The sequence below is a fragment of the Micropterus salmoides genome, unplaced genomic scaffold (genome assembly GCF_014851395.1).
Source record: "Micropterus salmoides isolate LMB-PRFRI ecotype aquatic unplaced genomic scaffold, ASM1485139v1 Ms_hic_scaffold_16, whole genome shotgun sequence".
Lineage (NCBI taxonomy): Eukaryota > Metazoa > Chordata > Actinopteri > Centrarchiformes > Centrarchidae > Micropterus > Micropterus salmoides.
Window position 1 is genome coordinate 9290416 of NW_024040707.1, and position 102219 is coordinate 9392634.

The window sequence follows — 102219 nt, forward strand, 5'->3', positions numbered from 1 at the left end:
ACAGTACATGAAGTACTTAAAGTGAGCTCCACATTGACAAACTAAGTTACAATGGAAGTACTGCTTACACATTACAATTCACCAATAATGATTCAATAATATAACACTGAAAGATGTCATTCTGCATAATGACTACTTTTAGGTACATTTTGTTGCTAAATATTCTGTACTTTTAGTTATGTAAAATTTGGAATGGAGGACCTTTCCTTATAATGTGTTGTATTTCTACTTATACTTATTTGCATCCTTTCCTACTTTGTACTGCAACTGCTGCAGGACAATTTCCCTCAGAATAAAGTTCAATCTTATCTTATCTTAGGTAAGTGATTTTTAATACTTCTTCCACCACTGATCATCAACAATAAAACATTCCTAAACAAACAATAGACGTTTTTGCAGTGAGGTGAAGTGAAGTGGTTTAATTACACTAAACTGCTTCCAAGAACATGAAGGATTTGCATTCAAGCAGCCTCTGATTGTGTTTAGTAGCATATGTTATATATGTTCATAAAAAACATCATCAACTGCACAGACTGGTTACTCAAACAGCGAGTGCCAGTAGCCCTGAAGGTGTCACCTGAACATATTCATCCGCGCAAGTGTAAACATAAGACAGTCTACAAAGACGAAAACTGTTTCACAGATCACGATTTCATAATAACACGATGCGGGAAATTAGTTAATGTTAATTACGATTAGATGCAATTTTGTTGTTGGGCAATGATGAAGTGGAAATGTCAAGAATCGTTACACTTGATGATGTCTCACCAGGATTTAAGGCTACAGCCTGTAGAGCAGGCATCATAATCGCATTTCCTTGTTGCTACTTTAAATATGGACAGGTGTTAAACGTAGAATGTTGCAATTTGTTTAATATTTGATGGAATATTTTTTATATTTTATGATCCTGTAATGTATTATTTATTTTCATTGCAATTCTTTTTATGTATGCATGTATATGTAACCCTTAATTGTGCTGCTGCCTGTCTTAGCCAGGGCACTATTGTAAACGATATTTTTAAATCTGAACGAGACTTTTTCTGGTCAAATAAAGGTTATAATTGTTTATTATTATTACTATATTTTTTATTATATTTTAGAATAATAAAAGTTTTATATATGCAGTCTGTTTCAGATCTTGATTTTGGCTGTGGCATTATGGCTGCACATCATTTCAACAGCAAATTAGGGTACATCCAGGTATAGATTGTGCAGTTACTAAAGTGTGAGGCAATGAGATTAGACATTTAAATGCAACAACGTGTGGTGTGTAATAAAACCAAACTAACAGATCTATTGCACCACAACACTGACCAACATGGAAGAAGAAGAACTCGATTAAACACCTAAAACATTGTGGAAACTGAGACAGACCACACGCTTTAACTTTTAGGAGTCGTTTTTGAATAATTTGGATTTTGCCTTTTACATAGGCTACATCATTACAACCTTTTTACCATGCCAACATCAAACTATATAACTTAGCCTACATCTCTTTACAACAAAAAGCAAGCGTAACCATAGGTGTTTTTTTTCTTTCTAGTTTTGCAACTCTTCAAAACAGTTCATATGCACAATTAGTCAGAGAGCCACATTTTGATTTGTGTGGTGTCTAGTTTTTTGAGCGGACGTGCTCAATGCCTTGGAACAGTCTCCTCACTGTGCATGGATGTGTGTGTGCGTGAGTGTATGTTTGTGTGTGTGTAAGCTGCCTCCTCTCGTGTTGATGACGACTGACTGCCACAGAGTCTGACGGTGAACAAACGGGAGACCGAAAACAAACACTCCTCCAGGAAAAACCGGGAAAAAAAGAAAAAAGAAGCAGTGACCTGTCCTGTCCGAGCTACCACCGGGTCGGTCCGTTAAAGATGAGCCTGCCTCGGCCGGACGAGTTCAAGCCTCCTCCGGAGTGCCCGGTCTTCGAGCCCAGCTGGGAAGAATTTAGAGATCCGTTTGCCTTCATCAATAAGATCCGTCCCATCGCCGAAAAAACTGGCATTTGCAAAGTCCGACCGCCTCCGGTGAGTGTGATTAAAGACGATTAAACGGTACACCGACGCGGATGCTGAGTTAGTCCACCGTTAAGACCGCTGTAGATGGACCAAGCGCACGGGATTTAAAGGGACTGTTCAACATGGCGGATACACGGCTATGTTCATTCTTTGTGCTGCCACAGCTAGCAGGCTCTCGTTTATAATTACATAAGGCGTTACCGCGCTGTGTTTTTGGTCGACTTTGGTGTGGCTCGCAGCAATATAGATGCGCCAGTGTGTTTACAAGTGGATAATAGTCGTGGTCCACCGTGTGTCAACAAAGTCTCGCTGGTCCCGGTCCGGTCATTGAGCCACTTAGCTAGTAGTAGGCTAACACAAGCTAACAGCTCACCAAGCAACCTGTCATAATTTAGCACACGGCTTTGACATAGCTGGCTATGCGGAAGCCATTCTGCTGCGTAGAAGATGATTATAAGATAAACAATTATGTTAACTCGCATTCTTACTTGTTGTGTTTAAGTTTTATGTCCTTTTAAAAATCATGCAGTTGGTGTTAATTATGGATTATTTGTTGGAAGAGCATCATTGGGTCATTCAGTGTACTTGAGCCCTGTGTGATCCATCACTTCTCGGTCAACTGGCAATTTCTAATGAACATCGTGAGGAAGTGTGTATTTATTTCATGGAGGACATAAATGTTCCCTTTCATAGTTTGGAGTGTCAGACAAATTACCCCCAAGAATGTGACTAGAAGTACAATGGGGTATTTATTCACAAAGACCACTGTTATTGTTAAATAAGAAGTTATGACGTTTCAAGTAAGTTTAGTAGTTTCCCCCGCCATAGTACACAACATTACACTTGCATGGTAGTAATAAAATTTTCTTGCAAGATGAGCCACTGTTCATGTATGAGCCTGTGTTGTAGGGTGTTGTCCTCCATGTTGGCTTTGTGGTAAGCTGGTGAGTGAGTCTTCCATCTGGCCATTTTGTGTGCCAGTGGGGGATGTTGGCTACTGACTTTAAACAAGAACTTGGGTCCCTGGTTGTTTTGATAGGGTTTTGCCATTGTTTATGCTTCGCTGTGTGTTGTATTGACACAGATATTGATTGGTGTTGTGAGTTATAAACTGAAAAGGATCACTGTGTCCTTTCAGTATCAGCAGGCCTTGCTTTTTTAATGCCAAACATCACTTTACAAACCTGAAACTGTGTAGCCATTTGTCTCTTTTATCTAACTAATTTAGTTTAAGTTAAGTCTCCGAGGGTAAAGAAAACAAAAATTTCAAAAAGTTTGGGTCCATGCTTTTAAAAACAATTGTCACAAGGGGACCATCTTGAGAGGCAAGACAAATAGTCTCTGTAATATAATTATCAATGCAAGAATGAAAATTTAAAAAATGCCAACTTCATAAAAAGATGATATGAAGACCCTCATGTGCCATCATGTGTATGTCTGTTGCTGTTTAGGGTTGGCAGCCTCCGTTCGCTTGCGATGTTGACAGACTTCACTTTGTTCCTCGGATCCAGAGGCTCAATGAACTGGAGGTGAGATTTGTTAGTCAGATTATACCAGTGGTAATTTGACTATAACTATGTTTGTGTGTCGCTACACTAAAATTATACATTACATTGCTATGTTTTTACTTCATTAGTGTAATTGCTCACCAATGAATTTAGACTGGAAATTGCCATGCATAATTGTTATTTAATCCAAGCTTTTAATTACACTGAAGGTGCATTTATTTATGTAAAATGTACACTACCCCGTGCTCTTGGATACATATCAGCCTGTTAAGATTTTATTTTCCCTAGTAATTGTCCTTGTCTCGGTTGATTTCCTTGATTATACATTTTTTTTGTAGCTGACTGTTGTCTATTCTGATATATTCTTTTTTCCAGGCACAGACCAGAGTAAAGCTCAACTTCTTGGACCAGATTGCCAAATTTTGGGATTTGCAGGGATGTGTGCTGAAGATTCCTCATGTAGAGAGGAAGATTTTGGATTTATATAAGCTTAATAAGGTTGATAATTAATGTCACTGCACATTATTTATAGATATACATGTATATATTTTTAAAAATGCAATTAAACTCACAACATTAACTCATTGTCGTTTCAGCTGGTAGCAGACGAGGGTGGATTTGACATTGTCTGTCGGGACAGGAGATGGACCAAGATTGCACTACAAATGGGCTTTGCCCCTGGTAAAGCTGTTGGCTCACACCTGCGAGGGCATTATGAGAAAATTCTCTATCCCTACAACCTGTTTCAGAGTGGAGCAAACCTCCTGGTGAGTTTGACACGTGCATCATTATGACAGTGTATCTTGTTCCTGAAGATACACACAAAGCCACGCTGTCACACATGAAACCGTGTGTGGCTCTTCTGTAAACAAAGCCCTAATAATGCTTATCCATAACGTTTATTACCACCAAGTCTTTAATTTTACAGTCAAAGTTGAATTACATTTATTATGCTAAAACAACTCTGTTTCCCTTCAAGATTTGAAGGGAACGTGGATTACATTAAGACTATATAGATGAATGGTAACAAATGCAGTATTAGGGCGTGCATGTACTGTGTTGGGGAAGATAGAAGTTTGTTTTCTATACAGTATCTTTTCTGGGTGTTTTTTATTTGTTTTTTTTTTTTTGGAGAAGTTAACTCTGTTGTCTGACTAAAATAAAAAGTGAAATTATTATCTGGTGTCTAGCCATGTAATTTATTATTTTGTACCCTAATATTCATAACATTTTGCAAGAGAGCTTATCCAAGGTCCTTGGATTGGTACTGTGTGACCTGTTGGACAGGTCACTCTAAATTGTTTAATTACCCAAGCTCTCTCTTGCCTCAGGCACCAGAGCTAGCTTCCAAACTGATGCGTTTGGAGGCTGATCCCGAACTTGAAAAGGTATGTTTGTGTCATGATTGGAGGCCACTCTGCCTCACAATGAACAAAATGCATGTTTGTCTATGGCTGGGCACCATACTTTGTTTACAGCTTATTGTTGTTATATTTGCAGACGTAATATTTTGAATTGAACCCTTCTTAGAACAACCATCAGCCAGTTTTACAGCTAAATTATCACCTCAAACAAGTGACCCTCACCTACAACTTACACTTAACTGTATCTTGGCACAATATCATTCTTTTGTTTCTGTGAAAGGCAGCAGTCAGCAATTAGGTGCTAATTACAAATCAGTTCAAATATAGAGATATAAAAAATGTGATCTCTCCTGTCGTTCTCAAGCGCTACTATAATTAATTAAACTTCCAACTAACATGAAACTTCTGAAATTCATTACCTGTGCACCCTTCCCTCAGCTCAAATCTGTCTTTCATCTTCTAATTTGGCATGTTCCTCCTTAGTTTCTGCACTCCCCATTTGGGGTGACAAAGTGGAACTAACCACATCCTCCACATCCCTTTCTGGCCTCTTTTGTCCTCTGGCTGTTAAAATAATGTTAATACCAAATACTGTCTTTCATGGAGTATGTTCCAGTCTCTCATGTCATGTTTGGTAGCTGCTGATACTTCCTAGTTATTCTAACAAATTGTCCTTACATATTTTATTACCACTGGGAAGTAATAATCATATAAAGAGATCATTTTAGAATGTAGGCTATGACACTTCCTGCTCACACTTCCTGTTTTAGACACTTAAATCTATCATGTCAGTGTTTAGGTATTCAAATTTAAAGTTGAATCTGCTATAACATTCCAGTTACTCATCACTACCTTTGAGCATACAGGTATTTCCAGTTAGGCACACAAATGCTTGTAACAGCCAGTGAGCTGTGCTTTTAACTGGCACACTATTTCCTTCAGTGTGTTCAGAAGCCAGTCCAGTCAGTTGAGAGTCCAGGAAGCACGGACATTAAGGAGCACAAGCTGCAGGACCAGGCTCAGAGGCAGCCTCCCCAGACGCCAGACACTTGCCCCACTGCTCGCAGAGCCAAGCGTATGAAGTGTGAGGTGGGTATCGCTGAAGAGCGCCACAAACACCTGACAAGAACTGTCCATTCTTCACTGTTCTCCACATATTGCCACACCCACATCACTATTTTAATAGTTTTAAAGTGGTGGGGCTTTCACGTCTCACTTTTTTTGTAGGCAACCTGTGTTAAGACTGAACCAAGTGAGCCCAGCGAGAGCAAGCCGAACCTGAGGCGGAGGATGGGTTCTTTAGTCGCCAAGCAAGAACCAGGTCAGGCTCCCCATCCCAGGGTGCTAACACTTTAAGCCTCCCTATCTAGCATTTATGAGCAGTATATAAAAATGGTATAAATAGTTTATAACAAACTATAATGTAGTTAGAAGCATATTGTTTCCATTCATGTATTTTTCAACAGTTGTAACTCCTCCTTGGGCACCTATGAATGGAGACTGGTGTATAAACAGATAATGAATGTCAACTCAATATAATAATGTAATATGAAAATGTAATAATATAAAACATGTTTTCATAGGAGAAGTTATAATTGTTGACAAATCTTGCACGTTAGTAAACTTAGAAATGTTCTTATAGCCCTGTACACCTATGTTATAGTGTAATAAACCATTTAGTACATTTTTATATTCTGTTTATAAATGCACAATGGTGGAAGGGTTAAAGCCAAGTGTATTTACTGTAGAAGTTCCTAGTAAAGTGTGCATTAAAGTGCTACGCTTGGTCATAGTGTTAGTAAGGTTTCCTGTTGTCTTGCAGAAAAAGAGATTCCCATTCCAGTGAAACAGGAACCAGTTGAAAGTAAGGAACCAATAATTGAAGCTGATAAATCCAAGTCACGGTACAAGAAATTCATCCCTCCTGTTCCCGCGAGTCCAGTGAGTAGAAATGTCTTTTATCTCTTTGGATGAGCTGTACCTGCATGAGATATTAAATATCTTGATCAGAAATTAATAGGCTAGTCAGTTTAAAGCATCACTAGAAGTCCAAGCTCATGTGTTTTATTTGTTCATTGTTTATTGTGTAAAAAATAAGTGGAAAATGTTTTGAAAAAAGTTTGAACTATTGCATAACACTAGAAATAAACTATGAAGAAACAAAATTGGAAAATTAGACCCCATTTACACTTGATATCAGATCACAGAAAAGCTAAGTGTAAATGCATCCAAGAAACATTCATGACGGATTGAAATCTGATTCTAGCAAATGTTGAAAAGATGTAAATGCGTCTCTCCATATGTAAGCTTTACTCCTCCCATAGTGCGATTATGTCTGTAAGCAGTCTGTGGAAATAGTAATTTGCTGTCTGACTTCCTTAACACATCTATGGTCTGTTTCCTTTGTCCTTGTGATAAAAACCCAACTAAAGTTCTACAAAAAATGCACTGAAATTAGCTGTTTGTTCTCTGTCTCATTAAAGCAACAAGGAAAAACGGCTCCAGGGATTTCTACAAATACGTTCAAATACAAGGTGATCAGGCCAACAGAGACGCATATGTATAAATGTAAATTAAAGTGTTTTAAACCTCATTTGGATTTTATCTTTATGCAACATACTTAGAATGACAAGTGTAGGTGGGGCCTCACATTAGACAACACTTCCAAGAATATGTTTCACTTGCACTTTGAAGCTCTTTTAAATATACATAATCCATTTGGTGTGAGTTAGTTTGTGTTGTTTTTCATGCCTGTCTTGAAGCTACTTTTGTTAGTAGTCATGGCTCTGAAACAGATTTCATTACAAACTTCCCCTTTTGTTCTCCAGGTGGATCTGGTTGTGTGTCTGGTGTGTGGCAGTGGGGGAGAAGAAGACCGTCTGTTGCTGTGTGACGGCTGTGACGACAGCTACCACACCTTCTGCCTGATCCCTCCTCTGCACGACGTCCCCAGAGGAGACTGGAGGTGCCCCAAGTGTCTGGCTCAGGTGAAGATAAGCCGCAAAGTCTGATTAGCAAGTTTTCAAAACTTCAAGTTTCTCTGCTCCTAAAAGATACTAACATTAAAAAAGGGGGAATATAGAAATGGCTTCGAAATACATTAAACAGATTTGTTCAATGATTTTTGTTGTATCTTCCCCGTAGGAATGCAGCAAACCTCATGAGGCGTTCGGCTTTGAACAAGCATACAGAGACTATTCCCTGCGTGCATTTGGGCAAATGGCTGATGCGTTCAAATCAGATTATTTCAACATGCCAGTTCATGTAAGTACAAAACTTTTCAGAATAAATCTGTCCGTCTCTCTTTCTGTGAGTTTAATGTTGTTGTTTGTTTTTTTTCATGTATTTGTTACAGATGGTACCCACAGAGCTGGTGGAGAAAGAGTTCTGGCGTTTGGTGGGAGCCATTGACGAGGATGTTACCGTAGAATATGGAGCAGATATTGCCTCAAAGGAGTTTGGGAGCGGATTCCCCATTCCGAATGGAAAATTTAAGGTTTCCCCAGCTGATGAGGTATGGCCCGTGAAACGAGCCTCTTATTGCCATAGATTTTTTTCCAGTAGTTAATAAACAACGAACCCATGATTTCACTCTTTAACTCTTAATATAACCCTGTCCCTGACAACCGTCATGTCACTCATTCATATCACATCTGTCTGTGTTAGCAAGATAGCCAGCTAGGCAGTTTTAGTTCAGTCGGTAATGTAGCACATTGGAAGGTCAAAGCACATCTTTGTCATCATTCAGCATTTCCCTTAGGATTTACAGGAGCTTATTTATAGGTCTTTATATTCTTAGTGTTAATTTCTAGACAATGTATATGTTAAATTATTTAACATGTTAAAGAATATTTAACTTTAATATTCTTTATTATAGTAATTTGTTTAGGAAAGCAGCCTTGTGAGTACTTTTGCAAAGTCACATCAGCACAATCCGAATAAAGAAGGGAAATTATCATTCCATCTCAAAAAATCACTGTCGGCCGGCATATGGGTAATATTTCACCACAAAATCTGTAACTTTCTCAAAAATCTCTATCCATGGAAAGAAATTAGTTATATTATTAGGAAAGAATGTTATATACTGCTGGGACGCCTTATACAAAGTGATATATTAATAAATAATTCTAGGTCGTTTCATCCCTGCTTGTTTTCCATCATACCTTTATACTTTGGCCAGTATGATCATGAAACAGGTATTAACTTGTGTTCTATAAGGTATTAAGAAGGTCTTAAAATGTCCTAAATTGAACTTGGTTAACACTCCTGAATGCCTGTGTGGTAGCTGTATCCGACCATATCAGATAGCATCAGCCTAATGTAAAAAGTGAAATGAACAGTATATTACAGAGTAATTGTTGTTATTAAACTCTGAATGTTGCCTGTCTTGCAGAAATACCTCAAGTGTGGCTGGAACCTGAACAACCTGGCGATGATGAACCCTTCTGTACTGACTCATGTGACAGCTGACATCTGTGGCATGACACTGCCTTGGCTTTATGTTGGCATGTGCTTCTCCTCCTTCTGCTGGCACATTGAGGATCACTGGAGCTACTCTATCAACTACCTGCACTGGTACTTAAGAAGAGCAGTCTGCTCTTACTAAAGCTCTGCTAACTTAAGGACTTTTCTTAATGATTGCAAAGAGATTATTTATGGTGGCATGTGGTGGTAAATTTCAGGACAAGACTGTGTTATGTTTGTTTGATATCAACCTAAATCTTATGTTTGTAATCTACAAGGGGGGAACCCAAAACCTGGTACGGAGCCCCTGGTTTTGCTGCAGAACAGCTGGAGGAAGTGATGAGGAAACTGGCCCCGGAGCTGTTTGAGTCTCAGCCTGACCTGCTGCACCAGCTGGTCACTATCATGAACCCTAACACCCTAATGGCCCACGGAGTCCCAGTACGTGTTTATGTAGCTTCTATTATCTATTACACTATCTGCTATCCTCAGTAATGCACAGCTTGCGGTTTTATGAATTAGCAGCTGCTCTCTCAAACAGGAATCATCTTCTTGTGTCTCGTCTTTCAGATTTACAGAACAAACCAGTGTGCTGGTGAGTTTGTCATCACTTTCCCTAGATCCTACCACAGCGGATTCAATCAGGGCTTCAACTTCGCTGAGGCAGTCAACTTCTGCACTGTGGACTGGGTATGCATCACTTTATTTGTGTTGTTCCAAACAGCTCATCTTGTTGTAAAAGTAATCAAAATACTTTTTCATTCATTAATGCATGAATTGGCAGCACTTCTAAAAGAGAGAGAACTCATTTTAAAGTATTCTTTCATTGTTATTTGTTATTGATTTTTCAACAGTATTTCACAAAAAACATTAATGGTTCCCAACCAACAAACCATAAGTGCTGTCAAACGCCTTCAATGTGAAGTGTTTTCGATTTTATTTGATGTAGGGCTGCAACTAGCAATTATTTTCACTATCAATTAATCTACAGATTGTTTTCCTCGATTCATTTGGTCTTTAAAATAGTGAAATATGCACATCATGAGTTTCCAGACCCTATAGACCTTTTCAAACATAACAGAACCCAAAGATGTTCAATTTACTATCATAGAAGAATAAGAAGTCCCAATCACATTGAGACGCTGGAACCAGTGACACAGAAGAATCAATAATCAAAATTGTTGCAGATTAATTTTCTGTAAGTTTCATGCATTAGCTGCTCCTGTCACGTTGTATTTTTTTTTTAACTGTCCTTACAACCCATTTCTTTCCTTTCCATAACTCCAGATACCTCTCGGCAGGCAATGCGTTGAACACTATCGTTCGCTGCATCGGTACAATGTGTTCTCCCACGATGAGATGGTGTGCATCATGGCCTCGAAAGCAGACACACTCGATGTGGTCCTGGCATCCGCTGTCCATAAGGACATGGTTGCCATGATCCAAGAAGAGCAGGAACTGAGGGATAAAGTGAAGAAAATGGTAGGATAGTCCTCATTGTCATGTGATTACACCATTGTATTGTGCAGAATATTTATGTTCAGGTACTCTGTTATCTTGCACCTGGCCTACATATAGACAGAATGTGCACACAAGTACATTTATGCAGAATAATATTTCTTCTCAGTGTGTAAAAATCTGTAACAGCGCCTCAGTGCAAGGTTCCAGGCTTTCTTTACAATTACGTGTTAAACATGTAAACGAGAGATCACGTTCACAAACAAATTTGCGGTGTCGCTCCCTATTTGGATTTGCTTTTTACACCTTTGATGTTGTCTCAACACCCTCAGGGTGTGTTACATTGCAAGGAAGCACAATACGATAACCTCCAGGATGATGAGCGGCAGTGTGCCAAGTGCAGGACCACCTGCTACCTGTCTGCCATCACCTGTCCCTGTAGCCCAGGAGTACTTGTTTGTCTGTACCACATCAACGACCTGTGCTCCTGCCCCTTCACCAACTACACACTGAAGTAAGTCCCTCTGGAGCTGATTCACAGGCAGTTAACAGGCTTTGTACACAAAAGATCAGAGCACACGGTATCTGTGAGATCTATGTTGTCTATGTCTGCAAAAATATATTTAAAATTCCTCCTGAAGTAGATTTGTTTGTCCTATTATTGCTGTGTACCTAATAAATTCAGTATTCTGTTTGCTCCTGCAGTTACAGATACACACTGGACGACCTGTTCCCCATGATGAATGCTGTGAAGCAGCGAGCTGAACTGTATGATAATTGGGCCTCTCTTGTGACAGAAACTCTAGAGGCTAAACTGGAAAAAAAGAAAGGTAAGCAGCAAACGTATATAAGAAAACACAGCATTAAAGGACCATACTAGTGGTTTCAGCCACATAAATACTATCTGCTTTACACCGTCCGTTGGTGCCAGTCATTTCCCAAAGCATGCAGCCATGCTTTAGCAAATTGTTAAAAATTTCTAAATGAAATGTTCAGGTGATCCACCCACCTTAAAATTCAATACTTCTCTCGCCAAACTATGTTTATAATTCAAAGTAATTATGATGTTTTATCCTCTGACTAATTGCCATGTTGTAGATATATAAGTTAGCAGGACAGATGTTCAGCTCACAAGCCATTCTGATTGGACTTAGTGGCTTCCATGAAGCTCACCACGTTTCTCACAAAAATTCACATTGTAGCTTGAAGGGATGAACAACTGTTCTATGTACATACCACAACACAGTGACGGAACAAGTCTTAAGATCAGCAGGCACACTCTTGCATTCTTTAGGTGCATAAATACTGTATGCCATCTCACCAGACTTTGAAAGTGCTCTAGGCACATGGAGGAGATTTCCAGGTTATAAACAGCAAGTCAAAGATGTACTGTAGAGCCTGACCAGCAAGTGCTTTGTAAACCAAAAGGGGGGTTTAGAACTGAATTCAAAATGTCCCAGTCATGGTAGCAAAAACACTTGCATAGTTAGAGTGTTTTGGTTGATCCCATGATGTTGCCACCGTGTGTCCCCTCTTCTTTCACTTTCCCTGTCTCACTCTGCTCACGTGTGCACCATTTCCCCCAAGGTATACTGTGGCTCAAACTGATATGGCACAAGAGTTGCTCTGTAGAAAGTGTAAATGTCTTCTAGTCAGAGGACATTTCCTTGTGAAAGCATCACTACTTTGCAGAGTTCTTTGTTGGGTTACTTCATTGTGTTCACTAACTAACTACTATGTGGGTCCTCCAGCCATGGCCATATAATGATAGCATACATGGATTTCATGTACAGGAATAGTATGTTTATGTGCTGTTCTGTAGCAAATACTCTAAAGTCAGCAAAATAATTTTCATAGACCATTTTTTACACCTAGTTTTTGAGTTACCAAACATCCTTGCTTATGGATGACATGCTGCTGTTGTTAGCACATGGATGCACCACAAGGAAAGACTCACAGATGACTCTCCCATTTTATCACTATTAAAACTCAAAACTTAAGTAAGTTTAACAAAAACAGTGCAAACTACTGTTTCATAATGATGATTTGGTTTTGATAGATCACTAACATGAATTGAAAGCAATGGGCCCCAGGAATGTAGGAAAAACATATTTAAAAATGAGTACGCCACTTGCATGATTTGGAAACACGACAAAACGACACAATCACTGTGGCCAAAAATGATGAAAAACAAGTAGATGCAATGTGTAAACTGTGAATGTTTCTTTGTGTCAGACTGTGATTGACCAGATGTTCTCTCCTCAGGCCTGCCAGTGTTTCGCTCCCTTCTTGCGGAATCAGAGTCCAAGCTGTTCCCCGACAATGACCTGCTGCGTCGGCTACGTCTGGTCACACAAGATGCAGAGAAGTGTGCCACAGTGGCACAGCAGCTATTAAATGGCAAGAGGCAGACCAGGTAGGGTAAATATACTGCATGAGCTAGGTTTATGGATTAGTTGTCTTCACATTCCTTACAAGTCAGGTAATAGTGCCTTAATGGGGTACCTTTTCTGTAATTCATTGGACCCTCTCCCCTAGGTATCGATGTGGTAATGGGAAATCATGCAGCCAGCTAACTGTGGAGGAGCTGCGTTCATTTGTGAGGCAGCTGTATAACCTCTCCTGCAGTCTCCCCCAAGCCCCCAAGTTGAAGGTAAGCTGCATCCTGTGATTTTTACCACAGAAAATGAATTTAAACTGAGGCTAGGCAGACACTGAATGTTTTTGTTAGTCTTGTATGTTCTTTCAACCTAATACTTCACTTACTAATCAGCAAGAACCTGCTACTTTTATGCTTACACTGTACAGATTAACTGACCGGCCACAGTCACTGCAAAGTTCACTTTTATATCGCCGGAGTCTCAGTCAAGACCACAGTTTTAGCCACAACATGTAAAATACTTCTCCAGTGATACTTAAAAAAGCTCACAGTATATATCAAAGCCAGATCGTTCAAGCAAGTAATTTGGCGTTGTGACCCTCTTAAACTGAATGTCTAACGAAAGCCAACCTGGCAGAAATGTGGCCTGATGCAGAAAGTAGTTGGAGGCGACCAATTTAATGTTAAAATTGGGCTTAAAGGATAGATTCACAATAGTAAAGGGCCCATGTGGACCGTGAAACAGTTTTTGCATGCTGTAATCATTCCTTCTGTTCATACTAGCCATTAAAAGGTCCATTCCTGTGTTGGAGGACAAAATCCACAGTTCTTGTTCTGTGCAAAAACATTTTAAAATATGAGGCTTTAGCAGTCTGACTTTAAACAAATCAAGTGGTTATCTTCCAAAGTTACAGTATTTTTAGAACCAAATTCTCCAAGATTGCGTTTCCTTGTTCCTTGCTGCAGTGGAGGGACAGTACCACTATGAGGAAATTTCACACTAACAACACTGTAACTTTGGAAGATATTCACTTGATTTGTTTAACCCAGACTCATTACCATTATAGATCTCCAGCCAGTATGTGAAAAAATGAACGATTACAACAAGCAAAACTGTTTCAGTGTTCACACGGGCACCTGTCTATTGTTTTAAGACATTCTTGAAAAATTGTGAACCTATCCTTTAATCCATACAGTGTCTGCTCAGCTTTAGACAATTACGTAGTTTGGGATATAATATAATACAGAATCAGGTGTGCAAAAGCATTAACTGGGACTACCTGTATGTTTGAATTCGTGCCTTTCATTAGGAACTCTTGAACCGCATCGAAGACTTCCAGCAGCACAGTGAGAAGGTCTTGGCAGATGAAGTTCCCAGCGTCGCCGAGATCCAGAGCCTGTTAGATGTCAGCTTTGACTTTGACGTGGAGCTGCCTGAGCTGCCCTGCCTGAGAGGGAGGCTGGAACAGGCACGCTGGCTCGAGGGGGTGCAGCAGGCCAGCGCTCAGCCAGCCACCCTGACTCTGGAGACCATGAGGAGACTCATCGACCAGGGAGTCGGCCTGTCGCCTCATCCGTCCGTGGAGAAAGCCATGGCCCGCCTGCAGGAGCTTCTCACTGTGTCCGAGCACTGGGAGGACAAGGCGAGCAGTCTCCTGAAAGCCAGGTGAGGGCAGCACTGTCTGATCCATGATGACGTTAGCATCGAAGCCACAGGGAGGGAAAAACATCCAAAGCATCAACGGGAAGACGTTGTGATAGGTTGTAAAATAGTGGCTTTAATCTAAAAAAACTAAACATTTTGTATTATGTATAATAGCTGTAACTTTCTGTCCTGGTATTTGCACTGATTGTAAGTGAATAATGTAATATTACATCAGTGCTCCTGATTTTGCTTCATTTTAATTACAGCTAGTGCAAAATGCTGCCGCTAGAATATTCAACAAGATCAACAAAAAGTGAGCATCATATTTAGTTCTGCCCTCATTCCATTGGTACTCAGTGCTGTTCAGTATTAACTGTCACACATGCTTTTCAAAGGCTTTAATGGCATGGCTGGCAGGAATGTGCATCTTTTCTTTCCATTATCAGAAAAACTAATTTCAAGTCAGGGCTCTAAATTTTTACATTTTTTTAAAAAATTGTTATGTTCCTTCACCATGCTTAGTTTTCTGCAGCTTTGAATTTTGGGTTTCACAGTATTAAAAATTAATGTTTATAATTAAAATAATAATAAGTATTTTCTAGTGTTTTGCCCAAGATGTTAAGAGATAAGTTATGTTCCATGTAATTATTCATGTTTTTTACAGTCATTGTTGGCTTTAAATTTTTCTGTATACAGGATATTTTGAGCATTTTCAAAGTGTTGGTTGGAAAAAATAATAATAATTTCAGACAGCTTCCTGTGAAGATGTCGGATGAAAATGCCCTGACAATTCTTGTTATAGTGAGTTATTTACTTTGTAGATATGCAGGTTGTGTCCCGAGTTTATTACCTACAGAATATCATTTGTGTGTTTTGTCTGCCCTCTAGACCACCACACTCCATAGAGACTCTTAGTGCTGCTGCTGAAAAGACATCTGGCATCCCCGCTTACCTCCCAAACTGTCTCCTCCTGAAAGATACCATCAGAAAAGCCAGAGAGTGGCTTCAAGAAGCCGAGGAGCTTCAGGTTAGGACACGATTGACATTTCGTGACTAGGAAAGGAGGTTATCAATGGCTATTATTCTCTGTGTGAGTTAATTTTTCTCTGATTGAAATAACCTGCTTTTTTCAGGCCAGTGGTGGCTTACCGATGATGAACAGCCTCTCTGACATGGTGCTTAGAGGACAAGCCATTCAAGTCCACCTGGAGCCTTTAGACAGGCTGGAGTCTTTAATGGTAGAAGTGCAAGAATGGAAAGAATCTGCAGCTACAACCTTCCTTCACAGAGACTCGACCCATACCTTACTGGAGGTAAAATCCCACAAATTATTTAAAATGAATAATATGCCCATGAGATGATCAGAGTTCAGCTCACTCACTCCGTATGTCAACTGGATGAACGTTTGGCCTCCTTTTTACCATCCACTGGAAATGTTTCAGAAGTGGAGCATCTGTTCTTCAGCTGCCACATTTCTAATACCAACATTTTTCATGTTTTACAAGAATATTAAATGCATGTGTGCAGCTCATTTACATGTGGTAACAGAAGCTTCATGACTGTACTTTTAGAAGACAACTGGACTTTCTCCATAATTACTGAATAAGATGTTATAAAACCAAAGGCAACCTGTATTTATGTTTATTTTGCCAGACAATAATAAAATAAGGAGTTGTATAATCTATGAACCATGATTACATCAATATTTCTTACTCGTTCCTTTGTCTTACAACAGGAACAGACAAGTATTTAAATGAAAGCAAATAAGTCACGAGTTGTGTATCACAACAAAGTGTTGATCATCACAGAGAGCAGGAAGGGACAAAATGGAAGTCTTCCTCCTTCCCCCCTCTCTTTTTTTCCTTCTTTTCTGCCTCTCTCACTAATTACAAACACAAACAATAGTTCTGTTGTATATGTGTAAAGACAAACTCACTCAAAAAAGTTATAATTTCAATGTTGATTTTAAGCCTATTGCCAATAAATACAGGCATTTATGTATATTTACAACTGAATTTCATGTTTCTGCAGAGTAGTAGAAAAAAACCCGTGGACGGTGGCCTTTACTCCTCTGTGCCAGTCATTACAAAAGCCTGACAGTTATTTTGTTCATCCCAGGTCCTGTGTCCAAGATGTGAAGTTGGAAATGTAGGTTCTCCAAAGAGGAAGCCCAAGAAAGGGAAAGAATCGCCTAAAAGTAACAAAAAGAAAACACCAAGGCTCAACACTCTCAGTGAAGTGGAAAAAGCGCTTTCAGAGACCAAGGATTCTACCTCTGCCGTAAGTGTAGTATTTCTAAGAGTTGCCTACAAAGATAATGTGTTAGGGACTGTGGGACTTTCAGGCAATGGTCTGACTGAGTCTGTTTAATCCACCAGATGGCAACTCTGGAGGAGCTGCGGGTGAGGGAGATGGAGGCTTTCTCTAATCTCAGGGCAGCAAATGAGTCAAAGCTCCTTCCCACAGCAGACTGCATGGACTTGAAGGTGTGTGTCTGTCAGATGGCGCCCATGGGTGCGATGCTACAGTGTGAACTCTGCAGGGATGCCTTCCATAGCGTGTGTGTCAGAGACGCGTCAGACTCCTGCGAAACACAGCCGTGGCTCTGTCCACAGTGCCAGCGATCAGAAAGGCCCCCCTTAAACAAAGTCCTCTCACTGCTGGCATCGCTGCGGCACACAGGGGTGCGCCTGCCAGAGGGCGATGCACTGCACTATCTGGTTGAGAGGACAGTTGACTGGCAGCAGAGAGCACAGCAGATTTCACAGTCTTGTAACTTGCCAGAACTGGAAGAGAGACCAGGAACTCCCCCCACCTTAACCCGCTGGGCATCAAGCAGCCACGACGCTCACAACAACACTCAGGTCTTTCTTCATCTCCTTGTGCCACTTTCTGTAGCAGTTATAAAAGTTTATGCAGGTGTTAAGTTTGGGATTTGGTGTTTTTGCTACAGGCTCCTTGTTTGACTCCAGAGTGGAATAGGACAAGCCATACTCAGACAGTATTCTACACCGAGCAGAGATGCATCCCGCTGCAGGGTCAGTGTCATCTTATTCTAAACTGTGAAGAAACCTGTTTCTGTACATTGTTCATTATAGATTCTTATGTTTATGTTTTGGGTATTGTTCTGTGCGACAGGCTTGAGTCGGGATCTGGAGGAGCTCATGGTGGAGGGGCTCCTTCTGCAGGTGTCTCTGCCAGAGATTCAGAGCCTTTACCATGTTTTATTAGACAGAGCCAACAGCCAGCACACAAACAGATGCATGTCGCCACCACAGGACAAATCCGCTGACTGTGACACACACATGCAGTTTAACTCTCAGGGAAAAAGTCAGCCACTGGACCAGGTACAAACTTTCACCACCAACCTATTTGATTAAAGAACTCCTCAAAATTGCCTCAGTATCAGTTTTAATTTGGGTTTTTATTTTCAGGATGACGCCAATGATGTGAGGGAAACTATGAGTGGCTCAGAAAAGAAAGCAAAGCGACATCTGGAGAGGGAAGGTGTCGTCGCAGAGGGCAGGGGGAAGCCCAGAAAACACTCTCACAAAAGACAAAAGATGAATAAAAAGAACCTGCAGCGCAGACCAGCCTCGACCTCGTCATCTCCACGCTCTGATTTCTCCCAGTCTGACGACTCAGATGAGGAAATGGCTGTGTGTCCGGCAGAGAGGTGTCAGCTGCCAGAGGGAGATGAGGTGAGAACATTGCTATAATCAATATTGTTATCTTAACAATGGATCACATGACTACTTATATGTGAAAGGTGTTGCTCACACTGAAGGACCCACAGAGAACTGGCACCCAACTGCTCCCCTTAGCTCCACAGAGCGTTTCAGTACATTTAAGCTCATTGGTTTGATTTTCTGACTCCAAAACTTCACTGTTTGGTTCACTCTCACATCTCTCATCGCCTCAGGAGTGGGTCGAGAGTAAAAGAGTTTCTGCTGCAACCGAATTGGCCAAAATCTGTAATTACAGGTTTAATGTGAAATCATATTCTTGGTGGAAACAACATGTGCGTGTGTTTTCCTGCAGGTGCATTGGGTCCAGTGTGACGGCAGCTGTAACCAGTGGTTCCACCAGGTCTGCGTCGGTGTTACAGCCGAGATGGCAGAGAAGGAGGACTACATTTGTGTCAGGTGTACACTGAACGATGGACACATGAGAAAATGAAGAGAAAGTAAGAGAATTTTCTGAAGGACAGCTGAAGAGGTCTACCTGTCGTCAGTACGTTTATTCGAGCCACCAGTCTGGATGTGTCACTGATCCTGTACCCCCCTCACCCCTGTCCTGTCTGTCCGACCCTTTTGTAACAACGGTGCTATCTCCTCTTTGACTTGTTGTCCAGAACTATGTTTAGTTATAATTGTTTTTGTATTTTTACATATATATATTATATTATATATATATATATATATTTCTTTCTTCTTATGAATTGTTTGTGCTTGTCTAAATGGAAAAAAAAAACACAGGATGTGAAGTGTGCTGCATGGGATTCCATTACATCGGTGACAAGGAGTCTTACAACATGATGCTCCCAGAAAAGATGGTTAATCAAGGGTTAATATTATCTCTGGAACCTCCTTGCATGTTAAACCAGAGCTAAGGGGACAGAAGTTAAGGTTTTCATCCACTATCCCCACCCCCTTAAAAAATGACTATTACAATTTTTTTCTTTGAAATCCAGTGTTTAGTACATGCATCTTAATATAATTATTCCCTTTTTTTTGTAGAATAGGTTTATTTATCTGAGCAATAATTTTTGTCTGAATTGACTTAAATGGCTTGATCTCCGCTGAGTTGTTGTTGGTGCGTTAGCGATGGTGTGATGTACAGAAAGCTACACAGACAGGTGGGTTACAGCTGTGGAGAGGCAATGTCGCGGGATACTGCTGACATGCACCACCACAGCATGTAACCCAGCAAAGGATACTGTGTGAAGGGGTAGCTGAAGATGTTACAAGTTTATATTGTGGAATAAAGCCCTTTTGTTCTATGGAGAAGTCTCGTCCTTTCACTTGAACACGAAAGTAGAAAGAAACCACTAGATGTCCTCCCAAAGTTCATCTCAGCTAATTTTTTATAATTTATATCTGGTGTACATTTACCACATTTATTGCATTACAGTGTTTTTGTTGGTAACCCAAATTTTGACCGTAAAGGAGCAAGATTATTTACTTTGATTTCTTCCTGCGGGTGTGAGTAGATTGACAGTAGCCAGGGACTAATGGCAAAAATATTAAACTCTCAGTGAAAACTTAACTTTGAAGCATAAAGTTGAGTGTAATGAATTCTTCTTCAGGATTTAACAAGTAGATTTCACAGCTCACATAACAAGAATTAATGACTTTAAAGACCTGTTTTGCTGACTGTGGGGTCACAACCATCATTATTTTTCCACTCCAACTTCAAATGAAATTATAAATCAATATATATTTTAGCAGCTAAAGCTCAGCATGCTTTTATGACATATTATTTAAAGATTTCAGGCAGTCTGAATGCTCCACAGTGCGCAGTAAACCATAGACCTGCTCTTCAAAAATGTAATGTAAAGACGAAGTGGAAGCTAATGAAAGCAGGAAATGCCAGTAGGAGATCATCAGTGTGTGACCATGAAGGATCTATGGCAAGATTGAAAAATACATCCCATTTACCATGTCTGCTCCATTCTTCAAAGCTGGCTGTTGAAAAGCCGCCATGGCCAGTGAGTGCAGAATAAAATGATTATCAGCTGTAGTCAGGATGACTTAATAATTGTTCTGATGTGTCAGTAACTCTTATCAGTCTATAAGTAAGCTTTATTCGGTGTATTTTGGTGGCTACAGAATTGAGACAACCACAATTCTTGTTTAGAAGTATGCTGGATCAGATGCCATTGATGTACTTCACAGTGAGCTCTTAGTTGTGTTTTTTGCATTTGTCTTCTAGGTCTTTCTAGGTCTGGGTTTTTTTTTTGTATTAGATCTCACCAAGACAAACATTGAGCAACACCTGCAGCTGCTGAAAGGGACTCTGAGTAAAGAAAGTGATGTGTCAGCGAGATTAAAATAAGTCAAATCAGTTCCTTCAACATATGGAGGTTTTTCCTGCTTCATCAAAACAGCCGCCAAACATAAACCGTGTTTTGTTTTTTGAATAATGTAATGATGATCACTTCAGTGTTCTTTCCTGGTAATTGAAATAAAGCTTTTAATAAATCCAGTGTTAGACATTTCCTATATGTGAAGTCTTTGTATTTGGGGGAAATGTCCTTGTCTAATAGCAGAGTGAAGCTCAGGGAATTAAACGGCTCATACAACTTCTAATGTGAAGACAAATTAAATTCCTTTAGAGGAAGCTGCTGCCAAACCACAGAGCCTTTTAAGGACTAGATATACAAAGAACATTCAGCAGCCTTGTACATCTTCACTTGTAAACTGTATTCCTCTGCAGCAGCTAGTCTTTAGTGCACTGACCCACACAATATGTTCACAGACCATTTTAGTTTTTGAGTATTTTTACATTGTTGTATTGGTGCTTTTTCAGTAAAGGATCTGAATACCTTTTCCACCGCCGCCAGTAACTCCAACAACAAAGTTCGTAAGAAACAGTCCGAGTGAACCCATTAGGCTCAGTCCTGCCTTAAATTCTCCTCACAAAACAGCTGCAGGATGTCAAGAAAAGAGAAATGACACATCAATGAGACACCTGCTGTCTGGTGGACAATCTGGGTGTGTTTCTGCTCCTTGAACATCAGACCTTTCTTTCCCTTAAAGGCCTCTCTTGTTTCCATTTTGCAAAAAATAAAAAGTAGATTGGCAGATGTGATATTATTTCATAATGTGATATATAATGAGTGTTAGGCTGTGGCTGGGGTTTTTGGACTCAAATGCAGTATCAGACTCAGAGACACAGAGTAGGTGAACGAAACAGGATTTATTGACGATATGCTGGAAGTCAGAGGCTGGGTTAGAGAGTGGGGGATCCAGGCTGGGAATTCGGGAATGGGGAAAGTCCGTGGGGCATGGGCCCATAGTCTCGGGCGCACTTGAGCAGGAGTGGAATTGTTGCAGGGGATGGACCAGGCGGGGATATCTGCGGCACAGAAGAACAGTATTAGTAGGGAACAGGTACAAGAACTAGAACTTAAGTAAAGAACGGCTTGAACGAGACTGACTGGGAACGAGAGTCTACGATCTGGCGCTGAGTGGAAGCAAGGACCAGGTATAAAAGGCAGAGCATAATGAGGCTGATGGCTGGCAGCTGGTGACAGGCTCCTCCACTCCTGCAAGAAGGGAACACACACACACACACACACACACACACACACACTACCCGGGAACAGTGGACCTAACAATGTGGAGTATTAGGCTATAACATGGGGGCCTGAAAATGTGGCACATGTTAAATCATGACGTGAATTGGATTCATTTCATCATTACACATTGTGACTACAAATAAATGAATTAAAACTGAATCTGAAATATGTTGTTACTGATTTGGTGTGAAAGGTCAACTCTTGGAGCAAGAAGTGACTTGTAAGGATTTTATAACAGTACATTTAGTGGATCCTTTTCATTTCATATACACTATGTATTGTCTGTTGATGTCTCTTTTATTTGCAGTGGTGGAAGATGTATTCAGATCCTGTACTTAAGAAAAGTAGAAATACCATAGTCCTGAATTCCAAACATATTATCTGCTAATGTAATTAAAGGATCCAAAGTAAAAGTATTTAATATGCAGAAACACTCTTTCCTTTCTGTGTATTATGAATAATACAGTCATAATATTACTTATCATTGTAATTTGTTAATATGTAGCAAATTGTAGGTACTTTACACTTCTGGTTAATTTAATAATAAAGCACTGCATCATATTTACATGCTATGTTATACATGTAAATGTATGAATCTAAGTAAAGTATATGTACCTCAAAATTGTACTTGAGTGCAGTTTATTTGTAAGTTTGACCTAAAGCTGAGTCACCAATGTTGCACTGAATGTACAAATAAGAACAAACATGCATGGGTGTGTTTCTTTTTAAGGTAATCTCTGGTTTGTATAATGAGGTCGAAGGACAAAATGCCATAAGGTCTCTTTGTAGGACGATACTATATTCTGTGTGTGTGTGTGTGTGTGTGTGTATATATATACATTTACATTACTCACAATATAATTTTACAGTTGTCATTTAGTAGTTTATGACAATGACTGTGGTAATAACTCTTTAATCTGTTTGTTTAGAACATGGGCAGGAACCTTTTGTTAGAGTAACATAGCAACACTGTCCCCAGTAGACAATACATCAAATAATATTTGCAGTCATAAGTCATCTGAGGATGCACAGCCTCTTGTCTGTCCTGAACTCCATATTTAGACTGTGTAATGAGGAAGATATGCAGTAAGAGTAACTCATCGAGTCCATTTAGTCACTGGACTGTGACCATCTGGGCGTCTTTCTCTTTCATGTGGGCCTTTGTCTCTGCAGACACACAATGACAGAGAAAGATGTAAATACAAAGTGGATGACTGAAGGAACTAAAGGAAACTAAAGGAAACATTTAGATGTTACCAATAATATGACACACCTACATTAAGTAAATGATCAGGAACAAAAGTTGTGTTAGATAACAAACCAAAGAGAGTCTTGTGTATATACCAAGACTCTGTTTGGTTGGTTGTCTTTGGTTGTTGGTGTGTCATATTATTGGTAGCATCTAAATGATTCCTTCAGTCATCCACTTTGTATTTACATCTTTCTCTGTCATTGTGTGTCTACTGCCATGTTAGCAGCTCTGTGGGTCTGTACTCAAATGGACTGCACTTCTATAGGACTTTCTAGTCTTCCAACACTAGACTACATGTCACACCCATACACACATTAACTAAGCAGACTAACATTCAGACACACACTGACACCCATCAGTATGGGGTTCAGTGTCCTCCCCAACTGGACATGTAGAGGAGGTGGGGCTCGAACCCTCAACCTTCTGATTAGTGGACGACCCACTCCAGAGGAAAAGTCAGGGGATCTCCAAAAATGTTAGGATTCATTGTCTGATAACCTTGAAATGTCCATACCAAATTTGATGGCAGTCCATCCAGTCCATCCAGTACATGTTGAGATATTGTATGTGCTTCACTGGACAAATGAAAACTTTTAACCTGCTCATAGCGCTAGTGGAAAAGTCAGGGGATAACCAAAATCAGTAGGCTTCATCTTCCAGGGAACGTGACTGTCTGTGCAAAACTCCAAATCCAACCATGACAGCCCTGAGTTGACTGAATTATAGATATTATTAATATTATTCAGTGAGCGTGTGTGTTGTTTACTCATGAACCTCTCAGGTGAATAAACTGAAACAGAAAGGCAATATGGAAGGTGACTCAACTCTCTACCGGCATTTTGTTGCTACCAAAACATAGGTGAGACAGATGTGTAATGACACAGGTGTGCTACCTTCAACACCAGATCATCACCTAAGTCTGTGTCCACTGGCTACTGGCAGGCATTCAGTCTGCTCAGCAGCACCATGTGACCTACAAGTTAAACATGTACTGCCTTATCAGATCACTAGTTCAGAGGGATACTGTTCACATGGTAAGTATATGTGTATCAGCTAAATGTTACACAGACATGTTGTTGTATATAATCCATCCAGCAACAAGGGAATAATACCATACATTTTTTATCTAAAAGTATGAAGAAACAGGAACAGACACTGACTGATGCTTTGAACAGAACATTTCTGACCAAAAAAACTCAAACCTGAGCTCAGATAGTAAAACTATATAGATGTCAGAAATGCCAAAGTGAACAAAAAACAGAAGTTTTTCTTTTGTCACATGGGGCACATCAAAGCACTTCACCTCAAAAATAAACCTGCCAAACATCAGTTCTCAGTGCAGCTGTGCTACTTTTCATAATCATAGCACTTGCTCTCTCTCTGCTGTGTATTTTCTTTTTCTTCTATTGTTTGAGAAAGCAAATGTAATTTTTGAGATATTATGAAAGATGCTCCAACAAGATTATAACTAAAGTGTAAATTCTAAATGCCGTTGCAGTTGCTATTATTAGCAGACATGTACTGAAAGTATCAAAAGTAAAAGTAATAAGTGTTGTACAATATTGTTATGTTACCAAATAATTATTATCAATGCTTAATGTGAAAGCATTTTACTTTTGTAGCTGGTTGGCAAGGAGCTAGTACCCAAGTACATTTACTCAAGTACTGTACTTAAGTACAAATAGGTAGGTAGGTTTATTTTCGTAATATAACAACTTATAGAATGAAATTGTGTTTTGTAACTCCCTTCTGCTACATAGCAGACAACATACATTAATACAGAATCAATTGTAAAAAAAAATGGTAAACAGAAATAAACTATAATCAATGAAGCAGTGCTGAGGATGAATTAGAGTTTAAGAGTCTGATAGACTGATCACTTCCCAGAAGGCAGCATGGTGAACAGGCTGTGGCTGGGTGGGTACTGTCCTTTAGTAGGCTATCCTGTGGGCTCTGCATAGGCAATTTTCACACCTTTCCCATTCATTGAAAACCATGTCTCCAAATGTGGTGATTTTGAATTTGATTTTTTTCTGATAAACAGTGGCCTACAGTAAGTGCCTTTATGAGTTGAGAAAATGATCCTACTTCTTAAGCTAAACAAATTATTTCAAACCCCCTTGGATCAGCTGCATCATCACAAAGCTGAAAACAGGGCCGTTTTTCTCATAAAAAGTTTAGGCTACTTTTTGAAAATGTGTCGATCTGATGGTCTTATAGAATATGATGCATTATAGATTAAACTGCACAACAGCATGTAAAGTAGTTTAAATTAGCTCAACCAAACATCTACAGCAGTAAGTTTGAATTATTTTAATTGTCTGACTTTACACAACAGTCCTGAACTATTTTATCCTGTATGAACCATGAAAAGCACTTTGTTTTGAAAAGTGTTGTCATAATAAAGTTTTTCTGTTATTATTATTATACCTATTACAATATGTTGCATTCTTCCAGACTATGTAAACAACAGAAACAGAAACAACGGTAAACTGTTGATAGCAGTACTGAAAACACTTTACAAAGAGAATAAACCGTGTGTTTGTTTTAGACCATGGATTTATATCTTAAAGTTTGCGCTGTCTTTTAGTCGGGATAGCGGTGATTGGCTGATCCTGATCCAATCGATAGCTGCAGTCCCGACCCTTCCGTACATTCACCCAGTGTGATTTAGCGCACACATAGCGGAACACGGTAAGTGTCTTGAGGAGCTTAAGCGCTGTGTAAAATTAGCATTTTAGAGCTAATTATCCAGCTTGTGACTTTGTTGGTTTAATGATTAGTCCCTAATATTTGGGCTCTCTCCAATGAGACAGCAAATTACTTCTGGCACCACTGTAGTGAAATAATTCTTGTGGGCAAAATGGCTTAGCTTACAAGCTAACCTAGATGACTGGTTAGGTAGCTAACGTCAGCTAATGACTAACTAACGAGTAAGTAGTTTAATGACCGGTTGTAACGTTATCCCATTTGCGTTCAGATATGTAGTAACGTTAGTTTATCCACATGCTATCGGGTACCCAGCGAGCGTCTCAAAGCTAAATTAAATACAAACCGAGATTTGAGAGTTCAGCCTTATGCTAACTGGCTAACTAACTTATTAGCCCACTGTGTTAGCTAAACAGTTGTGTTGACCGTTAGGCGACTTAAAATGGAGTTTAATGTTTGACAAACAAGAACTAACGTTAAACTGAACTCAAGTTTTCTCTCTCTCTCTGTCAAACCAGCGCGAGTTAAGGCAGTGTTTGTGCTGCACAGCTCGTTTCGTTTCCAGGCTAACACCAAATAACGTTAGCTAGCATGTGTGTTAGCTAAATGCTAAAATTTTAGTTGTCAAGCTAAGTCGTAACGTTAGTCAAGCTTCTTTTTGGTATCTGAAACTTAGCGTTAAATTCACATTTAAGTTATGCCGACCCATTTTTTAATTTGATAGATCATTTTAAACGGTGTAACAGTCACAGTCAGCATTGGGGAAACTAATAGCCACACCCTTCCTTTCGAAACCAGCTACAAGTTGTCACGAAAATAAGTTTTTTTTATATTCTTTTTCAATATATTACCGCTACTCGTTAACTTAACTTAAAAGTTAAACTTTTTAAAGTGTTTTACGGACGTCATGTAGAAGTATGTTGTGGTCTTAATTTTAAATCCATTTGCCCTCTTCTGGCTCTGAGACAATATTTTCCGTATGTTTTCTGTATGTCACTGAAGAGTAGCTTTCAGTAACCCAGGTGTCCATAATTAAAATAAATCCACTAGCTTTGTAATCAATGTTCTTTACTCTTTGTGTGTTGATCAGCAACAGGTGTTTGAAGGGATAAATTTTGTTTGTTATGTAATGCGACAACTCAGCTCCTGACTCTATAAAGTAGGTCCACACAGCCCTGAAATTGGCAACAGGTAGTCATCCCTCAAAAGCATCACCAACGCATACAATGATCAGCAGATTATTTAATAATACTTCTGATTGCATCTTTTTTTTTTTTCCAGTGATCTGCCATATAAAACTTTTTTTTTACATTTTCTTATTTGTGTGCCTTTCGATATGCAGCACTTGGACATTTATCTAGAAAACAGTAATGTAGTGCTGATCTGAATGTAAACACTTAAATATTTGGTTTAATTTAGGGCCAGCTTCCCGTCTGAACAGTTTGGTGCAGCCTAGCTTTCTGGCTCTCAGCACCTGCCCGCTGACATCAGTGTACCTGAGGATCTGTTGCCCCCCCCCCATCCTCCCCAGATGTAGAGGGAGTTGTCATCTGCAGCAGCCGTGTACACAGTAGGTTAAAGCTGTTTTCACAGCATGAGTGTGTGTTCTTCTTTGTTTCACTGCACAGATTTTGCTTAAAATACACTTTTGTATAAGGCTTTGTCCATTTGTATAATTCGGTAGATTTTTAAAATTTTCTTCTTTATTATAAATGTGGGATAAAGTGTTGGTTTGCTTCTAGCATTGCTTAGCACTCTTATCAGCAAAGCCACCAAAAACTCATGAGTAGGACTGCTGAAGGTTGTCAGCTGAAGTGCTTGAGTCTGAGCACGTATCTAATCAGGGGCAGGCTTAGGTTTCTTATCTGATGTTGAGGCAAGTTTTGTGACACCTACATGAATTTACATGTTGAACACAGAGTGGTTTGCCTCTACCTACATTTTTAGGCCAACAAATGCATCAGGCATGCATTAGCATCACCCTTAGGTGCGCGCCCTCGCCCTGCTAATGATTTCAGCGCAGTGGTCACGCATGCACCCTCTGATCTCCATTTTCCAGTTTGTATGGTGTACTTGAGTAGAGGAGGGTCATTACAATGGCTCTTTGTGGAGTGCCTCGTGTGCCTGTCTCACACTGTGGGTTTCTGGTGGCGCTTCATACGTCGTAGTTAGAATTGCAAATGCCGGTCAAGTATGACAGTGGTTTTTTGTATTGTTTGTCTCAACATCTGACAAATGTCTCACAGACCTTGTATGCTTAGTAGATTCAAAGAGGTTCTTAAAATGAGATTTTACTGTGCATCACCCCCTCTTTTGACATTTGTACATCAAAAGAAGATTACATTTGCATTTAAAATGTAGCTCTTTGAAAGCACTTTCCACCACTTGTGGCTTTGTACATGCTTGTGAATAGTTTTGTAAAGTGATTATTGGCCACCCCAGATATATTTTTGTGCTGCCACTCATAATCTCTGAGCTTTACCTTAAAATCAGAATTAATTTGATAATTAGAGGGCACCTCAAGATAAAAATTTTCTCTGAAATGCTGAATGTGAAACCCACAACAATGACGGATTTGATTATCAGTGTGCGGTGGTGGTTTTCACAGTGTTTACAGTAACACACTTTCAGCTTAATTTAGACACCTAAATTAAATTGTCTTAGAAAAGACCACAGTGCCACAGAAGAAAAGCCTTCTTTATTACCCAGTTGCTTAATGGTGCATTTATAATTATAATAATCAGGAAAGTTGTCAGACATTTATCACTTTTTATTCACTGAATGATCCCCGGATGATTAGATTGAAATTCATCCTAAACACTGTGAAGGTTCTTCTGACAGCCAATATTTTCTAGGCCACGTACTCTTTGTCTAAACTGTGTCAGGCTTATGGAGTTGATGATAAGGTCATTCTCTGTGGCCTTTCTCCTCTGTATCATAATGAGATCAAGTTATTTGTGGCACCAGAACTCTTACCTACAGACTGCACTGCCATTTTCAGAAATTAAATTATTCCTTGATGCCAGTGCTACTACTGGCTGAAATGCTGATGTGAATTTCTGTACTTCACAATCCAGTCTTCGGTTTCCTTCAGCTCTTCTTGATGTTCTTATTATTTTAAAGGCGACGCCCCTATTGTCATGACAGCTGAAGTCCCATGGTAGTGGGTGGGAAAGTGAGCTAATTTTTGGCGAAGGAATTACATTTTAATCTGCTGATGTAATTATATTTTTCATTGTTGTGGTGCCTCAATGACAGGGTTTTCACAATGACCTCAGCTTAGTTGATGGCTTAACTACTTAATGTACTGTACATCACTGATTATGTTCTCCTGTGGTAAAAAAGATGTTGTGAATACACTTGTTTGTCTTGATGAAAATTTTACAGTAAGATGTGTTCTTGGAAAACGCTTGTTTAGATTTAGCTGGCTAGCTTTCTCATTCGTTCTGTCCTTTCACAGACCTTTGTGCTGTCCAGTGAAGTTGCCCACCATGCGTGAGTACAAGCTTGTGGTGCTGGGATCAGGAGGCGTGGGAAAATCAGCACTGGTGAGTTATGGCTGCTGCCATGTGTAGGACTCAGCAGCATCGACAACTAGTTTTACTGACATGATTATGATACACTTTACAATTAATTAGAGAGCTTTGAATTAGAATGAGATTCTTTAAAAGTGTAGATAGATCTTTAGTTCTACAAAAACTGCATTGTGGTACACGGCTTTCTTCTGCCGATAAATTATATGGGGGTGTGGTATTTCAGGAGGCCACAATAAATAAAAGAGTAGGAGGGAAGAATAGGCCTGAGTCATGGGCTGGGCAGCTTCAAGAATATAAATGATATTTGTAAAGAAATGAAATAGGCTTCTAGACAGAGATAAATTATGATGCTGAATTATAATATTTGAGTCTACAATAGGATAAATTAGTACAAACAGTGAAAGAGTGTGCCAGTTTTTGATTAATATTTCTGTCTTGATGTTTTCCTTTGCTTCATTTGTACATTTCAGACAGTCCAATTTGTGCAAGGCATTTTCGTGGAGAAGTATGACCCTACAATAGAAGACTCCTACAGAAAGGTAAGCTCAGGAGCACACTTTACGTACGACGTTTGACCTCCTGAACTTTGTCAAAGCAGCTCCATGATTGGCTGTGTAAACGCCTTCGTGTGCCTTTTTGTCTTTCTCGAACAGCAAGTCGAGGTCGATGGGCAGCAATGTATGCTTGAAATCCTGGACACAGCTGGAACAGTAAGTCAAGACAGACCCGGGCATCAGATGGAGGGGCATTACACGATGAATGCAAACAGGCTGCTGATGGCTTCTCCTCTGTTGTTGTTTATATAGGAACAGTTCACGGCCATGAGGGACCTGTACATGAAGAATGGCCAAGGTTTTGCTTTAGTGTACTCCATCACAGCGCAGTCGACATTTAACGATCTACAGGACCTCCGGGAACAGATCCTGCGAGTAAAAGACACTGAGGATGTGAGTGTTAAGTGTTGTATCTATCTTTTCACACTTCCACACTCAAGTATTTTTGATTATGATTTTGCATATTGTCGCTGTCCTGTGTAAAGCTTGTATCTTCAAAACAGTTAGGGCTGCAACTAACAAAAAATTTCACTGTCGAATAATCTAATTGTTTTGATTGCTTTATGTAAAAGTTTTAATTAGTTTTAATTAAAAGAAATAACAATTTCCTACAGCCCAAGGTGATGAAATGTCTTGTTTTGCAAAAAATATTCAATTTACTTTGATATGAGATAAGGAAAAGCAACAAATTCTCACATTTGAGAAGCTGGAACCATCAAATGTTTAGCATTTTTGCGTTGCTTAAATGATCAGTCATACAAATAGATGCCCATTAATGTGGCTTGATTAATCTGATAAACGTTGCAGCTACTGATACCAATAAAGTACTTCATTTGATACCTTGCATAAAATGCCACTTGTTGAAGCCATAGTAGTTGATTGATAGCCTATTATTATTTTTATTGTTGTTATTGATAAGCAAGGTTATCTATTTTAATTTTTTCTTGTTTCAAATAACTGTTTGTATTGGGAAATTGTATCAGATCACTCCTCATCCTAATTTGGTCATCCTCACGTGTAGGATTATATGGGGAAAGACTACAACTTGCGAATGTTTTTATATTTGAATGAGAGAAGGAGTTAAATAGTTTAGTGACCAAATAAGTTGTGGAAAATGAATTTAAGGTATTTTTTTTTATACGTGTATTGAAAGAAAACAACGGAAAATTATTTTCTGAATTGAAAGATCTCCCCAAGTACTTTTTCCTTCAGTGGTGAGTTGGAAACCTCCTCCAAAAACGACAATCACAAGTATAAACCAAGAAAAGAGCCTGTTTAAACGGTCACTTAACTACACTAAAGACTCACAAACCGGGAAAGAGAGGCTGCACGTCCTGCCAATCAAACCAGCCACAGCTGTAGCCAGAGGCTCTCTGAGTAAAATCAGCTGATCAGTGACAAGTGATGGGATTAGCAAATAAAAAATAGGTGTTAAATGATGCCAGAAGGTGAAACCAACGAAAATCCAAGCTTGTGGTTATAAACTTGCAACAGTGATAAATCTGCCTGAGACCGCTGCCGAAGGTGAGCAGCTGTTACAATCACGCATGGACTTGGCGCGTGCAGGCCTTTTTTTTTGTTATACAGTTTATGGTGCATGCACACAAGGGAAAAAAGGCGTGCTCTTCTCTTTCTTTCAGTGTGTTGCTTGCGTGTTTGGCTGCAAACAAAAACAATATAAATAGTAATTTGGTTACAATCTGGTTACAAAAAGTATCGATTTAAGTACTGGTTTTACTGGAGACGTTTCTATTCTACTTGATATTGGGCTGTTTCTGGCTGTATCGCTACTCGATACCCATCCCTAGTTGCAGCTCTTTAAACAAATCTGTTTAGCTTTGTGACAACGGATGTTTCAGATGGGTTTTTTAATGGTTTATTCATCTTAAAATTTGATCATTTCCTCAAGCTATAAAGGGGAAAAAACAGATCTCATTAATTTCCTCATGAACAAACCAACAGGGCACAAACATTAGACCACCATTGGTCAGACATGTTCACAGATATGAGTGAGTATACTTGGTGTGCATGCATCTGGAAGGAAAAAGTACACCACACTGATTTACATACATACATGTGAAAAATGTACAACTGAGACATATACGTATTTGGGCCCACACAAATGCATGAAATATGGATGTTTGGACATAAATACAGAATGTAAACTTAGATGATGTAGAAAATCAAAATCACCAAATTTGGAGATACATTGTTTTTGTCAGACAGCAACAATATGTTTATATATACGTTATAATGTTTTATTCTCTATCAGGCCGCCTCCTCAGTCTGTGGAGAGTTTCTCTTCTGTGATAACCTTTGGTGTTTCTCTGTGTAATCTGCCTGCGTCGCCTCTCAGGCTCATCACTCCCTCATTAGATTCGGCTCTGTGGTAGAGAGAGGGTAGAGCAAGAGGGGGGCAGGAACTTTGAGACAGGGTGGAAATGTCAGAGCTGTTGTTAGATGTTATCTGCCACTTTCAGTCTTGGTCTCTTTATCTCTTGAGTTCAAGAGAGGATAAACAACATGCTGATTGTGTGCTTTATTTATTCATAGCAGGTTGCTTGATTGGACTGTTTCTTGGTAGAGGTCTCACTTTGCTAAAACATTTTGCTGTTAAATATGTGCATCTCCTGTACATAAGATCATAAACCAGTACCGGTTGTTGAAACATTGTGCTGTGTTGAAATGTCAAAGCAATATTTAATATATTGTATTTTCCTGTTAATCAATCAGGTTCCCATGATCCTGGTGGGAAACAAATGTGACCTGGAGGACGAGCGTGTGGTTGGCAAGGAGCAGGGCCAGAACCTGGCCCGTCAGTGGAACAACTGTGCCTTTTTAGAGACTTCAGCTAAATCAAAGATCAACGTTAATGAGGTAAATACTACTGCCATGCTACATACAGAATGTATAGCACAGGCCGAAGAGTTAGGCTGTGTAGATTGTGAGGAAGGTGTAAAAAGTTACCCGCTGCAGATGATTGACCAGAACCACACAGATGTCTTCAGTTCTAGTGTCTTTATTTGCTGCTAATATGAAGCCACACAGTGAGCCAGAGATGAGCTCCATTAGCTTAGCTAACATAAACTCAGGCAAACGATGAGCAAACAAGCACTAACAACGATAACGTATTCCTGAACACTCTGTCTCTTACTCATGTGCTAGACGCACCAGATAACAGTTGGAACAGTTGGATGCGTACAAATCCTTAATGTCCATGAGAGTCTGTGTGATACACGTCGGATTTCAGACTGCTTAAGGAGAAAGAGGGTGACTGGGTGAATTTCTGATTGGTCCAAAGTCTGTGTAGTGAGGCAGAGATCAGGTGGAAAAAGAGAGATAGTGGAGGAGAACTGGCCCTAAAGTCACTGCTCAAGGGGAAGTTTTTCACAATGTAATTTGAAAAAGAAACCATGTGAAATGGTGTCCTTTTTAAAGGCTTCAACTAACAATTAATTTTGTATCGATAATCTGTTGATTATTTTCTTGATTAATCGTTTGGTCTTTAATATGTTTAAACAGTGAAAAAAGCATCATAATTTTCCAAATCTTTTGACAAATCTTCAAATGTCTTTTTATTTATTTATTTTTTTAATTTTTTGTTCAGCCGACTAACTGTACAGGAGCCAAAGATTTTCAGTTTACAATAATATAAAAACCGAAGCAATGTTTCATATTCTAGAGACTTGAGTCCCCATATTTCGTGTCATTTTCCTTGAAAAATTATTACTAATTTGTTCAGCTCTACCAGAAATATAATTGCAGTAGAATATTATTTGAGATTCTAGAAAAAATCTTGGCATTTTTCTTAATTACTCAAAATTACTCAACCATTAATCAAAATAGTTTTCTTTTGATCAATTAATTGACTAATTGTTGCAGCTTTATGGCCTTTTCATACATTCTGCTTTAACAAAAGAAACATCCATCGGTATATAAAATACTTGCCCCAATTACAAGGTGTGTACTGATGATATAACATCTTTCCTAAGTGACTTTGAGAGCCTCCATATTTCCCATAACATAACCTTCTTCTGTTTCATGAGAAAATTAATTTGCACTGCCAGATATCAGGTCTGTGTTCTTTGCTGAAGCATTTCTCTTCCTCTGCTGTAGATTTTCTACGATCTGGTGCGACAGATCAACAGAAAAACGCCGATGGAAAAGAAGAAGACAAAAAAGAAGTCGAGTTGCACACTGCTCTAAAAAGCCTTCCCACAGTAGCTCCAGGCCAGGTGAGTGGGTGTTGAAATAAAAATATATTCCAGACATGTGCAGGGCTCCTGCTGCTCACTGAGCTCTGGACGCTCACTGAATATTTAGAGGTTTATTGCAGCAATTATTACAGTAATTTCATTAACTCTGATTGCATGCAAGCATGTAATGTGTTGTCAGTAACGGGATAAACTCGGTGAACTCAGTGTTGCTGTCACTGATGTCTTTTGAAAAAATTATGACTCATAAAGCATCTCTGTAGATTTAAGAGTAAATCTTTTGGGAAGTTTACTAAATGAACACAGTCTCGTGTCAGTTTTTGCCAGTTATACCATCATACCACCTGTCCCTTGCAGTTTATATATTGCATTAAAAAAAAACAAAAAAAAAAAACAATTAAACGAAAACCCTCCATTTTCATATATACTGATGAAAAGAAGGGAATACTAGAACCAATGACAACCAAGAAACTGAAACCTACAACCACCATTTATTTTGACCTAAGATGGTAATGTTGTAAGTCTTTCATGAACTCTGTAGCTCCACCTGCTGTCGGAGCATTGTAACTGTGACATACCAGCCTTCATAATACACTTGTAATGTAAAAGACGGGAGGGGGGGGGACGAAATTCACAATCGTCATGGGGCTCTTCCAATGTCTTTTTAGTACAAAAATCCATTCTTTGTTTCCATCCTCCCACAAAAAGGGATTTTTTTGTTTTGTTTTTTTACTAAAGAAGATAACCGCTCGATTCGCCTGACCCAGACTGCTGAAGCCTCATTAACTTCAGATAAGCTTTGCAGTACATTTTAGCACACATCAAGGATGGATTTTGTCCCTCATCTCATAGGAAGTGCATTAGAAAGCGCTGTTTTAACGGAAAATATGAACAGGAGATTTTATTACAGCAAGCAAAAACGGTAACCTTTTAAATGTGTGATTTGTATTAAGGGGCTAAAATGTGCAAAGAATAATGGTATGATAATATTTAAGGTTTATTGACCGATTTGATTTCATCAAACCTTCTGCAAAGTATATTCTGTTCAGTGCCGTACTACTGTAACTACTGATGGATTATTCTGGCTATTCACTGTGAAGTAAGTTGTTTTTATCTCACTGGGATAATCTCCCAAACACATAAGCAGGGCTCTCAAACTACAAGTTGAGTATTTATTGTTGGACCCATTTTGTTTTTCAAAACGTTTTGTGAGTCATCATTTAATTTTCTAGCAAGGCTGCAAACATGGAGCATAAACATTGGCTTCCTATTTTACGTTTTAACATTTAGCAAGATGCAACAAAAACACTCTGCACTCTGATTTAGTGCGGCACACCTGGCACCGAAACGTCTCTTTCCAAATCTGAAAGAATGGGTTCACCTGGAGCAAAGGCAGGCGGACAACCGAGATTTAGTGCAACTACTTTCAGTCTCATCTGCCAGGAGAAAGTTGACATTCTCTAAGGAAACAATATCAGAGACATTACTTTACTAAACATGTAAAGCAGTGCAACAGGTACAGGGGAGTGGAGAGTGAATGATTGCTCTGTGTATATAGTTAAAATATACTGATGGGAAACACTTTCGTTCATGACTTTTAAGTTTGGGACCTTCTAAACTGAGGCTCCTCTTTTCCCTGCAAACAGCTCATGTCCTTCACAATGTTTAATATGCACTGACTTTTTATTTTTCTTACTTGCAGAAACTTGTAATGATTAACTGTTTCCCAGTGGATCGTGCCAGCATTCCAAGTCCTCTCCAGAGCATTTTGAAAAAGGCTGACAGAGATACTTCACCACTCGCAAAATGGCAGGAGATGGCACATTCTCTCAAGATACTCCTCTCTGCTTTTTAATGGCAAAGAAATCCACCTCCTTTTTTTTTGTCAGCCTGATGACAACTCTGCTTTTGTTCTGTTTTTATTTCTCCAAGGTGTCTTTCTTTTGGAAATATCAATGTAAAAGAAGAGACCACAGGTTTAAATCCATATATGGGAACTAAAATGTTTTATTAAAAGTAACATCAGTTTTTGGCCTGTTTGTGACAATACGTTTGCAAAACAATGTGAAATGATGGCCTTTTCATACATTTCTGCACTAACGGTGTCAACAAGGATGCATCATTGTCCATAGGTTACCCGCTCCTACTTACAAGGATGTGTATTGATGAGATAACATCTTTCCTAAGTGACTTTGTTTTATATTGAAAGCTGCAAGCCTTCCATATTTCCCATAATATATTCTACTTCCATTTTTGCATAATAAAGCTAAGGAAATTAGTATTTTATAGACTGATGGGGGGGAAATGGCGTGTTCTGATTTGTGTCTTGAGGCTGAAAATATATTGTACTAAACCAACTCTAATATTGCTGTCACAGATGATTTTCCAGCTTTTATGAATGATTAAATTTTAGTACATTTTCATTACTTTTGGTCTTTTTTTCTTTATTGAAATTGATTTTTAAATGTCTTAAACAATGTTTAGCGTTGTTAAAAATATTCTGCGGGGTTGGAACAAAACCACTTTTAATGCTGTTCAGTCGTGTGTTTTCTCTACAGCAGACAAAATTATTATATTATATAATAACTATTTGTAAAGTTCTGGTTTTGGTGTTCTAAGGACACACAGCAGTGAGGGGATCAATACCTCCAAGAGAGAGCCTTGACAAGCTGAAAGTGTAACTAAAGTGTTCCCTGTTGGCAGCCAAAACCCAAGTCACCAGGTTTTTAGCAGAGGAGTTGGCTCAGCTGACTTGCAGTGGAGGTTCAAGCCAAGACAGGAAGGAGTAGAGAAAGAGGAACTGTGACTGCATAGGCCCTAAAAAGCAAAAGCAGAATAGAAACTAGAGGCTCCCTTGGCTCGTCCACCTCAGGTGTCGGATCACTTGACTGCAAATATAACCGCATGATGACCGGTACATGACTGGCAGTACGATAGACAGTTTTACACCAGGTGCAAATGTAGCAGAGGTGTTGTAATAACATCATGTGCCTTTGAAGTTAAGCTAAGCTGTGATGGGAAGTGCATTTATTCAAGTACTGTAATAAAGTACAATTTGAAGGTACTGGTATTTATGTAAGTAAATTTATATAGGATCTCTGTAGCTCCAATGTAAGTATTTCCATTTTTTTTTTTTGCATTTTTATGTCTGTGCATGTACTTTTTTAAAATCTGATAGCTATAGTTTACACATAATCAAATGCACATATCACCTCCACATATATGAAAAAAGACTATATTATTAAAGATGAAACCAGTAGTTCCTCACAGTGTCATCTTTCAGATATCTTTGAATTGTTAACAAGAGACATTTCCCCTAAACTTCTCAGATGGTTTTATTTAAATAATTGTTTATGACCCAAAAAGGTGAAATGATACAATATTTCAATAAAAAAGCAAATATATTAGAGAAAAATCCAAAACTTAAAACTAAATTGAGTATCAGAAGATAGATTTGTTGCTTCTCTCCTACCATCTTACCACTGTCGTGGAAATTGTAAGAAGAAAATCTTGTAACCATTTTGAGGAGTCCTGCCCCTTATCGTTTGGGGCATGTGACTGAACTAAATAACCATATGAAGAAGCCTATTTAAAAGAAGCTCCAGCTTAAACCGCCAAATGCTTCTTCCACATTCACATGGATAGAGCTGGATCTAATAATAAAACAGTAGCCTATATCAAGTCACTTCCGCCATTTTTCTGCAGAAGGAGAACGTCTGATACTTTAAGGCAGTGGTTGTCAAACTGGGGGTCGTGGAGCCACTTCAGGCGGGTCATGAATTTTGCGCAGACTTAAGTTGCATGAATATGATTCATATGGTGGCATAAAAAAGTGCTCTGATGCTTGCAAGGCTATTTTGCTAATCTGACTCTTGTTTTTTTTCAATCGCCAGTAATCAGTTATTCAATATTGTTACTTGTTTTGGCTTCTAAAGGAGGGCGTGACAGAAAAAGTTTGAGAACCACTGCTTTACGGGCATTTAGCTGATAACACTTCTGCACTTTTACTTCATTGGGATTTTGAATGCAAGAGTTTTTCTTGTAATATTTTTATAATGTACTGTGGTACTTTAACTGAATCTGATCTGAGTACTTCTTCCACCACTGGCTACAAGCAAGATGGCATGTCACAATCCTACTGGTCCAGCTGTGCAAGTGGAGCTCGTGCTACCTGTGCAGGAATATGAACGATAATAACCTCTAGCTGTAACCAAACAACCCAAACCCCACTTTGATGCCGAGAAATCTTATTTTTAAAGACATCACACTAGAGGTTTTATATCCTCGCCATTAAAATCCCCTTTCTCTATATCATCACCGCTGATTGATGAGCGGTGGTAGCTGCCCTGGCCCTCCTCCCTGCCTCCTTTCCCCTCCCTCTCTCCCGCACGCATGCATACAGACCGACAGGCTACGCGACCCCCCTCCCCCCCTTCCATCATATTCCCATCTCTTACTCACTCTCTTCCCTACAACAAACATGGCCGCGAAATCTGATGGTACAACCGTCTCTCTACGAAACGAAATCCCACCCGAGTGTCCTCCCAGGTCGGACCCGCGGCCTCCCCAGCGCCCTTCCGCCGAGCAGCGCTACTCGCTCCCGGACTTCTGCTGGACGCTGTGCGCCCTTTTGGTCTTCTTCTCGGACGGGGCCTCAGACCTGTGGCTGGCCGCGGACTACTACCTAAGGAGGGACTACTGGTGCTTTGCACTGACTCTCGTCTTTGTGATAGTTCCGTCCGTGGTCGTGCAAGTGTTGAGCTTCCGATGGTTCGCCTACGATTTCTCGGAAAGCTTAGAGAGCGGCACGGCTGCCGCAGCCGTGGTGGCGGCGTCGGGAGCGGAGGAGAGCGACTTCAGCACCAAGGACAGCGGCGAGCGGGGCGCTGGCCGCACTGCTGCGGCCGGGGTGCTGCCTGGGCCGGGCACCGGGGGAGGAGCCCGGGGCTGCTGCAGAGTCTTCATGTGGCTCTTCCAGGCCATCATTCACATCTTTCAGCTGGCACAGGTCTGGCGGTAAGTCTGAACACGCGTAACATGATATGAGAGGAAGGGGAAACTACACATTCTGCCTCTGCCTTTGTGTGTGTGTGTGTGTGTGCGCACATGATTTCTCCAAAGCCCAGCTTCACCCCCTTTGGCTAAACGCTTATGAAACGTAATCATTCCGGGAGGTCTGTACCCAAAATCCCAGAATGTCTTTTTGTATTGTTTGACGTTTCTCCCCAGCTTGGAAAGGGAGACTCAGACTCCACCCACTCTACCCCCAGCCCCCTGACGCGCTTTTAGGTCAATCATCTCCCGGGAAAACCATCAACTCATCGACACCAATCCCCTTATATAGAAAATAAAAATCTCTTTGTCTTTTGCAAAGAAAGGGGCTGCTGAAGAAAATGAATAGTTATAAATGGCATGAGAGTTGCTTCCTATTTGCAGTGCCCTCCTCCTTATCTCTGTTTAGTGTATTTTCAGCTCTTAGCTTGAGGGCCCTTCTCTTATGTTTGTAAAATCCATATTCTCAAATCTCCCAGCAGTTTCCAGATTGCAAGTCTGTCTCTCTCAGCTGAGCCCAAAACATGTTTAATTAGCAGGAATGCCCTGAGATTAAAAACAAACCAGTGTACACTTTGGCATTACTCTTACATCAATGGTAGTAGGTCTGTAGGTCAGCTACTCAGTCAGTGATGGTGAGGCAGTGCTCAAGCCTCAGTGCTCTGATTGGCTTTGACAGGTTTGAACTGTTGCCAGTCAGAAGGAGGCATTCAGCTGAACTATGGTGGGTTGAGGGTTAAACAAAAACGTGATGATATTCAATGACACATTTTTTTTTATTTTATAGACACTGGTTATAGAAAGACAAATTATGTGTAATGATGACATCAGATGCAAATCAGTTATTTGATTTATCTGCTTCTGTCTGTGTCAATATGTCTCTCTCTTCCTGCCTCCTTAGACAGCCCTATGGGTAATATATATTGATTCCTCATTTCCTCCCGGAGACTTCTGTGTGTGTGAGTGTGTCCAGGACCACATTAAAACATTGTGGCAGTGCAGAATTACCGGTAATGCCATTAAAGCTGTTGTGTGTATGTGAGTGTGAGCGCGCCATTCATCGCTGCTGCCCTCAGACCAGCGTGTCTGCACATTAAGAGGATTAACGCTGTGTGTTTTACCCTCAGCTGTTAACTCAGGAATGATCTGTCACTGATACACAGTTAGTCAGGTGAACCGGGGATCAATATGGGTTACCAGAATTAAATGTCAGCACGCAAGAGATGGGATATGGGGTTTATGTTACAGACACAGTGTAAGCGGTGTGTGTGTGTGTGGCTGAGTCTTTGACCCTCATTACTGCACGTATGCTCTATTTTCTCAGTGTGTTACATCCCAAGGCACACTTTGTGTTGCAGAAACCAGAACAAAAAAGGGTTACAAAACCCCTTTGTGGTTCACTGGGCTTGTTGACATAGGTCTCCTCTGACCCTTGTCCCCGAGGCAATTACAGAGACGTTTATAGCTTCAGTCCTCCGTGGCAACCAACCAGTCTTTTTCAAACACTTAAGTGCTGTGCAGTGATGAAGGTAATGATTACATGTCGTATACTTTCATGGTACAAATCTATATCAGGTTTATGCAGAAATATGTTTGCAAGAGCTTGAACTTGTGTAGCCACAAAATGATGTGTGTTAATTATACAAGGTAATTATAGAACCAGTGGAGAGGAGAGTGGGACTACACGACAGCAAAGCTCAGGAGTTCAACAACGGATTTAAAGCGATCCCCCCGGCGCCACCATCAATCTGAAGACTGGATTTCTTTTCTCTCCACAGCCTCTCATATTTAGCTTTTTGTGCAGCTCTCTGACTGATTTTATTTGAAGAGAGATTGCAGACAAGCTCTACATTCATCCCCTCCGATGCCTGTCCTAAAATTAAAACCACAGAGCTGCTTAGTTCAGTTTCAGTCTAATCTAAATCCTAGAGGAGCAAGCAAACAGCTTTTTTGGCAAGAACTACTGACAGCTCCCAGAGTTTGCAATAATGAGTTATGACTTCTGAGAGTCTGTGTTTGATGTCCAAAAGTTTTTGAAGTACAGTATTAAGGCCTCAAATTCTGTTCAATCTAACTTTTTCCCCCAACAAAACTGAATGCACTGATGAATGTGTCTGAATTGTGTCTGCCTGTGATACACAGGTACGTCCACGCCCTGTATTTGGGTGTGCAGAGTCGCTGGCACAGGGACCCCGAGCGCCGTCACTACTACTGGTGCATGATGTTTGAGAGCGCCGATATCAGCATGTTGCGTCTGCTTGAGTCCTTCCTGAAGAGCGCCCCTCAGCTGGTGCTGCAGCTTAGCATCATGATCCAGGCCAGTCAAGTGCTGCCCCTTCAGGGTGAGTGCCCCCAAAAATGACCAATCACCACATCAGTCAATCACACGTCTGCAGCCCACGCTGTCCATGATGAGTCACTTGTGCTCGCTTCAATCCGGCCCCCACAGAGCAGGGAAATCTATATTCTTGCTGTGCTAAATGGCAGCTACCCCAGAGCCATTTCCATCCTATTGCTCAGTCTCTCTCTTCCCACCTCCCTTCCCTCTGTCTCCCCAGGGCTTTCAGCTTCTGCCTCACTGATATCCCTCGCCTGGATGATCGCCTCCTATCAGAAAGTCTTGAGAGACTCCCGAGACGATAAGCTACCCATGACCTACAAAGCCGTCATAGTTCAGATTCTGTGGCACCTGTTCACCATCGGAGCCCGCACTCTGGCCTTCGCCCTGTTTGCCTCTGTGTTCCAGCTTTACTTTGGCATCTTCATCGTGGCCCACTGGTGCATCATGACGTTTTGGATAATTCAAGGTGAAACGGACTTCTGCATGTCCAAATGGGAGGAGATCATCTATAATATGATGGTGGGCATCATGTATGTTTTCTGCTGGTTCAGTGTGAGAGAGGGGCGCACTCGTTGTAGGATGCTGATCTACAGCCTGACTGTGTTCATTGAGAATGTGGCGCTCACCACTGCCTGGTACCTCTACCGCAGCCCTCGTACCTCAGACTTCTACGCCGTCATCATGGTGTGCGTGGTGGCCAGCAGCTACGCTCTGGGCACCTTCTTCATGTTTGTGTATTACTGTCTGCTGCACCCTGACGGCCCGGTCTCAGGGTGGGGTTATATTGTGGAGAAGGAGCTGCCTGTGGAGTCGCTGGCCTCCCCAGTTTCCAGCCTCCCGCCAGACCTGGTGAGCAGCCCCCCTAGGACCCTTCAGAGAACTAAAGGGTCTGACAGAGAGCAGGGGACTGGGGTAGATGGAGACGTGTTTCAAGTACGACCACCTCGGGGAGCTCAGGTTGCAGTGCCCAACCTCACACCCAGGACAGAGGGACCTGTCATCCGAATAGATCTGCCCAGGAAGAAGTACCCCGCCTGGGATGCTCACTTCATCGACCGCCGGCTGCGTAAAACCATCCTGGTACTTGAAAGCGCTGCCCCGGTCACGCCAAGGATTCAGTACCGCTGTCTGGGCACACCCAAAGAAGTGATGGAGTATGAGACCACTGTGTGATGTGTTGAAGGTGCTGTGACTCAGCTCGCTGCCATGTGGACGCCCTGCCTTAAATAAAATGGCAGGTGGATGACTCTCCCTGAGCAGCCTGTTTTCAGCTCCACGCCTACTTGGTTGCTCTCGGTACTGTCAAGAAATGGAGACAAACAGAAAGGGAATGGTGGAACAGAAATGGTGTCTATTTTTTACAAAGACAAAGTGCTGTGATGTTGTCTAATGATGGTGCATATTTTGGTTTCTGTATCATTTCTCAGGTCAGGGTGTGGTACAGGAAGAGGTCGATGTTGGCAGCAAAGTCTGCTGTCCAGTGAACTTAGAGAGAAGCACAGGTAGGCGGAGAAGTGGAGCTTATCAATCAGAGGCACAAAGTCCTCCTCGGCTGAAGGTGCTTCAGCACGCCCTCTCAAGGCGGCCGACAACAGAGACGGGGCTTCAACATGCATGATTATTTATGGCAGCTAGAAGTGAAACATCACTGAACACGATGTAGGAGAGTGAGTATGAGAGGATATGGTAAAACTCGCACTGTAATTTTAAACACAATCTACAATAAATACAACACAGGTAATCAAAATCATAGTTTTCCATAGCTACTCACTCATGTTGAAGGAGTCTCTGAGAATGCTGCTTCACATCTGAAGGGCAGTTCAAAAGCAACATTTGAGTTGAATGTAAAAACAGTTGAAAATGTGATTATTTGTGAAAAGGCTTCAAGCTTTTTCTTGCTGTTAGTGGGATTTACAACGTCCCTGTGGTACTATATTTGTTATTTCGAGGTAAGCTAGAACAAAAAAAAGAGATTTGTGTGTGTTTACAAGCAATCTGTTGTTTTTTGGGACATGCCGTCACTATTATTCTAATAAGATGCACCTTCATTCAGAATGTGTATGTACTGAACAATAGCTACATTATGATTTACATTTACATTTGCAGGTTGTGTTCTACGGATAGGACTCTCAACAGTAATTAATTTCCATGTAAATTAAACTGTAAAATTAAGAGTAAGTTACAGAGGGACAGCACAGTCTGTAATTGTACTGTATCAATACTTTGTTGTCTGAAAAAAAGGGGAAAAAAACAAACACCAACCATTAGCTGCGGACTCCAGACTCCTAAGAGAATAGCTTTGATATTATTGATGGTACAGGCATGTGGTACTTTTGGTAACACTTTATTTTACAGGTCCGTTATTTCCTATAATTTCCTCAAAACCTTGCTAGAAAGAGATATTTAATTTGATACAAATATTAGAGTCAAAGAACGACACTGTTAATTTTATGATGAGTTTTAAAGCAGTTGTTTATTTCCACAGGAATTTCCTTGAAAGAACTGCACTATTTAAACTCAAGAAATTATTTATTCATCATCCACTTATTACTGCAATTGTCATTCTTCTTATGTGTGACTGATAAAGTCATAGTTACGCTAGCTTAGTATTTAATTGGCATTGATTATTTGGTAGTTTATCAAATAAACACTGAATAACAAAGTTCTGTCCAGGAACCTTATAAGGAAATTATTAAGACCTCATGGACCTGTAAAATAGAGTGTTGCCATACTTTCTTTTATCAGGGTTGTTTTGGAACCGTGCGTGTGTGTCTGTGTATGTTTGCGTGTATGTGTGAGCTCACATACCAGCATGCATATGGGTGTATGTGAGGAAGAGTCCTGCCATGTGCATTTAAGTTAATTTGTAATTGTGTCACTGAGATATGACAGTTTTGTTGTAAACACTGTCCAGTCAGCTCAGTTTTCCCAGATGACACTAAAATAAATAAAGCCCACAAAGCATTATTACCACCCTTGTTGCAGTAACAAAGCCAGAGAGGCTTCATTTATGGTGCTAACTGTTCAAATCCATCACGTAACAACCACACAGTGTACCATAAAATGGGCTTGTTGTGGCAGGAGTTGGGCGGGGCTGTACCTCACACACAAACGCAAAGCTAGAATCAAAAAGCCTTAAACTGGTCATGCCTGACTGTTGCTGTTCAGAGCAAGAAAAAAATTAACAAGAAGGAGAAGACAATTTCATTATGTTGTTGTTGCAAAAAATAAAGAGCAAAGTGTTTACCTGACTTTTGCTGTTATTTCTGTTTTTCACTGTGAAACTAGACACTTTCATAGATAGATAGATAGATAGATAGATAGATAGATAGATGTGTTCTATACATTTCAAGTATACAAAGACTAATGTGAACCCCATAATGGTGCTAGAGGAGTCAGCGGATCACCAAAATCAGTATTTTTCATCCTCTGGGGAAATTTTATTTATTCCAGACCAACATTTCTGACCTCAGCTGCTGCTAGCATGATTTAAAAAAAGCACATGATTGAACATTTAAAACAATAAACACAATTAAATGTAGTCTTAAAATATATTTATAAATGAATAGGATATATCAGCATAAACAACATTAGTCATATGTGTGTAATTGTTGAACGTAAACTCACTTATCATGTCAGTATATCCCAAATCCTAAATCGGAAATATTGCCAAGGACTAGATAGATAGATAGATAGATAGATGTTTTCTATACATTTCAAGTATACAAAGACTAATGTGAACCCCACACTGGTGCTAGAAGAGTCACCAAAATCACTATTATTCATCCTTTGGGGAAATATGAATGTCTGATAGATAGATAGATAGATAGATAGATACCTCTAAGGAGGCAGATTGTTCTGATTGGATTAACTTTGAGACTAAATCCCATCTCTATGTTGCAGTGGATCAGTGGATTAGCAGCAGTGTCACACTTGTCACTGCTACTGTTCATCCATATAGGTCAGTGACCTCTCAACAGGTGAACTTTGTCTCAAACACTCTTTTGCATGCTGTTAGTGTTATAATTCTCCTAAACTGTGAAAGAAGGAAGGTTAGGGATTTCCATCAGTCTATTCTATTGATCACTTATACTCTGGAGATAGAAAAGCTTTCATGCTTCAGTTTCTATCTTGGAAAGGTTCATGTTTGTAAGTCAATGGGGTGTGATCAAATCATGTGCGAGCTGTCCCATTAACTCCTATTGCTGCAGTAAAATGAGAGATCTTTGAGATAACAGTCAGTTTCACATTCCACTGATGCTAATTAAATAGCTGGCGCCATTTTCTCAAAAGGAAAACATTCTGATACCACAGACCTGCCTGGGTCTTTCTTAAATTCATCAGAAAGACAACCTGAAATGGTTTAGTGCACATCTGGACCAAAACCCATTTATCAACACTTTTTTTTATCTTTTCCAACAGCAGACAAGACGAATTTTTGTAAAACAAAACAAAACAAAAAAAGTATGTGTAGCACAATGTACATGTGTATGTAATACATGACTTGATGGTTTATAGAATGTGAGAAACCCTTTATCAGAAGATTACCAAAATGTATGCATTTTTACCAAATACAAAGCATGAATACCGGCCAAATGAACTGTTCACAACCTGGCTACAATAAACTTGCTGATCTATAAAACATCAGTAAATGAGTTAGACCTATTAGCCATCAAAACAGCCATTAGTTACTGCTTAGGAACCCTTTAATAAGCATTCTCAGCTTTTAGACGTGTTTTTTGTATACATTTTTGTATTATTGTATTGTATTAAAACCAGTGTTTTAATAATTCATTCATTTAATTCATATAAATTGATCAGAGATCAAATTTAATTGGTGAATTTGTCGAATGCAGGTATTTCCCTTGTCTCCAGCGTACCGCCCACTATATTACTACACCCAATCAACTGCAAGCAACAAGAATCTATTTTGCATAAGAGTTCTCTTATCCAATCACCTACGAGTATTTACAAGGTTTAGTTCGCATAATTACCATACAGCCAATCGACATGTAGGGGGCGGGGCTAGCGTACTGGTACCAGTCACTCGTTGCCTTTGCTAACAACGGCCACATTTCAAACTAGAATGGCGACCGCTCTTTGCGGTCTGCAGTCAACCGGCGGTAACAGTAATCCAGCAAAGACCCACCGAGAGCACCGGAGGAGAGCGAAGGATTCAAGGAGGAGACAGGCAGCTCTGTTGTTCCTTACTAACATCTCACTCGACGGACGGCCCAAGTGTCAGCTTAGCAATGGAAATACTGACACCGAGGAGCACAGACTCCGGGTCAGAGACGGCGGCGCAACGGTCGTGCCCCTGCCGGCGGATAGCCAAGGACCGTTCCCCCAGGTGACAGAACCCGCAGCGGCAGGTAGTGGCTCGTCCTCCAGTTTTCCAGGGGTGGTCAGTCCAACCCGACCTTCTTTGGTAATGTCTCCGGGACTTGCCGGGGCAAGTGCTGTGGGGGCTAACGAGGTATTTTTGGAGGGCGGGAGTGCGGCCGAAACGCTAACCCCAGACACCCCTCTGTCTCCTGGACCCATCGGACACCAGCCCTGCTCCCGTGTCAGGTCAATGCCCACCGCACTGAGCCCGGTCCCGGCCGGTAGTTCTCTGGATTCACGGCAGAGGTGAGCATATTAGTGGTCGGTATCTCACCATGGGCCTTTAAACAGGCTACAGACTTCCGCATAAAATGAAACCAGCAGGTATCATGAGAAGATTTCGCTTTCGGTTCTCCTGTTGCATTAATAATCTTCCAGCATTTTATGTGGTTTAAATTAAACTTCTAACCTTTAAAACGTGTATGATACGTTAAGTATTAGTATGGATATATAGGTGGAAAGTACAATTTTACCCATAGTATACAATAGGGTTGTTTCTATGTGTTCTGTTATGGTCAACAGTATCTTGGTGTCCAGTACTATTAGTGTCATGAATATAAACAAGCCCCTGCCTGCTTTAAAACCAGAACGAACTCTGTTCATGTGAAAAGACTTAATAAATCGTATTCCTCTTGTAAAAGGGGGGTTGGATTGACTATCTACTTGGGTTTTACCTCCAAATCTGTGACTTAAGGAGATTTAAATCGCTGAAAGAGTGAGTGTGAAGGTCCTTTTGTTTGGTTCATGTTAGACCAGCATTACTGAAGTGGGATTTTGTGTCTTTCTTGATCTCTACTCAGGCTGAGGAATGTCTCTGGTTCTCCGGGACCCAAGGTGCCAAAGAAAGTCCATTTCATCAAGAGTATGAGGCAGTATGATACCAGAGGAAGTAGGTGAGTCTCCACAAGGCATTTACATATACAAATACATTTACATACTATATATACAGCAGAATGACTCAATGACGTTTCCTACACTAAGTTTCCTGTCAGAGAAATGTAAAAACACACAAAGGCTGTTTTATTTTGGACTCTGAAATAAACCTTCAACTCATAAGCAGTGTTATTCTCCTCCTGCTAGTATTGTAATAAGCTGCTTAACTCTTGCAGAGTGTCTTAGTTTGGCCTGCAGAGGAAAAACAGCACTACAGCTGCCGAGTGGTGACGGCTACAGTGAATTTAATCACTCTTGGAAGCCTTGCAAAAGCCAAAAGAGGTGCTGTGCGGAAATGTAACACCCTATTGCACCAACAGTAAAGTAACCCCCAAAGCTAGACAAGACTGAAATGTAGTGGACCAGTGTTAGAAAAACAAGATCGCTACCATCTTGTTTTTACTGTTGATGTATTTGTTTTTCTTACTTACTCTGTCTGTAGACACTAAAAAAACATGTCATACAGTTTTTTCTCAAACCATGTGCCAAACCATGTGTCTTTGACTCCCATTTTTACATTTCACTTTGCCAACATTTCATGCCCACACACGATTATTTGTGTTTTCTACTGGTGTGTGCAAAACAATGATCTAGCAATCACAAATTGCCCCACAGTTCTGCCTGTCTGTTTCAGTTTGAGTCACTCAGTGCATGTTACATACTGAGCTGAAGCAAAGCTATCAAGGCTATGAAACTGAGATTTGATATTTCTTTCTGAGACCCAGAGGCTGCTGACTGTATGTTATTGATTGGTGTTTTGTGAGGAGCTGAAGCTTCCTGGTGTGCGTGCAGGTTTCTTAGTTGCGAAAAGCACGTCTGTGTTCACTGGCTGTGTTGCTGTTACATAGGCTTTGAGTGGTTTGTCCACATTTTTGTCCGAACAATCTCGTTCTGGAGAACGAGGTACTGCGTTTGTTGGTTGCTTGTCCCTATTTTCAGCCAGTCCAGCTCTCTGCCTCAGCTTGTGCCATTCATGGATTAACATTACGTCACAGAGACATACAACTCACAAACTTTAAAAACCCAGAAGTTTGTTTAAAAACTTTTATGTTGAAAAGGTATTTTCAGAGCCTACAAAGACTCTTCTAACCTGAATGAAGAAATATTCTGTGTCCTGTAGAGCTGCAATAAATAGTCAGTTAATCAATCAATCAATCAACCTAACATTAACAGACAATAATTTTGAAATTGATATTGTTTAAGTCATTTAATAACATTTGATCTTTCCAGTTTGGTCGCAGTATAAATTTGAAGAGATCACTTTGGGCTTTTGTAAATTCTAATTTTTGTATTTCAATATTTTCTGGTGTCTTAAAAGCTAATTTATATATTAGTTGCTGCCCTAATATTCTGCATGTTGGATGTTGTCACTTTCCCAGTTGCGTCTCCTTTTTATCCCACGACATGTCCGCTTTCTCTATTCATTCAAGGTAAACCAAAATTTGAAATTGTATTATCGGTTAAATTGGCATATATTCATGCTTGTATTTTGTAATCAAAATAATACATCATGTTTTGCTTGTAATTTACCAAAAAAAGAGGCAAGGACATATGTTATTTCCAGCAACCTGGATTAGGTGATACAGTCACAACTTGAGAAAAATATTTTTATTGTGCAGTACACTGAATATCTTTTCATCCAGGTGGTTAGAAGAGTGTTTGAGGAGTCAGAACAGCAGTAAGAGTTGTTTAACAACCTTCTGGGAATTTCAAAGATCACCAGTTATATATTTTTCATAAAATCAGATGCTGATCTCTAGTAATTGACTGATTATCGGTCGGCCGATTAATCGGACTCAATGTATTTTTCTGTTTCGTTCACTGATAAAAATTCTATCTACAACAAAATTACTGGCTAAGTGACCATGTATTATTGTATTGTACTTATTTGTTTTGATATCGGCTGTCCTGCTCTCTAAATATTGGATGGACTTATTGTTTCAGCTCTACTTATCTTGAATGCAATGGTAAAACACAAGAGCTCTCAGGTTTCCCTCCTCCTGCTCAGAGCTTTAGATTGCTGTAGATAGCTGTTTGGCTTTGTTAGTGACACAGTACAACTCAATACTGAAGCGGCTCTGTGACTGCTCTGGCTGTCACTGCAGCTCCAGCACTGATGAACATCGTGTTGTACAGCAGCTGCTGAGTAGCAGTGACTGTAGTTGTTGCTTGTAGACTGACACACCATCTGTTTTGTCTGCCTGTACTTGATGTGTCCTGCAGGATCGTGCTGATTTGTGCCAAGCGGTCACTATATGCTGCTTTCTCAGTGCTGCCCTATGGAGAGAGTGCTCACCTCAGGTATAAAGAAAGCACCATCCCAAGCAGAGAGCACCCACCCACGCCTTGCTTTTATGTTTTCATCACCTCCCCTGTCTGATCCGGCACCGTCATCATCATTCTCAGGAAAGGGCAGTGTACATTCTTCTTGTGGCGAAAATGACATAAATGTGACTCTTTCTGAACAGTGATCCTAAGATGGAGGCTCAGAGACAAAGGCTGTCTTCTGTGGTGGCTGCTGACCTGCTTCCCTGCCTGGAAGGTGTGGAGATGGGAGCCTGTGGCAAGGTAAATGTGTATCTGATAGATGGTACTACGATCAGAACAGAACAGAGAACAGATATTCCCAGAAACACACCCATTACTCAGATCGATCTGCTTGATTTGTGCAATTTTTCCTCCTCAGACGGTGTCATACGCTCAGTTCCTTTATCCGACAAATGCGTTGGTGAGACAGAAGAGTGGCGGCGTGCCAGAGAGCTGCACAGCTCAGACCACTCAGTCCCGTTTCCGTGGCAACGGGCAGAGGAACTTCACCCCTGCGCGTCTGAACAACAGTGTGGCACAGGAACAATGTAGGCCAACCGATCTGCTTCTTTGCAGTTTAACTGACCTCAGATGTTTGTTTTTTTACACACTCTGGTTTTTTGTGTTTCCTCAGGTGTAGAGGAGGTGGCAGAGTATGATCCTAACCTGCTCAGTGACCCTCAGTGGCCCTGTGGGAGACACAAGAGGGTTCTGATATTTGCATCATACGTGGTGAGAGTTTATTTTCATTCAGTGCTTTTGCATGCTGATAAATATCCAGGTTACAGTGAGCTTTCTCCATTAAGCTGATTTCTTGAACACCATGTAAACAGGAAACCTGTTTTTGAAAAGGGATTGTAGTTACTTCTCCTGGTGAACGCCAGTTTGTCTGGCACGTATACGTGTAACGGAGTCTCTAATTGGCTTGTGTGTGCGCAACAAAGACTGCAGTCAGGGGAAGTAACAGCGAAGCAGGTGGATTAAAGGAGAGAAAATTACATGTAGCAATGCGTCTTTGTATGTAAAATAATCCCATCCAAAGTTCAACTGAAACTACAGGGTATCTGCCAGTAAAGTCTTAAAAACCATTAAGTTTCTTTGATAAAAGCCATAAGAAGGGATTAAAAAGTATTTAATTTATAAACTTCTAAATCTTTTCTCTTGGCCACTGTAGTGAGTCATATTACTTTCAAAATGTTTTAGTATCTGTTTACGGGCCCTCGGATGACCTCACACACTTGTAAACTTGTAAACTAAGCGTGATTGTTTGAGCAGTATATTGAATGTGCAGCAGGGGGCAGCACCATCAGACCTGTCACAAACACTCACTGCTGCTGCCTACATTAGATAGGAATGGACAATTGTCTAATAATGGTTTTAGCTAAAATCTTATATTAATTAAAGCTGGAGTAGGCAATGTTCAAGAAACTAGCAGGAGATTTGGAAAGTATCCAACTTAAGAAATCCTACTCCATCCAAACATATTTTCATTTGCAATGAACGCACAGGCAGGGTGCGTGCAGGTAGGCAACCCAGCCAGTCATTTCATTCAGACCAAATCAAATGGTTGGCCGTGATTATTACTATCCTGAGAGAGCCACATATTTTTGTTCGTTTTTGTGTCGGAGCATATGATTTATTGCTTGCTGTTGGGATGTAAAGGGGATTTCAACAAATATAACAAACAATACTTCTGAAATAAGTTGCCTACCACAGCTTTAACCCATTCATCAATTTTATGCTGCTTATCCATGCCCAGGTTACAGTTATTCAATTAATTAGCATTAGAAATAATTATTATATACTGCTTGGAATTACTAAAAAGTGTGACATAATAATAAATAATTATAGGCCTTATCGTCCCGACTGGTTTTCCAGTGAATCCGGGTATTAAATTGCACTCTGGGGTTTTAAAGAGGTCTTAAATTCCACTTTGTGAACTTTGCAGGAACCCTGAAGTAACACAATGTCCAGACTACGACAAACACACCAAAAAAAATCATGATTACTAAAAGAAGGAAGTTTCTTTAGTGCATGTAAAAGCACTGATTGTCTCACATGGGCTGTCTTTTATTTGTTTCAGAAATCAGGGACAGTTTAATTTGAGTTAACTTACTGAAATTGTTCTCTCATAACCTGTGAAATGAAGCAGTTCTCCACCTCTGAACTGTCCTCCAGCCCCGTTCAGAGAGTAAAATACATCCTTTATGTCCCGTTCACATGATTTTATTGCGGCTGAGTAGACCTTGTCACAAGACTGTAACCTCTAGCATCAGAGTGTGTGTGTGTGTGTGTTTTTAAAAAAAGCAAAACATAAAGCTTTATTGTAGCTATAATTCATGCTGACAGGCTGGTTTGTTTTTCACCTCTGCAGACGACTGTTATTGAGTATGTGAAACCATCTGACCTGAAGAAGGACATGAATGAGACTTTCAGGGAGAAGTTTCCTCACATCAAGCTGACTCTGAGCAAGATAAGAAGGTACAGATATATTACATTGCAACCTTGGATCTTTAAATTCTCCTCTAAGAGATTTTGAAGGTTGAACACCATCTCACATCTCCTTGTAGTTTTTAAATCAAGTCACCAAATCCTTTCTTAGAAAATTGATTAGTAACTATGACTTCTTTCCTCCTCTCCACTAGCCTGAAGAGAGACATGCGGGCCGTGAGTGAGGAGTTCGGTCTACAGCCGGTCACGACAGCGATGGCTTTTGTTTATTTTGAGAAGCTGGTGCTGCAGGGTCGCCTCAACAAACAGAACAGGAAGCTGGTGGCGGCGGCGTGCGTGCTGCTGGCTGCAAAGATCAGCAGTGATCTGAGGAAGCCAGAAGTCAAACAGCTCATTGATGTGAGTAAAGTTTCCACAGAAACAGATCACAGAGTGGAAACATAAAACAGAGGAGGGCATGTAACCTGTCACCCTCCTCATGCCAATAACAGAAGGGTGGAAAAACCTGTAACACATGTTGTACCTAGCTCAGTGTACCAAACATTATTCTTTCAACGGCAGGAGAGAAAACAGGAAACGGGCTCTTTACAATGCAATGCAAGTAAAGGCTCCATACATAAAAGCTGAATTATTTAAACTGGTTAAAGTTGAAGAATGAAGCAGCGAAGCAGCTCCTCAAATTCAGCTGCTGCTGAGCGAACTAAAACTTTAATAATGTTTCTGTTAAACATTGATCATATACAGCATGTACACTTTGTATATGAGGAGGGGAATCTGTGCCTACAGTAGGGAAACATTTCAAAACAAATTACAGTCATAATCCTTAAGATTTTAGTGACACCTGTGGTTACATGTCCAGAAAAACAATTTTTCACAAGACCATCCACAAAAATAAAAGCCATCCTGCATTTCGCCAGCTGAATGCTTTTAATGTGAACTAGCAGAAATAAAGAGGGTAATGTCAAGGAGATAAACCTTTAAACTTTACATAAATGCTTTGTTTCCTGTGAGTTCCTTGTGTGTGTGAAGGCAATTTTAATGAAATGTGGGAATGGCGGCCACTAACAATGAAAAATAATATATAGGGAAGTATACAATACAATTCTTTAAATATTAAGGATATTAGCTTAACATGAGCTAATTTTCATTCAGTGAGCTGCTGTTAAGTTCCTTATTCGTCATATGCACAACAATTACAGTGATGCAGTCATAGGCAGTGAAATTCTTGAGCTCAGGCTCCCTCCAACAATGCTCATATAAAAATGTACAAAAGAAAATCATAATGGAAAAAAATGAGAATCTAAGACACAGACTTTAAAATATAGGAATAAAATATAATATGTATGAAATATAATAAAATAATATACTGTGGTAGACTGGTGTACAGTGTACAAAAATAAACTAATGTAGTAGGTTGTGCAGTTATGTAGTAAATGTATATGCATAACCGGTTATAGACAGTTTAAGTTCAGTGTGCTTTACTGGCATGAATGTTTCAGTAAAACAATGTTGCCAAAGCAACAAAACAACCAAGAACGTAAACTACAAACAGGATTTAACAAGATTTAACCTACCATGCAGCGAACGTTAAGTGCAACAGTTCACTGAGTCACTTGCTGTCCCTCAGGTTGTGACATAAGGACAAATACTTGGTGGTGAGGTTTGCCATATGTCCTTCTCCTAGGATTATTCTTCATTTATTGTTATCCTCAAGTTCTTTAAAATCTGATATTAATACAAAATATTGCTATTGATTTTGGTGAGAGGTAGGACACAATGTAGACAGGTAAAGCACATAAATATATATACATTGATTGTTTATTAAAGTGGACTGTCGCTACTGAGAGAAGTGTAAATTAATTAATAATGAGTTATTTTGATAACCCTGCCATTAAACTATTGCAATTCACAGCTGTCCATTTATCACAAATCATCATAATCCCTAATTGACAAAGTAAACATTTCTATTGGAAACACCATGACACATGACCCACCCCAACATCTCAGTGTGATCCTCTGCATCTTGTTTACATCAACCACATGATGACATGTTTTCCTTTAAACCCTCCTTCTCTGGTTTTTCTCCCCGCGGCCGAGCAGAAGCTGGAGGAGCGTTTCCGTATAAACAGACGAGAGCTGATTCCTCTGGAGTTCCCAGTGCTGGTTGCTTTGGAGATGGGACTTTACCTGCCCGAGAGCAAGGTCATGCCGCACTACCGCAGACTGGTGCAGCAGGGTTAGACTGGACATGGTGATATCTGACACTCTAGGGTTTAAAAACATCAGCAAGGGGTGTGTGTGTGTGTGTGTGTGTGTGCGTGTGGTAATTAGGACTTAGAATCAGAGTCAGTGTACGGTTGCAGTGGTATGAGGGTATTTTTGGTTGATCAAATGCTCTATTTTAATTTCGCTGAATATTATGTCCTGACTAGGGCTGAACAATTTATCGAAATTACAATATGGCCCTACCGCAACTTTCAAATCGCAGGAGGTGCAATATTTGTTAAAGGCAAAATGTGTGTCAAAATTAAATTTTAAATAAAATAAAATATTGGTACAGATACAGAATCAATATGTGAAAATTGAGAATTATGTTAAAATGATCATTCTCTCAAATATCACAAATTGTATCGCAATTACATATTTTTTTCCAAATCCTTCAGCCCTAGTCCTGACAGACATAAAACTTAAAATAAACCTTTTTTAATAACACTAATACGGTAGAATTTAATACCGTAGATAAGCAAATGTAAATCGCTAGATAACTGTCAGTTTTAATATCACAGTTCACGGCTGCAATTGTAGCTGAGGGAGCGAGTGTGTGTGTGGTGTATCGACCAGTTTATAAGCTGTGGTGTTTGAAACAATGAATTTTGGTACTATTTACTTTCTGTCAGTCGTGACTTAAGTCACTCGCTGTATATGAAGAATAACTAGTTTTTACACTTGTTGGCATGTGCATCTCTCTGAATGTGTTTGTGTGACGTTCTGATGTCGAACCAGTCATGAGCTCTATGTTAGAGATGTTCAATGAGCACGTTAATTGTGCTTTAATTGTGGTTTCCCCGTGACCCCTTCTTTTTTTCTTTTGGTACGTCGTAGTATTCTGCACCTCCTATTTACATGATATGTACACTGTGATGTTTGTATTTGTGGAAAATGCTTCTCCTGCACCTTTCTCATTGCTATATGCACTCCCTGTATAGTATTTATTATAAAATGACAAAGAACCATACTGTTGATTTTGTAAATGCCTTTTAAACTCCACTGTGACATTGAAGCGTTAGCTGGCTGAACCATCATACTGTAGATTGTTGGTGAAAGACATGACTTTATTTTCCTTCTCTTATTAGAGAAGGAAGTGGCCTTTAATTTGTTTTCATTCGATATTTGTACTGTATTTCATATATTTATCTTATTCTTGAATAGAATGGATAATTATTTTAGACTTTTGCGGCAGCTCTGTCAGACTTTGCAGATATACAGTATAAACCCAGTTGTACTGAATGAAAACATGATTGTGGAGGCATATTATTTATAGTTAGTTTTTGTATCACATTGTTACCCAGGGATATGTTTTCGTAAAGTGCACTGGAATTTATTGTTTTGTTTTTTTTTTTCTTTATATTTTTTTAAGTTCTCAGGAAGTTTACTTTCTCATATCTTTAAATGGCTCATTAAATCTAACCCAAAGAGAAGTTTAAACATTGTTACTATGGCTGTTATAACTGAAATCACCTGTGCTCCATTGTAAGTCAATGGAAGGTAACTGATTGTAGTACTTTGACAATATGGGGAAAAGCAACCATTGTGACTCCTTTTATGTGAATAGATGCTTCTACATGTGCCAGACGTTGTTAACCAAACTGCAGAACTTATTGTGTAGTGGCTATTCAGATTGGATGCCATTAGGCATAAACGTGTGTGTGGGGGGCGGGGGGGTACAAGTGCCTGAAACTACAGTGGCAGTGAAGTGGCCATATCGTAAGTGATATTTAGCGTTGGCATTACTTGCTGCTGTAGAGGTCTTTAAATGTTGAGGTTGTTCTTATCTGTCAAAGAGATTAATCAGACTTCTCAGAGCCGTGGACATGATGGTGATTCAGTTTGTTGTCTGTGTCTGCAGTGGTGGAAAAAAAAATGTATTACAATAAATGTCCAAACACATTTGTGTAACTGCAGAAATTGTTGTACTTGTATGGTTGGTGTCAAATTGGTGAATATTCATTGTTTTAAACTGTGAAATTCAATGTTTTTGAAATATATTTTCAGACACTGAAGTTTGAGTTTGTTTTTTCTAGTCAAATCAATTTATTGTGTATGAAGATGTTTTCATCTCCTCAGGGCGGTTCGGAAACTAAAAGTATGCACCAAGTGATCGTTAACAAAACAGTCAGGGGGAAAAAAAACACATCAGACAAATGTGTTTGTGATGATTTTACTGTTCCCTTGTGTTTGGACAGCACAGACGTGCAGGTAGAATACATGTTAAATCAGTAGATATTAATTCCACACAGTGTTGGGAGGATGAACACGGCATTTATCAGCGAAGGGAGGGTCTAAGTTACACTTTCTACTACTTTTAACCATAATCTTTATCCTTCGTGTGTAACAGTTACAAAACAGAAGAAGCAGCTAAATAAATACATTAAATAATTATGTAAAGAGTTCTTAGTCCAAACTCATGTCTTCGTCATCGTCTTTCTTGTCTTTGGTGTCTCCATCTTGGTCTGACTTTGTCTCCGTTTCCATGGCTTTTGCAAAAGCCTCCACATCTGCAATTATAGAAATGTCCAGAAATTAGGGCTGCAAATATCAATTATTATGCAGATTAGCCTCTTAATTAATTATATGAACTATCAGTCCAATATAGTGAGGGATTATCATACTTTATTTTTTAAATAGTGAAAAATGTCCATTAAGAATTCACTATGAGATATTAAAATATCTTGTTTTGCCCAACAAACGGTCCAAAACCAAAATGTAAATGTTGATATTTGATAAGCTGGGAGCTCAGTTTTTTGTAGTTTTTGCTTGAAAAATTGGAATTACGCAGTTATCAGAATGATTGCAGGAAGTCCTGCACTAAACCTTTACATACATAGGTAGCAGCAATTTGTACTTAAAGTATCTTATGCTATATTATATTATTGCAATAATCATTACTACTGCATTAGTGTGTAAGCAGTTAAATGCTGTAGAGGAGCTCATTTTAATCCATCTGTACTTTTTATAAGATCAAATGTTTATATGTAAAATCTAAATCTACACAGTAACTAGCTGTCACAAATGTAGTGGAGTAAAAAATATATTTCCATTTGACCCATAGTCAAGTATAATTTTGAAATACTCATGTAAAGTACAAAATTGTAAATGTACTTAGTTACACTCTACCTTTTGATAAAAAGTAATGTCACTGTAAACATTTCAGGTTTCTCAGTTAATTACAGTCTCCTGTGTAGACATGAAAGTTCAAATAAGTTTTCTTCCAGTGACACAAACAGTTCCTGTGTCTCAGCTTGATGTGGGCGAAACACTGACCTCCTTTGTTAGCCGCATCGACGGCCTCTGTAGGCAAGCCAAACTGGTTCATTAGAGGCCCTAACTGCCCAGACGCCAGAGCGCTGCTGAACATGCTCATAGCCTGCAGAGAGACAATAAATATCAAGAATAAGATCGAAAACCACAACAAGATGCTAAATACCAACAAAAGAGCGATTTATAATGAGGCTAAAAGGAAAATATAGTATCTTCACATGCTATTTCTGTGCCCAAGGACAGAAAAATGTTGTGGTTTGTGTATTTATCAGATGTCCAGCCTGAAACTGCTTACACAGGCAACAAATAAGATCATAATCTGTTGGAATTGTTAAATGATTGTTTGACCACAAATCTCAAAAACCATCTATATATGTCCATAAACAAAAAAAGAAAAATACCAGTCTGGTGATGGATGGCAAATGAAATAAACTTTCCTGGAACTAAAAAGAAGACATCACCATCTTTCTAGTTTTCAAATGATACTGAGCTACAAAGTATTCGGATCTTTTACTTAAGTAAAAGTAGCAATACTACAGTGTAAAAATACTACATAAACATATTTGTATCAAAATGTTGATACAACAACAGTTATGCAGTATAATGGCCCATTTGGCAATCATTTATATAAAATTACTGGATTAGAATTAGTAATGCAATTGTGTTCACTTTAATGTTGCAGCTGGTAAAAGTAGGGATCCTTTTATCTATTATTTAAAGCTGGTTAGCTTCAGCTATCATAACATTTCATATATTAGTTAACTAACATTTTGTATTAATAATCTTAATCTACAAAGTAACAAGCACCAAAACTAATCAGTAGCATGAAATGGGAATAAACGTAAAGTAGAAGTTTTTCAAGTACAGTACTTGAGTAAATGTACTTAATTATTTCACATTGGAAACCACAGAGGACGTTGAGCAGCGTACGCTCTACCTGCTGGAACTGAGGCGAGCTGAGCGTGTTGTGGAGCTCCTCTGAGCTTTGGAGCAGGGACTCTCCAGAGGGCAGATAGGGCATCAGCCTCTGCTGCACCTCGGGGTTGGCCAGGATGGGAGCCATTATCTCAGGCGTCAGGACACTAGCGAGGTCCACTGTAGGTAACAAACACCACCACTGACCGGTTAATCTAAAAACATCCATATTTTCTTACCTACTGTTGTTAAATCACTATTTCTTCAGCATAATCAGAACGCATATTTCTGTATGTGACTCTGAAGTCAATAATGTGATCCAAACTTAATCTAGGTGGTAGGGATTATACCTCTTAGATGATAAACGGGAGTCTGAATGTTGTCTGCAACAAGCAGAATTTATTAAGTTAAAATTACACAGTATTACAGAGACTGTTGCTTTCACAATGCTAATTATTTGCTGCATAATTAGTTGAAAATTACCCCAATTAAGTCCTAATTATGTATTTTCTTTATCTCAGTCCTGAGAAGCGCAGTTTTCAGTCCGCCTGAAGCTATGTTGTCTACGGTCGGTTCCTCACCTCCTTGGCCGCTGGCAGGCACGTTCATGGTGGCCAGGATGCTCTGCAGGTCTCTCAGCTGGATGGGCTGCGTGGGATTGGCTGCCCCTGCGGCCAGAGAGCTCACTGTAGGGGTGGAGGGGGTGGTGGCTGTGGGGGAACCTGCCGAGGTGGCGGAGGGAGTGATGGGGGTGGTGGGCACCTGGGAGGAGCCGAGCCGACTGGTAGCTGAGGTTGAGGTGGGGGTGACGGCGGTGGACGGACTGAGAGGAGAGAGGGGAGAAATCCTCAGTCAATCCAAGATCACTGGACAATTAGTGAAACAAACTTCTAACACAAGGCACTAATACACATCACCAACATGTGATGTGAAGAGTGCTGATTTTTTTTGTAATTGTACCTATTTTCATTTAACCTACAGAATAGTAATTATAAGTAAAAATAATTATTTCTACTGCCTATTGTGATTACCACAATTGTGGAACAAGCTACCACATGCTGTCAGAGCTCTTGTAGTGATTGCACAGCCTTCCTGTGTGGAGTTTGCATGTTCTCCCCATGTCTGCGTGGGTTTCCCCCACCATCAAAAACATGTTAGGTAGGTTCTCCAGTCAGTGTAGTTTGACCAGACACTGCATTTCAATCAGGAGCTGGTCCCTGGGCGCTGTACAGTGGCTGCCCACTGCTCCCTTAGGGATGGGTTAAATGCAGAGGATGAATCTCGCTACATGTATGTGACAAATAAAAGTACCTTTTGCTCATAAATAAGAAGTTGTTCTTAAGGTTTAATAATAAATATAGCCGCGAAAAACGCAACATTTGACATTTTCAGAGGAGAAGAACAGACGCAGACGACTTAAGAGACAAAGGAGATGAAAGACTTTGGACTTTGATATAATTGCGGAAACACAAACTTGATTTTTACAGCATCGCCTTGAGATCAGTCATTGTGTCATTATATGTACCTGACTACTGGGTGAAATGTTCAACCCACCTGCGACATTTTGTGTTTCTAAGATTTAAAGTTTAAGCTGCACAAACACTTTTAAGCAGAGAAAAATAAGAAGAAACTGCTAGGGATCCAAATAAAATAGACAACTGCAACGATCGGAACACCCCCATTGTCAGCACGTCTGACTGGCTCACCTGTGGATTTAAACCCTGAACCTGCAGATCTCCAGAGAAGGTGACTTACTGACTGAGCTAGTGGTGAGAGGCTGTTTACCCACACCTTCTCACAAGTTGAGCCGGATAGTTTTGTCAGTTTAAACTTAAAACGCTAACTGTCAAGAAATGTCTAGAAATTTACATTTCTTGTAATAAGCCACGCCCACTTTGCACAATCATTACCAATTTTTATACATCAACTGAGTAGTGACCCGCGAATCGATCCAGCAAATTACGTGGTATAAACGTTTTGCAAGTGTAGCGCCCCCTAGTGGAAGAAAATCCCAGGACTGCTCAGAGAAGCTTGGGCCGAGCGTCTGAGCATCAAGACGCATCAAGTTTGGTGACAATAGCTTAAGCCAACTTTGATTTACGGGCATTTATGTGAAATTGTACGTAAATACACAAAAGTAAAAATTTATGAAAAAAAAAACAGATTGACATATCAAAACTCTTTTGATAACTTTTGATCAGCAACGTCCAGGATCTTTCCTGTCAAAGTTTCAGGTCGATGGGCGAAACCGTCTGGGACGAGTTCGCAAAAATAGGTTTTAGAGAAAAGAGATGAAAAGTATAGTTTGACATTTTTAGAGCAGAAGACCATTGGAGCAAAGATGCAGATGAATCCAGAGATTAAAATAATGAAAGAAGTTTGACTTTAAACAAAGCCGTTTTCGAGATAATTGCAAAAACGCAAAGTTGATTGTTATGGCGCCACCTGAGTAGTGGGTGGAATTTGCCAATTTTGTTGAGTTTTCATCCAGCAATTTTTGCTGCCCAAACATTTTTTGTGGAGAAAAAGAAGAAGAAGTCGAAGAAGAATCAGAACAAAACCAATACGGCTCCCTAATAATTGTCACTTGTAGATCTCTTGCTCTGTTGATGCTTTGTTCTTGCTTGTATGTTTACTCCTCAAATGTAAGTCGCTTTGGATAAAAGCATCTGCCAAATGAGAAAATGAAAATGTACTTTTAGGATTTATTGATCTAATTAGACCTGAAATAATTAGCAAATTACTTAATTTTCTAATTCATCATTTATGTCATTATTCTGGTGGCAAAAAAGCCAAACATACTCTGGTTCCAGTCCCATAGTAACCTGATTATATTTGGGTTTTGGACAAAACAACATATCCGAAGACATCACCTTGGGCTTTTAATTCATGAATGAATTGAGAAAATAGTTGATAATGGAGATAATCGTTAGCCTTAGATGTAATTCTTGGTTTATTTACTGGACCTGTTTCAGAGCATTTAGCTCTTGGACAAACCCCCCGAAAATATCCAACAAGTTAAATGTTTTTTGTCACACTACAGCTGATTCTGTTACACTCTTCTCTCTACTGTGTGTTATAGCTGCACCTCGTATTTCTTATCAACATTAAGATTTTCTTAGTTTGGAATTTTACCAGCAGAAGAAAATAGGCCCAAATATACAAGATACAAAGCAACACATATTCTATAAGAAGCTAGATGTTTCTTGGATATTTAACAGGAACAAGATACCTTGTGGAGGAGTTACTGGCTGCAGGAACGCTGCTGCTGCTGCTGCTGCTGCTGCCGCTGCCCAGGAGGTTGGCCAAACCTGGACCAGCCAGTGCCCCGAGACCACCTGGTTTTCAGAAATAAAAACAGCCACATTATTCTCCTTAGAGCATTCAAACTGCATTTACCAATCAAGGTTTTGTTTGATTAGTATGTTGTCATACTGTCAGCTCCGCAGATTGAGGATGTTACGTACCGATCCCACCCAGTCCAGTTGGTCCGATGAGCTGCATGAGCTGGTTGTGGCTCATGTTACCCAGAAGGCTTTGCAGGCCACCTTCCCCTTGACATGAAAATAGAACAGCATAATGAAATAAAATTTTTAGATGTTTTCAGGCAGCATATTTCCGCCACATTAGGAAAATAATCAGGGGGATGTGAGCATCTGTTACCTCCCAGAGCAGACAGATCGTGTCCTCCACTGCTGCCACTACCGAGAGTACCAGGCATGGGCGGGTTGTTGAGGTATTCATTGACTTTACGGCAGTTCTCCTCATCCTTGTCAGTCTTCGGCTCCTGATCAGAAAAACAAAACCGAGAGAGGTTTCATCTAGCGCACTCACTGGTGATGAGTTTCTAAAAAATAAACTTTCAAGTTGTTTGTTTTAACAATAAGCAATCTTGTCTTCTTTTTGCAGTGATCACTTCTATGTTGATTTGAAGATACATTTGAAATATGTAATCAGAGTTGGTTAGAATTTCAAGTGTTTAAATGATATGGCTGGCATTATTCTATTTGTTCTTATTCAATTCAATTCAAACAACTTTATTTATCCCCATAGGGCAATTCAGTTTTAGCCTACCAGTCATATCAAACAAGACAAGACAACAACAATCAGTCAAGCATTCAGAAACAGTGTCAATGACATCATATTGCATTTGGGCACCAGAACAAAGCAGCGAATACACAGGTCACAATACATGGACTAAGCAGGGACCAAAGTTCAAGTAAATAATAAATAAATAAATACAGAGATTTATGATGCCTGGCACATGACTAGTTGACGCTGTCAGCAGTATTTAAAAAGAAGGAACAAAATAATTTTCATATCTGTTACTTTTCGTCCAGCAATTTTTGCTACCCAAACACTTTTTGTGGAGTAAAAGAAGAAAGAAGAAGCAGAACAAAACCAATAAATAAGAAGTTGTCGACAATCGTCTTCCTCCCAATGACTCCCATAAACGCTCCCATTAAAATTCCTATTTTATTACATTAGAAAAACTACAACATTACTCACACGGAAGCATTTTATTTTAGCTGTGGATTAAAACATATTTGGTGCTCTAATGAGCATTTACAGCAGCAAGATGGTATACGTGGAATTGAGTTCATATAAGCTACAGTGCCCATGTTCATATTGATGAAGGAACCCATTTAAACAGTGTGGCTCATCAAAGTATTTAATAGTGTTTGGACAACAACGGAGGTCTAAGACACAGAGGAATAAGAGAGATTAATAGAAAAGAATAAGAAGATTTTCATAGCATTGTGTGTGCTGACAAAAAGAAAACATATTTCTGATATAAAGCCTGCCTGTCTGCCACAACGCAACTTTCTGAATGCCTTTTTGTTTGCTGTTAAGTCAGATGTGAAATTGTAAATCTCCAACCTATTTTACTTCCAGCCTCACTAATCTGTTCACTCTGCCAAGGACAAGAGACAAGAGGAATCAAAACAAGAATAGGACAAAACACTTGGGAGTTCAACGACCAGATCAAAGGGCTAGTTTCTGCTGTGACCAAACTTACCCCTGCCCCTTCCCTCGTCCTACTCCTGTTTTCTCTCCCCTTAACCCCCCTCGGCATCCACCTCCAGCTTTGGCTGTAAGTCCTCAGTGAGTCTTGAACGCTCAGCTTCGATCAGCAATGTCAAAAACCACGGACCAAGCCAAAAATCTTGGTGTAGTCATGGATTTCAGCAGCCACATTCAGACAGTTACAAAGTCAGCCAGCCATCACCTGAAGAATATATCAAGGATTAAAAGACCTATGTCTCAGCAGGATCTGGAAAAACTTGCCCATGCATTTATCTTCAGTCGACTCGACTTCTGTAACAGTCTTTACAGGTCTCCCTAAAATAGGTAGGTAGGTTGATAGGTTTATTGTCACAATATAACAACTTATAGAGTGAAATTGTGTTTTGTAACTCCCTTCTGCTACATAGCAAACAATATACATTAATACAGAATCAATTATTAAAAAAATGTTAAACATAAATAAAGTATAATTAAGGGAGCATTGCTGAGGATGAATTAGTGTTTAAGAGTCTGATAGCTTGGGGGGAAAAGCTGCTCTGCAGTCTGGTGGTGCGGCAGCAGAAACTTCTATAGCTCTTCCCAGAAGGCAGCAGGGTGAACAGGCTGTGGCTGGGTGGGTACTGTCCTTTAGTATCATTTAGGCTCTGCTTAGACACCTCACCTCACCGATATCACTGATGCTCTGGAGATGGGTGCCAATGATCTTTTGAGCAGTTTTAATCACCCGCTGCAGAGCCCTCCGGTCCTGGGCCGTGCATATCCCATGTTAGTGATGTTTCCAGTCAGGATGCTTTCTATTGCTCCTCTGTAAAAGCTGACAAAAACTTGGCGTGGGAATTTGGCCTTCTTAAGCTTCCTCAAGAAATACAGTCGTTTCTGAGCTTTCTTCACCAGCGTGGAGATGTGAGATGACCATGTCAGGTTCTCTGTGATGCTGATTCCCAGGAACTTGAAACTATTCACCTGCTCCACCTCACCTCCACTGATGTAGACAGGAGTGTGTGTCTTTATCTCTGTTATGGCAGAAAATTGTGTCCTCTTACATTTAATCTTTTATGTATGTTCTATTATTATTATTACTATTGCTATTATTGTTATGCCTTATATATATATATATATATATATATACGCTCACCTAAAGGATTATTAGGAACACCTGTTCAATTTCTCATTAATGCAATTATCTAATCAACCAATCACATGGCAGTTGCTTCAATGCATTTAGGGGTGTGGTCCTGGTCAAGACAATCTCCTGAACTCCAAACTGAATGTCAGAATGGGAAAGAAAGGTGATTTAAGCGATTTTGAGCGTGGCATGGTTGTTGGTGCCAGACGGGCCGGTCTGAGTATTTCACAATCTGCTCAGTTACTGGGATTTTCACGCACAACCATTTCTAGGGTTTACAAAGAATGGTGTGAAAAGGGAAAAACATCCAGTATGCGGCAGTCCTGTGGGCGAAAATGCCTTGTTGATGCTAGAGGTCAGAGGAGAATGGGCCGACTGATTCAAGCTGATAGAAGAGCAACTTTGACTGAAATAACCACTCGTTACAACCGAGGTATGCAGCAAAGCATTTGTGAATCCACAACATGCACAACCTTGAGGCGGATGGTTCTACAACAGCAGAAGACCCCACCGGGTACCACTCATCTCCACTACAAATAGGAAAAAGAGGCTACAATTTGCAAGAGCTCACCAAAATTGGACAGTTGAAGACTGGAAAAATGTTGCCTGGTCTGATGAGTCTCAATCTCTGCTGAGACATTCAGATGGTAGAGTCAGAATTTGGCGTAAACAGAATGAGAACATGGATCCATCATGCCTTGTTACCACTGTGCAGGCTGGTGGTGGTGGTGTAATGGTGTGGGGGATGTTTTCTTGGCACACTTTAGGCCCCTTAGTGCCAATTGGGCATCGTTTAAATGCCACGGCCTACCTGAGCATTGTTTCTGACCATGTCCATCCCTTTATGGCCACCATGTACATCCTCTGATGGCTACTTCCAGCAGGATAATGCACCATGTCACAAAGCTCAAATCATTTCAAATTGGTTTCTTGAACATGACTATGAGTTCACTGTACTAAAATGGCCCCCACAGTCACCAGATCTCAACCCAATAGAGCATCTTTGGGATGTGGTGGAACAGGATCTTCGTGCCCTGGATGTGCATCCCACAAATCTCCATCAACTGCAAGATGCTATCCTATCAATATGGGCCAACATTTCTAAAGAATGCTTTCAGCACCTTGTTGAATCAATGCCACGTAGAATTAAGACAGTTCTGAAGGCGAAAGGGGGTCAAACACAGTATTAGTATGGTGTTCCTAATAATCCTTTAGGTGAGTGTATATGTTGTGTTTTTATCCTTAACCTTTCCTCTCCTACACCTTATGTTAGTCTGTCCACATTTACTAGGGTTTAGGTCCGAGCTGTGAGATTGTTTTGGTGCTTTCCCCCTCTTGTTGTTTCTCTCCTCTCCTGGAATGTTGTAGGCCGAGAGAGGATCTCTGTTCCCCAAAACATTGAAACCTAGACTGTGTAAATGATGATGCATCCCTTTGCTCGGGGCCAGACGCCCGAAGCCGTGCTAGGCGGCAGGTCTCTGGACCACAGCTGGTCTTGTGTTTTAGTACTTCTCTGTTTATTCTCTTTTGTTACAGGAGGGGGCTGAACACACAGCCCTGGGAGGCTCCGGTGTTGAGCACTAGAGTGGAGGAGGTGTGGTCGCCAATCCGAACAGACTGGCGTCTGAGGAAGTCCAATATCCAGTTGCACAAATAAATTACAAAATAATCGCAGCGCTGCTGCTGCTCAAGTCCTCACTAAAACCAAAAAAAGTGGATCACATCGCTCCAGTTCTGAGGTCTTTACACTGGCTTCCTGTTTGTCAAAGAATTGATTTCAAAATACTGCTGTTGGCTTATAATGCACTGAATGGTTTCATTTCTGATCTTCTGCTACACTTCAGGTCCAGGATTCAGTTTAATGTTCTCATTTTCACAAATAGAGCCCTGCATGGTCAGGCACCTGGGTACATCTCTAACCTATTTCACCTCTATATCACCACCTGGTCACTTAGGTCTTCTAACCAGGGCTTATGGTGCGTTTCGTTTACCTCGGAAGTCGAAGGTCGGAGCTGAGAATGACTTCACAGCCAAGTTGACGGAGTTCCAGTAGAACAACAGATTTAAGTCAGAAAACCATGAATGAAGCCTCTGGCCATAGTTAGCAATATCAGCTTTACGCAATATTTTGCACACAGAAACACCGTAGCAACATGTCTACAGATATAAGTTGGACAGGACTGTGTGTATGACAGATGTAATGAGACACAAATAAAACAGAAGTGCGATAAACAGTATATTACTATAGCTTTCACTACTGATTCCAGTAGCAGCCATCTTGGATTTTGAGGTTGGGTTTGGTGATGTTCTCCTGACTTTCTGAGTCGGAAATCTGACTTAAGATTTGATCTGAAGATCTGACTTAACTTCCTGTTGAGATTTCTGACATGGAACTTGGAAATTCTGACTTCCCATGTCAAATGGAACACACTATTACTGGTCGTTCCTCGCTGTCGTCTCTGTTGATGCCTATAGGAGACAACTGAGGGCTCTTTTATTTTAAGCTGGCCTTTGTCTCGCCATGTGCTGTCTAAAGTGTGCAATCATGTTTGTTCAATGTTCCCTTATCGCTTATGTTTGATTGTCTGATTATTATTTATTATTATTATTTCTTTACTTTTTTGATGGTCTTATATCTAATATTTTACTCTTGTAAAGCACTTTGTGACCTTGAGCTGTGAAAGGTGCTATATTAAATTAACTTTTATTTACTTACACTATGAACCATCCAGACCTCTCAGGTCATCTGGGACAGGCCTGTCACTATAATTAAAACTGAACATAAAGAAGCATTGTTCATTTTTTATGCTCCATCTAAAACTGCTGCTGCCCTTTAATAAGACTTTTGATTAATATCTTACACTGCACTGTAACTTTTACCCTCCTGTTTTATCTTGTTCTTATTTTCTATTTAAGTCATTTTAACTGTATTTAAATGTATATTTATATTGACCTATTTTGCTTTTCTTTTATTTAAAGCACTTTGAATCACCTTGTTCAAATGTGCCATACAAATAAACTTGCCTTGCTGAAAACAGCCCACAGGGACACTAATGTATATCTTTCCTAGATACCTAAAGGGATTTTTTCCCAAGAATTTAAATTTATATTTGAATAAAAAACTAAATGTGGAAAGAATATAATTGCAGTATATGCACCAGTGCCATTACACTCACTATAGATTTATTTCTTGTAAATGTATTGTGTCTTGTGTCAAGTGAAAACCAAAGCTTCATGAACACTGAAGTGTGTGGAGCAGACCGTCCAGCTGCATACCTGCATCCAGAAGAAGAGTCTTTTGGAACCAGCTTTGAACTTCAACACATAGACCCGTCCGGTGGTGCACTGGTTCACCCGTTTGAACTCACAGTCATCAGGAAAGATGATCAGATCCTAAATCAGGACATGAAAAGGGGTTAATTTTAAAGGCTGAAACACAGGTCAAGTCACTATTACACGCAGACACTGTCACTTACATCATCCACGTTCCCGGTGGTCCGATCCTTCCAGCAGAAGTGGATGAGGGAGTCGTCGGTCTGCTGGATGTAGACCTGACCTTTGCGCTTGTCAGGGGTCACTGTGCTACCCTTCATCGTCATCTTACCGGCCCGAAACTCCACCAGGTACTTGCTGGAGGAGCCGCGAGACCCAGACACCATGCTGGGGAACAGAGCTCCAGACGCCATGATGAGAAGGAAAGACTGCTGCAAAGGACAGAAAGGAGGAAGAGGTCAGCTGGACACAGAGCAGCTTTGGTCCAAGATATTACACTGCAGGAGATATGGTTGTCTTTTCCTGCTGTGTTGCTGCTAATGAACATGTTATCCAGCACTTGATTAATTCATGAATGATTGAAATGGTAATTTTTGTCTACACGTTCATGTTTCTAGCCTATTTAATGTATAGCAATTATTTTGTTATTGCCTCTCATCACTCTCCTATACTGTCATGAAAATAAACTGACCACATAATAATATGTTAATAATAATCATAATAATAATATGATAAAAGATTTGAGATTGAAAACAGGACTGGAACATAACTCTTCCCAGTGCTCCCATAATAAAACAGCTACTGGAGCAGCCACAGTAGCCACCAGATGACTGTGCATCCTGCAGCCAGCAGCGTGTTTTCATCTTAATGTGGTCACGACTCAGCTGCAGGTTCACATTTCATACACGTGGACTAAACACACACCTGTTTTCTATGTTACCAATTCAAAACACATTTTAAAACAACATGTTTATACTTACATGTTCTCACTGAATTGTCGTTCAGCCGGAGAACGGTCAAGCTCACTGAGGATGATCGTGATTGGCTGGCTGCAGCGGGTGCTTCACTATGATTGGTCGAACCGTGTGCCAATAATGAGGGCTTTAAAGCCACTGCGCATGTTCGGTTGAGATGACACCACACTGCCTGTATGTTCAGTGCTTTAAAAGATATATAGATATATTTAAAATACACGTTTAAGGAGATGGTATTTAGTACTATTTTCTTATTAGACATCCTTTATAAAGGGTTTATGAGACCTAATTAATGGCTTTATTCATTTAAATAAGCTATTAATAAGAAACAACTTATTCCAAATTGTGAAAAATCCATTTTGGCTAATTGGACTGTATGACCACTTATCTTCCACAATTTACAGAAACACTGTACCTGTACATAGACATTGAATGTTGTTGGTCATTGTTGCAAATGATTCCTATCAGAGGGGAGATTTTCTCACTGAGGATAGAAAGGAAAAAGATAAAGCAAAATGCCAATACTAATGTTGACATGCAAAAATGCTAATGTATAGCAGGTAACGCTCACTATCTTGGTTTGGCATGTTGACATTTTTACCACTAAACACAAAGTGCAGCAGAGGGTTATGAAAATATGTTTATTTTGGACATAAACTCAGACTTTTAAGAAAATGTTGACGATGTCACAATCATTTAAGTGGTAACATTTCAGTTTAACTCCCACTTCTTCCCCATCTTTGTGGATTTTGTAAAATTTTTCTATTGTGACATTACATGATCCCAGAAATGAAGGATTATGCATAATGTAAGCAGAAAATCAGCTGAAATAATGAGGGTCTTATAACTAGCCCTTGACACAATGGGCCTTCTCATTTCAGAAAAGATCAGGCAATAAAGCAGAATCCACTATTAAGCCTGTATCATGTCAGTTGATATTCCCAAACAAAGATAGAATTCATCAAATGTCCACAAACTAATTATCAAATGCATGGTGGTCTGTGGGAACTTTCCCACTTTGCCGGTTGGTAATCCTGCCTTGATGTGGAAATAAATTTTGACTCTACAGTTTTAGGCTAAATTACAGTTGATTTTTTTTTTCTTTACAGTAGAGACCTTATGGTTTTATACACCACAGGTTCCCAATCGTTTTACGTTATGTAAAATTAAATGTAGCATTATGTCATCAAGTCACAAGTAGTTTTCCCCACTCAGATTGTCTCTTTTGTATCATTTTAAAGGCATCCAGACTAAGATTAGAAAAAAATTATGTTGTGTAGCAGAAACATGTTTTGTTTTCATTCCTATCCTTTAAATCATCTTGTGACCCCTCTGTTTGGAACCACTGGTTTTTATAACACACACTGGTGTCACAAGATGGTATAAAGTGTGAAACTGATTTACTGAAAGAAAAATCTTGATTGGCAAACACTGACAGGGCTGGTAGTTTTAATAGTCCATAATTTATTTCTCAAATATGCCATGAATGCATATGGTTGTGTGTGGATAACAGTATGAGGAGGAAACAAGAGATCAATGAACATACAATGTAAACATTTTCAAATAGATGCTAGACAAACAAGAGGGTAAAGAGTATGAGATCAGGAGAACCATCAGACCAAACCTGCACCTTTGAGTGTCTGCTGGCCTCTCAAAGTGCTTTAAATTCAGAGTAAAGTAAAGAGCAGATGGGAGAAGACATGATGTAGGATATTTCACGAGACAATATGTGCATTGGACTGTGAGCATTCAAATGTGCAGTTTATTCAAGGTTAGTGCGTGGAAACAAAAAGTAACATCTCTCTACTGGCTAACAACCCGCACTGCTGTATGCATGTTATCTATGTAAGAGTTATATTAACAGCACACAACATTCATTACCTGCCTCTGTAGTGTCTGAAGCACACATTGGCTAGAAGCTAAAGAGGAGTGTTTTATCTTTGTTTCACATTTCAGAAGGACAGACTGGGTGGAGCAGTTTGCATAGGTTTATGACGGCTACCATGCCCTGTTTTATGTGCTGCTGCCGTGTCCGAAAACAAAAGCTTTGATTGATGGAAAAATGACTCAAGGCATGGAAAAATGACTCAAGGCATCAAACTGGAAACTCTGAACATTCAGAGTTACTTGTCCATGTGTGAAGACAAATGGCTATGATCAGGAGTCGGTATGACACAGCCTTCTCTTTAAGCCGGAGGTTTTCGAGCTGTGAGGCGGAGAGAGAGACGTGAGCCACAATTTGCCTCACAATTCCAACTTCTTCTCGGAGTCATTACTCAGTCAAAAACATATAACACATATTTTTTGTTTCAATGTGGCTTACACTTCTCGGGGGTAATCTTTATCTTGCAAACAAACCTGTTTAGAAGTCCCATACTAAAGACAGTTCTTACAACTCCAGAACTTGCCTGAGAAACATCACATTTTTAAATTGTCGTCAATATCAAAGTAATCCAGTGATAGTTGTCCGTACATGCTTGGGTACATTGCAAACAGGACCTGCTAATAGCTAATTCGGAACACTTTTAAATGGTGCCAATTTGCCAAAATGTAAACAAATACAAGCTAAAAAGAATGAGGATCAAGTTGTAGCCTACAGTTAATTAGCTAACTGACTGCATGGCAAGATTCTACTTCCTGTTTACCTCCTCTCAATTATGTGATCTGTAGTTCCAAAACTTAGAGCAGGATTACACCTCAAATGGAAGTAATACAAAGGATAAAAGGATTATTGTTGTTTTGACTGTACTAAGGCTCAGGATGTCCCATCAACATGGCTCTTATAGTATCAGACCTTGAAAACCACCATTATGCTCTGTGTCCCTTTGCTCTAACGTTTTATGTGAATGCTTTTACACTATTAAACTTAGTGCAGAGAAGGTTTTTATGGCTTTAACTTGTGTAAATAATCACCTTGGTGACCATGCATGCACCAATTATTATACACATTATCTAGTATGTTACAGTGGACAACAATATAATGTACCAAACAATATCCGTTTACTGTGCCAGTAAACATGGTTATAAACAGCTTTCATCTCTATTGCCAGTCTCTATTCATAGAAAATTATGACTTTTTAGGGATGTTTACAGCTAACTAAAATAGACATCTAATATTCAAATTATACTATAATTTACTTTTATTACATATAAAAGTAAGAGATGTGTTTAAATAACCCCTGATATTTGGATGCAACTATACATAAGTGTGTGGTTTGTCTACAGCTAAGATTATGGTTGAGTACCTGAACTAAAACTGACAATTTATCCTCTAGAAGTCAGAGATTTGTGTCCTGCAGCAGCAGCAGCAGCAGCAGCAGCAGCAGCATGGTCAGGTGACTGTTTTAAAACCCTCGACAGGTGATTAACATATATGTGGACTATTATTGTCACAATCATGATTAGGGCATATAAAGATGGAGATGTTTCATGTCAACAATTACTGTGAGTAAACTCTACAAAAAATGTTCTTAATATAACATTTCTCGCGTGGACAAGGTTCACAGTCATAATCTGATAAACTGTTTTTTGAAATCTGCTCTTCATTGATTCACACAAAAGACACAGTACCAGTGAGCGTCTGGAAGTCACAAAGACACAAATCTTAGATGCTGAGAAATAAAGTGAATCCTATCAGAGGGGAGATCTTCTCACAGCGCACGTCTGTGTCAATAAATGTTGGGACAGTCAGTGTAAATCCTGTCAAAGTATCCACCTGCGTACAGCCAATCCTCAGCTCCTGTATGAGGGTTTATTCCCAGCTGAAACCACCTGAAGACACATTAAAAACAGAACCTGTTTATAATTGCAGGGTTAAAAGGAAATGTTACATAAAATGAGCTGTGTACAGTCACTGGAACATGAAGAGCTTTTGCTGCATTCAGCTGGTAAAGTGTGAGTAAGAGCCTTGGCACCATCAAGAGACACGGCTGTGAAGCCAACTATTTTCATTCCAGTTAAACTTTGATGAGATGGTGAGAAGTGTAGTGTAATTATTTTATTCTACGAATTTAAGACAGCAGAGAATCAGGAATTGGTAGATGCTCATGAGCCCTTTTCAGACATGGCTGGCTTCATCGATGTGAGTTTTACATTACTCACACGACAGGATATTTATAGAAAGAGAAACGAGAAATGCTTGCGTGATATTTGCCAATGGTTTCACAAGAGAGAGTGTGTCGCTGCAGAGAACAGTGGTGAGCTTAAGAGTAATAACATGAAGAAAGAAGAATGTCTTCCGGTCTCTGCATCACTGATGGATTTTAAAACTTGTCTTAATGTTTTTCTTACATTAAAGCTGGGGTAGGCAATTTATTTCAGAAGCATTTTTGGTATATATTTGTTGAAATTCAAAACCATGCTAGTTTTTCCAATGTTGCCTACCCTATCATTAATTCTGTGGTTCCTCTAATACATCATCTGTTTCTTATTAAAAACTTTTTGGGGGAGTGAATTCTGCTGTCTGTGTTTTAACATACCACTACCCTCAAACAAAGACTGACCAGCTGTTTAGAGGGGGGAAAAAAAAAGCTGAAATGAGTGGTGTTTGTGGTAGACGCATACTTTTAATGTTACCAGTGAGACAATTAAATATGATCCTGAAATGTCCAGATTCATGCATTTAAAAGCTTATCAGACGTCAAAACACTCCACAACGGTTTAAAATACTGGATTTTACAATTCTGGAAAGTGATCAGGACGGCAACTATTTTATCTTCTTAGTTGTGGCTCGTTTAATTCGTATTTGCTCACATGCTGCATATTTTGGATTTTGCTGGATAGTCGTTCATTCATCCGTACTGTTGGCATGAGTGAAGATTTCAAAAATGTAACTGTTTTTCCACACACCACGAGAGGAAAACGTATTACAGACTGATCTGACATGAAACAATCTCCTTACGAACTTGAAATAGGCTCTAGAGTCTTTGTGGTTTATTAAACTTATTTTATTGACTTTCTCTCTGTGTATCTAACATTTAAATTAATCAGACAGCATCCAGTTAAACTAATGTTGCAGAAATGCTTCTAGACTTTAATGTAAAAAAGGGACTCAAGTGTTTTTTTTCCCCAACCGGCATGTTAAATCGGCATCACATTTATGTAACAAGGTGCATGTCTTAGAGGGGATTTATGTGCCAGCTCTTTTACACATTTAAACAACCTCACAAACACACACCTGGTTTTCCAGTCCTCCTCATCCTTAGAGCGTTCCCTGCGCGAGGCCCTTTGTTTCTCCTCTAACCGCTCTTTCTCTGTACTCGCTGTGTCTAGAAAACACAAAAATATGAGTGAAGAGGAAGTTACAGATGATCGTGCTAATGTAGTCGTGTGTGTGGAAGGAACAGTTTTAGCCTCTCTGAGCTTATGTAAAAGTCCAAACCCTTGTGTTTATGTGTGGTTGGTGTTACCTATGTCTCCATTTTCCATGGCTCTGATGTCGGGCCTCAGCCGGCAGTCTGTTGGTGCCAGTATTCTCTCCATGCCTGGCTCAAGCTCGTTTAGTGTCATGGCGAAGCTCGTGAAGTTATACATCTAAACAGAAGGAAACACGGCAGAGGTTAGTGACAAAAACATCTTTGTTAATGCTAATGCAATTAATCTTAATATATTTAACTACTTTTGTGTGACATGATGGAAAAACAAAACTCTGCCTTTTATAAATCTCTGTCCCAAAACACATTTAAAAAACAAAACAAAAAGGAAAAGAAAGTTGATACCTACTCTTGATTTAAAGGGTTGGTTCACTCAAATTATAAAAACACAATTTCTCATTACTCTAGTGGTATCGAATCCTGAGGATAGTTTTGGATTTTATATAGCTGTCTCTGACTCCACTTCAACAGGAGGGAAGTGACTTTTTGTTAGTAAAAGTTGACACACACGTTTTCAAATGAGGTTTGTCAAGGCTGAATGTAAAATTCAACTTTTCAAGGCTGTGAGCATGACAAACAAAATCCCTTTTACCTCTGCTGAACGGGCTGGAGGCAGAAATCTCAGACAGATAACTCAAACTCTGGGCAGATAAAAACAAAACTAGGGAACTAGAAACCTAGCGGACTGCAACTAAGTCACCACATTACAAAATACAAAGTAGTATTTCTCAAAACCACAACTGCCTCCCAACTCTTAGCTGTCACACCCTTAGTTAAAGGCACTGTGTGGAGTTTTTGACCACAGGGAATGCTACAGAGCAGTGTTTTAATCAGTGGAGCCCCGTTGAATTTGTATCGCACAGACACAATCAGCGGTGGAAAGTAACTTTGCAAGTAGTCTTTTCTTTTCATGTCACTTTATACCTCCACACAGAGGGACATATTTTATTTCGCTACAATTATTTGAGATAGGTCATAAATAACTTTCTCTGCCTATACAATAATCTAATGACATAATATATAATAGTATAACCAGAGGGGACATTTTACTGAATTGATTACTTTTACTTCCTGTTGTACTTTTACTTAACAAGACGGGACCGCTTACTTGTAACAGAGTATTTTTACGGTGTGTTAGTACTTTTACTTAAGTAAAAGATCTGAATACTTCCTCCACCACTGAACATAATACACGTTGTGTTGCGTAACGTACAATGCATTACGAAGCAACAATGCAGGATTTTAAAAAGTATAATATCTAATATTTCCTCATTAAATGCCTAGGTTATATATTTTGATAAGTTTTGTGGCTTACATTATCACAAATGTTTCCAACAATGTTCAGAGAGAAATCCATAATGTGTAATGCGTTTAATTTGGTCGCCTGTTGCAATAACCTCCGGGGGAAACTCCCATGATCTTATGCTACTACACGACATCATCAAACTACATATTTTGTTATTGTACCGGCAGGACTTACATACTGTGTGTTTAAAATATAAAATAAAAATCAGCTGGACAAAAACACATTTTGTCAGTGTGTGTGTATGAGTGTGATACTGACCTGTACTGAGTGAGCAGGCCGTGGCGCTATCTTCCACAGTAAGGCACTTCCTGGTATCACAGTCACAGTCTCTTGGACTTCTGGCATATCGTCGGCCTCCTCACCTTCACAAGTTTGTTCCTACACACACACACACAAACACACATAATGTTATCAGACATGGACTAACCAAGCTAAAGCTTATCGTGCGTACAGTACTTGTGCAAACAGGTGATTCACAGAACTACGGTTGCCACAAATTCAACACGTCTCTCAAGCAACAATGCATGTCATTGCAAGACATTATGGATTAGTGCTGGCAATGATCTAATCATACACTACACTTTGAACATAACTTGAACTAGACAACAGCAGTAGCACACTACAGATATCAAATACACTTTTACCTTACCTTCTACTAATGCCACTGCATGTTATTGTGAAAGGAAAAGATACCATTTGAGAAACAAATTCAGAGTGATGAGTAAAATTCACAGATGACTTCACGTTGTAAGACAGATAAAACACGTCAAAGACAAACGTGACAACAAACTCTAAGCAGTATTTCATCTCAGTGGGAGATCAGACATCTAGTTTGCTCACTAGATTTCAGTCAAAGCAGAATATGCTGTAAATCTGAGCCTCACTCATCTCACCTGTTTCGGCTTTTTTGAGTCAGCCCCCGTCTTCTTCTCTGACTTCTTGTTCACTTCGTAAACCTTGGGATCCACGCTGTACATGCACTCTGTCCACTTTCCATAGAGCACTCGCAGCTTTTTCTTACTGGTTCAACGGCAAACACATTAAATTCAGTTCAGAGAATCACACCCACTGGTTATTATCAGCGTCGGTGAGCTCACGCTCTTACCTTTTGTCTTGGATATGACCTTCTACTTTGTGCAGCTCCTTCCCAAACATGCCACACGGTTTGAAGTTCAACACACACTTATCTCCCGTGCTGATGAATTCAATTCAAAACAAATATGTCAAATTGATAATCACTTGTCCAACCAACGTAAATCTTGTTAAGTATTTGTCACCATACCTATGGTTGACTATCTCCACGGTCCCATATTGCTCAATCCAGAGTTTTCCTAAGATGATGTTATGCACGCAACACATCGGGTTTGTCCATGTGTATACTTCTTTATGTCTGTAACAAATTGCCAGAATTTTACAAGGCATAATTCAACATTTGATAAACACATATTCACTTCCTAGCAGAGAGTTAGATGAGATGATGTCCCCAGATCCAGGTAAAAGACTAAAGGTAACCAAGCCCTTTCAGTAGCTGCTCCTAATCTTTGGAATACTTTGGAATACTCTGTTTATCTGTTATCTTGCCCGAACTACTGACACTTTAAAATCCTTGCTAAAGACCCATCTCTTTTCATTGGCCTTCTTTGTTGTTGTGTATACTAAACCTGGAAAGCACTTTGGTCAACGAGGGTTGTTTTTAAATGTGCTATATAAATAAACTTAACCTTGAACTTGAGAAGTCGCCTCTCTCCCCACATTGTGGAGAAGTGTTGTGAATAAATGAACATATTAAGTTGTGTGTGCGTGATGTAGGTCGTTAGATAACAAACTTTAATATAACTTATAGCTGACAACTCTCTGAACCACCTCTGCCAACAGAGTGATGTGTTGCAAGAACTTGCGAGACTGTGTTCCTGAGAGAGAGGTCTCAAACAAAGTTTATTTTCTCCTGATTTGTCAGTGTGAAAAATGATATTTTAGTGTCCAAATGTTCAGAAGATATGTGGCTTGTGATAAATGTGTCTAATATTAAACTGGTGACTACTAGACAAAAGAATCTGTGCCATAATCCATTGGAGTGAATAGACTCAGAACCAACCGCACGTCTCGTAAAGGGGTACATGTAATGGACAGAAACAGTACGAGGGTGGAATCAATATTCTTATCTAATGATCAGCAAGAAAGCAAATTAGTTTCCTAAAACGTTAAACTACTTATTAAAAGATTACTTGGCATCATGGCCGCTTGAATTTTAACATTTTCATACAAAGTTAAGTTTATCTAGAGTTTTTAGTGTATATAACAGATTGAGCAAAAAAAAGCCACTTACTTAGAAGCCCACACAAATTAGTAATAACTAATTAAAACAATCAAATGCAGCTAAAAGCACAAGAAAGATAAAACAAGTTTGTGAGCATGTTCACACAGTTACTCACTTCAGTAGCTCCAGGGTCATGGTACCTTTGGGCTCAGCCTCCACACTTTTCCCCCAGAACTTGAGTTTCGGGTAGATGGAACCGTGAAACTCAAACTCCTGCTTCAGAGACTGGGCGTGGAAGGCACTGACAGGGGGGTGGTGGCTCACCTGCTCGGAGATCAATCTGTAGCCCTCGTCCTCTCTTTAAAAAAAAAACAAATAAAAAACATTTGAAAACTCGCACAAAAGGAATAAAAAAACAACTTTTTTGTTCATCTCTGTACGTCTGTCATTAAGATAAACTGTTCTAGCTTCTGCAGGCTTCTCCAATACCTTACGAGTTCAAATGTCTCCCCCAGTAAAGGGTTAAATGGCTTTCCAGTCCTTTCCCATTGAGATGCTACAGCCGAAACAGCAAACGCAGCCACAACCTGTCACAGAGACATGAAGTAAATCAGAGCAGCATCAAATAATCAGTTAATCGACTGACAAAAAAAAAAAAAAAGTATAATTTAAATCTTTTTTAAAGCATCGTTCTCGTTCTAACTTGTTTTGTGTGTTTTATTGTCTTTGTGAAAGCACTTTGTAACTTGAAAAGTGAGTGCTATTTAAGATTATTATTATTTATTATTATTATTATTATTATTATTATTATAATATCCATATTATATGGATCATTTTTAAAAGTTTCTCAATTTTAAAGGAACAAACGGCCAAAAGGATTAATAAAGAAAATAAATAATAGATGAACTGATAAAGATAAGTGTTAGGTGCAGCTGTAAATCAGAGTAAGATCTGTTATGTTTGTTTGTTCAGGTGTGGTTCAATGCTTCTGAATCATCGGTTATCTCTACCTGCATGCGGTCTATTGAGTCAGGCAAACTGCAGGCTTTGTGAATGAGGTGAGTGTGCTCCATGTACTCTGACATTCTCTGGAGAAAGCTCAGCGGCTCGTTAAACACAACTGGCATCGCAATTTTAGACAGCTCCTGCAAGAGCACATAAAAAGAGATCAGAACAGAGTAGATAAATAATGAGCAGGAACACACAGAGGCCAGCTTTATACCAGATCAGATAACAAAGTATGGCACACTGCTGAAAACACCTTACCCGAACAACTCATCATAAAGAATGAGCCTTTCATTGCTATCTCTTCTCTTAGTTTGGTTAGGAAGCAGACAGGACTCACCATGCCGATGCATTTCTTTAGTATACTCCAAACACTGTAATCGTTCCGGGAGATCATTTCAGCAGGCAGAGTTTTCCTGGCACACATTTGGACGAAGTAAGATGTAAAAGGAAAAAAAGAAGATGGGAAATGAGACAAAATTTTTGACAGTGTATCTGTTAACAGCTGGCTCCTAAGCACAAAAACTGACAACACATTGTACTACAACAAGGCAGTAACTCCAAATACTCTACTGAGGAGGCGCTTGCCAACATAACATAAAAATGTGGTTGCTCTGGCTTGTCAGGTCTCTGTGGACATGCATTAAAGACATGCATACCACACTCCTGTGTGACTCCTTACCTGCGCTCCCACACCCCATTCTCATGTGTGGCACTGCCATCAGTCACCGGCTTACTGTCAAACACTAGGGCATCTTTAAAACTGACCTCACAGGAATCATCTGACTCCAGTCCTGATGAAGACAAGACGGTGAGGGGAAGATCGGAAAGACGTGTTCAGTCATTTCGAGACAAGAAGCAATATATTTTTACTAAAAGGAGACCTTCTGTCCGCTTGTCTCACCTGTCTCAGCGTCGTAAAACTCTTCCTCGCTGTTCATACTGAGCAGAGAAAGTAACTATGCGTTACTCAGAAGTCATGTCTCCACCATCGGCCTGTCCCTGCAGCCCAGCCTCTCTCCAAGCATCACAGACAGCCAAACACACAACCTGCAACAGCACGGACTCGTTACACCAAGCACGGCAACTTGCTGTAGTCGTTAAAGCCAAACAATACCTAGTACATGCTATGAATTAAAAAGCAGCTTTCTGCTGTTACAAGCTCTCTTTCCCAAAGAGCCTCTGCTATTATTCAGCTAGCGGACTAGCTAACTAGCCGTTAGCATCGCTGCTACACAGGAGTTAAACCGTTAGCTGGGAGATGGTCAACGGAGATTAGCTAACGTTATTAACACAAACACCGACACTAAGATTGAAACACAATCCGTGTAATCATACCTGTGAATTGCGGCCAAATGAACGCTCCAGTAACACAAACAATCGAAGAGTACACCGCCTCTGAAACAGTGCGGAAGTAGGTGGCAAGGGCACCGTGACTGACAGCTCCGACAGCCAATCACATCACAGAGCTGAAGTTAATTTTTTTTTTATATACTTTATAGTCCAGAAGCTGTTTTCAACACAGATTCAATAATGTGACATTAAAAAGTAATATATAGGCTGGATGGTCGTGCCTCCTCACATTGGGGTTAATCAACGCGGGTGTAAGCAATTTATTTCAGAAGCATTTCTTGTTAAATTAATTGTTTTAAAGCAACTGTCCGGAAAAAAAGCAGGTGTATGTGGCCTACTTGTCTACCTGCGCGAACTCTGACCTATAGCCTACTGTGTACTTAAAAAAAAAACTTTATTGCAAATAGAGGAAAACAGTTTACATAGGACATTGAAAGGTATACATAATAGTATACAAATCACACAAATAGTATATACTAAAACTATGGCAGGGGTAGCCTATATAACATAAAGATATTAAACGAGGACCATGTTGACAGTTTTCTCAGCCATTTGTTGTTGGATATAGGATATAGAAGAAAGTACAAAGTTAGTTTTTTTTACTGCTGAATTTACATTTATGAATATGGGATTTTGCCATTATAATTAAACATTTATTTTAAAGTACTTAATTTCTTTATTTTGATTTTTATAAAAGAAAATACCACATTCTTCCACATTACTGCGAAATCGCTATAAATATGGTCAATGATGAATCTGCTGTGTAGCCTACAGTGTATGACCATGCAGTCACTCAGCCCGAACATGTGTTTTTGGTAATGGCTTTGAAGGGAGAATACTTTCAAATCTAGCTGTATCTATCTCCAAACGAATAACAATAATAATAATAATAATAATAATAATATCATCATCATCATCATCATCATCATCATCATCAAAGTTACAAAGTAAAACAATTCAGGACTGCAGTGAGGCAAATTACACCAGACACTTACAAATAATACAAAAATAAAATTATTTTTCAGATTTTGAGAGAATGGATTATTATTGCTAGATATATAAGTTTTTTCAGTGGAATTTATGGATGTGTTTTTAAGGACCTAAAGCTCCTTTTACATTTACAAAATAACATGTAGCCTACCCCTTTATTATTGTGTAGTTGCACTTCATGGTAAAGAAAATAATGTATGACAGATTATGATGACAGACAGGATATTTTACCCCCATGTTAATTCTACCTTTCTTGACTTTCTTGACAGATATTCTGACTTTGTGTCCCTGTTCTTTACTGTTTAGCTATGATGGATGGATGTCTTGATGGACAACACGTTGAGCATTGACCATTGTGTCCAATGAGTGGGCAGGATAAACGGCGTTGACGAGGAAGATTGCTGCAATAAATGTTTTTATAAATGACCTGAATTATACTCTAACCTGGAATGATGGTGAAAAAAAGTACATGTACCCAACTACTATACTTATACTATACTACTTTATTCAAGTATTTCCCTTTTCTGCTTTATATTTCTACTCCATTATAATTCAGAAGGAAATATTGTACTTTTCCTCAACTACATTTATTTGACATCTTTAGATACTTATTTACTTAGTGTCAGGTTAATACTACAAAATATAATCAACAAGTAAATCATAATGTAGTATTATGGATAAAGATAAGACTTTGGTGAAATGTGAAAGCTTCCCAGCAGTACATATATAGGAAAAAAAATAAACCCCACCTTTGCCAGTAGCAACATTAAAGTGATGCACATAATAATGCACTAATACTTATCTAATAATACAACATACATTATTCATTTTACATAATGAGTGCTTTCTTTTGATGGTAACCAGTAACGATTTTTGTTTTAATATTTTTATTTTGAATGCAGGATCTGTTCTTGTAACGGAGTATTTCCACACTGTGGTACTCTTTTACTGTTAAGTAGCCTACTTCTTCCACCAATGGTTGGTGTTTGAGGTCTGTGTTCAAATGTATCTCTGCAGACAACAAGAGGCCATTTAACAAATGTGATAAAAACCTGTGATGCACCACGTGATCCATTCACAACACAAAAGTCACCTTGCAGAATTTGTGTTGTAGTTGTGTCTGTTTTAATTTACAGTATGATTTAAATAGCTGTTTATTGTCTGATGAATTGGCTGAAACTGAAAACATGGGATGCTGCATGAAGTTCCTCCAGTGGTGCTACTAAATGCCACAAGGTGGCAGCTTTATACCTGTGATCAGTTAACCCTAAAATTTAGGCCTCCTCAGAATTTCCAGATTTATTCCAAAAATCAATTTGAGAGAGGATATCTATCTGTAGGCTATATCTAAAACCTAGCAAATATCGTATCTGAACTGACATATATGGATATGTCAGAGTCTGTTAAGGCAGAGAGAAAAACGTTTTTGACTTTTTTAACATCAGCCAAGTGACCTAAATATTTAATAAAGGTGCTGATTGTGTAAATACATGGTTAAATACTATAGGGTAAATGGCAAATTACCTGTTTAATTATTTGTCAGCTTTCCAAAGGAGAAAGTGGAAACTTAACTGTGTAAAGTCACCCAGAGTCACATGAGACCGAAGAAAGTGGTGACTTTAAAAAGTAAAAGCTTAAAATGTGGAACTCGCGCCTCGATGGGGAGATGTGAACTGTTGAAAGAAATGTTGGCATAAAATCAAAAAAGAAATCAGTTTAAGTCTGTTAATTCTTCTGAATTATTGCTATTTTAGCATAATTTAATATTGTGGGATATGTTTAACATATCCCCGCGACCCTGTACGCAGGATAAGCAGTTGACGATGGATGTTTAACAAACATTTGATGCAATTTGTCTTTAAAGCTGAAAATTGGTAAAAAAACAATATATATATATGTTACTTGGCTGAAAAGAGAAAAAGAAACTGCAGAGCATTTTCGTCAAAGGTCAATGAAAGGATTTATTTTGGAAATGGTGACCGGAAGTCGTTGACAAACTAGTCTGACCCAGCTGCTCACTCTATCCTCTGCATTTTGGCCAAGTTTCAGTCTTCAGGATGAAAAGCAACCAGTCGGATCTATTCAGTGAGCTGCGGAAATCAGTGCTTTTAAACCTATCTGTGTAGCCTAAACATCGTGATCATCTTGAACTGAAAAAATAAGCTGCACAGCTGAAAACGTTAAGAGAAAGATGAACCGAGACGGAGACAAAAGCACAAAGACTGCGCTCCGGAGCCAGAAACAACACAAGGCGCATCAGCCGGTATCCGCCCAGAAGAAGAAGAAAGATCCGTCTCCTAAAGGGGCCCAAAGTGGCTCCTTCTCCAAAGACTCACAGTCCAGTCAGGAGCTGAAATCGGCGGGACCGCAGGGAAAACGACCGGGGAAAATGTCATCAAGTGCCACGGTGGAGAGCCAGAGGAGCCCCGCCGCGCAGAGGAAGCTGTCCGACGCCAGCAACGCTTCAGAGGACCTGAGCAAAGACTCCGGCTGCGTCTCTGGGAAACTCTCCTCGTCAGACAGCAGCTCAGAAATATCCGATTGCCCCTCGGAGGGCAACAAGCACGACTCTCGGAGCTGCGACAATGAATTAAGCTGGATAGACGGGATCGCGTGTGTGAGCCCGGACAGCGAGGGCAAAGCGTGCGCGAAGGCAGCGAGAGATACTTGCGCCCCCCAGCCGGATGCTGCTGGAGGGGGTCTCAGTCTGTTTAACTCTTCAGGGGCGTTTGTAGATCTCATGATGGGGGGAGACAACCGAAGACCTTGTCAGGGAGGTGGAGGATTTGAGGTCGGAGAACGAGTATTTGAAAGTAAGTTAATTTAATTTGGTTTAATTATATTAGTTTAATTTAGTTTGTAATTTTAATTCTATTTGCACGACACTCTACATTTCCACGTATTTGTGTGTTGGTTCATGTGTTGCTTCTTTATGAGATCTACAGGAGGCCTTCTGAGCACCAGAGCCGATTTTCTGTAGGTAAATGCTCGTGTTAATCTTCATTAGAAGCTGCAGGACAAGTGAGGGAAAGCTATCATGCAAGAACCAAAAGTCAAGAGTAATTATTTACATTACTTACGCTATGTGGCATCATCGGTAGCATGTTTGATGTTATGTTGAAATAAAACTGATAAATTGCATAATCACACATCCCTTTTTATTAGCGCCATTCAAAAGTAGAACATTATAGCCATTTATTTAAGCAGTATGTAATGTGAGTGATAGACTGCTGTGCCTTTCATTTAATGTAGGCAACTTGCCATATAAATAGGTCCTCCTGGTATTCACTATGTCACTTGAGCATTATATCAATGTTTTTACAGCAAGAAAAGTGAATTATGGGTTTTTAGAAAAAGGAGGAACTAAACAAATCAGAGGGCTCAGTGGAATGATTTATTTTGTTAGTTTTTTTGCCATTTAAAGGGGTAGGCTACTCCAGCAATTTAGGGTTGCACTTTCATAAAGTTGTGGGACTTACAAAAGAAATATTTTAAAAAGAAGTTCAACATTGAAGCAGCAGAGGTTGAGAAATTTTGACTTTTACTCCAAAAACCCACAATACAGTTGGATAACATATTTCATTAAACTCCCTTACCTCCTAAATTCCCTATGTTCCCCTTCAGAGCACACAGAAGACATTAAACAGCTGTTTTCACAGGCTGAGTAGTAAACTGCTAAAAGGCATAATATTACAAATCATGGTGTAGAATATTAACAATAAATGAATTATAGGCTAATAACAATAGGAAAAGACAACAATAAAATTAATACAAAAGAAAGGCACATTGACAAGAGGTTCTTTGCTGCACTTGAATTTGTTTATATGTATGTCGAAAACAAATCCCGTGAGGAAATCCCATTTTCCAATGAACCATTCAAATCCACCATCTTTTTTATTCCATTGCTTCTTCTTTATTGTCAAACAGGTGCCACATTACAGCAGTCAGGATTCGGGTGTAATCAGCTTCACTTCTTTCTAACTCCAAAACACCTTATTTTCTTTTTAGAAGAAGAAGAAGATACTTTTATTGTCACGTACACATACATGTTGAAAAATTCATTCATTCAAAATTCATCTCTGCATTTAACCCATCCCTCAAGGGAACAGTGGGCAGCCGCTGTGCAGCGCTGGAGGACCAACTCCAGATGTTTATCAGTGTGAAACGGCACTGACTGGAGAACCTAACATGTTTTTGATGGTGGGGAAACCGGAGCACCCGGAGGAAACCCATGCAGACACGGGGAGAACATGCAAACACCACACAAAAAGGCCAGGACGACAGGGGTTTGAACCCACAACCTTCTTATTGTGAGGCCACAGTGCTATCCACTGGATCACCATGCCCTCTTTTTCATTTTCAAACTTGTAGTCTTCAGCAACAACCTACTCGAACTCAAGCGACATCACTTCTGGCGATTTATCAGATTTTGTGCGGGTCCCCCTGGAACCACAAATGGCTTTATACTACTTTTGCAGTAGCTTCCCATTACCTGTAAACAGATTTTGGTGCTTAAAATGAGTGGAGTTCCCCTTTAATATACTGAGACTCATAACGATGGTAGCTCTGCCTTTTCATTTCTACAACACATGCACCAGGATTTCCCTAACTTTGAGCCAGAATGGTTTTAACTAATGTAAATTACTGTAATATACAATGTGTGTAAATATTTCTGGAGCTCAGCAGGAAATGAGCTTAGGGTGCAATAACAAATAAAAATGATATTTTAATTATCCCCACAAAATAATGTTCACTAGGCGACATCTCACACACAAGGATACTTGAATATATAAAGCAGCTTTTAAAAAAAAAAAAAAATCCTATTCCTTAATAATAGTTTATCTGTGTTGTTTGTCCCAGGATGAGGTGGAGGAGCTTCGCTGTGAGATGCTGGAAATGCGTGACATGTTCCAGGAGGAGGAGGTGTTCCAGCTGCAGGAGCTGCGGCTGCAGCTGGAGCAGGCCAGCAAGACCTGTCGCATACTGCAGTACCGCCTCCGCAAGGCCGAGCGCCGCAGCATCCGAGTGGCGCAGACGGGCCAGGTGGACGGGGAGTTGGTCCGGAGCTTGGAGCACGATATCAAGGTTAGAAGTCCTCTACCCTTTCCACAGTTACTCCCCCTCCTTCCTTCCTCTGAGTGTGGTCTTGTTAAAACTCACTCACCACCAACAAACAGTAAAAGCTCCTTCTCCCAAAGTGGCTTTTGACTGAATCACTGCAATTCCAGCTGCTAACATCAAAGTGAACATTTGCTTTTAGTCCCACAAAGCTATTTCTCATTTGAGCACACTGACAGTGACCGTGTTGTTCATGCACACTGAAGGACTGAAATCAGTTGGCAGCAGCCTGAGTCACGACTGTTCACTGTGCTGTAAAATACTCCCTGCTGTTATTCAGCACCGCAAAAATGTCATTAGTTTGAAATGTCTTCATCATGCATCCTGTTTATATTTTTGGCATACTGTGGTGTAATTATGTGGTGAGTATACCATCACGCGCAACCCAGCTCAAAGAAACAGAGTCTGGTTTCCACCACAGATTGATTTGCCCCGATTCTGATAAAGATTACTGTGCTTTTATGTTTCCTACTCATGGAGAACAATGTTTCCCAACAGCCTCGCCCTTACCCCTCACCCTCCCATCCACTCATATGGTGAATTCCTGTCACAAACATTTCCTTGTAAAGTTTCTCAGCTTTAGCCAAACCAACTGCTGCAGAGAACATGCTGCAGTCACAAAATAATGTTCATGAGTTTGTACAACCAAGGCCAAAAGGTTTTCTTTACAGCTCTTTACTCTGCCTGACTGGAGCCATGGATGGATTACTAAAGAGGCCTGCTGGGCAGTGAGCCAGAGTCTACAGAGACTACAGAGACTACAAAGAGACACAAAATTACCACAGAGACACAAAATAAGATGCAAAACGACCAAAAAGAGATGCAGAACGAGAAAGAAAAACACCACATACAACAGCTACAAAGAGACACAAAATGAGATAGAAAACGACCACAAAGACACACATAACGACCACAAAGAGACACAGAATGAGATACAAAATTAGATGCAAAATTACCACAAAGAGACACAAAATGCTATGCTAAACGAGATGCAAAATGACCATAAAGAGACACAAAACAGCCACAAAGAGACACAATCACTACAAAGAGTTTTATGTCTCTTTCTAAATATTTGTATCTTATGTAAGTGGAATGGGGAGCCATTTACATGTCTGTGCCCAGGGGCCCATTATCTCATGTCCATGATTGGGGCTACACTAACCTGCTGTTGGCTTTGTTTACAGGTTGCAAAGAGTGTGTCCCTCCGGCTGTACAACGAGCTGGAGACGGTGCAGAAGAAGAATTCCCAGTTGGAGTGGGAAAATGAGACGCTGCGCGAGAAGACACAGGAACTGGAAGGAGCCAGACAGGTCTTACAGGCTGAGGTGGAGAAAGCCAGAGAGGTGCGACATTAAAGCAGAACATTTTATATCTAAGCTCCCCTTCTGTCAAAATCTTGTTTTACTTACTGTCATATCACTTTGATGTTTAACCTTCACTGTGCAGAATGATGCCCGTGCAGAGTTTGACTCTAGAAGGCTGTTTTCATGTGAATCTGCTAAAGGAGGAAAGTATATCACCTTAAAGAGATCAGAGTTTAACATGGGCATGATTTTGTGACATCACAATTAGTTTGGAGCCAAACATGGTCCAACATGCAACTTACAAAAGTATGATGTGGAACCTCCAGTGCACTGAGGAACACTGAGGAAGATTTTTCAGTGAGGTGGAAGACATCTTGTGTGCAGCAGTTAAACATTTGAAATAAAAAGAAATTGCATTTTCATAGATTGTGGAATTTGAAATAAGGGTGTAGGAGTAGATGTGCTTTTAAGAAGAGTTTTTTGTGGAAATGCATGTCAGACAGAAATTATTACTTTAAGGAGAGTAATTTGTTAATGTCTAGGGAGGGATCTATAATAAATCTGTAAATTGGGTCTAGAGATTCAGCCTAAATCTTGAAAGAAACGTAAACTGCCTCCATCCCTCTGGTCAGGACTCCTTCTCATTTCTGCTACTACACAGCTGCACCCATCCCTGCCAGTTGTCCCTCTTCATCCCTCTGTCACCCTGATGTCAGGTGACACATGACCCGGGTGCAGATCAGTGATATGAGAGGAGGGCACGGCCAGCAGCTGCCTGGTGCATGGGCAGGGTGAAGCAGCCTGGTATGCTGAAGCCTGAACTCCAGGCACAGCTGATATCCTCAACTGAGGAGACAGAGAAAAGGGAGAGAGGGTGCGATAGATTTTAAAAATAGACTCTCTCTCGCTTTCTCTCTTTCTGCTTCTATTAAGCTAGGCTAAATCTGGATCAGCATGTATTATGGCTTTCAAAAAGGCGGGTGTTTGTGTGCCGACATACTGACCTACAATCCTTCCCGCAAACACTTTTATCAAACATTGGCTACCACACCCTGACAGTGATTGAATTTCCAGCCCACCTTTTATTCTTGCGGCCTGCATCAGTGTCTCCAGTGATAACGATTGTGACCACCAATGACACGTGTTCGGTTTAATCCAGGATTCAGCGCTTTGGCATGAGCTCAGTCTAGTCCGCTCATTGGAGACATCTGCTAGTCCCTTTGATCCCAATAGGGAAATCCACTTAGATTACCTAATCTAGAAGCACAAAACACAGTCTAGATGGATGTGAAGGAGAATTTCAGAGATTGATGCTGCAACTTGACTGTGACCCTGTTTGTGGGACTTGAATGGTAACTTAATACTGTCAGGTCACAATAATGAAACCATAAGGGAAAAATAAATAAACTGCACTTTTATTTCCAAATGCAACACAAATTATGGAAATTTATATGTTCATTATGCATAGACATTTCAAGTCACAGTACAGGATCTGTACAGCCTAGAGAATTGAAGGGACTGTAACCCACTCCTTAAGTTTGCCACTTCAAGCCTGTAGAAGATGACTATTATTAACACCGTGACATCCTGTCTAGAGTCTAGGAGCGAGACAATGCTGCCAGACTGAAGCTTACATTCCTCTCATGTGGAGCAGGGAAAGACACAGATGTGAGACAAAGTTTAGATCAAATCACACCATGGAAAGTAGCACAAGGGCTGTACGGGCATGAAGAACATTTTAAGTGATATTTATTTAAAGGAGTACTTCGACATTTTGGGTAATAGACTCATTCTTGCCAAGAATTAGATGAGAAGAAAACAGGGAAACAGCTGTCAACAAAATCAGACTACTAGTACCTCTCAAGCTCACTTATTAACACATTACATCTTGTTCGTATAAACCATGGTCTACAAGATTCCAGGAAGTCACGACGCCTGGCCAAGAAATAGTCCGACACTTAACCTTGTAATACCACAAGCCGACATTTTTAACAAACGAGATATAACATCTTAATTAGGAAGCCTTAGAGGTGCTGGCAGGATAAGATTTTATTACCTTCAACAGAGCCAAGCTAACCGTCTCCTAGTTCATACTGAATGGACAGATATATAAGCGCTACCCATTAAACTCTCTGAAAGAAACTATTAATTTATTTGTATTTGTATATTGAAGAAACCCACTGAGCTTTGCACAAGATTTCTCAGTGAGTTGTCATGTACAGTACATCACAATTTTATTAGGTAGATAAAGATGCCTCAAAAGGTGTATGCTACTTGAGACATCTAAAATAATTTACATGGTCGTCAATGACAAGTTGCTCAGTTGAATCTGTTTTTGGCCATATTGTTTGTATTGCACCCTTGATAAACCTCTTTGTTATGTTTTTATCCTTCAGAGCTCTCTGAAGAAGAAAAGCCTCCGATCAACAGCCAGTAAGGTTGAGAAGAGGCTCTCTCAACAGATGGAGGTTTGATATGTTTGTAATTTCATGTCTGATCTCAAATGTGGTTGCAGCGATGACAAATTGCATGTTGCAGCATACTTATTTATCATCCTCATCAGAATGATTGTCATTGTTGTTTGTTTGCCAAAAGGATGACAGCGCCGATCTCAGGTGCCAACTCCACTTTGCCAAAGAGGAATTAGCTCTCATGTGCAAGAAGCTCACCAAGTTGGTATCAGAGAGTGAAGCCATGCGCGAGGAGCTGGCCAAATACCACTCAGCCTATGGCGACATAGATGCCACCCAATCGGCTGTGGGCAAACAAAACTCCGCCCACGGCAGGGAGGCAGAGGTCAAAGTTCACTTGAAACTGGTGGAAGAGGAGGCCACACTCCTGAGCCGGCGCATCGTTGAACTGGAGGTGGAGAACCGGGGACTGCGAGCAGAAATGAGCGACCTGAGAGAGAAAATGGGAAGAGGAGGAGGGGAAGAGGAAGAGGAAGAAGAGCAGCAGGATGTGTTGGTGGAAAATCTGTTGACTGCAATACCGGTGAAGGAAATAGAAAGCACAATAGACGAGGAAGCAGAAAAAGTTAAAAGTGATGTTGAGACATCTCTGCTTTGCAACCAGTCACAGACTGAAGGGATGAACGCTGCTTGTCAGATTACTCGAGAAGGTCCCGTGGGTGGTGAGTGGGACCCTTCAGATGGTACTGAGAGCTTTAACAACAACAAACTTCAGAGGGGCCTCAAAGGAATGACAGTGAAAGACTATGAAACTCTTCTGGCTCTCAGAGATCATTCCTGCATTTTGGGTTCAGCCATCCAACTCCTGACGACACCACCCAAAAATGGCCACTGCTCAGCTCCCTCGTCTGCTTTTACCTCTCCGACAGAGGTGGACTTGAATGGCAAGGCACAGAAGATATTCCTGCCAGGGCCTTTGAACGAGGCGTTGGAGCTTCTACAGGCCATGTTACTGGCTTTCATCGGGAGGGTGGAGACGCTTCTAACAGGAGCAGATTCAGGCAAACTCTCCGTGCACAAGGAGGGCCAGGCTTGGGATTCCTACACTTTCTCCTTTCTCTCTGGAGATGGTGCAGATCACAATGTGGATGCTCTAAGCAAGCAGGAGTGTGTAGAAGACCTCCGCACCACAGAGGTTAAGGAGAGAGAAAAACAACTGAGACAAGCAACTTCCTTCCAATGGGACCTCCTCCACAGCTGCAGGCACCCCAAAATGCAACTTTCCTTGAAGATTCTGTGGATCATCCATCAGTGGTGTCAAGTGAAAGGACCTGGGCTAGAGGGAAAAGAGGTAAAATTAAAGAAAAGTACACAGTTACATTTTTAGGGCTAAGGCACATATCTTCAGTATCTAAATATAACTGTTTTTTTAATTCAGGGTAAAGACAAAACCATGTCTGTGCTGCGGGGGTTGTTGCAAGACCTCGGTGCAGAGCTTCAGGATGAGCGGATTGAATTCGACAGTGAGGCCAAGGCCACGCAAGGCAAGGCAGCTGAGGTAAGGATGGTGTTTACCCTTTAGGCATGTGTACCCATCCTCCCCCGCTGTGTGTGAGGCTGTGTGATACAGGGAAGTCCTGCTGATGATCTGTCTCCCTGGCTACAAGTCCTCCTGACACTCGGTTCAACAGGCATCATGAAAAGTCTCATGCCAAACTATTTAGGCTAATCTCTTGTTGAGGCTGCAGCCAAACAGGACATGTTCAAATATGCGGCATGAAAACACTCAATTGATTCTCTGCATTGTCCAGACATGTGCACAAATGCAAATTCTTCATAACGTTCAGCAAATTAATTACCCGCTTGGTCAAATGCAAATACAGATGGTTTGAATGGATGGCAGATAAGAAATGTAATCTAACATTTGAGTTGTTGCCACTGAACAGCATGAGTCAGGATCTGCTTTGAAGGGCTGGATTTATTTCTTTAAGGGTTGTTTTTCCTCCTTACTCCACTGACTAGACTATAATCCCTCCTTTTCTCCGAGGCACATTTTGTTTGTCATGAAAAAATCAGGCTAGGAGTCTACAGCCATGCTAGCAGCTCTGTGAGACTGAACTAACACACAGCGGTGCTCTGAGCTAAATGCTAGCATCAGCGTGGCAACATGTTCGAAAATGACAGTGCTAACATGCTAATGCATGATGCATGGGTTTTCCACCTGTAAATATCGTAGACGTCAACATCCAAGTGGTAATTATCAGAAACAGATTTTCTGAAAGCTCAGATACATAAGAGTTCTCACTTAACACGGAATTGCCAGAAAACCAAACAAATATGGACGAGTCACATAAGATTAGAATATATAAACCTAAATTTTAGGGTTATAGTGTTATAATGTCAGTGCACAGTATTTCAGTCCTCACGCCAACAAAACAGTCTTGATGACGTGAAGGCTTGCGAGCCTTAAACATGGGAATCTTTCTCATTTCTACAAATCATCCCATATGACATGAACACAGCATAATGTTTAGTGTTTATTTTACTTAGTTATTTTTGTTAATTAGGACTAAACACAAAATACAGCTGAGGCTGATGGGAATTTCTTTACTTTTTACAGTATTTGCTCATACAGCAAAGTACTGGACAAATTGAAGTTTTGATCTGATGGTATGCTGAGAGGTACATGGAATTAAATGCTAATATATCCAATAGCTGTGGATCTACAGGCTCACAAATTCAGTAACTATCATTTGGCTGATATATGTGTTTTCTTTTCTCTCTGTGCTCAGTGTCCCGATAGCGGTATCTTTCATGATGACTCTGAAGCTGACAGGTCAGTGTTTTCTGCAAGCATTAGCATCTTGTCCATCTTGTCACTGAGGTCATACTTTATGTATCATCTGCTGTTTTAACAGAATGTGCAACTCAAAAGGGAAAAGACTTAGGCGACAGTTTTCTCTTTGCTGCTGTAAGAGGAAGAACTGGTGCTATTTGAGCCAGGAGGCTGCCCAGCTGGACCAAGAGGACCCCGTTAAGACATGGGACCATCTAATCATGCCTCTTAGCTTCCCTGATCTTGACTTTGAGCAGATGTCCCTGGAGAGAAGCCACACTGCTCCGGAGAAGTCAGCCATCCGCATCTACTACAGCCCCCCGTCATCCCGCAGAGTCCAGCTGGCTCAGAAGCAAAGGCCCGCCACAGACAGAGAATCCGTCAACACTGCCTCTCCATGGTGCACGCCGCCGACCTCCTTTTCTATGCTTTGTCTGGGCTCATCTGCTAACCTGAGTGACGACATGAAGGAAATGACGGCCAGCTGGAGGCAGACGGTTTACGGCACTTCACAGGAGAAGAGAGGTAGATTACAGGGGCAGTGGGTGGACATGGCCTGCTCAGGTACTCAGACCCATATGAAGCCACAGATGGTCAGCGTTGGTCTTCAGACAGATGGAGCACACGGGCCAGTCCCTGTGAGAAGCAGTCCGTCTCGAGTCTTGAACACCTCCCTAGTCTCTGCCCGCTCTCACCACATCTCCACCTCACTGGATGGGGTATCAGGCCGAGTTGAGAGGCCAAGACAATCCACCTCCTCGCCTAAACTGTATCGGAGACACTCTGCATCTGGTGTAACCTCTCTCCCCTCATCCACCAATTTGAGCTCCTTATCTACATCTACGTCTAGAGATCGAGCGCTGTGGAACCTGAATCACCAAAGCCACACCAGCCTCACATTGACCCGCCAAACCAGTCACAGAGCAGGTACAGGTCAGAACCACAGCTCTCTGAGCAGCGCCAAGCCTCCCAGCAAGTCTGCAGGCGCCAACCGTTACGGCATGGTCACAGAGTTCCTGCGCAGGGTGAGCGGCCGGGCAGACAAACCAGTACCAGGGTCAGTACAGAAGACGAAGACTGGGCTGAAGAACATGGAAAGTGTTCCAACAAGGCCTCCTGCCGCTCCTCTGCACAGGAACGACAGCGTGACGAGGATCGTCAACCAGAGGTTCATGAAGCAGAGAGAGGAGGCCAGTCGGGTCCAGAAAGAGGAGAAGGGGGGCAGTCTGAACCACAGTGTCAGACACAGCCAGAGTACCGTCACGGCAGAGGTGAGTGTAACCAAAGTCCTAATAGGTAACCATCTTGGTAGCGCCACCAGGCCCCTATCTAAATGAATGGGGAGAGAGCTATAACTGCACTCAATGTTCACCCGGATATAAAAAATGCATGTATAGAATCACCAGTAAAATCTGATAAAAACGCTGAAAAAGTTTAATGACTTTGCCCCAAATAAGGTTTAAGAAGCGTTTTTCCCGTCTCGGCTGTTAAAAACAGATGATTGGCTTTCTAGGGGGAGGAACGGGATATTCACCATCTTTGGCGTTACAGGCTTTCCCTATACAGTTGTGTTGAGGATTGTTTAAGTGGCGTGTCTCCTCTTAAAACGTCTCTGCTGTAATAAACATTTGTCACATTTCTAACTCTAAAGTCAGAATTTTATACATCAGAAACACACACCTGCTGCTTATTCACCAAGTATTTAAAGAGGTGGACAAAATAACACATCAGTTCCCATTTGATGAAGCTCATAATAATCCTTTTTCGCAGCTGACATTTTGACATAATACAATTAATAATGCCTGAATTTCATTTAGCTGCTTCAGTTAATGGGTCCTGGTATTGTGCATGTGGACTTACAGTCACACGGTCATGGCTTATTAGGGACACGGGATTTAGTTGAGAGCCAAAGTTAATGTTATTATTAACGCCTGTACTTTCACTACTATGAGATATGTCAAAATGTCTGCTGAGAAAAATGTATGTCAGAGGTATTTCAGTTAATTCAAGAGGCTGTAACTTATTCTGCTGTAAGGAAAATACTTGAAAAGCGTCTTCCATTCAGTGTTGTAAAGGCCTTATTTTCAGCTTGTGATCAATGACATCACTTATAAAACCTTGTTGCTGTCTCACATAGGCAGTCGTATTACCCGAGATATGTTAACAATCTAAAAGTCTGTGGAGTTGGTCATCAATAGAGCTCTGACATTGCCATTTCTATATTTGAGATTTCCAGAAAACGAATACAGTTACACGGAGGCGAGATGGTCTGCTCAGGTGGTCAAGTTAAATAATTTTGAACTGAACATTAGCTCAAGTGCTGCAATGACTAGTCTATTAATTGCAGTTTTTCTCAGTCACTTTGGTGCTTTTCTCAGATCAGAATTGAAATTCTCAAAACTAATTGTTCAACCTCCACATGATCTCGTCACTTGTGCACATCATAAAAGCACTTTCTCATTGTTTTCAACAAATTGCAAATGACTTGACACACTGATGCAAATGATTATGTACAATTGTCTGCTGTTTCCTACATTATCACTTGCTTATGTCCTACTGATCACAATGAATTATACTAGTCTCTGTTGAATAATCTTACCCCCCAAAACATCTAGGCATAAGTTCATTGCATTAGTCACTACATGCAAAATGGTTGAACACTTGTTAAAATACTTTATTCATATCCTTTGCCTACAAGTATATACTGTAGCCAAACGAATTGTTGTTTCTTAAGGACCATAAACAAAGTAAGAATAGACCACAACAACATCACAATAGCAACACTCATACCAATACTCAATACCAGTAAACAGTAACAATATACAGTGAGCAGTAATATATATATATATATATATATATAACGAATGTTGTTTTCCCCTGAGAACGGGATAATTAATTTTCTCATGATCACGAGATAACAAACCATAGCTGAATACAGGGGCTGGCAGGTGCGTTTCTTTAGGATAATTTCAAAGCAATTACCAGTGTCACTGGTTAGTTCAGTTGGTAGAGCACAGGGCTCAGTTTGATTAGTTTGATTCCTGTTCTTGTTGACTTTATTTTTCTTCTTTTGTGTGTATTATCCTCTCATTATGGTTATCTCAAAATCACGAGAAAATGATGAGTAAAAAAAGTGCAGCCTTGTGCATTTTCAATCATTGTCATCATCATCATCATCTTAGCCAAAATGTACATCAGAAAATACTTAAAGAGAACACTGTTATATTGACAAGATGGCTAAACATTTTGACTTGCTTGTTCATAAACAAGACACGAGGACTTGTCGTTCTGATGGCACTGACAAGTTCAATGACATAAAGATTTGCTTTTGACAGATAGACTAAGGATTTTGAGCAAGTTATGGGCTTTTGCAGGTAATCCACTGTGTTGTGTCGTTTGTACTACCTGTTTCGAGAAATGCACTTACTGTTTTGCAAATGATGAATCGAGAAATGCACCAAAGCGACTGAGAAAACTGTAATGTATCTATTATTGTGAGGGGGCATATTTCCTAATTTTCTGATATTCTCTAAACAATTACTCAAAAAACACTGCAAGATTGTTAAATAGACAAAATAACAACAAAGTGGTATAGTACTGTAAAGCATTTTTATTATTTCCTCAGCTCTTTGTAAGTGGTTCTGCCTCATCTCGGTCCTCTCTCCTCTCTCTCTCTCTGTCCAGGACGGAAACTACGACTGCAGCTCCAGCAGCACTTTGACCTTCTGCTTTGCTCGCCCATCTCGCTCCACCCAGAGACAAACCCCAAACCAGAGCAAACCCCACCGACAAAGATACTCGCCTACAGTAAGCGCGGCTGCAGACTCACAGAGCTGTGAGTGAGCGGGAGGAGAAACAGCTGACACTTCTGGACAGCTGAGAGCAGTCAGAGCCACGGGGGGAAGGAATTTTAAATGTAATGGTTGAACTGGGAGAACCGTTAGACTCTATGTGAGATGTTTAGCAGAACTGTGAGTACCTTTTATAGGTCAGTGTTTCCTTTTGGTGCAATTTGTAACACTCATCTCCTTTTATAGATGGGCTTAATCTTGATTTCACTTACCACAAACTTCATATTTACAATTTTAAGCTTTTTGTAAAACTGAGTCTGCACTTATATATGAACTGCTAATTAAATGTATATTATCTTTTGTAGTATTTTGTAGAGAACAACCCTTATGTTCTAATTGAATAAACTTCTAAGATCTGACCAACTTACTGTGATTTTCTTTATCTACATGTCTGTCTTGGCTTTACAGACATAGAAAGGTGTTCACTCTGCAGGAATCATCTGGCTCTTACGTCACATGCTCAGAAAAGCAAAAGTAACTGCTAAGTAGTTAATAAGATAAGATTTCCTTGCCCGGTAGGAGCATGATCCCTTCCCTCCCTCTGTTGACTTTCACTGTCAGTGAAAAACGTCAGCTTGCACATCAAAGTGTAGCTTTGTTTTGTAACTTTTTAACAGTTAGCAAATCTAATTTGAATACCCAGATATATTAAATTTTGATTCACAGCTGGAGATGGAAGCTCAGATTGTCTTGGAGCAGATCAGCTGAAATACTTTGTCTCCTCTCGGTGGCAGCTGGCCGGCTGTGGTCAAGGACAGAGCGACTGGAGGAGTCACACAATCGCACGGTGTCACGTTTCTGCTCACCATACGTGTTCATCCTCTACTGTTACACACAACAATGTGGGTTACCTCGCAGTAGTCTTCATTTCACCATAACCCAGTTTCACAGTGAAAAGGTGAAGAAGAAAACTATCTGACAAAAGTAATATTTGTAAATAATCCTTCTTCATTCACATATGCTGTAATTGCACGTTAGCATGTCATTACAAATGTTGTAGTGTGTTTTGGGGAAATACATTTCCTGCTATGTGAATACAATGTAAAATCGTCAATGACTGTATAATAATAAGAATATTTTAAGGATATTTAAAAAAATATAGTAAATAAAACAGTTTGAGAAATAGGCTTTATTTTTGCTGAGAGTTAGGAAGGGTGATATGTCTGTATGGTAAATGTAAGTGTTTTAGTGTAAAGGCAGGAAACAGTTAGTCTGGCTCTGTCCAGCAGTAACAAAATCTGCCTACTAGCACTTCTAAAGCTCATGAATTAATAACTTTCTGACGGAGCCAGGCTAGCTGTTTCCATTCTTTATGCATATACAAAGCTAAGCAGCTGCTGGCTGCTTCATATGTACTGTACAGACATGACAGTGGTATCAATCTTCACAACTAACTCTCTTTAAGAGTGAAGGAGTGTATTTCCAAAAATGTTGAACCATTCCTTTGTAATGTCACTATAACTCTGAACGCACAACTGACTAGAAACATTACCAACAACACAACACCAAGGTTGGATTACTGACCCCAGACCCTCAGGGTCACTTTGGGGCAATTCATTCAACAGTGGTGGAAAGTGACATGTACATTTACTTAAGTACTCTACTTAGGTACACATTTGAGGTACTTGTACTTTATTTAATCTATTTACTTTTGCTACATTTCCAAGAAATATTGTGTTTTTTACTCCACTTCATTTGTTTCACTGCTAGAGTTACTAGTTACTTTTCAGATTAAGATTTAACATAAAAATAATGATAATCTGAAAAATTATATATAAAACATTTATAAAAGATAATGTATTATTATAGATTAAACTACACAACCGTACCTAGTTAAAGCGGTTAGAATTAGAGCCACATCGACCAACTAAGTTACAAGATCAGGGTTAGGGTTAGGTTAGGGTTAGGTAAGTACCGCTTGTACATTAATTCAACAATAATAATTGGAATGGAGGCTTTTTACTTATTTTCATAATGTGGTATTGTTACTTTTACTTAACTAAGTGATTTGAATACTTCTCCCACCTTGTTTGGTAATATGTGTCCCTAAAGAAGAATGTAAGCATAAATTTAAGGTCCATGTGTCAAAATACAGTTTTAGTACGTTAAATATTTTATGTGATTTTAGGATTACATTGTGCATATTCTTGAATAGATTAGAAGTATTTTTAAACTTCGACCACTGCCAACATTATATGACATGAACCTTGTGAGGGGGCGCTACAGCCGCAGCCCTGCTCTCTCAGTCAGCTGTGCGCCTTCTTAAAGCAACATTTGTTGACCCCAAAGAAACTCAGAAGACCCGGAACTACTGCTCTGCTCTCTCATCTGTCTCAGGTGAGATGGTAATGATTCAAATACAAACTTAAATCAGAGTTTAGATGGAGTCTGTTTTCTTGAGGTTTGACTCTTATGACTTCGAGGCTGATCGGCGGTTTCAGGACGGACTAAAGGTTTTAAACGAGAACAACAGGGACGAAACCAAACTGCTGGACATGAAGTTGTTCTTTTATAACAGGTAAGCTTATTCTCTTTTTAAAATAAACTTAAGTGACTCTTTATACAGGCACACAGAATGTCTAACATAAGGCATCATAACAAAAAGATCAAAATATGGCTTCCAGCAAAACTAGGCCCACATATTGACTACGGCAGCAGGATAGGTGTCAATTATAATATGTACAAAGATAGACAAAAATGATTATCATAAAAAATATAAATATGAGGACAAAATATAAGGATTAACGTAACAGAAAAAGTAGCCTAAGCAATCATATTTCTACAAAGAATTCTCGTAACTACTAATGTTGTGGGCACATGTTTTAGTTTTAATAGATTGAAATTGAATAGACTCAAAGTACTTTAAAAATTATATTCTAAAAGGTTCAAATGATGGACCGGACCTTGAGAAATTGGCTATATGGATGTGGTATTTCCCTGATGAAATAAATAAGTTGACAATCTTTTTCAGGTAATAAGTTTTCAGGTTTTTATTTTCATAGTCTAGTATGACCTCCTTGGTTTCTTGTTTAATTGAATGCTAGGTTTGAGTGACATTTCTCATTTTTTACCTCAGAATCCTGGGTACTTCACATGAGTCTTTTGTTTTCGTGACACTTCACAACCTCTCAGACTGAAATTTGTTACTTCGTACTGCACTACATTTATTTATTTATTTCATTTATGTGTACATAAATACATATTGCAGACAGTTAACGTACCTGCTAGTAGCTTGTCAATAAAGTCATTTTGATATAATAATATCCTTTAATTATTTATTTATTTATTTATATTTAGTATTAATCTGAATCTGGAAAGGAATTAGTTAACTCAAGGTATCAAATAAATGTAGTGGAGTAAAAAGTACAATACTATTATATTTTAATCCATTACTAAAGTAACTTAAAATGGAAAAAATACCTCAAAAAGTACTGTGATTGATTAAATGTACTTACTTTCCACTGCTGCATTACAGGTTACATTTTTACATCATGACTTTATTTATATTCTTAAAATTTTGATCCTAATCAAATTAATACTTTTTTTCACCCCTTCAAACCCCAACTTTATTAAAACTGCCATCATCCCCCCTGCTCTCTGTCATCACCAGGTTTGTGGAGCCGATAGACCGGACCAGCTACAAACAGTGGAGCTCTGCTTCTCCACATGGGACGCAGATGGACAGCGATGTTGAGCAGCTAGACCAGAGGGCACTTTCTGATTCAGACTCTGGTATCAGTAAAAACCAGACAGCAGAAACGTCTGCAGAGACGGAAGAGACTCAGCTTTCCTTTGCCGAGGTGATGCGACTGGTTCAGGAGGGAAAGGAAGTGCCTGGAGCGACAAAACTGGACGTAAAACCAACCAACCAGAGTCCCACTCCTTCTCAGATGGAAAGGATACTGAAACCCTGGGAAATATCATCTGTTTCCAATTGAGCTTTCACTCTTTATAGCACTGTGAACTCAGAAATCAATAATTATTTTAATAAAGACAAAGATCCAACTAGATGACATGTTATATTTATAACTAGGGCTGAGGTTTGAAAGGCTAAGCAGGAAGTGAAGAGCTGAAACTTGCTTCAGCAGGTGAGAAACGTCAAGCAAATGAATAGTGAAGCAAAAAAAAGTACTGCACTTAACAATTGTGAGCTACCTACATGAGAGTATTTCCATTTTGTGCTACTTTATACTTCTCACTATATTTAAGAGGAAAAATATTGTACTTTTTACTCTACTACAAAGCTTAAGTTATTAGTTACAGATTCAGATTAATAATTCAAAATATAAATCAACTATTAAACTGACATAGATTAAGCAACAGCAGTATACAAAGTAGTTGAAATTAGCTCCAACTTTATCAGCTGCATCATTAAAGTCATGCGTGTACATTATTATCAACAAATTAATAATTATACTCCAGTGATATAAGGAATATTCTCACATTGGTCATTCTGCAAAATTCTATAATGTATATAAATAAGTATATACACATGGACTGAATGCAGGACTTTAACTTGTAACTTAGTATTTTTTACACCGTGATACTGCTTCTTTTACTTAAGTAAAATCTGAGTACTGATGTGCAGAACCCCAAAGAGGCTTTACATTCATAAGTTTTATCTACTCCGTTTTCCCGTGATAACCAATTGATTTGTTTTCTCGAGATCTTGTGTCATAATCTTGAAATAACAA

At 39.9% G+C, this 102219-nt stretch overlaps 7 protein-coding genes across 11 annotated transcripts; 5 read left to right on the plus strand and 2 right to left on the minus strand.

Annotated features, from left to right (window-relative positions):
* The first annotated feature begins 1682 nt into the window (after positions 1-1682).
* Positions 1683-19837, plus strand: kdm5bb (lysine (K)-specific demethylase 5Bb). 4 transcript variants are annotated; one of them, XM_038721985.1, is made up of 29 exons: positions 1683-2021; positions 3464-3541; positions 3896-4018; positions 4117-4287; positions 4852-4908; positions 5827-5973; positions 6112-6205; positions 6707-6825; positions 7368-7418; positions 7713-7871; positions 8029-8148; positions 8240-8398; positions 9278-9459; positions 9627-9789; positions 9919-10038; positions 10636-10830; positions 11139-11320; positions 11512-11636; positions 13072-13222; positions 13345-13459; positions 14497-14852; positions 15720-15858; positions 15965-16144; positions 16950-17111; positions 17210-17695; positions 17785-17869; positions 17970-18178; positions 18266-18532; positions 18873-19837. In XM_038721985.1, the coding sequence occupies exons 1-29, from the start codon at positions 1869-1871 to the stop codon at positions 19008-19010; spliced, it is 4686 nt and encodes a 1561-aa protein (XP_038577913.1). In that variant the 5' UTR covers positions 1683-1868; the 3' UTR covers positions 19011-19837. The 4 variants fall into 4 exon arrangements, with proteins under 4 accessions (XP_038577913.1, XP_038577914.1, XP_038577915.1 ...); XM_038721986.1 differs by lacking the exon at positions 7368-7418; XM_038721987.1 differs by lacking the exon at positions 4852-4908.
* Positions 19838-26002: 6165 nt separating this feature from the next.
* LOC119905851 (ras-related protein Rap-1A) lies at positions 26003-36825 on the plus strand. The gene is made up of 9 exons (XM_038723204.1): positions 26003-26080; positions 27515-27665; positions 29556-29643; positions 30102-30170; positions 30285-30341; positions 30438-30578; positions 32919-33062; positions 34302-34420; positions 36102-36825. The coding sequence occupies exons 3-8, from the start codon at positions 29587-29589 to the stop codon at positions 34389-34391; spliced, it is 558 nt and encodes a 185-aa protein (XP_038579132.1). The 5' UTR covers positions 26003-26080; positions 27515-27665; positions 29556-29586; the 3' UTR covers positions 34392-34420; positions 36102-36825.
* A 2054-nt stretch (positions 36826-38879) lies between these two features.
* Positions 38880-45044, plus strand: xkr5l (XK related 5-like). The gene is made up of 3 exons (XM_038721552.1): positions 38880-39415; positions 41594-41793; positions 42010-45044. Exons 1-3 carry the CDS (start codon positions 38880-38882, stop codon positions 42963-42965), a joined length of 1692 nt encoding a protein of 563 aa, XP_038577480.1. The 3' UTR covers positions 42966-45044.
* Positions 45045-46840: 1796 nt separating this feature from the next.
* Positions 46841-57148, plus strand: cables2a (Cdk5 and Abl enzyme substrate 2a). 2 transcript variants are annotated; one of them, XM_038723432.1, is made up of 9 exons: positions 46841-47423; positions 47978-48070; positions 50334-50411; positions 50579-50678; positions 50797-50965; positions 51052-51149; positions 52792-52898; positions 53063-53267; positions 54969-57148. In XM_038723432.1, the coding sequence occupies exons 1-9, from the start codon at positions 46879-46881 to the stop codon at positions 55107-55109; spliced, it is 1536 nt and encodes a 511-aa protein (XP_038579360.1). In that variant the 5' UTR covers positions 46841-46878; the 3' UTR covers positions 55110-57148. The 2 variants fall into 2 exon arrangements, with proteins under 2 accessions (XP_038579360.1, XP_038579361.1); XM_038723433.1 differs by lacking the exon at positions 50334-50411.
* A 142-nt stretch (positions 57149-57290) lies between these two features.
* LOC119905980 (proteasomal ubiquitin receptor ADRM1-like) lies at positions 57291-69807 on the minus strand. The gene is made up of 10 exons (XM_038723434.1): positions 69729-69807; positions 68952-69179; positions 68752-68868; positions 62985-63108; positions 62789-62875; positions 62554-62659; positions 59903-60144; positions 59344-59501; positions 58410-58512; positions 57291-57643 (listed from the first exon to the last, which is right to left on the minus strand). The coding sequence occupies exons 2-10, from the start codon at positions 69159-69161 to the stop codon at positions 57540-57542; spliced, it is 1251 nt and encodes a 416-aa protein (XP_038579362.1). The 5' UTR covers positions 69162-69179; positions 69729-69807; the 3' UTR covers positions 57291-57539.
* A 2230-nt stretch (positions 69808-72037) lies between these two features.
* LOC119905785 (oxysterol-binding protein-related protein 2-like) lies at positions 72038-81122 on the minus strand. The gene is made up of 14 exons (XM_038723107.1): positions 81001-81122; positions 80567-80712; positions 80345-80456; positions 80003-80078; positions 79668-79802; positions 79147-79244; positions 78833-79015; positions 77683-77790; positions 77506-77595; positions 77294-77420; positions 76659-76778; positions 75131-75254; positions 74899-74989; positions 72038-73493 (listed from the first exon to the last, which is right to left on the minus strand). Exons 2-14 carry the CDS (start codon positions 80601-80603, stop codon positions 73391-73393), a joined length of 1404 nt encoding a protein of 467 aa, XP_038579035.1. The 5' UTR covers positions 80604-80712; positions 81001-81122; the 3' UTR covers positions 72038-73390.
* A 2859-nt stretch (positions 81123-83981) lies between these two features.
* LOC119906050 lies at positions 83982-97888 on the plus strand. Its single transcript, XM_038723539.1, is given in 10 exon segments — positions 83982-84763; positions 84765-84818; positions 86866-87090; positions 88308-88466; positions 90824-90895; positions 91023-92189; positions 92277-92396; positions 93631-93674; positions 93757-94945; positions 97359-97888. Coding segments are annotated over 10 exon segments (3756 nt in total). The 5' UTR covers positions 83982-84196; the 3' UTR covers positions 97518-97888.
* The last annotated feature ends 4331 nt before the right edge of the window (positions 97889-102219 follow it).

Bases quoted from the DNA above. Each gene is read 5' to 3' on its own strand.
- kdm5bb (XM_038721985.1), top strand. From the start codon at position 1,869: ATGAGCCTGCCTCGGCCGGACGAGTTCAAGCCTCCTCCGGAGTGCCCG. The intron at 4,909-5,826 runs GTATGTTTGTGT...TATTTCCTTCAG, and splicing joins CTGATCCCGAACTTGAAAAG to TGTGTTCAGAAGCCAGTCCA. The intron at 6,206-6,706 runs GTCAGGCTCCCC...GTTGTCTTGCAG, and splicing joins AGTCGCCAAGCAAGAACCAG to AAAAAGAGATTCCCATTCCA.
- LOC119905851 (XM_038723204.1), top strand. From the start codon at position 29,587: ATGCGTGAGTACAAGCTTGTGGTGCTGGGATCAGGAGGCGTGGGAAAA. The intron at 29,644-30,101 runs GTGAGTTATGGC...TGTACATTTCAG, and splicing joins GCGTGGGAAAATCAGCACTG to ACAGTCCAATTTGTGCAAGG. The intron at 30,579-32,918 runs GTGAGTGTTAAG...TTAATCAATCAG, and splicing joins GAGTAAAAGACACTGAGGAT to GTTCCCATGATCCTGGTGGG.
- xkr5l (XM_038721552.1), top strand. From the start codon at position 38,880: ATGGCCGCGAAATCTGATGGTACAACCGTCTCTCTACGAAACGAAATC. The intron at 39,416-41,593 runs GTAAGTCTGAAC...TGTGATACACAG, and splicing joins CAGCTGGCACAGGTCTGGCG to GTACGTCCACGCCCTGTATT. The intron at 41,794-42,009 runs GTGAGTGCCCCC...CTGTCTCCCCAG, and splicing joins TCAAGTGCTGCCCCTTCAGG to GGCTTTCAGCTTCTGCCTCA.
- cables2a (XM_038723432.1), top strand. From the start codon at position 46,879: ATGGCGACCGCTCTTTGCGGTCTGCAGTCAACCGGCGGTAACAGTAAT. The intron at 50,412-50,578 runs GTATAAAGAAAG...CTTTCTGAACAG, and splicing joins GGAGAGAGTGCTCACCTCAG to TGATCCTAAGATGGAGGCTC. The intron at 53,268-54,968 runs GTGAGTAAAGTT...GCGGCCGAGCAG, and splicing joins AAGTCAAACAGCTCATTGAT to AAGCTGGAGGAGCGTTTCCG.
- LOC119905785 (XM_038723107.1), bottom strand. From the start codon at position 80,603: ATGAACAGCGAGGAAGAGTTTTACGACGCTGAGACAG. The intron at 79,016-79,146 runs GTATTGGAGAAG...TTTTTTTTAAAG, and splicing joins GAGACATTTGAACTCGTAAG to AGAGGACGAGGGCTACAGAT. The intron at 77,596-77,682 runs GTATGGTGACAA...TGAATTCATCAG, and splicing joins GTGGAGATAGTCAACCATAG to CACGGGAGATAAGTGTGTGT.
- LOC119905980 (XM_038723434.1), bottom strand. From the start codon at position 69,161: ATGGCGTCTGGAGCTCTGTTCCCCAGCATGGTGTCTGGGTCTCGCGGC. The intron at 62,876-62,984 runs GTAACAGATGCT...TTTCATGTCAAG, and splicing joins CGATCTGTCTGCTCTGGGAG to GGGAAGGTGGCCTGCAAAGC. The intron at 60,145-62,553 runs GTATCTTGTTCC...CTCTCCTCTCAG, and splicing joins GCCAGTAACTCCTCCACAAG to TCCGTCCACCGCCGTCACCC.